We start from the raw sequence: 144179 nt of genomic DNA, 5'->3' as shown, positions 1-144179 counted from the left end.
GTTACGTCAAAGACGTTACCGACATGTGCTTAGTGATTCTCTGTCATATATATATATATATATACATACCATTGATTGGAGATGTCATGTTAGGCCAATACCATTTTGGCGATACCCAAAAAATCGAATTGTGGAATGGGCCTCCAAATCCAGCAACTCAGCCCTCGATCGTCAAAATGATTAGGTCAGAAAAAAGAGGGCCTAAAAATTTTTTGTGAAAAAGAGGCCCAGAGCAATGGCTCTATAAGGATCTGTTTGAGTCCCAAAAAAAAAATCAATTTTTGTTTTTTTCTCTAAACAAAAGTGAACTTAAAAAATGTTAAGCCAGTGTTTGGCTAACAGAATGGTTTTTAGGCCAAAATAATGTAGTACAAATTTAAAAACATATTTTGTTATTTATTTATTTTTTTCTGCACAACACTGATATTATAGCCTTTAAGGTACTGTTTGGCTTACATAAAAAGTGTCTTAACGGCATATTTGGCCAAAAAATAATTCGTCTTCTTCAATGAAGTATTGCATGCTTCTTTGTTGCTCAAGCTCTTTTATACTCCTAGTTATTACGAGTTTGAGAAGAGTTAGATGTACATAATCTTATCTCTGTATGTGAATAGACAACGCGAGGAGGAAGAGAGGAAGTGATGCTCTTGAATCACTGTCCTCTTGACTTGTCAGGCACACACTAGCTTGACCCTTTATATATATATATATATATATATATATATATATACACACACACACTCATTTCTTCACCAGTGTTGTTATTTTTCACAGGAAGGGTAGATTACCAGCATATTCTTGGTGTTCATGTGGAGGGCTTGTTCCATTTGCAACCGATGCTAAACATAATTTGATAAGAAATACACCGAAAGGGGGGGGGGGGGGGGGGGGGGGGGGGAAAGAAGGGAAAAACTTATAAAATTAGTTATAAAGAAAAAACATATTCTTGGTGTTCATTATGGTGTTGCACCCTGTTGTCTAGAGTGCAGGAAAAGATGGATTGGATAGAGAAATAGAGATTTTAACACACACTAATTGCATTGCTTTCTTATATATCAAAATTCATTTTTAGTATATATGGTGTATCTATTATTATTCATTGCCCTTTGTATGAGAATTGTTTTGTGCTAAACATAGATACAAAATTCTTTGGTGGTGGTTCTTATTAACCATGTCATTGCCATTAAAGAGGTTTTCCAGATATAAAGATGGCTCAATGGAGTTGGCCATGTATGTATATATGTTTGGCGATTTTATTATGAAAAATGAGAGTTTTAACCCCAACGATGATACTATCAAAAGCAAAGCGATATTTTCTCGCTTTTGAAAAGTCATGAGGAGTTCAGGAACGAAAACACATTTTTTCACAAAAAAATGCTTGCACGTAATGCCATCTATCAAGTAAGTATGCACAGGCTTAAATGGTGGTACTCAGACATTTGGTATAGATATATTAAAAGGAGATAGAATCCTCATGGTCCCACCAAGGCATTCATGCATAGGTATAAAAATGAGAAGTAAAATGGTCTCCTAAAGGTCCAATGAGAATGTCACACCATGTAACAAGCTAGGGCTGCAACTCGGACTGGGCCAGCCCGAATTTACCCGAGCCCAGCCCGAAATTTTCAGGGCTTGGGTAGTGTTTTCTGTTCTAGGTCTGGGCTTGGGCTAGATATTCTGAGCCCAAATTAAATTTGGGCTGGGCTTGAGTTGATATTATATAAAGCCCGAAGCCCAGCTCGAGCCCGAAAAGGGTATATTTATTTTAAAACTATGTTTTTTCACAAGTGTATAATAACTTAATTGGTAATGTGTTTGGGATTTTTCTTGGAGGAATTCTGTTGGAGTCTTTATAGCTGCACAAATTTCTTATTTTTTACATTCTGAATACAAAGGCGTGGGCTCATGGGCGGGCTTGGGTAGGAAAAGTTAATTATGGGCTTGGCTTGGGTGGCTGGGATTGGGCTTTAGGCGGGCTTGGGCTGGGCTTGGCCAAAAAATTTTGTACATGGGCTGAGCCCGAATTAAGTCTTCAGCCTGCCTAACCTGCCTGAGTTGCAGCCCTATAACTAGCAAGCAAGGACACGTTAAGTATCAAGAATTATGACTCGATGTTATTTCCAGCCCTTATTAATGCTAAACAAAGAAAATATATTAACTTTCTTACAAAAAAAAAAAATTTAATTCTAGCTTAGAAAATATATATAATAACATAAAAAAGAATTGATAAAAAATCACAATAATATTTAATTATATGTTGTACAAACTTGATCTCACATTTTAATACAACAAGAGATAAAAATAGATTTTTTTCACCACATAAAATGACAAGCAAAAGAAGAAGAAGAAAAAAACAAAAAAAAGATTTAACCAAAAGCATTTAAAACAAATTCAATCTGTGTACTTAATTTCCTAACACAGTTGGCACAATCCAAATTGAGGGTGGCATATACGTATGCGAAGGATCAAAGATGTAATGCGTCCCAAAGCTTTCGGTCTCTAAGTTGAAGATCCCAATGTCACAGTGCCCAGACAGGGGATTAGAAGAAAAAAAGGTCAATAAAATCATCCGTATAGTATATGGAATTCGGCTGGCATCCCGGCCATTTTGGAAGCTGAAACACAAATGGAATGGTTATCTCTTAAAAACAGTGTGTCTCCGCCCAAGCTCTTCACTTCAACCCGCTTAGGCCAACCTTGCTCAAATTGCTCCAACAGCAACTTGAAAATCTTAAACCCTGAAGTTGCATGTTGTAAGTCTTCTCCAAATTTTAAAAACCTTTGTACAAGAAGTAAATTTCCTTAGATGATTCTACAAGATACGCCTGCTGAAGATACACATTAGTCTTCAGTGCAATTACCTTCACTTGGATAGCCTTACTCGCCCTATCCCCGCTATTAACATCAATTATTATGACTCTACTCCAGTAATCAACAGCAAAAATCTGCCCTTTATAATAAATGACATCATAGATGAGTGTAAATCTCTTTTTATCTATGAAAGTCCAAGCTTTGTCTCTTGGGCGAATGAATGCCAGTCTTTGGACACCACTGTAGATGGCGAAAACTATATAGTCATTAGGAGATGAGGCAGGATCACAATGTAACCTTCTTAATTTCAAACTCAACCTCATCAACTTCTATGCCATTTTCATAGTCGATCTCAATATCCTCATCTTCGCCATGTGTGAACATATGGGGGTCCATAATTGGAAGTTCAATGGTAGCACCAGAGAACGGGTTGTTTAAGGTTAAGGCGAAAGATTTTTTCACAGTAAACAACCAACCATGTGAAGAACCAGAAAGCCTCTTTTTGTAAGGTACCCGTAACTGAAGACTATATAACTTATTACGAGTGATATTGTATAGATTGCGTCTTTCGTCACTATTATCTTCAGAGGGTACCGTCAACAATGGAACTTGTCTGCAACATCTATTTTGAATGAATTGAAGTTTGTTCTCCATGGCCACAGAGTGCCATGATTTGCAGACAGCACCAAAGTGAACATAGTTAGAAAAGCAAACCAAGTTTTCCAGAATCATATCCAATAAGTGCTTCGGAAGCCATGACCAATCTGACTTCATATCCACAACCATACTTAGTTTAAAATTGCAGTGCCAACAAATCAAAAATCTAAACCATCAGAATAATAACTAAATGCATCAACAAAAAAAAACACAAGGCTACCCATCCCCTGATTGTTTTATTATTTAGTTATATAAATGCAATCTGTTATTATATATTTATATAAATATATTTGGATATATAAATTTATTTAAGCATTCGAATACATCAAATCGGCATATCCAAAATTCACCTAATAAGACTTGCCTTACCTCCCTCCCCGCCCCAAAAAAAAAAACCATATAACAATAGAAAAAAAAAATTATATAATATAAAAATATGACCATAAACAATGACAAATACTCATGTATAAATATATGATGAATAATCAAAAGAAAAGACTTACTAAGGTTGGAATGATTGTAAACTTCACAACTGACGATTCACCAATAAAAGAATGAATAAATTTATGAAAACCAAAACCAAGAATAAAGTGTGAGATTTAACACGTAGTACTGACCTATAGGCTATATATATAGTGACAAATATTTTCCTAATCGAGAAGACAATAGAGGGAAGTTCGTAGAATCCTGATACAAGAAGGATGAGTTTTTTTTATTTTCCTAAAACGTACCGCTGTCCGGGAGCTTTAGTTGCCACGGGCTTTCAAACCCAAAAAAATATTTTTTAAAGCTATCAAAAATGATTACAGGCCTGTTTAGGAGCTTTTAGAATGTTCACACGAGCCCATTCACTGAGCCCAATCATTTGTCCGAATCACACCACCATATGCACTATTGTGGAATTCATACACCATACTTGTAATTTTCTAGTCCAAAGGACAAAAAATACCCTTCACTTTGAGATATATTACAATTTCTCCTAAAAATGTAGGATTTTGTGATTATAGTTAGACTGTGCTTCCATATTCATATATGTAATTATATACTCACACAACGGCTTTTTAGGCCAAAATAATGTACAAATTTAAAAACAAATTTTGTTGATTGTTTATTATTTTCTGCACAATTCTAATATTAAAGCTTTTAAGGCAGTGTTTGACTAACACAAAAAATGCCTTAATAGCTATATTTAGCCCGAAAACAATTTGTCTTCTTCAATGATGCACTGCATGCTTCTTTGTAACTCAAGCTGTTTTATATTCCTAGTTATTACGGGTTTGAGAAAAGATAGATGTATGCAATCTTACCTCCATATATGGGTTTGAGAAAAGATAGATGTATGCAACCTTACCTCCGTATGTGAAGATGTAACAACTTTTAAAACTGTGTTTAATCAAAACTTTTTTATTTGCTGGTTATGATTTTCTTATTTTGGATCTAGTAGCTGCTGAAGGATTTTTTTGGATGTTCAGCTCATATGAGTAAAAATTGGTTGTCATGGAAAATAACTATGAAGTCTTAAATGAATTTTTTTTAGTTTGTTTTATTTTCTTTATTTTTGTTCAATCTCTTAAACTAATTCAGAGAGAAAAATAAAGTATTTTAGTTCATTTAGATATTTTATTTGTTATTAAGATGGATTAAAACTCAAATAATGTTTGAGCATGATGTTTTAGAAAATTTAACCAAATTGACTTATTTCACTGTTTTTAAAATATATATGGTGGTAACAAAACATCATGTAATTTTACATATTATTGTTTGTATATATTTATGTATATTTATAATAGTAATAAAAAATTTAAGAGTAAAAGAAGTATATATATTAAAATAGTGTCTTAAATCCAATCCTTAGTTCCAAACATAGCCGTATTTCGTTTCCCACGCTGAGAGCGTGCTGTCAAAAATGGCAGTCTGAAGTACCATTCTATATATATAGCAGTGGCCTTCTCCAATTGTAAACCCCAATTGTTCTCTAATCATGCCAAAAAGGTCCTCGGCAAGAGAATGGAAGGAGTCTTCCAAAGCCTCCGCCGGAAAGTTGAAAGCGCCATCCAACGATTCGGTCGGAAAGCAAAAGGCGCCGGAAGAGTTCGATGACTACTGTACGCTTCCAAGCGTCGCACAACAAATTTGGTAGCACACCAGAAGATGATTCATAGAACCTTGAAATTTGATTGTAGAAGCTGTGAGTTGAAATACCAAAGCCAGTCCGAACTAAGCCGACACTGCGACAAGAAGAATCACGTCATGAAAAAGCGGTAACTGGCGACTTCCTTGAATCTTGATCCTGAAAGTTTTTTATGCAACCGTTGTATTTTCTTTAAAATTAGATACAAATTGGTATAGTATTTTCTGAAATGCAATGAAATTTTGAATTTCATTGTCTCAATTTCTTCAATTGCTCTATTTTAGTTCTTAGTGATCTGTTTTAGTTCTTAATCGTGTTGCTAAAGATGTTGATCCGGCGTAGAGGAATGATTTGCTATATTTTGTTCTTGAATCCTTTTGAATTTTATTTTGGGATTTCTAGTTGTTTGATGGTATACAATTGCTGGTTCCGACAATTTTCTTTACTAAGTGGCTGTGAGCAGAGAGGACGATGGTGGTGGTGGAGGGGACAGAGAGAGTGTGTGTTGGTGGCGGTGGTGGTTGAGGAGGAGCGAAAGTGATGGTAGAAGTGACCGGCGGTGGTTGTTGGGGAGGACGATGGTGGTGGAGAAGAATGTGTGTGTGTTGGTGGCGGTGGTGGAGGTAGAGATTGAGGTGCAAAGAGGGTGTTTGGCAATGGTGGTCGGTGGGAATGTGGTGGGTGTTGATATATGTGTGTGTGTGTGTAATTTCATTATTTCATGATCTTAGTCTTCGTTCCCGAGCGATATTTTTGTTCTTTAATTTTTTTGAATTTTATTTTGGGATTTGTAGTTCATTATGAATGTTTGACGGTATATAATTGCTGGTTTCGACAATTTTCTTTACCGAGTGGCTGTGAGTAGAGAGTGTTTGGAAAGATAACAATAAATAAACACAACGGAATAACTCTTCTCCCTATATGCAAGCAAATATAGTGTATCTTTACTTTTATATGTGCTGAAAATAATAGAAAAGAAAATCAATCACACTAAGCCACAAGAACACAAGCAATTTTTTTACGTGAAAACTTTCCCAGTGTGAGGAAGAAAAACCATAGGACCTAGTCCAGTTAAAATCTCCACTATCAACCAAATAATGGGTACACAAAGTCTTCTCTAATCGCAATTAGAGGTTACAATACATCTCATCAAGATATTAATAATCTTGGCAAATACAAAGAGAATTGGAGAGAAAATACTATAAACCCGGTTACTGTTCACGGGTACGAATCACTGTTCCCGAGCTCAAAATCCGATCTCCACCGTTCATATTTTAACTCATTGAGTCGTGAACCTCTCTTCCAAATTTCAGCTCGATCGGACCACGGACGAAGCGGGGTCGGGGGTTTGATGAAATCTGGGCAGTGTATGAAAAATCTGCGTTTTCCTTATCTTTCTTATGAAAGTTATGGCTGATCTCCCTCTTTTTTTTTTTGTCTGACTTCCTTAGGGTTATTCACCCTAAAGGGCTAGGCTTTGGGCTTTAATAAAACCCACTTGGGCTTTCCTCCATATAGAAGGAAATAAACCCAACAGAGAGGACAGTGGTGGTGGTGGTGGTGGAGGGGACAGATAGTGTGTGTTGGTGGCGGTGGTGGTTGAGGAAGAACGAAAGTGATGGTAGAGGTAACCGGCGGTCTTGGTTGTGATTAGGGAGGACGATGGTGATGGAAGAAAATGTGTGTGTTGGTGGCGGTGGTTGAGGTAGAGAGGGGATTGCAGAGGTGGGTGTTTGGCGATGGTGGTCATGGGTGGGACTGTGGGTGTTGATGTGTGTGTGTGTGTGTGTCAGTTAATATGGACTGGTGACATGAGGTCCTTGACTACTCTGCAATCATTTATATGCATTTTATGTATGTATGTATATAGTTACGTCAAAGACGCTACTTACACGTGCTCAGTGCATATATATATATATATATATATATATATATATATATATATATATATATATATAAGTGTAATGAATGTATGTGTATCTGTATAATGTAATAATACTCAGAGAGAGAGAGAGAAAACGAAAGAGTGAGAGAGAGAAACTTTTCTTAAGTCTTGTATATCACCAGTAATACATGTACATTGCATTATATATATAAGCTCAGTTTTGGCTTCCCTTATAAGCCATCTTCAGGAGCGCCAATTTCTTTATTTGATTTCTCTTGTGCTTTCCTCTTCCGGGGAACAGTGTCTTTTGCACCGACTGGTCTACCACGCTTTTGGCGTGTCTTAGATGCATTTACAATAACACTGACAGACTGTCCTACAGGGACATCAATTATTGCTGGAATGTTTGCAGTTGGAATATGTGATTTCATCACTTTCTTTGTGTCAGTGAATGCATCGGGTAATTGATTTGCAATACTTTGCAAATCAATGATCCTTTGAACTTCTAGTTTACATTTATTTGTGCGAGAATCTAAATGAGATAAAGTCGAGACACTCCAATTAATAACTCGTTGCTCTTCGGGCTTTTTCTTTTCTCCCCCTAATGGAGGGAAAACAGACTCATCGAAATGACAGTCAGCAAACCGCGCCTTAAACACATCACCTGTCATAGGTTCAAGATATTTAATAATAGATGGAGAATCAAAACCTAAATAAATACCAAGTCGTCGTTGAGGACCCATTTTGGTGCATTGTGGGGGTGCAATGGGAACATATACAGCGCAACCAAAAACTCGTAAGTGAGAGATACTTGGTTGTTGACCCATCACAAGTTGTAGTGGTGAAAAACTATGATATGCAGTTGGTCTAATGCGAGCCAGTGATGCTGCATATAATATCGCATGTCCCCAAGCAGAAATAGGTAGTTTAGTTCTCATGAGTAATGGTCTAGCTATTTACTGAAGACGTTTGATAAAAGATTCTGCAAGACCATTTTGGGTGTGAGTATGTGCAACAGGATGTTCAATAAGAATGCTAATTGACATGCAATAGCCATCAAATGATTGAGATGTAAATTCTCCGGCATTATTAAGACGGATAGTCTGGATTGGATAATCCAAAAATTGTGCTCGTAATCGGATTATTTGAGCAAGGAGTTGAGCAAATGCAACATTATGAGTAGAAAGTAAACTTACGTGTGACCACCGTGTTGATGCATCAATTAAGACCATAAAATACCGAAATGGTCCACACGCTGGATGAATTGGTCCATATATATCCCCTTGAATTCGTTGTAAAAATGGTGGGCATTCAACGAAGACCTTGGAAGGTGATGGTCTGACTATTAATTTACCCTGTGAACAAGCGGTACAAGGATAATCATTTGCTAAACGAATCTTCTGGTTCTTTAGTGGATGACCATGTGAATTTTCAACGATTCGGCGCATCATTGTTGACCCAAGATGACCAAGGCGATCATGCCAAAGTATAAAAATATTTGGGTCAGAGCACTTCTGGTGCGTCATTGCATGCGACTCAATTATTCCTATATTTGTATAATATAATCCAGAAGATAAAATAGAGAGTTTTTCTAATACATGTTTCTGGTATGTAATACAGAGAAATTCAACGCCCCCTTCATTTATAGTCTCAATATGATAACCGTTGGGACGTATATCTTTAAAGCTTAATAAATTTCTTTTGGATTTGGTAGAGTATAGAACATCATTAATATTCAATTGTGTTCCACATGGTAACACAATGATAACTCTTTTGGAGCCTTCACTTAGGTTTGTTGGACCTGATATTGTATTGACATGAGCTTCAGCTAATGTTATACTCGAAAAATATTTTCTATTTCGGAGTATAGTGTGTGTTGTTGCACTGTCTGCCAGACATATATCTTCATCATTTATCTTGGGTACAGTCAATGCCTTAGTCAGATCCATGCTTTTTCATATACACAAAATATGTATTTCATTACTTCAAACTTGAAATATAAACTAGATTTACATGCAAGATAGCCAAAATAAAAACATACTAGTGCAACCTAGATACATATTGATACAGATAAGCTAAAACACATAAGGGATAACATGGTAGAGAAGGACACATTAATTGGTATGAACATTTCCATCACCAATCAAATGATTAATACTATCACTAGGATCAGCAAAGAAGTCAGAAACATCAAGGTGAGTAATATCAACAGGCAAGTCGTCATCCATAAAATTCATTCCAATTTCTTTTTCTTTTCCTTTATCATTCATTGAGGCACGGTAAAGATCAACTAGATGTTTTGGCGTACGATAGGTACGCGACCGATGACCTTTCATTCCACATCTATAGCAAGGCTTGTCATCATATATCTCAGGAGCTTTGTTCTGCAAAGCTTTTTCTTTTACCTACTTGGTATTTGAATTCCACTTCTGGTGGGACGGTGTGGAGTTCTTTCTAGGAACCAATGAGGAATTATGACCACCACGATTATTATAATTATTTCTATTGCGACCATATCCATGACCACCACGACATCCGCATCCACGTTCAAATCTATGGCGGTGAAATGATGACATATTCGCTTCTGGGAATGGTACAGATCCAGTGGGACGGGACTGGTGGTTTTGTATCAAAAGCTCATTATTCTGTTTAGCCACCAACAAACAAGAAATCAGCTTAGAATATTTGGTAAATCTGCGCTTTCTATATTGCTGCTGCAAGAGCACATTTAAGGCATGAAATGTGGAGTATGTTTTTTCCAACATATCATCATCAGTGATTTTTGCTCCACATAATTTCAATTGTGAGTTGATTTTAAATAAGGCTAAATTGTATTCACTTACACTTTTAAAATCCTGCAATCGCAGGTGGATCCAGTCATAGCGAGCTTTTGGAAGGATTACAGTTTTCTGATGCTCATATCGTTCTTTCAGATTTTTTCACAGTGTAAGTGAATCCTTAACCGTGAGGTACTTTGTTTTTAATTTCTCATGGAGCTGATGGCGAAGAAAGATCATAGTTTTTGCGCAGTCCTGCAGGGACGCATTATTTTCTTCCTTAATTGTTTCACCGAGATTCATGGCATCCATCTGGATCTCGGCATCAAGGATCCATGACAAGTAGTTTTTGCCCGAGATATCAAGTGCCACAAATTCAAGCTTGGTAAGATTTGACATTATGAACTATAAATGATAAAATAACATAATTAGAATTATTTCACAAAAAAGAATAATCAATTTGAGATTATAAAAATACTGCAGTCACTGTAATGTGATTTGTCAGTAAATATATAATGTCAAAAGTTAATCATGTGCTTTCAGTAAACAAAACAATAACAAAAAGACAAAATATATTTACACTAAAAGGCACATATAATTTATATTTCTAAGTTTTGCAAAACTTCAGGTTTGTAAGGGTACTCAGTGTAAATGACTTCAGGTCAAAGAATTTCAGATTCATTTAGACTTCAGGCTAACAATTTTTGCGAAACTTCGGGTTTGCAAAGAGTACCAAATATTGGTGAAACTTCAGGCTCACAAAGAGTATATTAATATATGCAAAACTTCGAGTTTGCAAATTAAATAATTTAGTATTTGCAAGACTTCGGGCTCAGCAATTTACTTTTCAAGAATGGACAAAAATATTCTAATATAAATAAATAAATAAATAGTTGCGAGACTGCAGGCTCAACAATTTTAATTATATGTAAAATTTGAACAACAACAGTTTAATATAAATAATTAATTTTCTTACCCTTTGAAATGAGAAAGAAAAATAGAATTTTCTTCTCAGTTGACAGAGCCTCGTGCTGATAACGTGTATTGAATGTATATGTATCTGTATAGTGTAATAATATTCAGAAAGAGAGAGAAAATGAAAGAGTGAGAGAGAGAAACTTTTCTTAAGTCTTGTATATCACCAGTAGTACATGTACATTGCATTATATATATAAGCTCAGTTTTGGCTTCCCTTATAAGCCATCTTTCAGTGTAATGAAATAAGTCCTCTGTACGCCATTAATACTCTCTTCCTGTGTAAGCCTCAATGTGATCTAATGGGTGACTTAATCTTTTGAGGACCCCACACAATGATATATGCATATAACAAAAAGAATGTTGTTGAGTCAGTCCTACTAGAATTTTCATCCAATCGGGAAACATGATTACATCCTTACGCTCTCATTAATTACAGGACGTACCATTGATTGGAGATGTGATGTTGTTACTTGTTTAGGCCAATACCATTTTGGCGATACCCAAAAAAAATCGAATTTTGGAATGGGCCGCCAAATCCAGCAACTCAGCCCGTGATTGTCAAAATGATTAGGTCAAAAAAAGAGGGCCCAAAATATTTTTGTGAAAAAAAAGGCCCAGAGCAATGGCTCTATAAGGGTCTGTTTGAGTCACAAAAAAAAAAAAAAAAAAAATTTCAATTTTTGTTTTTTGTTTTTTCTCTAAATAAAACTGAACTTAAGAACTGTTAAGGCACTGTTTGGCTAATACAACGATTTTTAGACCAAAATAATGTAGTACAAATTTAAAAACATATTTTGGTATTTTTTTATTTATGCACAACACTACTCATAACTGACACAAAAAGTGTCTTAAGGGCTATATTTGGCCGAAAAACAATTCATCTTCTTCAATGACGCAATGCATACTTATTTGTAGCTCAAATTCTTTTATACTCCTAGTTATTACAAGTTTGAGAAGAGCTAGATATACGCAATCTTATCTTCATATGTGAAGCTGTAACAACTTTTTAACCAGTGCTCAATCAAAGATGTAATGGAACATATTTTAAAGAAAGTGTAAAGACAGAAGGAAAGATTTTGGTTTATCCAAAGGGAAGCCCTGGCCTTCAAGTGCTATCATTAGCCAAGGTTGAAGGAGAGAAGGAACAAAATTTTGATTTTTTTACTCACTTTCAGAAAAAAAAAAATGATTAATGCATCAGTTTATGATACTGGATTATTGCACATAAATATCACAGGCTTGTCAAGTGGTTAATAGGGTGAGAAGTACAACATCTCAAGGCAATAGATAGACAACAGGAAGAGAAAGAGAGGAAGTGATGCTCTTAAATCACTGTCCTCTTGACTTGTCAGGCACACACTATATATATATATTTTCCATTTCTTCACCAGTGTTGTCATTTTTCATAGGAAGGGTAAATTACCAGCATCTTCTTGGTGTTCATGTGGAGTGCTTGTTCCATTTGCAATTGCTGCTAAACATAATTTGACAAGAAATACGCCGGAAAAGAGGAGAGAGGGGGGGGGGGGGGGTGGCGGAAGGGAAAAACTTATTAAAATTAGTTGTAAAGAAAAAATTAGATTGTAAAAAAAAAATCAACAAGATTTATAGTAGAACAATTTACAATGAGATTAATCATGATTTGAATATTGTTAGAAATTGTAAATGAAAATTGTTTGAGTAGTCATCAACAATAGATGCGTTGGACTGAACAGGTGTGATCATTGATTAGTTGTGGGATGAAAATATGTAATTCAAAACTAACATACATAACCTATTCAATGTGAACCATTGCAACCTATTGCAGTGGGTGTGTCTGCTGATGAATGAATACATATAAATTGTTGTGTCCAGTGATGAAGAGATACATATAAATAGTTGTGTTCAATCATGAAGAGACACCCAATCTGAAAAAACCCTTCTATTTCTATAAATATTCCATTGGGCTGCTATTTGCAATTCGTTTATTCATTTTTCTTCTTTCTCCTTCTCTAGACTTAAACCCAACCCAAGTGGGTTCAAACCATATGTCAAGTGATTCGAGCCACTTAGACCATAATCTAATTTCACTGAGCCATATTAAAATTGGTCTGAACCATTTGGTTCGGATTGTATTAAATTCGGCATTTATATAGTATAGATGCATTTTTAATTAGAGAAAGTATTATACGAAGGAGGTTCGTCGTATCCACGAGTTTGTAGTGCTGCTACTAGTAAATGTTGACCGTTGTATTATGGGAGACAAACGTCATAGAGTCTGTAAGCATCATGCGAAACATAAATTGTTTTAAGGATATAGTATCTAATACTAACCTTGGTCAAGGTTCTTTATTTAGTATTATTATTATTTTATTACTTTAATTTGAATGTTTAATTAAATATTGAGTTAAATATTTAATTAATTATTTTTAGTATATTATTAATTATCTTATAGCATATTAGTATAAAGTTAGTTATATCTTAAATATCATATGAAACAAACAATTTTCAATAATCTTAGGATAATTTATTACTTGCGCATATTTTATTTATGCTTCTATTTAAGATATAAACAAATAGAGATTATACTAATATTTGAGTATTGAAATATAATAAAATAATATTATATTTATTATTATGTGATAATATGTTAAACATTGTGTAAAGATGTGAAATTGAATCATGTTATATAAGTAGACTATTAATTTATTTATATAATTTAATATTGGATAAAGTTATTAGAGATAAAATAAAAAAGTTAATCATGGTAGAAATGATGTGTAATAGTCTGATGACATGCAATAGAAATGAATGGGGAGCTATAGGCAACGATGATAATGACAATTACATCACCTTTAGTCAATTTTACTCTAAAAATGGAGTATATTTCAAAACTAATGTGCAGTTGTAGTAGCATAAACCAAATAACTAACTTAACAATTTCATTATTCCCCATAGAAAAATTATTAGTGTGATATTATTAATCAAGTTAATATTTGAATCCATTTCAATTCCCAAAGTAAATGCCTAAAAAATAAAAGCAATATGAAAACAACCGATGTATTTATATTCATTGTACACTTTTTATTAGATTAATTAGTTGTCCTAATTTTACCAACACCAAATGAAGTTAAGAGTTCAACCATTTTGGGCATACAAATATTTTAGCTCATAATATACAAAACATTTCAAATCTCCAAAAGATACATTAACTCTCAACTCAAATTATACCCTTACAAAATCAGATGAAAAGCACGCCCACTGTCACCCCCACAAAGCCTTCATTTCTCAAGCCGCTACAGATCCGTGTCAAACCTAAACAAGCCTCTACAACCGTGGATTAATTTTTAATCATTCAATCTTTTCAAAAGTGGGATCTATCCACGTGACAACGCTTTAATCAATTAGAAGTCATCGTTTCGGTTTTCTGAAGCTGTAAAGACCTTCAAATTTCATCTTAACCGATGCAGATCAGCGAAATTTACCGTCCAGTCGTTTCTTTCTCTCTCTCTCTGTCTGTCTTGCTATCATGGTGTCTGTGGCCGCCAAATCTGCTAAAGTTATGAAAACGAAGAAGCCGTCGGGTCCCAAGAAACCTAGGGCACATCCTCCTTATCTCGAGGTAACAGATCAATTATATATATGTGTGTGTGTGTGTATGATAAGTCTGATATGTATAAAATTTTGTGTAATTGATTGTTCTGATTTGTTTGTGAATTGGTTAGATGATTAAGGGGGCGATTGTGGCTCTGAAGGAGAGGAGCGGTTCGAGCCAGATAGCGATTGCGAAGTTCATCGAACAGAAACAGAAAAATTTACCACCGAATTTCAAGAAGCTTTTGCTTGTTCAATTGAAGAAGCTCGTCGCCGGCGGAAAGATCACAAAGGTCAAAAACTCGTTCAAGCTCTCTGTGGCGGAGAAGCCCAAGGCTGCAGCCACCACCGCCGTTAAGAAGGCAGCTCCGGCGAAGTCTAAGACTGGTGGTTCTGTGAGGCCAAACGCTGCAACTCCGTCTAAGGTGAAAAAGGTTACCACCAAGGCGAAAGCAGTGGCAAAGCCGAAAACAGTGGCAAAGCCGAAAAAGCCTGCGAAGACTGCGGCGGTGACAACGCCGGGGAAGAAGGTTCCGATGAAAGCTGCAAAGCCGGCGGCGGTGAAGGTTAAGAAGCTGAAGAGCATAAAGACGCCGGTGAAGAAAGTTACGACGAAGAAAGGGAAGGAGTGAGATTGTTGGGTTCGTGGTCAGGGTTAGGGTTAGGTCTGTAAATTTATTAATCGGTGGGGGCTTAGTTTGAATGACATATGTTTTCTTTTTGTTTTTTTGATATTTTTGTCTTTTCCTTTCCTTAGTTGTAGTTTGATTCGTTAGTGTGTGTTAAAAGGCTTTCTTTCTAAATGCAGTTTTAATTGAAGACTGAATCGTTTGTGTGTGTGATTCAAACGCTTGATGGTATTTAGAGTATGCAATTGCAATTTTCAAAACTTAAATTCCACATATGGGTCTTGTGTGTTTGGAATATAGGAAAGTTAGAAGAAATGGAAGGAAAATGGAATAAAAGAGAGTAGGAGTTTTGTTGGACACTTTGACTAAGAAAACGTGGAGTGTATACAGTTCTATTGGCTCGATTGAGTTGCAAGTAACGTAAATTTGGAATTCTAAAGATATGCTTTAAAAATTGAATTTCAAGTAAAAGTCCATGTCCAATGATTACGCAAAACTAGAGCGGCTTTATAATCTTACTAATATTTTTATTTATTTTCTTTTTGGGCAAAATGGAATTTATCACTTCATTTTTATCAAACTTCATTTTATTAATACACATTCAAACAGCTCAAAATTACAGCATTTTAGGGTATGAGTTTTATTGAGGAATAAAGTTCTCTTCATGGAAAGACAAAATTTAGATGAAAGGAGATTTATTTGGGGAAACAATTGTCAAAAATTGGTATTGAGCTGGCAAGTTGAATTGAAATTAGGGCATATTTTTAAAAATATTCCCCAACTATTTGAAAGTTAAAAATAATTATTTAGTAAAATAATTAAATAAATATTTAAAAAAAAGTAAAATTGCAAATGAGGTGATTGACTTATTGCATCTTAGAACAAATTTTACTGAAAGAGTTGAATTTTATATGGATTTCTTATCAAATTAAAGTCATATAAAATAGACTTTAATATTTAATACCATTGCATGACCGGTTTTCTTCAATAATTTTTTTTATTTATTTTTAATAATTTTTTATAATAGACAACTAAAACATGTTTAAAAATATTTTTATCATGCATGTATGAACAAACTCAAAGGAAAAAAAATGGAGCTTCTATTGGTTATTTTGCCAGACAACAATGGGGTCTCTATATGATATGATATGGTATGTCTAGTGTGAACTTGTTTTGTTTGAATTGCATTGAAATTGAAGATTTATTGACATTACAAGTTTGATCTTATTATAGATTTCTACCTGATGTGAAACGAATACGTGAAACTGACCGATCTCGATTTGGTAGCAGAATGCTTTCTTACTAAACATGTCTTCCAAGATTAGCAAGCAATACTAGGCTAATGTGGCATTGAAGACCAATGTTAAGGTGCAATATATATATATATATATATATATATATATATATATATATTTCTCTCTCTCTCTCTCTCTGTCTCTCTCCTTATGGACACCATTTTAAATTTCACATTTCACTCACTGAGTATGCCTGTATGCTTGAAACTGATGTATTTCATGTGTTAAACATGTTATTTTCAAACTTCATCGTTATTTTTTCCCTGATTTATTTGCCATTACTGCATCTAGCTTGGGCTTTCATAGTCTTCTCACATTATTTATCAAATTCATTCTTAATTCCATATCAGTTGAATTCATAATATTGCCAACTTTTTAAGTGTTCTGATTGAGGATACAGATGGGTGGTAGAAACACTGCATGTTCTTCTGGATGCTATCAGCTGTAGGATATCGGTAGTCTGTGACATACCAACCATAATATTTGGAGCAGATGGGGACTCACCTAGAGAATGGAGAAGACTCCGGTCCCTAAGGCCATCTGCTTCAGCCTTTTCAGATTTTGGTTTTTCAAAAATGTCACTTCAATTTTTTTAAGAGTCACGTTAAAAAAAAATAAAAAAAAATAAATTTGATGAAAAATTTGTGAAACCGTTATAGTGATGAAGATATTTAATTTATGTTACATTTTGTTTGTTTTTAAGATGTTATGAAATTGCGTGTATTAGAATTTCTATTAAATAATAGTTTTTTAAGATTAAAAATAATGAATTGGAAAAAGAAAATAAGCATTACAAAATCCTATGAGAATAAGAAAATGAATTTTTTTAAAAAAAGGTTTTACAAAATTGAATTTTTTAAATTTTTTTTAAAAAAATTACAGCAGTTAAGGTACTATTTGTGTCAGCCAAACAGTGCCTTAACGACCAAATGCATTGTTTGTGGTAGAAATTTAAAATTTAAAGCAAAAAAAATAAAAAATAAACAAATTTTAAGTTAAAAAAACAAAAATATAAGGTTTTTTAATTTATTTTTTAAGATTAAAAATAATGAATTGGAATAAGAAAAAAGGGATTACATAATCTTACGGGAATAAGAAAATGAATTTTTAATTTTAATTATTTTTTATTTAAAAATTTTTTATAAAAAAATTATAGCTGTTAAGGCACTATTTGTGTCGACAAAATAGTGTCTTAACGGCCAAATACATTATTTGTGGTAGAAATTTACAAATTTAAAGTAAAAAAAAAAAAAAAATTTATTTTTGACCCAAATAAATTTATTTTTGGACAAACAGTGCCTAAATAATATATCTTTTATTTAATGAATTTTATTTTATTATTATTATTTTTAAAAAATTAGGTCAAAATAACATATTTTTGTGTTTTTTTAAAAAAAAACCATTCTGCCAAATTGTGCCTTAAGATACTGTTCCTAACCGTTTTAAAAAAAAAACAAACCTTCATGCAAAATGTCACCGTTTTGCTAAAGGAAAAAACAAAAAATAAATTCCCCACTTAGGCTCGGGCTCGAGGTATTCCGCGAGCCAGCCCACGAGCTGATGTGGGCGCTGCCTATTTTCGCTACCCCGCTGCACTGCATTTGGGCCTCTAAATCGCCAAAAATGGACTTTGGCTAGGTGGCGTGCAGATTTTCTCAATAGCTGCTGTAAAATTCTTTAACTGATAATATCATGTTAGGATCCGCGTCATACCTCAACAAGCCTCCACAATCGTCAATTAAGTTTTAATCCAAAGAATATCAATCAAACTTTTCGAAAGTGGGATCAAGTTTTAATCCAAAGACTGTTTTTGGGTTTTTCTTAAAAAAAACCATTCAGCCAAATTGTGCCTTAAGGTACTGTTCCTAACCGTTTTTTTTTTTAAAAAAAAAAAATCCTTCATGCAAAACGTCACCGTTTTGCTAAAGGAGAAAACAAAAAAAATTCCCCGATCAAGTTTGGGCTCGAGGTATTCCTTGAGCCAGCCTGCGAACTTATGTGGACCCGGCCTATTTTCGCTAGCCGGTGCATTTGGGCCTCCAAATAGCCAAAAATGGACTTTGGCTAGGTGCTGCTGTAAAATTCTTTAACCGATAGAATTATGCTAGGATCCGCAACATACTACAACAAGCCTTTACAATCGATCCGGGTCATACCAAAAGAAGCCTCCACAACCGTTGATTACTTTTCAATCAAAGGCCGTGGATGATGGGCCACCAGAAAAAAAGTACTATATTTTTAGGGCAAATCATTTCAGCCTCCCCAATCGTTATCAACCCTGAACTTGCCCTCTCTCTCTCTCTCTCTCTGCAACTGGAAACCACAAAATCTACGAGAATCAGAAGTTCAAAACCGATATATTTCAGTTTATCTACCTGTCTTCAAGAATCAAAAGTTCAAAACCTATTACCTATATCAAAACCCATATCGGCATATAATTTCAGATTGTTCAAAAAATCTAAACCCAGATCTTTCAGTTTCCATCCCCCGCTGTTCGAGTTCGGGTTCGCCGTTCTTAAGCTTCAGCCGCTGGCCCGCTGTGTCTCAACTCTCAAGCTTGCCCCCCTCGGTCCTCTCTCTCTCTGCAACTGCTATCTTGTATGTATGGGTTTTGTTTTTATTTTTTATTTTTCTAAATCAACTAATCAAGGTCTGTAATTCTTGTTTTGCAAACTAAATCCTATTTGGATATTTTAATTTTTGAGTTTTTTTTTGATAAATTATGCTACAGAGAAAGTAGCGTAAAAAATAGAGAAAGTAACAAATCTTTCCTTTTTCTTTCGTTCACTTTTTAAAAAATGAAAAGTAAAATTATGTTGTTTAACATAATTTTCACTTTTACTTCACAATTTTAGGAATCCACATCGACAGTAAAAATTAAAAAATAAAAATGTTGGTAAACAGGCCCTATCAAAATTATTTTCATGAATGATGTTTTTGGGTTTGCAGATTTAATCCGATGGCTACCACATGCCTCGAGTTTTTGACAAGTCGCTCACATGACATTATTGACGCTGTTGTCAGGCTGAGGTAGATTTCCAGGTCCCTGGGGTGGGGGCAGATTCTGACCATCACAGTATTTGTGGGGCTTCATTACAGTCAATATCAATTAGGTAAGAACATATTAGAGTTGATGTTCTGGAAATCAATTTGTTATATACCTTTATTTCAATTTCTACCCTTGAATTTCCTATGTTGAAGCTAAAAATTTATGTACTTAACCAGATAATATCTCAGCATATTTAGTGTTTGATTAAATGTTTGTACGAAGGTTTGTCAGAAGAATAGATAAAATGCGCTCTTATACGAAGTTGTTACTTGGTTTCTCCATTGATTTTTTTTGAGATTGCCATCTTATCTATCTAGTAAGTCCCTCTACAGTGGCCACACCAAACTCCAAATTTAATTGAAATTATCAATCAATTTGTATCACTACTTGTACTAATCAATATTTGATAATATTTTGTACAAAAATATCAATATTATACTCATGATCTAAAAATTTGGACAACATTTCTCCAACTTTCATGTTATGCCAACTGAGCTTGAAAAGCCTAAAGTTGTGTTTGGAATCCCAAGATTTGATGCGAATTGAAATTTAAAACAAATTTGATTTGTTTAGAACCATGGGATTTTAAAGGAGAATGGAAAGTGATGAAATTTTGAATAAAAACTGCTAACATAAGAAAATTCGGAAAAATTTGAAGGAATTTGATTGCTAATAATTGACAAAATTATTATCGTACAATGGATAAGAACTGCTTTATGTATCATGTTCCACAAACTACTCTCTCTGACATATTTGACATGTTTTTATCCATAATGGTACAAAATTTGTTTATTTTTTTAAATTCCCTTTTACAAATTTTAATTTATTTTATAATGGAAATAAAATCCTATTTTAATTACAATTTAATTCCTTTTCCCCCCTCTAATTCCAAATTCCAAAAAAAAATTGTTAAAAATAAAGCCTAAAACTGATGATGTTCAAAACCAATCCAGACATGGCGAAACGTAGTCCATTTCAACCTAACAGTTAGATGTGAGCGTTGTTATTCATCTTGTATTGGGCTCTTGGGCTTGTCTCGCTCTTGGGCTTTGTTGTAGTGCTGTGTTGTTCTTCTAGAGCAGTTTGGGCTTTTGTCCTTTTTCTTTTTTGGGCCTGGCCCATCCCTTTCTATGGTTCTAAACCTATACAATTAGCTTGACTTTTCTAAGAAATAAAAATTATATGGGCAAATTTTTTTCCCCAAATTTTTTACTTCAAATGATTCATTCATTCGCATTATTAGTGCTTCAATATACAATATTTTGTTGAGCATAAATAGCCAATGGTGAGGATGACACTTAAATCTGTTGAAAATTTTCATTGGATGATTCAGAGAAGTGGAGCCCTAACATTACAATGGACACTACTTGGGTAGGAGTCAGCGATAGAAAATATATATAAAGTAGGAACGAACTCATGGAAAGCACTCTCATCATACCACCGGTCTATTGGTGGATATAATGGTGAGCACTCGCACTCACTCAATGGTGGTGAGTTGTTCAACAAGACAAAAATAAAGTGAGAGAGGATGATTCTTGTTCTCCAACAAGAAATTGATTAGCAATATTCCTAATATTCTAAATTAAGCCAGCTGATCAGACCATATGATCGGTAATACACAATTGATACTTAAGGTTGCACCCTTAGATTAACACCTAGTGTCTGTGTTCAATGAATCTGGCAGGCACAAAACAATTTCCAATTGAAATATTAATTTTCTCACTTGACTATCATTCCAGTAACTTACCAATTATTTTCCTAAAAGTGTTCATGCACAATATATATATATATATATATATTGTGTTGAAAGTTTAAACAAACACACACATACTAGTATTCTTTTTCGGTACTATTCTTGATCTTCAAAATCATTTATTCTCATATAAATAGGTGAATTTCTATCTAAAGTGTATAGTAAGAATTCGAGTTTTAAAAAGAGAAAAGTGAATGTACGAAGAAAAAAAAAAAAAACCCACCTAAATTTAGGTGTTTTATTTCTTTGGCATAGCCTCATATCTACATGTCCTAGAATAGACATATATATATATATATATTTTTTCCTTATAAAATTGGAGAACACATCTTAAAGTTATATACTGTATATTTCTTGTATAGTGGAGTTCAAAGAATATTTGTTTGTATAGTCAAAAAAAGAAAAAAAATGTAATACTTAATAATGAAGTATTCATAATCCATATATAAATGTACTCACATTCCACTTGCTTTTATTAAAAGTGGTATGACACAATTTTCAGTTAAAGACACTCAAAATTGTCCGATAAATTACACTTGAACTCCACTTTTTATAATATAAAATATAAGTAAAATACAATCTCTTTTTATTATTATTATTATTTTTAAATAGAAATATATAAAAAAGAATTTAATATTATTATTATTTATTTCTTGAAGGCAATTATGCATGAGAAGGTCTTAGGTACCCATATTAAGGTAAAGATTGATTCAAAATCTAAGAATTGTGTGGAGGACATAGAAAATGTGGGAGTTGGGTGACCGAAACGGGACCTACCCTACCCAATAGATGAGCAACTAAATTACATCATATATAATTCGTATAAATATATATATAGAAAGATTATGTGTGTGAGAGAGAGAGAGGGAGAGAGAGAGAGAGAGAGAGTAGATGAACAACCATGGGTAGAAAATGAGTGGAAACCATAACTTGTTTCTCGGAATGAACCCGGAAGAGAAATGGTAAACACGCTTGAACATGTCATGTTCAATTTTGAAGCTAGGAGGAAATATATCTAGAAACTGTGCACACTTTTAACGTTGACAGGGTCATAATTTGTCTTCGTAGCGGCTCTTTTCTTTGTTTAGCTAACATGTTGTCATGTGTACAATTAGGCCAATGCGCTTCTTTAAACATCTAATCATATTTCCATCACCAATTTACCTTTAGAACACCATCGTGGACCTTTAATTGTGTTGGTATTACCCATTAGGGAAGGCAAATTACGACATGATTCGATAAACGCATTTAGGTTGACCTTAAACGAATTGAGGTTATAAACAGGTTGACACAATTAACTCGTTTATTTAACCGTATCGGGTTAGAGTTGAAAATTTTAACCCGTGTAATCCATTTATGATCCGTTTAATTTAACATGTTATAATCGTGAATATGACATATGTAATATGTTATTTATTTAAATCCAATTACTATAAATAGTTAAGTCATTTTAACATAAATCTTATTTATTCCTTATGATTTTTTTTTTTTTTTATTTTGAATATTTGGGTTAATTGTGACAATTTTTTATTTATTTATTATTTGATTAAGTATTAAATGTCTCGTTTTAATAAACATGTCATTAAATGGGTTAACACGTTTATTACTTAATAAACGGGTTGGGTTAGTATTGAGAGTTCTTGACATGATTATTAAATGAGCTAATTTTGGATTTACCTATTTGGACTTAATCCGGACTTTTTTGGTTTTTAACCTATACAAGATGGTTAGAATCTTTTTTTTATCAGATGCTTTTTTTATTTATGACTCATCATCCTCCTAGAATTGAGGGAGTAGGTAGGAGTTAATTAGTAACCAAAGATAAGTATAATATCCTTATATTAACACGATTATGGCCTATAAACACAAATTGTCACCCCTACCCATTACATGAGTCAATTCCGTAACACTGTTGAATCCGCTTTCTAAAATATAGATCTTGAAATTTGGACCAGCTGTAGCAAATGACCGTAACATTTGAAGCAAACTCTATTAAACCACATGCACCGACTCTAGTTAGGTACATGCCGCCAAAGCGCAGAATTTTTATGTTTGACAAAGCATGGAATGGATAAACAGTCAAATCCTCCACTAGTATAGTAAAATATATATATATATATTTCTAATAATTCTACTATTTGTCACAAGTCACAATTATGTTTTTAATACGTTGTATTTTAATTGTAGATTGTATACATCATGCACATTACGCCAGATGTTTAGAATTTGGTAACACAATTCAGAGGTGGTTACCAAATTCTATTAAGATTGAGGGGATGGGCATATAATAAATTTATTTAATTGATGTAAAGTAAAGCATACACACGCACTATAAATGCGGGTGGGATTTGTAAAAGTTTGAACTAATCAAAATCATATTCAGAACAGAAACAACCTCTCTCTCTCTCTCTCTCTCTCTCTCTCTCAACAAACTCCTCCTTTCTCTCTTCTCTCCCTCCCACTTCCTTCAAAACCCTTCTATTTCTTTCTCTCTTCTTTCCCTTCCACTTCCTTCAAAACCCTTATATATACATACACACACAGATAAACAACTCCGCTCAAACATTCAGTCAATAATTAACAAACAATGTCACGCTCGATAGAAATCACGGTGATCTCCGGTGAAGGACTACGGGTGGATCCAAAACATCCGGTGAAGAAAAATGCTTTCGTCGTAGTCCGGACCGACTCCGGTAAGGCCCAAGCAACGAGGTTCGACACCAAAGGCTGAAGCTACCCTGTGTGGAATGAGAAGCTGGTAGTGGACATGCCGGTTCACTCGCGGTTCATGACGGTGGAGGTGCAATGCAAGACTAGTTCCGGCACCAAAGTGATTGGGATTGCGAGAATTCCGGCGACGGACTTCGTCGGAGGTTACATTCCGGATACCTACCTGCACTTCTTGAGTTACAGGTTGAGGGATGTCAGTGGTGAGCGGAACGGGATTATTAATCTGTCGGTGAGAATGAAGGTGCCGGAAAATTCGAGTTGTGCGGCTTCCTGCTCGCGGCCGTGGATGGCAGCTCCGGCAGCGGATAAGGTTTCTGGTGGAGCCGTGACAGGCATTCCAGTTTGGTATTATTGATACCAAATCTAGTGAAGTGTTGGCAGTATTTCAAAGTAGTTTTGTGTATTGGCATCTGGAAAAAGAGATGATCCAAAGGATTGGCGGTAGTACTGTAATTAGTAGCCTGTGGCAGAAATATCAAGGGTTCTCAACATACCTTTCTTTCAAAGCAAGCCAAGCAATGAAAATCACCTGTAAATTTTTATATCAATGCAATATGAGAACTAAACAAATTGATAAAATATTGATATATATTATACACTATATATCATTCTCTCTAATATCCAGGGCGAACTCGATCAATGATGTGTATCCCAAGTTGTTGCATACTGCATATCCACTCATTTATATTAAATTACTTTATCATTAGGGTACGATGTGGGACAAACGACCCTTGTTACATTTTCTCCTACCCAAACTCGCAATGCCCTTATTGCGGCTCGGGCCACTCTACCTATTTGGGGTAACTCACTCAGACGCCTTTCGGGCCGAACACTTGTTGTGGCACTAGATCAAGATAGACGCTTGCCCATTTATCTAAAAATTTAAATTGTTGAGTGGTGCTACATCCTTATCTATTTATATACAATCACTTTTTTATCTGAGTTCGATTTTAGACAAATAACCTTTGTTACAATAAGCTAGCCTTTAGACTTTGACCATGTTTGGAAATTGCTATTATTGGGTTATCCGTAGCTAGTGGTAAGGAAAGGAGACCCAAATTAATAGGAAGCACCAAGTAATACTAGTGGATAATACTCCCCAAAAAAAAAAAAAAAAATCTATAGGAGTTAGCCATTTTATCCCTCTATCGTACTAGATGTATTTGACATTATTAAACATATTTTTATATTTTTGTTTTTAAAAATCTTGTAACTAATTTTAAGTTACAAATATACTTCCATTCACATATCAACACACTGCTACAAAAACATTATTTGAAAGCAAGAAGAGATATCATTAGATAAAGAATCATTCTCTCTCATGGACTTGGAATTGGAACCGTAAATCAACGATTTCTTATTTTGGAATCAAAACAAAATCATAAAAGAACTTGATGGATGTATAATTTAAATACATGCGGATCGAAGAAAGATGGTTAAATTAACGCACTATCTCATTAGATTGAGATATGCTATACAGATTATGATAAAGATTAAGCTTATATATTACGGTAAGGATTAAGATGACGGTAATCTACGTTACATCGTGACCTAAGTCCTATAAATAAAGGGGGCTAATCGATGTTTGCGGGTATGCAATAAATACTAACTCATATTCTTGATTTCTTCAGAGAGATTATTTCGTACACTGACTTGTTCGTTGGAGTCTATTCCACCGGTAACACACCGGTACTTGTAGGATCACCAATCAGATCAGATTCAGATCGCGCAGAATCCATCATCAGCATAATTGAAATGAAATGACAATTTTAACGATTTTTTGTGCACCTCTAGCACTTAGGAACGCATAGACCATTGAGCAACTATATTACATTCCAAACTGGTAAAGAACACAAGAACAGCTATAGCCTATATTACATCAATATATAATTCATATATAAATATACACACACATTACACGAGCGCGGATTTATGGATTGAGAATAGATGAAGAAGCATGGGCAGAAAATGAGTGGAAACTGGCGACTTGTTTCTGGGAATGAACCCGGAAGAGAATAGTAAACAACGGCCATGTTATGGCATGCATGGAGAAGAAATATACTAGAAACTGCGCGCTTGTACCGTTGACAGGGTCATAAATCGTCGTCTTCGGAATCCATAAAGCCGCCAAAGCACAGAATATTCAAATAATTCTTCTATTTGTCAAAGCGCACAAAGTACGTTTTTAATTATAGATTAATTAGATGCAGCATACATCACGTACGTCCATTACGTCACGTATATGTTTATAGTTTGGTAACACGTTTGCTTCCATTAATCAAAGTTGGTGAACATTGGGATTTGTAAGAATAATTAACTACTAATTGTTTAAATACATCAAGTGTGATTATAACTCAACCTTTATCAAAATCTTTAATTCAAATATACAATAACACCAAATATTCATACGTTCATATTTCTAAAATCTCTTCTAGGTTACTTAATTCACGTGTTATGAATCAAATAAGTTTATGTAGAGGTATTAATAAATTTAAATAATCAAATTTGCTTGTTAGACACATATCCTCATGCTCAACACATGATTGACTGAACATAAATATGTATTTTATGGATTATGCATTGAATTTGTTCCATGTTATGTCCTAGTTAGACTAATATATATATATATATATTAAGAGTGAATTTGTTTCAATTTGATTTTTTTTTTTTAATATTACATAATTTACATATAGGTGTCAAAACTTTATTGGATCAGGTAGAAGGAATTTTCTACTTATGGGTTAGGAGGCCGGAAGTATACCCCCTCTGTGACTCAGTCCCATAATAAATTGGGTACTTTGGAAACTTTATTTTTAGCTCGAAGGAAGTATCGAGGAAAGTTGCACAAAGCATCTCCTTTCATCCTTCCAAAAATTAAAGAAAACAGAGAAAAACTTCTCTATAAATGTGAAATACCATTTTTTTCCCTTTAATTATTTACCAAATTAGTTTGTTAAACTTTACTAGTTTAGAATGATTATTTAATTTTTATTAAAGTTAAGGAGGTAACACTTGAATACAATTTCTTTATTTATCTTTATCAATCTTCTACTTTAATGCTTTATTTAATTAAAAGGAAAAAAAAGAAAGAAATCTATTGACATGTACAATTTTATTTTTAACTTGACTCAAATTCTAGACTTTATTTAGTTCGAAGGAAGAAACGAAGAAGGTAGGATGAAACATCCCTTTGACTCATTGTTTTCCTCCCTCCAAATTAGAGGCCAAAGAAACAGATTCTTTTCCACAAATGTAAAATGCCATTTGTACCTTTAATTATTTAACAAATTATTTTATTAAAATGAATGTTTAATTTTTAATAAAATTAATGATAAATTTATTTAATTAATGTATTTTAGTAACATTTATAATTATTACTCCAATAAATACAGAGCGTGCTTTATACGCAAAAGTGTTTGTTGGATTGGTAATACTTTGAAGTCAAATCAAAAGCAAACAGACCACACGCCAAACTTGAATTCATCTACTACGTATGCGAGACAGTAAATTTAGAAACAACCTCTCTCTTTCTCTCTCTACCTTCTCTCTCCTTCCTCTCTCCTTCTCTCTTCTTTCCCTCCAGTTTCCTTCAAAAACCCTTTATAAATACACACAGTCACACATTCAGATCCATATTCCATAACCCCCATAAACATTCAATCATCAATAAGGGCGCATATATAAACCTCTGATATATATCGACAATGTCACGCGCGATTGAAATCACGGTGATCTCTGGCGAGGGTCTTCGTACGGATCGAAAACGATCGGTGAAGAAAAACGCTTTCGTCGTGGTCCGAACGGACTCCGGTAAGGCCCAAATGTCGAGGCTCGATACCGAAGGCGGAAGCTACCCGGTGTGGAACGAGAAGCTGGCGGTGGACATGCCGGTTCACGCGCGGTTCGTGACGGTGGAGGTGCAATGCAGGACTGGTTCCGGCGACAAGTTGGTTGGGGCGGCGAGGATTCCGGCGACTGACTTCGTCGGAGGTTACACGCCGGACAATTACTTGCACTTTTTGAGTTATAGGTTGAGGGATGGTAATGGGGAGCGGAACGGGATTATTAATCTGTCGGTGAAAACGAATGGGCCAGAAAATTCCAGTTCCAGTTGTGCCGCTTCATGCTCGCGGCCGTGGATGGCGACTCCGGCGGCAGATAGGGTTTCCAGTGGAGTTGTGACCGGTGTTCCGGTTCCGTATTATTGATCCCAAATCTAGTTTACATTTGGACCGTCCTTTTCAGAAAAAAGTTGTATATAATCCTATTAACAAGGATAAGGTCAAGGTAAAAACCAGTAATCGAATGTTGATTTTAATAACGATTCAGTTTCAAAGCTAGCTAATATTCTTTATTTGTTTGGATTGTGTTTTGATTTTCTTTATTTGCTTGGATTATGTTTTGATGAGTTGACATAATAGAATAATATTTAGGTCCAAAATAATGAGATCTACGCTACTACATGGATTAATAATAAAAAAACATATCATTTTTAATTACTAAGATATATTCATTTATCAAATAAGAGATGGTAATTTAATTATAATTTATGATTTGGTAATTGATCCACATTAGCGTTTCAAAAATAGATATATATAAATAATATTTAAGTCTAGTGAGATCTATACCAAATTCACGGCTAATGTGCACCAATAATAAATAAACAATGTCATCTTTAATTATCAAATTAAATATGATGGGCAAATACCACTTACCAAATCAAAAATTTGATTATCAAAAAGTACCGGAATCTACATATTGATTTGTTTTTTTTTTTTTTTTTACAATTTTTTTGAACCATATGTGTCAAAAGGTGCATGTACGGTTCCTAAGGAGTACAATTTTGCCCTACTCAACCGACTTTATCGAGAAAGATTACCTTTTTTTAGGCCAAGACTCTGGAAAAGTGGTGATTCAATTCGATGCTGTTTAAGAAGGAGTATAGTATTTCAATATATATTTTGACTATGAGGCTTGACAATAAAAATAAAAATAATATGAGACATGAAGCAATTTTATTTATTTATTTATTTTTCATGAAGCAAATTTATGGATGTGACCTTTAGGTATTTGATATATATACATTTCAATTATTCAATAAAAATGGATGGGGCACTTTAGGTATGGTTTGGTGTTTGATCCAGAATTCAATTTTTAATTAAAACATTAGTAAGAATGCTATTAAGAGAGTAGTCCATGTCTTGGGATGAAGTCTCTGGGGGAGAGTTAAATTTTGATTCCCGGAAAGATTGTATTAATATATTACAAATACGAGGTTAGATTATATCACCATTCATATGGGGGGTGGTCACGATTTTCTACCATATGATCAAAAACATCTTTTAATTGAAATAAATTTCAACACAAATAAAAATGCTAATTCATCAATCATCAAATTTGCCCAGATGTGTCCTTTCCGTTGAGAGAAGTCTAGGGGATATTTAGTCCCAATAATGATGATGCTGTGTTTCGTACCTACAAAACAATGGTAGTACCGTAGTAGTAGTAGTATTTCAAAGGGGTTTGGCCATGACAAACTCGCACTCATTCAACACCAAAATGTCAACAAAATAGTATACACTAACGGGTACGTAACTACTCTCTTCATTCCATAAAAAGTGTTACTTTTAAAAAGTCGTGACTTTCACAAATTGAACTGATATGATTCCCGAAACATGACACTATTTTTGGGGCGGAGGTAGTACTACATTACAGGAGGACAATTGTGACAACTCTTCTGTAATAGTCAAAAGCATAGAACAATAACACATTGAAAATATATCGAGTGAGTGAGTCTGAACTGACTAGTGGAACTGTAAATTCGGAACAAATTCCATACATAACAAATTTTAGTAGACAGTTTACATTCAAGTTTCTCTATGAAAGAACTAAATCACAAAAATTAAACGAAATATATAATTGTAAACAGAAAAAATAAATAAATAAATAAAGAACACCTAAATTCTACAAAAATTTGCTCAAATCTCATCAATCTACAAAGGAATTGAAATTTTATCTTGAAGTCTTGGTGAACAAATAGAATTTCGATTAACATGTAAACTCAGCAGCAATACAAATAAAGAAAATCAAAACATGAACTAACGTGAAAACTTGAAGAAAGGATATGACCAGAAACAAAGAGAAATCAAAGGTTTATACTTACATTTGTTAATCCCTTCAAACAATTCTTTATCATCATCAATCTTTTCTCTTTCGACGAGTTACAACTGGCTGTTTTTTTCGGATCTGAGCTCAAACACACGAAAAATCAACAAATCATTAGGCCTGTAATGTTGATTAATGGCACACATAGATGCACTACGACGAATAAAGATAAAGTTTTAAACAGTGGAGGGATTCATTTAATTAGCTTATGAATAAGATTAAGCCACACGAAAAGGCAATTTGAAAAAGGATCGAACCGGTGACCACTTGATCTGCAGTCAAATGACCTACCACTGAGCTATAGAACCTTTGTCCATGGGTTGGGGTTTTTTCTTTAGATATAAATATTTTAGTTTTTTAATTATTTGATTTTGTTTCTAATATAATTTATTTTCAGCCTGACCCAATAACTTGGGTCAAGATAAGAAGTATATATTTTAATTGACAATATGGAACTAAGGAAATATCAAATGCAAGATGCTGCAAACTTGCAGAATAATGAAGATTATCGGGCCCTGGTGTTGTCCAACAAGAGTTAACTATCTGAGCACGGAACGATCTAATGGAGAGAATCGAGAGATTGCATGATGTAATCAAACTCGTGTCAATGAGGTTTGATCAAATGGCTTCTTCAAGCCTCGATTGAACGTCAATGGCCGGCCGAGAAAACATTCTGATTTGTTATAGGAAACAGTGCACTCTTTGAAAACCTAATATACAATTATGGGCCCAAGTTCATGCCATTCCGGTTTCTGGGTAGGGCATCACTTGGAAGTTACCATTCTAAAAATGGTAACTTCCAAGTGAATGGTGACTTCCAAGTGATGCCCTGCACCTGCAACCTGTATGGCATGAACTTGGCCCATAATTGTCATGTATATTAGACTGTTTCCCACAACAAATCGGAATGTTTTCTCTGCCGGCCATTGATGTTCAATCGAAGGCTTGAGGAAGCCACCTAATCAAATCAACGATTCCAACAATATCATTGGTTGACACGAGTTTGATTACACCTGTGTGACATGCCATCTCTACATTAGATCGATGGTTCCGATTCTGAGATAGTTAAACTGTTGTTGGAAAACACCCAAGGCGAGATCATCTTCATTATTCGGTAAGTTTGCAGCATCTGATATCTCCTTAGTTCCATATTGTCAATTAAAGCACACAGACTTGTTACCGGTTGAAAATAAGTTATACTAGAATTAAGAAACAAAATAAAATATTTATACCTAAAAGAAAAAACCCCAAGTCGCCCGGATCTCATCTAATTCTTTCGGATTGTATGACGATCCGGATTGTGATCGTTCTGTTTTGAATCTAAACTCGAACTTGGAATTAGTGGACCTGTAATTGGGTTCACCGCCTAATACTCCATCTATTGCGACCGATCGCTGCAAAGTACAATATTAGCTTTCAAATTCACCGGTGGTGGCGGTGAAGGGCAATATTGACTTTTTATAATTTTTAAGGGAATGTTTGGATTCAATTTTTGATAAGGAATGTCATTGTCTAAAAATATACTAACTTATATCTATTTGTCCTTATATCAAACCCTAAACCCTAAAGGGATGTTATTGTATTACTTTAATATGAATTCAGCTTGATTTTTAAGTCATTTAGAAAAAATTGAATGAACATTATTAGAAGAATTTAAAACTGAAAATCCAATTGGTAATTTCCTATAATATTAATCCCAAGTGGTATAGAAAACCCAATTAGAATGACAACTTTTTTATTAATAAATTAATTGGAAATTCAATTGGTATTTTACTTTAATATCAATCCCAAGTGCTATATAAAACCCAATTAAAAAGACAATTTTTGATTTTATTATTTTATTTAAAAATTAATTATTCCTTGTACTTTTAATAATAATATTATATATATATAAAAGTATAGATATAGATATAGATTAATTAATAATTTTTTATTTATAATAATGTAGATATATTACTTATAAATTAATGGCTCGAAATACTCTAACTCCTTGTTTTATTTTAGTTGAATTTGTTTATTAATATTTTATTTTGGTTTTTTTATTGGTATTTTAGTTGTACTTTGCTTATTAATGTTTTATTTAAATTATGTTGTTGGTTCAACCTACGTACTTTTGGCTCCTTCGCGAATCAGGCAAGACAACTTCCTTTCCGAAGTCCGCCACTTCGCTTTACGAATCATTATATATATCACGAAGTCCCTTTTGTTTCTGACTTAAATCCTAACGCAGCCGCTAGGTGACAAAGTTCTTCTCTCTGATAATTGCAAACTTTCTTGATCATCCATGGTGAAACTAAAACCTTGATAGATAACCCACCCAAGTCCTGTCTGCAATCCACTAATAACCACCAATATTCGGGCTACAAGCCGGTGCCAACATCTGGATCACCATCCAACACCACCACGTACCAACACCAAGGCCAACTCCTCCACTTTCAACATTGAGTCCGGCATTGATCAGCCAGAATCCTCGACTTTTAACATTGTGTCCGCCACTGATCAGCCAGAAACCCCCTGGTTATTTCCTTTTTTTTCCATGCTTTTTGATATTAATTAGTTTTGGTCTTTGGTGTTTACCTATTAAGTCTATGGATCTTCTTCACTAGCAAAGAACCTGAATTCCATATGGAATCGGTCTATGGATCTTCTTCACTAGCGAAGAACCTAAATTAATGATTCCTTGTATTTTTAATAATAATATATAGATATAGATATAGATTAATTAATAATTTTTTTTAATAATAATGTAGATATTGTTGGAGTTGGTGGGCTAGTGAACACAAATGGGAAACTCTCACTTCTATAAAGCTGAATACTTTATCTTGCATTGCTCAATTATTTGTGTGTTAAAATACACTTACATGACTTACCTATTTATACTACTCAATGGATACTTCTAGTACATGAATTTAATACATGCAATGAACCACACAATGAACCAAAATATTCCATATACACCAAATGTTCCATGTACTAGCAATTATTATGAGATTCTTTGCACCTTCTCAAATATCACTTAGTCTTCTTAGATAAATCTAGACAAGTCTAGATTAATCTTCCAACATTCCCCCTTAAGCTAGACTTGTGCAACTCCAAGTTTCTCCTTCAATTTGATAAAACTTTTTAACTTCAACGCTTTTGTAAAAATATCTGCAATCTGATCTTCTGTTTTGCAGTGTTTGATGACAATTTCTCCATCTTTAACCAAATCTCTAATGAAGTGATACTTGATTCTAATATGCTTACTTCTGCTATGAAAAACTGGATTCTTGCTAAGTGCAATTGCTGAATTATTATCACAAAACAGAACAGTATCTTTTACCTGAAAATACTTCAAATCTTCTAATACCCATTTCAACCATAGTGCTTGGCAACCAGCTGTGGACAAAGCAATATATTCGGTTTCTGTAGTTGAAAGTGCTACTACAGGTTGCTTCTTCGATGCCCAAGATACTGCACCTGAACCAATGTTAAAGACATATCTAGAAATATTTTGTGATCATTTCCACTACCTCCCCAATCACTATCACTATATCCGGTCAAAGTTGAATTTTGACCCCTCTTGTAATGAATTCCATGATCAATTGTACCTCGAATATATCTCAGAATTCTCTTTCCAACATCCCAATGACTTTGCTTTGGTGCTACCATGAACCTGCTTAAAATGCTAACTGAAAACATTAAATCTGATCTTATTGCAGTTAAATAAATAAGACTTCCCACAAGACTTCTATAGACAGTAGCATCAAAATCTTCACTCCCATCATTTTTGCTCAACTTCAAACCTACTTCCATGGGTGTTGTACTTGGTGAGGCTTCCTCTATTTTGAACTTTGCAAGTAAATCTTTTGCATATTTCTTTTGTGAAATTATGATCTCATCACTTTCTTGCTTAACTTCGATTCCAAGGAAATAATGAAGAAGACCCATATCTGTCATCTCGAACTCATTCATCATCGACATCTTGAACTCATCACACATCTTCTTACAACTGCTAGTGAAAATTAAGTCATCAACATATAAGCAAACTATTAAAATATTTCCAACCTGTCTTCCTTGGTGTAGAGAGCATGTTCATAAGGACATCTCCTGAACCCGTTCTTTATGAAGAAACTATCAATGCGACTGTACCAAGCCCTTGGAGCTTGTTTTAAACCATATAAGGCCTTATTCAAATGACATACCTTGCCTCTTCACCTTTCTTCACATAACCTGGTGGTTGCTCAACATAAACTTCTTCTTTGATATAGCCATTTAAAAATGCTGATTTTACATCCATTTGATGTATTTTCCATCCTCATTGAGCTGCTATTGCAAGAATTAATCGAATTGTCTCCAATCAAGTCACCGGAATAAAAATTTCTTTATAATCGATGCCATGCTTTTGTTTGTAGCCTTTCACAACAAGTCTTGCCTTGTACTTGTCCACTTCTCCTTTCTCATTTAGCTTTGTTTTGTAAACCCACTTCACACCAAGTGGTTTCTTGTCTTTTGGAAGCTCGGTCAATTCCCATGTCTTGTTCTTTTTTATTGCATCAATTTCTTGGTCCATAGCTTTCTTCCATTTCTTATCTTTTGCGACTTCTTCAAAATTTATTGCATCAGCAAACATCACAAAATTTATCAAGTCATCCCCATTAATTCTTCTTGCTGCTTCATAAATTTGCTGGATGCTTCTTGTTTTTGGAGGAGGAAATTCTTCATCATTTGATGATGATGAACTCGAGCTTGGAGAATCTGGTGTGTTTTCAACATGCTGAACATCTTGCTTGGAGAATCTGGTGTGTTTTCAACATGCTGAACATCTTGATCTTCTTCTCTGCTTTCCATATCCACAACAGTTGAATTCTTTTCTTGAATGGTATTTTCCCATTCCCATGCTTCTTTTTCATTGAACTTCACATCTCGGTTGATAATTATCTTCTTTGAGGTAGGATTGTACAACCTATATGCCTTCGAGCTTTCACTGTAGCCAACAAAAACACAATTTTCAGATTTATCATCTAATTTGCCTTTCTTCCCATCTGGAATATGGGAGTAAGCAATACTGCCAAAAATTCTTAGATGATTAACACTTGGCTTTAAACCACTCCAAGCTTCATAAGGAATCATTCCTTGAACAGCTTTTGTTGTAGCTCGATTTAGTAAATATACCACACATAATACTGCTTCACCTCAAAAAATCTTTTGCATCCCCTTTGCTGTCAACATACTTCGAGCCAACTCCACGATGGTTTTATTTTTCCTTTCGGCAACTCTATTTTGTTGTGGAGTCCCTCGAACAGTTTTCTGATGTCAAATACCATGTTTGATCAAAAACTTCTTAGAACTGATGTACTCACCACCTCGATCAGATCGTATGGTTTTGATCTTATAGCCACTATCATTTTCGACAAGGGCTTTGAATACTTTAAATCTTTCAAATGCTTCACTTTTTTCTTTCAGCAAATAAATCCATCTTTTTCTGCTATAATCATCTATAAATGTCAGAAAGTAACGATTACCTCTCATTGACATGGTTCGCATTGGTCCACACAAATCTGTATATACCAACTCAAGTGGCTTTGAAGCTCTCCACGTCTTTCCAATGGGAAAAGGCTCTCGATGATGCTTTCCCAAAATGCAGGCTTCACAAACTCCATCTTCTCTATTGATCTTGGCAAACCTTTCACCATGTTCTTTTGACACATGTAGGAAAATGAGTTAAAACTTACATGCCTATATCTGTGATGCCATAGCCACAATTCTTCATTCATCACGGCACTGAAACTGACCATCTTCTCATATATAAGCTTCAATGGAAACATTCTGTTTTGTGTCATTTGTACCTTTGCAATCAGCCCACCATTTTTGTCTTTGACCACACAAACATCATTGTTGAAACATACGTCATTTCCCTTTTGCATAATCTGTCCAACACTCAAAAGATTGTATTTAAGACCTGGAGCATAATATACATCAATAATCTTCTGTACTCCTTTCTTGCTTTTGATAAGAATGTCGCATTTTCCTCTGACAAAATGCCTTTTTTTATCACCAGTTTTGACTTCACTTTGGATAGATTCATCCAAATTTACAAAGGCATTTTTATCTCCAGTAACATGATTGCTGCAACCACTGTCGATATACCATATATTTTCTGAAACTTCTTCTTGTGTATTGCAAGCCAACATGAAAACTCATTCTTCCTTTTCTTCCTCCTTGTGTATGAATGTCGAACTATTGCTTGCTTCATTATCATTCTTTTTGAACTAGCAATCTGCTTGAAAATGCCCCAGTTTTCCACAATTGAAACACTGGAGATAATATGAGTCACCGCGACCTCTACCTTGTCCTCTGCTTCGACCTCGGCCTCGACCTCTATTCATTCCTCTTCCTCTTCTTCTATTAGGAGGAAAATTAGCATTTTCCTTAGACTGAAAAGTTCTTCCTTCACTATTTCTTCCTCTTCCTCGGCCACCTCAATCACTTCTTGTTCCTCTCCAACCTTCTCTAAAAGAAGTTTGAGCATGAAATGCCTGTTCTAAAGGTGTTAAATCAAAATTCTTTAATCAAAACTCATGAGATTGGAGTGATCCCATCAAGCTATTCACTGACAAAGTCGACAAATCTTTCGACTCTTCAATTGCTACAACGATGTGTTCGAATTTTCGTGGCATACTTCGGAGGATTTTTTCAACAATTCTTTGATCTTGAATATCTTCTCCATTCACCTTCAATTGGTTAGTGATCGAAAGAATATGATTAAAGTATTCTTCTACACTTTCAGAATCTTTCATCTTAATCGTATCGAATTCAGCTCGAAAAGCTTGCAATCTCACCACTTTAACTTTATCTTCATCCTTATAAGTGGCCTGTAACGTATCCCACGCTTACTTTGCTGAAATGGCTGTCGAGATTCTTTCAAAAATTACTTCATCAACTGCTTGATAAATAAAGAACAACGCCTTCCTGTCCTTCTTTCGATTCTCCTTCAACTCATTGAGTTGTGCTTGACTCAGCCCTGCTTGATTCTCCGGTTCTTCAAAACCATTTTCAACAATTTCCCATAAATCTTGGGATCCATACAACACCTTCATTTGTATACTCCACTGATTGTAATTCTTCCCACTAAACTTGGGAAGTTGGGGCTGCAACATGTTGTTAGACGCCATTTTTCTTTGCCAATCTTGTAACAAGGCTCTGATACCACTTTGTTGGAGTTGGTGGGCTAGTGAACACAAATGGGAAACTCTCACTTCTATAAAGCTGAATACTTTATCTTGTATTTGTCAATTGTTTGTGCGTTGAAATACACTTACATGACTCACCTATTTATACTACTCAATGGATACTTCTAGTATATGAATTTAATACATGCAATGAAGCACACAATGAACCAAAATATTCCATATACACCAAATGTTCCATGTACTAGTAATTATTATGAGATTCTTTGCACCTTCTCAAATATCACTTAGTCTTCTTAGATGAATCTAGACAAGTCTAGATTAATCTTGCAACAGATATATTACTTATAAATTAATGGCTTGAAATACTCTAACTCCTTGTTTTATTTTAGTTGAATTTTGCTTATTGGTATTTTAATATTTTATTTTAGTTTAGTTGGATTTATTAGAATCCTTATTTTATTTTGGTTTCCTTATTGGTATTTTAGTTGGACTTTGTTTATTAGTAATATTTTGTTTTGGTTTCCTTATTGATATTTTAGTTGGACTTTGCTTATTAATATTTTATTTAAACTATCTTATTAAATTCAGGGCTTGGTTCAATCTGCGGACTTCTGGCTTATTCGGCAAGACAATTTCCTTTCTGAAGTCAGCTACTTTGCTTTACGAATCAGGCAAGACAACTTCTCTTATTGCTCTAATTATTAAATTAATATTTTATGTGTAGATATATATATAATATAATTTTTGATAAAAAAAATAATAAATGGAAAGTTATATGTAATTATATAAAATTCAAGTTCGTAATTTGTATTCCTTTTAGGAGTAAGTATTGGGCTGCCCGGTACATATATATACATATTAATTACATATGCATAAATCCTATTCTAAAACGCTTTCTGCATAAACTGCAGCCACATAGAAAGCTACAAGAGAACGGGAAGGATGATAAAACGAAGAAGGCTAGGAATTGAAGGTGACACGTCAACTCTTTGATGGGAAATCATATACAATATACTGTTAATACTACCCGTCAAGTCTCTATTGCGATTCAGGTGCGTTTGTAAATCATGGCGTGATGAAATTTCCGAACTCTAATTTGCGAGATCACATCTCAATAAATCAATTAAGTTGGACCGTCAAAGTATCTTTATCTGGGACAAATGGATAGCCAGGTCCAGTGATTTAAACTACATATGCTATGACTGCTATGATGGTTCAAAGAAAAAACTATGCTTTCCGTGTAAGAAGTATAGGGATGCTAGAGTGGCGGGTTCTTGTAATGGTTTAGTACTGTTGTGGCTTCAAAAGGACAAGACGTGTGTACTATGGAATCCATACACTAGGGCACACAAGAAGTTCTCATGTCATATTTATGAACATTATGCACCACGTGGACTTTGCTATGATTCTTCCACGAATGATTACAAGGTGCTGTTTTTGGGTAAGGAATATTTTGTGGTTTTCAATTTCAGAGGTCAATGCTGGACAAAGGCTAAACACTTCACTTATAAGGGTTTTTGCTATAATTGGGTCATTAATTCGGTCGTTACTAATGGATTGTTACACATGGTTGCTTTTTAACCCTTGTTGATCAAGAGAGAATCGACCCTTGTTAGAGTTGCCAACGTGAGGATCGAGGCCTCTACGAAAAACCTCTCAAATACCTTGGAGGACCCACACAATGAGTTTCGGGACCAACGGGACGGCGACATGCAGATTTGGCATAGCTGGAACCTCTGGTACTCATAATAATGATCCCCATCCAATTTTTATGTATGGCGATGCCTACAAACACTACCAGCTCTGTAATATAAATCTACCTTCTTATGAGTATGAGTATGTGATTGTTTACTTTGATACGGTGGATGAGAAGGTCAAGGAGATACCACCACCAAATTGTATAAAAGCTGGAGATAAATTTGATTTGGCGGTTATGAAAGGATGCCTCAGTTTGTATTATACTACCGTTGATAGAAACTATGTTGAAGTGTGGACTATGGAGCAATATGGTGAGCATAATTCTTGGACTAAGTTCATTTCCATCCCACATAGGATTGGACCATGTTTTACAGAAACAAGACATATAGTTTTTTTGAGACCATTGTGTGTTACGAAGAAAGGTGAAATTGTGATGCTACTTGATGAACTAATTACAGTCATCTATAATCCTAAAAACAACAAGTGCACTCGTCTTGGACAAATAGATTTTCGCGAAACAAGTCTGGCTTTATATGCGGATAGTTTCGATTTTCCCATTCAAAATACTCGAGCAAAAGGAAAGAGGAAAAAACAATTGTAAGGAGGTAAATAAAATAATTTCTATTTTTCTAGCTTCTCTTCAATTTTTAAGCTAATTCATGTCTTTGGATTGTTATGTTTTTCTTACCTTTTCTATATATATATATATATTTGATGAAGCTTGTTTGTTATTTTTCTCTTATGTTCAAACAGAAAATGATTAGAGATACTTGGCAATGACACACAAGGTTTATAGCTAGCTATATTTTGCTCGAATGGTGGAAACTTCACAAAGAATCGATAAGTTGTGTGTTTCATAGGTTTTCTTGAATGATACAGACGTAAGGACTTTGCAAAGAAATGATAAGTTTATGTGTGTTAGGTTTATTTATATATTTTGCAGTAATGACATTGTGAAATGCAGTACTACAAGTGTGTTTTGCCTTTGTAATGGTTTTAAGTTATCTAAGCATACTGAGGTAATTCTCATTTAGCCAGGAATGGTCTGTTCTCTTGTTTGCTATTTCCTCATCTTTGTAATGGTTTAAAGTTATTTATGCTTATTGATATTTTGAAATTGATACTTCCCAAGTAAGGTTACTCCCATTTAGCAAGAATGAAAAAAAAACAAATGGTCTGTTTTCTTGTTAACTATTTTTTCATCTGCGATAGTGCATAAGAAACATGTTTTAGATTTGATTACTTTCAAATGTATTTATTTATTTCTTTCTTAATCGCAATAAAGATCATTCTATTTGCAAAAAATTGCTAATAACTCACTAGTTACAAAAGTTGAAAGCTATATTTGCCAGTAGTAAATAATCACAAAAAATGTTTTGACAGTAATAATAATATTGAATTTAGAATCGTATCATTAATTCAGATAATAATATTGAATTTAGATTCGTATCATTAATTCAACTGCACAAATATAAAATTTCCGTGTTAGTTCTGAATTATAGAGATGTTTTTAGGATTGCACGGTCATATAGAAATGGAAATGGATCCTTCTAGTTTGCAGCTCGTCTTGTTCTATCTTCATAAAACAAATGTAAGTGAACCAATGCTCAATATTTTATTTGAATTGCTCAAGATGTATAGACAAGCCATTCAGTTAAATGAATTAGAAACTTCGGATTTGTGATTCTCTTCCGATTATCTTTGGATTTTGCTAGATCTAAATTTTCCAAGAAACAGAACGAAGGAAGATTAAGCAAGAATGTTTTAAAAATTGAATTAACAAATGCAAATCAAATGAAAACCAAAACAATTGAAGACTCTGGATAACATGAACAATCAAACTCAAGTCCTCATTACAAAAAAATAAAAAAGGTACCTATAATTCTAAGAAAGAATATAACAAAATACTCATATTCAAATAAGTACTTCAACATGAGTATAAGAAAACTCAATAATTGTTAATTTATTGAACAAAACCTAACAATCCTTTGATCATCACTACGCATAATATTAAAACAATTTAATATGAATATATCACTATGTGTTAAACTGAGTAGAGGATTCAAAACAAGCAAATAACTTAGCCAAGCTAATTGATGCTTCTGATTTGTTGCACATGAATTTTCATCCTCACTACCAAAGCTAATTGATGAAAAATGCTCCTTGATACTACTTCTTCTTGTGATCCTTACTTGTAATGCTCTTGTTGACATCTAATCTTGCTGCTCCCTCAATATTGAAGCTTGATATTGTAATTTTTACCTCTATTTATATAATATACCTTTATGTTATTGTTCAAAATTTTAAGAGATATCAAATACTATTAAATATTGGAAATTTCAAGAGTTACAAAAGTTTTGCATTAAACATAAAAATAATAAACTTTTAATGAAATTTAAGGTTAAAAATTCCAAGAGGTTATACACATTTTGTAGTCTACTTTTAATGACATTTTTTTAGGTTGAAAATTCCAAAGGTTATCAACCATTAAAAAAATGAAATGAAATTCAAGTAATTAATGTCTACTAATACTTTGTAATGAAATTGAATTTAATTTAAAGTGAAAAAAAAAGAGTTAAGAAATACTTGGTTGGAGATTTTAAGTAACAAAATAAAAATAATACAGTTTTAATAAAATTTAAGGTTGAAAATTCCATGGGTACCATCTCACTTTTAATCGGATTAAAAGCATGTTCTTTTGGTCTTCCACAACTTTTTTCTTAAAATATTAGGTCATATATAATATATACATTTATAATCTATACTATTAATGAGGCATGATTCATTATGCTTAAATGAATTTTTTTTTGTTTTAACCTTTCTGGAGGCATTATAAACCATTATATATAGTTGATATATATATGTTAATAAAATTTCTAAATTTTAAATAAGAAAAAATATTTGGAAATAGAGAAAATGTTTGAAGTTTGGTGGACGTGTGTTTTAAAAACAAAAAATGTTACATTTTTTCCTTTCCCTTTTATGTTTTCTTTTTCCTTTTCTATTAGTTGTGGGTTTTTTACGATTTTGTTTCCCTTTTACAATATATATATATATATATATCTGTTTGGAATAATGTGAATTAGGCTCTAGAAATTTTTGGGAAGGAACGAGTTTGCTTTTAAATAGTGGGAATATTATATATATATATTTTCCTTTTTTATACTTAAGAATATGAAGAATAAAAAGTATAATTAATTTGATTTAAAAATACTTTTAATATCCTTTTAATATAAAAATTATGGTTTAAATATATACATATATAAAAAGAGTTGAAGTATCTGAACAATGAAGTAGTGTAATTAATCAGATTAAAAACATGTTCTTTTGCTTCCTCAAATTTTTTCATAAAATATTAGGTCATATATAATATATACATTTATAATCTATACTATTAATGAGGCATGAATTATTATGCTTTAATGAACTTTTTTATGTGACTCAAAAAAAAAAAAAAAAAAAAATGTTAAAAAATCAGGATAACTAAAAACTTATACAACATCAATTGTAATTACTATGGGATTTCCTAAGGAGTTTACACATCATAAATCAAATGTCAAATTTAGTTCAATAGTCTATAATTTTTTAATCTTTTACTAAAATTCTAGATATGAAATGACCTTGTTTAAGATTTTAAATCTTTCAAGTTGAGGAGGACCATCCTTATCCCATAGATGTCAACGCTAATTTCATAATCCTTCCATCAACATGTTCCATGGCTTTCACGCAAGCCTTAATTCCTACAAAACCATAAAAAGGGACCAAGAAAAAAAGAAACTAAATAAAATAGTCAAGTGCAAACAAGAGATTAGTTAAAAGATTTACATGGAAAAAAGCTTAAAATGCTAATATTTGATTATAAATTTGTCATGATTAAAAAACATGTACTAACCGTTAATGCTCATTATCCACTTTCCCTCCAAAATTCCAATCAAAACCTTGAGGGTTGGTCAACAAGGTCCATTTTCATTTGTTGAAGTAATGTCTCTAAAAGTTCAAGGCATAAATGTTAGAATATATTGTTACCATGTATAAGAAAGAATATGCAAGTCATAAAGAATTGGTAATGAACAATTGGATAAAAACACCATAGCTATAAAACATCAAAAGAGAGAAGCAAATAAAACATCAAAGAGGGAAGCTTTGCTTTCCTTTTCGGCCAATTAAAAGATATAGATAATTCTCCATTACTGTAACTAGAGAACTTCTCAAATCAAGCTAGCAGACTCTTTACATTTTTCAACCAAAAAAAAATGTCTCATTATGGTATGAATTATTACATGATTTAATGAGAACTTGTTGTACTCGTGTTAAAAGTTCAAGAATTGCAACAGCCAAAAAAATGTATCCTTATGGTATGAATAACTATATAAAGTAATTAAACTTTTTTATGAAAAGAAATTGTAAAATATTAAGAAATAGAGTAAGCCAAAAAAATATATTATTATGGTATGAATAATTAAATAATTTAATGAGACTTTTTTATGAAATATATATATATATATATATATAGGTATAGATATAGATAGATAATAATAATATATATATATATATATATATATATAGATAGATATAGATTAATTAATAAAAACTTTTTTTAATAATAGCGTATATATATTATTTATAAATTAATGGCTTGAAATACCTTTACTCCTTGTTGTATTGTAGGAGAAAGTATTGGGCTGCCCGGTACATATATATACATATTACATACATATGCATAAACCCTGCCGCCAAGAAAAATAGAGGTGCAAGAGAATGGGAAGAAAGCTATTGAAGGTGACCAGTCAACTCTTTCATGTGAAATCATGTATAATATATTCTTGAAACTACCTGTCATATAAATTACGTACTTCTCTCTTTAATAATTTTACGCACTTATCTGTGAAGAAATAAATCTCTTTAATAATTTCACACGCTTCTCTGTGAAAGAAATAAAACTCCGATTATCAAACGCCGGCAAATAGTTCTTCAAATAACCCACCGGCAAATAGTGCTCTAAACAACCCATGACGTCTCATTCATCTAACCGCCGATCGGTGAACCTACGAACTCCACCACTGCTCATAATCACCGCAAATTGGAACCCAAAAGTACCGCAATCAAGATAATTAGCAGTGCCATACTTTTTGTTATTAAAACCTTAGAGGTTGATAAAAGATTAACTACAAAAAAACTCCAATTAGCAATTGGGAAAAAATTAAAAGAAAAAATTAAAAAAATTGTGGGTTTGTGTGCATGCGTGTCTATGCACAGGAAGTATTGTTTTGGTGTCGTTTAGGAAAAAAAAAAGTGAGAATAAAAATTAGTAGAAGAATTTAAAATTAGAAATCAAATTAATAAATTCATTCAACTTGCTTAATAAAAAATAAAATATAAATAAAAAAATCATTCAACTGCGTAGAGGCCAATTTGCAACATCCCAAAGGGTTTCGCCTAATGAGGTATTTCAATAATTGAGAATAAACAATAAAAAATAATTCAACTATAAAACCCTAGAGGTTAATCCAAATCAAATTAAAGAAAAAAAACTCCAAATCAAAAATAGGTAAAAATTAAAAACTAAAAGGAAAAATTAAAACTTTAGAGGTTTATATAATTCACCACACAAAACTCCAAATTAGTGATTGGAAAAAATTAAAACGAAAAAAATTGTGGGTGTGCGCGCGTGGGTGTGTGTTTGAGAGAGGGTAGTTACTGGATGTGCGTGATCTTTTTGATGTCGTCTCCTTTGTCCTTTGGCTCTTTTCACCGGATGTTAAATTAATTCAAATGGTATTTTATTTTAGGATAAATTACAATAACACCCATCGAGATTTGGTATAAAGACAAACAGATACAAATTAGTCTATTTTTGGACAATTACATCTCCTCAAGTTTAATAAAATTGATAAAGACAGCTTGACAATAATAAATTGACTTTATTACCCTTTAATATAAAATTGATAAATACAATTGACTTAAATACCCTTCAATCAAATAAGTTTAAATAGGTTCCCGGGTACAACCCATCTAAGAAATCTAATTTTCTCTCAAACCACCATACACCTAGACCGACCCCAAAGATTCGGCCGGCCACGACATCCACCAACCAGACCTATATATATATATATATATATATATATATATATATATATATGTAATGAGTGTGTATGGATAAAAACTTCATTTAAGAGTTTTCATATTTTATAATTTAAATTAAGATTAAGTGGAAAAATCACTCTTGTTATATATAAAATGTGCAATAAGCCCCTTCTCATTCAATAAACTCCCTTACATTTTTCAATTTGTGCAAATAAGAACTTTTGAAGAAATTGAACGATGAATTGAATGATGTACCTTACAATAAAATAAATTAAATAAATTAAATTTTTTATATAGACATATATGTTATACACAGTACATACGTGTGTGTGTGTGTGTAAATATATATATATATACCCCTCTGAATCACCAGCTTCTTCACTGCCACCATTAGCCGAACCATCGCCGCCAACGTCAATATTGCCACCATCGCATCTTCATTGCTACTCCTACAACTTCACCGCATGTATTGTTCTAGATTTTATTCAATCGCAACTCCATCGCTGAGCCAACGACTCTACCCCAAGTTCTCATCAACGCTGTCGCAACCCCATCGCAGAGCCGGCGACTCCTGGTAGCCTGTGCTTCAGCCTCCTATATATATGTAGTATATATATAGTCACCTCATCTCCACATATTTTTGTCATCTGTAATCTATTAAATTTTAGTAACTATATAAACAATGAATATAAAAAAAGCTGCAGTGTTTTCTGTACTCTTGTAAGCTGTTCTCTTCATTTTTTATTTTGTGCTTATAAAAATTTTGCACTCTTTAATTAATAAATTTATTGTTATTAGTTAGCAATGTGCACAATTATTTATTAGTGATGATAGATTTATAGTTATTAGTTAGTTGTCTTATACAAACTATACAGGAGCACAAATATTTATTGGTGGTGATAAAATTTATAGTTATTAGTTAGTTATTTTATGCATTACAGACGGACAATTATTTATTAGTGGTGATAAATTTATGATTATTAGCTAGTTGTCTTATGCACACTGTACAGACATTCAATTATTTATTGGTGGTGATAAATTTGTAATTATTAGTTAATTGTCTTATACACAATACACAGACGCACAATTATTTTAGTTATAGAATTTGAAAACATGGTGTGAAAATTTTGTACTCATATTAAAAAAAAATTTTCTTCCGATATGAGCTCAAACACACATAAGAAATCAACAAATCATTAGGCCTTTCATCTAACACAATTCTCTCGTCTTTAGAATGTTGATTAATGGCACACATTGATGGCATAATTGATGCACTCTGACGAATAAAGGTAAAATTTTAAGTTACGGAGTTCAAATGTGGTTTTAGACCTTGATAGATTAGTTTTGCCCATTCCAGCACCCGGAGTAAAAAAGAAAGAGGAAAAAAGGATTGTAAGGAGGTATGGCTGTTTATGTAATACACAGTGGAGTGATTCATTAATTTGTGGCCCAAATATGGCTGTTTACAAGCTAACATGGCTTGCTTCTGAATAAGATTAAAACCAAAAAAATAGGTAATTTCAAAAGGGCCCAACCGGGTTCGAACCGGTGACCTCTTGATCTGCAGTCAAATGCTCTACCACTGAGCTATGGACCCCTTGTTGTCTGCCATGGTTGACATTGATATATTTAAATATTTATTTCCCTAAAACAGATCACACTTTATGGATTATAGAAAATTAGAAATCTTTTCTAAATGTTAAGTAAGATGTATTTTTTTTACGAGAGGCGATGCAAAAGATTCAGTGTCCAGAATCACAAAAAAAAAAAAAAAAAAAAAAAAAAAGCACTGAAGAAAGTTCAGTTAATTTGTTTAATTTATCAATCAAAAGTTCGAAAAAATATATATATATCCATTAAAAGATGCCTACTTATTTTGGCAGATATCTTTGCATCCCAGTAAGCTTTGCCTAAGCTTTTACGCTCCTTTTTCAAGTAGACCCCTGAAATGGTACTGCGAAAGAGAATTATAGCCATTTTTTGGATGTCATTCACAATTCTCCAACTAAAAAAAAAAAAAAAAATTATACTTTCACTAAGCTCCGATCGCACGAGTGATACCCTACTGCGCATGCATAGAGATCATGTGCACCAAACCCCGTCGTTGTAGTGCATAGACACGAAGCTCATCACCCTCCTCTGCATGCATAGAGATCATGTGCACCAAACCACGTCGTTGTAGTGCATAGACACACGAAGCTCATCACGGGCCTTGTGTTGGGGTTTCGCAATAATCCCCATTGAGCCTATGTTGGAACTACACCACCACTCAGGAGAAGATCAAGGTCCCTTTATGCAAATGGCTGAGGGCACCAGTTCAGAATATCCTCATACTGCACTTGCTCAAATAGAAAACTTCCTCCTCCATTTGCGACCTTGCAAAAGCGAGTTTCACTTTTTGTATTTGGGATGCTAGTATTCAAGGGGGCATGAAAAGAAAATTTCAGAATAAACAACTTTGATGCGGTTTCTTTCCTAATTCATCCATAGAAATAAGTGTGTCATCTTAGTTTTACCACGAAGAAAGTATATTAAAAGCAATCAGAAATGCTAGCAAAGGTCAAACAAATAGGAAAAATGACCAAAAAAATGTACTAGACTTGAGGATTAGAAAAACTAAAATGGTTTAACAATCATTCAAAGAAAGATTTACAACTTTTACAGTTGATACAGTTTATCTATTTAAATCCCCCTCCCCCCATTAACAATATGGGGAGCTCCTAACAAGCATTTTTCATCCATGACAGCCAACAAGGGGAAAGAGAGAGAGAGAGTTCTTTGCTTGCTACGAATGGGGCCTTATGGAGGAGTTACATTTGCAGTCCGGAATGACTCCTTTGTTCTGCCATAATAGACTGATTTATTGCCAGGAAAAGTGATGAAATTCCAACCAAAAGCTGATCCTCCAATGACATATGTCCCGACAATCCGACCATCTTCGGATTGCCGCATCTCAGATATACTCCCCAACAGAACAGGCTTCTCTTCCGCTGCCTTGACGTTTTGGTGCGGTCCTCTGGTGTCTTTGCCATCCTGGACATCACTAGGTAAAGGCTGATCTTCTCGTGTCACATTCTTACACTTCTTGATCGTGATTGATTCTGCTGTCATCTCCTTGTATAGATCCATCAGAAGATTCATCTCTGCAAATTACAAAGTAAATGTATGTAAGGTGTAAGCCCATCTCAATATCTCATGAAATCAACATAACCAATGTCCATGTCTTTGCTTAACTATTAAAAGTCACGTGAGAGATTAATGGCTCCTTCCGCTGTTGGACACTTGGTACCATGCAAACATCAGTGCTAAAATGTTTTCAACCATGTAAAAATGAGATAATTGCAGGACTTAAAGGAGCAACCAGCTAACAATGCCACACAGGTTCCACACATGAGCTCTGGCGTGTGCATGCTTTCATGCCCCACGCAAGTAGTGAGAAGTTTACGTTCCACACAAGTGATCTATCTGCATAACATTTCTATGTATCCTTGGATCCTAGTGTCATGTTATTTATTGTTAAACGTTTATGGATATAGATGCTAAAATATATATTAGGTAGCATGGAGAAAAGATAAAAAAAAACAACAACAACAAATACATGTAATGTAAAATATGAATGCTGACCATAGGAATTAAAATAGAAGAAACCAAGAGTAAAAATTAAATATTGCAAGTAACAAATACAAATGAATAATAAAAAATTTCATAATCTTTTCCTAGAATTGAAAATGGATTTACAGTATGACCCCACATTTTGCTTTAAATCCAAACTGGATGGGTTAAGTACTAGAATGGACCATCTCAACAATGACACACAGAAGCTTAAGAAAACGTATCAAATTATTGGTATGGATGCCAGTATAAAACATGGATGTTAGACACATGTATCAGCCGCCAAAGGCAGTGTTAGGCATCAATTTCTCTGTCCAAGGCAGAATAAAGTAACAAGGTAAGAATGAAACACATCCTCACCTTTGGTATATCTAAGGCATGTGAGATTGTTACAAGCCATTCCAAGTGGGAGTTAAAATTTGTGCGAGCCAAGTATATATCCAAAAAGAACACATGCATTGCACATACAGTTACTTATTCAACTATGTGGAAGTCTAAATACATCTCAAAAAACTTACGTTCTCGAATTTCATGAGCTGCCTTGCAATTTTGGAAGTCAGGGGTCCGTAGAACCTTCAACATAACAAAAGAAAATTCAGGATCATTATACTTGATATCCCAAGTAAATGAAGAAATTGTAACATTAAAAGAATCTATTGAGAATCACTCATACCAACAGCATTAAATGTAACAACATTATAATATTCCTTAGAAATTACGACACTGCACCATTTTGTTAGTTGATTTCCTTTTTCCTTAAGATTGAAGAGCTCTTAAAAAAAATATTGTATTGGATTCTGTCAGGGGTCAGGTCCTTTTGATATTTTCAATGCCCCAATTCGTTTGAAAAAAGGAATCCAGATGTTCAACTTAGATTTCAAAAAGACACCCTGCATTGTGACTTTGTTGCAGTGTAAGTCACTTGCCCGTACTAATCCCCGGTTCATGTTGAATGCTCAAAACATGTTGACACTATGGAGTTCTTTATATAGAACATTATGTATCGATGGAAACTATATTTTCATTTATGGAATACCTATCCATTGACAAATTAGCTTTAAATGAAAGAATCCTGAAGTTCTATTTATGATTGTATCTTCAAAGAATAGCCCCCATTAGTCCACTACTTTAATCAACCTCCCTAATGCTCCATGTTGCCTAAAATTCCTAACCTAATTTTTTCAGCTATGAACCACAAGGTCCACTTCCTAACCTAAACAGCATCAAATTCCCACAAATGGGAATTCAAAAGTACACTTCCTAACCCACCCCCACCGCGATACAAACAAGTTTACAAGACAGAATCCAGATAATTTCAAGTACTAATAACTACAAAGATGATAGAGATTACTAAAAGACACTAAAAGGACATGTATGGAAGATGAGAAGCGGAAAGGAAGTGTTGTATAAATATATCATACCATCATACATTAACAAAAGAACCCTAGAAATAAATTCAGTTATATTTCCAACACATATCCCAAAAAAAATAGGACATAGCATATCAAGATTCTTCAAAAGAAAAACCCATACAGAACCCGCAAAAAGATCCAAATCAGTCAATAAATATTTCCACTTTTAGTGCCAATAGATATCAAGATCAGAACAAATAATAAGTGGAAATGGAGTGTTATATCATACCATCATCATACACTGACAAAAGAACTCTAAAATTAAATTCAGTTAAAATGCTAACACATACCCAAAAAAATGGGACAAGGCATATCAAGAATCATCAAAAGAAAAATCCATTAAAAACCCACTATAAGATCCAAATCAGTCAATCAAGATCCCACTTTTATTGCAAATAGATATCGAGATCAGAACAAATAAGAAGTGGAAATGAAGTGTTATATCATACTATCATCATGCATTAACAAAAAAAACCCTAGAAATAAAATTAACTTAAAATTCTCACACATAACCAAAAAAATGGGACAAGGCATATCAATAATCATCAAAATAAAAATAAAAAACCCATAAAGAACCCACTAAAAGATCCAAATCAGTCAATCAATATTTCAACTTTTACTGCGAAAATATTTCGAAATCAGAACAGAGGGAAGGGTTAAGTTACAGAGTTCAACAAGAAAAACCCAGAAACAGAATTAGAATAAATAGTGAAAAAGATCGAATTCTGAGTAGATATTCAAGTTTCTTGAACGGATTTGTACCGTACCTCGATGAAATGTGGTCGAAGGTCTTTGAGGACTGCTCGCATCTTGAAGTACTTGGAGTTCTGGAGGTTCGCATTGCTGTCGAGCGGTCTCTTCTTGTTCTTGGGTGGAACAGGAGGAGGAGGAGGATGGGGTGGGAGGTTTTGGGCTGTGTTTGACGGGTTTGGAATTGAGGGTTGAGTGGGTGGTGTGGTTTGAGGAGGTCTAGGTTCTTCCATGGATGTCGCTTTTCTTTTCTGGTATTCACAGAGAACTTACGAGGACTAGAAAGGACGGCTGATTTATGCGAGACTTCTTGGAGCACTTGCGAACCAGTAAGACTTGAAAGGAATTTAGGAAGTGTTTGGTTACAAGTGCAACTGAAAATTTTAGGTTGTCCCAAGTTAAATCATTCTTATTTTTCTTCCACCGACCAACAATAGCTAATAATAAATGATTTTAAAATAAAAAAATAATAAAACGACAAAACGATTTAAAACTATCAAATGTAAAGATTAACTCCCTCTGTCCCATCTACCGTGGGATGGAGGGGGTATTTATTTTATACGATATCGTAAGAGTATAACAGAATGAATAAAGAAAATTTATGTGACTGATTTATTCAATTAAAAATATATATATATAAAACTTACTATGATTGTGATAGTTGATGAATAATAATCGCACTATCATAAATGGGTTGACTTGTTTTAATTTTTATTGAATGTGTATTTTGCATGATGTAAAAGGAATCGTGAATGGATTGAAATATTTTGACTTTTATTGAATTTCTACATTATGTAAAAGAAATTAGTGGGGGCAAAAAATTGGCAAGTGACAAGTCCATTTGAACGTTGAACCATCTCTTTGACAGCTTAAAAATTTATTGTTCAGAAATGTCAAAAAGATCATCAGATGAAATGCTAGGAAGAATTTGAGTTTTTAACACCTTGAGTTCCATTGGTCTACCTAGTACAATCTACATGAGAAAAGTTATTGGCAGGGCAATTTGCAATTATCCATATAAAAAAAAAAAAAAAAAAAATGTCCATAATTTTTTATATACTTGAAAATTTTCTCTAGATAACAAAACCAGCATGAAGATGCAGATTCTCTCTGCAATTGTCAAGGATATGCAGTGTTGGCTTATCCATTCAGGTAAGCTTTTATAATTTTTGTTCATTTATATTTCTTCAATAAGACAGAATGAGAAGGTGGCACTTGAAGAAAATCAGCCTTTAGCAATGAGGCTGTTGGATGTAAAAAAAATTTCAAGAAATTTTTTTTTTTTTTTTTTTTTTTTTTGATATTTAGTTGTTGTAAAATATTTACAAAGAAAAAAAATATATATAATCTAACAAAAAAAAAAAAAAAACTTGTCAATCAATTTTCGACAAGTTATTTTACACAATGAGGAATGCCAAGAACAGTCGCTCTCCTCATTATGCAATTGTCTTTTCACAGTCGCTCTTTTCATTGTCTATTTTAAGTCTCATTAATTATTCTTTCTCTATTCTCAAGAAACGTGAAAAATATAACTTATTTTAAAAAAAAAAAAATTCACCTTTTAAAGACAAAATTACCTTTAAATCATTTTTCATTAGTTTCTCCTCCCTCAATCCATATACGTGTAGTATATATATATATATTTTTTATTGCCTTTATTTCTTTCCTTTTTATTTCAATTGTCGCCACTAGTTATTTTTTTCCTTTTTTTTTTTTTATTTCCCTTTTTTTTTTTTGGTCAAAATTGTTGCCATTAGCCTACTTAAAGTAACCAATTTTGAAAATACAAGAGTAATTAATGAAACTTATGTTTTCCAGTATAGCAATGGAGGAAGCAACATTTCTTGGATCCACAGCTATTCCAATGAATCTTATTCAAGAATTTTAAGGCCCAGCAGCAGTTGAAGGGTTCTGCTAAGGCAATTCAACATTATATCCAGAATGCTGGTGAGATGCACAAAGTAAAATTCATGTTAAACATTGCAGGGCATAACTAAGGTCAGTATAATTCTATGTTCTTGAATGGGGACGATGCTTCCTCAAATATCCGAAAAATACCACGTAGGTATTTTGATGGTCAAGAGACGCTCTCTCTCACACATCTTCTCGAGCAGAGGAAGGAATGGAATATAGAAAGAGCTCCGTCCATAGCCAACAGCATTTCCTCTCTTCCTGGCTGAAGCCAACAGGATCCCTGTTAAAAACACAATCGTCGTCTAAATTAAACCTGATTCGTTTAGTTCTAAGAATATTTTCTTCTCTCTACAAGGATCCAATCCGTTCATCAAAAATATCCTTCCAGCAAAACACTCCGGCTTGAGATCCCTGATGTTAGATTCTTCAATTTTATCCTTTGCCCCAGATTCTCTAATGCCAAGGGCAGCTTCTCTTCCTTGATTCCGTCCCATACTGGCAACACTTCCACAACCACCTTCTGCAATAAATTTTGCTCAAAACCCTCCATGAGAATCTCTTCAAAATCGACAGTGTTCCCCCTTAAATCCAGCAAAACACTGCACAGTCCTTGACTCTTGCAATATTCCAGAATGGTTTCCAAATTTATCCCATCCAAAACCACGGTTTCAATGCTCTTTTGAGCGGATTCTGGTTCCAAAGACGTCTCTCTGTCGGTGAAGATTATTACCTTAGAAGTTGCCTTTGGGATTTGAATTTGTGAACTAGGATTTCTTGCTATTAGAATCTGAAGAGGTTGATTAGCTCCAGGTTCGTTGGATGCTGGGAATGAGAACTTCTCGGTAAATGAGGTGGGGGAAAGTATAATTGCATCATATTCTTGCAACAGTTGTGAGTAGTATCCACCGGACCTCACAGCTTCTTCCCCGAGCTGATCTGAAAAATGGCCATTGACTGAAAGGGAGTATCTGCAGGTCAGTGAGAGAACATCAATTAAGTGTACTAATCCTACTTAAAATACACACCATTTTTTAAATTCTAAATCATGAATTTTACCATTTTTATAGATGAGTAAAAATAGGCAAAATTTCACCATTGAAAGTCCATATAATATGTTTACTAGAGAATAAAGTCAATCAGTATTCTTCTGGCAAGTAAGTCACAAACACATTAACAATAGATAAATCAACTATAATATATGGACTATGAAGCTAACCATGACATAGGAATGGAACCAATGAATGAACATGAATAGAAGTGATATTAAACCAAAGAGCTCCTACTAAATTGGAAATGATAATTTTACCTGAGCGTAACATAGGGCTTTCCTGTCAGCATCTTATGGATATAGGGTTCATTAAGCTTCTTGCACAATTCTTCCTCGACACCCACAGTCACATCAATTCCTGAACCTCGTAATTTATCGACCCCCTTTGATGCCACAATTGGGTTTGGATCCACCATCCCTATCACCACCTTTTTCACTTTGGCTTTGATCAGTGATTCAGTGCACGGTGGAGTCCTCCCATAATGGTTACATGGCTCCAAGCTCACATATGCTGTTGCATTCTCAGCCAAATCCCCTGCGTCTCTCAGAGCAAAAACCTGCAGAATTTCACCTCCTAATTTAAATAATTCAGTAGAAACTGTATATGAAAAACTAGAGTCGCATCCCTCACCTCCCTAGAAATTCCTTTGTCACTAAAACTTAGATGTTGGAAAAATACCAGTTCCATAGACCAACTGACCAAAAAAAAAGAAGTAAAACTTCCTTTATCGAGCAAATTTTTGTTTTTTTTTTTTCAGGCAATGAGAACAATATTGATTAACAAAGAGGTTACAATCCAAAGCAGCTGCAGAAACAATAGAAGGGGGAATGCGCTGCAACAACCTAAAACCCTTCTCTACTGATGGAACCATGGGCAACAAACAGTATTTGCATTCCTATACACAAAATCAAAGGAAAATGTTGATTCCCCCTCTAAAATGCTACTCTCAACATCTAAATGTTATTTCTTCATCCTTTGTGTTCTTTTAAACAAAATCAACCAATTCAACATTTAAAATTTACATGAACATGATACAATTCACATAGAAATAATCAATTATTATAATCATTAACCAATTAAGCATTAAACATTAAATATTAGAGTCATGTGTAAATTGCATTTTGGATATATAAACTAACAATTCGAAAAATACAATACACATTGTTAGAAATGCTTCTCCAAAAAAAAATCATTTTTGAGCAACAAATCTGGATTTACCTCAGCATGAGGCTGCCCTGCTTTTGGGTGGAAACCTTCACCAACAATCTTCCCATCTTTCACAATTACACATCCAACCATTGGATTAGGGCTGGTACACCCAATTGCTTTCCTTGCAAGCTCCACACACCTCCTCATGTAAACCCCATCATCAATTTGACCTTCACATCTCACACCAACCATACCACCATGACTTCTCAAACCAGTCGGTGATTTATACACCCTTTTGACCAAATTGCAAAACCCAGGTTTGAAGCTTGAGGTGGAAACGAGTTTGGTCTGTTTGGGGATGAAGAAATAGGCAGAAGGTGAGAAATTTATTGGGCTGAGACTGTAGTTTGAAAATGAGAATGTTTGAAGATGCATTCTTTTGAAATTTGATTGAGACCCAGTTGAGAATAATGATAAATCTTCCGCCCTGGAAATTCTTTAACGTCTCTTTCTCTCTCCTCGCTCTCAATATTCTCTCTCTATCCTCTCCCACACCACCCCACCTACACGGCTTTTCAATTAACAGACTGTTGTCATAACAATCAAGCATATATATACTTTTCTATAGATATTTGGATAAATACAAACTCAGACAACCAAATCCAAGTGAAAATATGACGGAAGAAAATCGGTCTATGAACAATAGCAAACCAAGGAAAGAATTGTTCATGGGCAGAGGAGTGAATGTGAAGAGCAAAACCCTAGGCCGGCAAATAAACTCAGGTAAATTGCATTGACACCCTGAGGTTTTGGTCAATGCCACTCAGCGTACCAACAATGGTTTTTTTTTACATTAAGCCCCCCTAAGGTTTAAAAAATGTGTACTGACATGAAATTAACTTTTAACCCTTTAACTTGTCAATAACTCCATTTAAATTATAAAATTACAAATTTAACCTCCTAACTAAATTTAGTAGATTTAATTAACTTCTTAAACTCTTCTATACATATAAAGATGGTTTATATATAATAATACTTGTACTGTCATAACCACCACCACAATATAAAAAATAAAAAATTAAATTAAATTAAATGTATTTTTTAAATAGTTAGATAATTGTACACCACCATAACCACCACCACAACATAAAAATAAAAAATAATAATATATTTTTTTTTAAATAGTCAGATAATTATACATCAGCATAACCACCACCACCACACCCAAATACTGTAGTACAAAAAAAAAAAAAAATTGAAAACAGCCATAGCCAACCTATAATTATATGTTCCAAATACCACCAAAACCACCACCATACTAAGTGTTACAGGGCTAAATCCGTCAAGGGGCTAACACTAAGATAATATCACCAACACACCCAGACTCTACCAAAACCACCACCATAATAGAAAAAATAAAAATAAAAATTTTGAAACACCTGATAATCTAGATACCACCACAACCATACCACAACAACCACCACCAGAGTAAAAAAAAAAAAAATTGTTCAAGATCGGGAAGAGAGAGAGAGAGGGAGTGTCGGGGCTAGGTACTAATGAATCCAAAAAAAAACCGAGAGAGTTAAAGATTATGATAAAGAGGTTTAATGATAAGAGTAGATTTGCCAATTAGTATGACTGATCTTTTGTAAATTAATTGAATTAAATAATTAAGGACAAATATGACATTTGAAACCACATGCATGTTACCCCCCTAAAAAAAAAAACATGAGTCAAATGTGGTCCCTTTCACTAAAAAAAAAAAAATAGAAATCCCTAACAAATAGATTAGAGTGATCCATCATTTTTCATAAAATTTTGAACAGAAAATTCAGCTCTCTTCAAGTTCCAAACTTTATGGGAAAAAAAAAATAATTAAAAATTTAAAAAGAAAAAGCTTTGTATATGAAAAAATGAAAATAGTACGAAATTATGTAGTTGATAGTCAAAACTGCTATCATAAAACTGAATCAAACACACTATTATTACTTTCAAAGATATAATTTGATTTTATGGAAATATTACCAAATTGGTGGTTATTATTCACAGGCTCAGAGCGTTTTCATAAAACTATATCAAACATGTATTATTACTTTCAAAGAGAGATTTTGATTTTATGGAAATATTACCAAATGGGTGGTAATTATTCAGAACAGAGAGTTTTACAATGCACAGCATGTATTTGAAGCTTGAAATTTGAAATCAAGTTTTGGCAATACTAATAATTCATTTTGAAGAGAGATTTTTGATGCTAGAACATTGATATAATATGTTCTTCGAAACTCTAATAATCTACCATGATAACATCACTCCCTTTTCTGAAGCCAACTTCAATTGTCAATATTTTTTATTTTATTTTATTTTATTTATTTTTTATTTTTTTACATAAACTTGAATCATCAAACTTTTACTTAGAAAGTGAGAAATTATCGCTAAATTACAACCTTCGGTGATAAATCTATAAAGTTCCAAATACATTAACTTGGGCAAATGTATCATAAATGTTATTTATATAACAATTCAAGGATTGGAAGTGAAACAAAAAGATGTACCATTCTTATTGATACATACAAGAATGATACAAATTCTTGCACTGCAAACTCCAAACAAAAAGATGCGTACCCTTCTTATTTATACATACAAGAATGATACAAAGTCTTGCCCTGCAAACTCCATGAAAAAGCATTCACTGCCATAGCTCATAGCTTAATCAATATCACCATTGTTGTCTATCATTGGGTGCAAAGCCCTAATATCACCAAAGAAGTGCTTCTTAGACAAATTCAACTTCTACACCAACTCCCAAGCCTTGCTTAGCATTTTAAACAGGTTCATCAGTCTCTGTCTCTGAAAAACACATGGAATATAAAAGGAAAAGTACAGATCAAGTATAAACATTGCTATAAACTTGTCTGTCTTATAAAATAGCACAACTACAGCAGGCTCCTATTCCTTTCTTGTATTGCAGACTCTCTTGGATATTCTCCAGCTGTAAAATTATATCTTCAAATGAAGGTCGGCAGTCTGGATTCTTATGCCAGCACTCTCGAAGAAGCCTGCAACCAGAATCATGACCATCATACAAAGCATATATTTATTTGTATACTAAAAGTCATCAATGAAGAAATCAATATTTTTAATATCTAATTAATCCTTTTCAAAATTCAAATAATCAAAGTACTTGTACTAGAACTGAATGGATAAGAACGAGGAAGGCATTCATTGGGGTAAACCACATTTTAAATGATGCGTTCGTGTTTGGTTGAAGAGGGTGTGCCTCGAACAATTTCACTAAACAACTTCCATTAAGCACCAGAATTCAGTATAAATTTCACTTGGAGACAAAGTAATCAATTTTGGAAGATACAGTTGAAGCGATTATGGGAAAAATGTCCTCAGTAGACCATAGACATATTACATTCCAATACCACTATATTCTTTTTTTCTTTTTCTTGTTTATCAGCCAAAGCCACTATATTTGCCTTACTTGTTTTTTCTCAGAATAATAACTTAGAACGAGGCAACTATTTGTAAGCAGGTACGGTTTATATTTGGGTGTAATAATTGCAACTATTCATAAAATGTCAGTCTTATAACTATCCACTGTGGTAAACAAGTGCAGTAGCCTTAGAAAATATAGTTGCTTACATCTTGATTGGCTCGGGGTAAACATATGAAGAGAGAGGAGGTCGGGAATCTTCATATGCTCGCTTGTCTGCAACTTTCTCTGGAGATTCTGCAATATTTGATGGTCTCCCTTGGAACATCTGTGGAAGAAACACAATTACTTGCGACATACAAAATACTCTTCAGCTTAATTTGCCATTTAATGTTAATGCAACGAATTCTAGATAATAAGCAGATCTAACAAACGTTTCACGAATAAGACTTTCTAAGCTCAGAAAATTTATCACAGACTACAACAGATTCAACTAAAATTACCTCATGTACTATTAGGGCAAAGGAAAAGACATCAACACTCTTCCCATATGATTCACGGCGATAAACCTCAGGAGCCATGTAACGAACTGATAAATGTCATACTAGCGTCAGAGCACATACTGAAATTTTAGAAATGCAAACTTTTAGCAAAGTTGGCTGAACATACATGATCCTGTCCCCCCAGTCATTTTATAACCTCGAGTATCTTTTTTCTCTGCAACTTTGCTCAAGCCAAAATCCGTGACTTTAAGGTGTCCTGCTTCATCTTGCAATACATTTCTGTGAGAGTTGCACAAAACAAGGAAAACTGTCAGGAACCTTGGGATAGATAGACAGCATGAAAAAGGACAGCAGGAAATTCATATCATCTAACCTATTAATATATCCTAAATTATTGCAAATACCTTGGGGTCAAATCTCGGTGTATTATAGCGTGAGGTTTATGCTGATGCAGATAATTCATACCTCTGCAAGCAAATAGCCAATTAAAACATGAATGATCCAAATAATGTCCAAGTAACAGTATCATCTACCCCATACACACACAAAATATATATATATATATATATATATATATATATATATATATATATTTATATATATACATATAAAATATAAAATTAACACTGTTATTCACCGAGTACCTATAAATAAGAGGGACGGGAGTATGTTTTCCGTATCGGTTTAGAAGAACTCATATCATAATTACTAAGTAATATGTATTTAATATAAACTATTTGATATTTACTTGTCTGTCGTAGGGGTGAAAGTCAAACTGCTGTGCACCTGGAGACAATTTGAAGGATTAAAGCAAGAACTTATCTCTAATAGTTTCCAGAAATCTAATGTCCTTGTCATGGGATAACCAGTCGTCTATAGAGCTTATGATGCTACAAGCTCATTCTCATATTCAATTCTAATTGGACCACAAGCATGTTCATCTTCGCTTAAATGCTTGAAAATTGCATTTTCACTTTTAGATAAAATGTCTCTGGTTCAGCTGGCATTATATCAATACCTAAACAATTTAGATTAAAATATGTATGATAGGGGAGAAAGAAAATCATTACATCCATTGACATAATTCAGCTTTGTATAGGAAAGAGGAATTTGTCATAAAAATGCTTGCTCACTGAAGTACGCTTCTACAAAGATTTCTGCCAATAGAAATATTTTCAATTGAGTGCATATATTAGAAAATATACCTTGCAATATCTAAGGCATAAGCAACAGCTGTCAATGAATCAATTCTTCCTTTCTTTCTCATAACATCATACAAACTTCCCTAGCATTTCAATAAAAGGAGACATCAGCGTATTAAACTCCAAATAATAACTTATAAGACAAACTCACATTGCCGCAATATTCAGTAAGAAAGATCAAGCGGTCAGAGTCCTTTAAAACACCAAGGAACTGCACTATATTGGGGTGGCGCAACTTTTGCCACAAAGCCAGTTCCTTCAAGAAACTTTTCCTGTAAAAGAATGGGCTCATAAATAAAGAACAATAAATAAAAGATGAAAGTTACCAGTACAATGTAGTTCTGATTCAAAATGTAATCAAAACAAAAGCAGTTGCACTAAAACTTTCATTTATTTCTTAAAAAAGTAAGCTTTATATAAAATGCTTCTACATTATCGGGAATAAAAAACTAGAACTATTAGTAAGAACATAAATGAAAAAATCCTTTTGAAAATACCATTCAGAAAGCTTTATGAATTTGACTCTTCGTGCTTAAGTTTGTTAGGAACTGTGTCTCAAATTCCTAGTCTAATTAGATTACTATTTTAGAATTGTATTTTGTTAAGTAATTTCTTGTTAGACAAGTCTTGGCCTCCAAGGAATTGGGTTTAGGATTTTATAAATAGGTACCTAGGTTATGAGTTGAGACTTACGAGATTGAGAGAGATGTAGGGGAAGTTGATTGGGTGTGTGAGGGTTCCAAATCCTCTACCTCACACATCCTGTAGAGATGTGGTTTATGGAATGGCAGAGTAGAAAAAAACAAAGGTGAGACAGGCTCGTTGGTGGTACATTGTGAAAAGGCATGTGCACGATGGTGGTATTCTATCGTTGTAGTAACTCTATGCATTATAGTGAAATCTCTTCCATCTGTGGACGTAGGCTAATTTGTGCCAAACCACGTTATATCTTGTATTTGTGTGTGATTGCTTTAGTATCTTTTATGGGATCTTGATGTGCAAGTGCTTCCGCTGTCACAACAAAGTTTTCACTCATTTATGTGTTTGACCTATGAAGAAAAATCAAACAGTTGATGATTTCTTCGGTATTACAGTTAGAGTTCACACATTTTATCTCTCAATATTACTTTTCTAAAGTTACTAAAAATACAAAATATAATCCTATGCATCAGATGTAAGTGTGATACAATGGGAAAGCTTCAATTTTTGAACCACAAGAAAACTATCCAAATATCGAAAAAATATGAAAGCAAGTTAGAAATATAAGATGACACTCACTTCACCATCTGGTCTGACGCAATGGAAGAACGAATTGTTTTTGCAGCAACTTCTGTACCACGCCACCTCACTAAATAAACTTCACCGAATGTACCCTGTTGGTTAATTAAAAGAAGACCAGTAAAGAAGGTTGAATGTCTCAAATGAGCGCCTTTTGCGTAAAGGTTTAGGTGGTCTCACAATAAATATTTGCCTTCATGAAAGAGAAATTACTTCTCCAATAGGAGTTGCAACATTCATGTCCACTTCCTGGTGATCAATTTCATAACATGGATTCTGGGAGTCAAGACCCACCTGTCCCAAGAAAATGGATAAGTATATAATTAATACCTACTGAAAAAAAGTAAGTCGACGCTGATTATCACAAAGAAGAACCAAACTTGACACTTTCAAATGTGCAATTAACAAGACTTTGACAATTAAAAACTCAATTCCTATTGCAACTACACAGAATATTTGATTGAAAAGGCAATTCTCAGTTGGATTTTGTTTCACACTAATTCAAAAGGCATGATTAACTCATTTATCAATGCTCACTTCATGGCAATAACTCTAGAAAGGTACCCAGAATATCAACCTGAAAGGCTCAGCAACTGGTGTATGCACAGAATTGAACATAATGCCTTTGGGCTCCCATCAATTCGATATCCAATAAGTTATTAATAATGTTTCTTACATAACTAAACTATAAAATAATAACATTAATTTTAGACCTTTAAATGTTAAAAAATAGTTCCTTATAATAATAACAAAAAAAATCGAGCACTTTATTGACCTCCAATTGGATCAATTTTAGGTAAGATTATTTGCATGCAACACAGTTCCTTGTGACTTTTCTATACCTATCTGTTGAAACTAAATAGACATAAGATTTATTACAGCATTTGACCAACTATTACCAAGTTCCATGTCAAGAATCTTTAAATTTTAAAACAAATCTCTCACTGAAAAGGGCAGTAAAAGGCTTAAATTTTAATATGAAGGCACCTGGTATTTTACATAAGTAACCCTATAGATAAAAACACCAATTGTTGCATGATAAAGAATATGATTTATGAATAAATTTGTTCTTTTAAACAGTAAATTAGAGGGAATGTTCCTTGATTAAAATCAGAATGTATCCGTATTGGCAACAAGTGTAAGGCTGAACTCACATTTTAGGGCCTGTCTGGTTCGTGTTTTGTTTTTTGTGTTTTTGTTGTTGTTGGTACTGTAGCAATGAACAGTGGAAAATGTGTTTGGTAAAAAATATTTTGTTTTGCATAGTGCTGAAATGTTTCGTGAATAGTGACCAAAAATCGAAACACCAATTTAGTGTTTTTATGTGTTTCAGCACTATAACAACGGGTATTGTAGCGATGAACAGTAAAATTTTCTGAAAATTTCTTAAATGACATTTTTAAACTAACCATTATATTTTTCAAACTTGCAACACTTTTTACCAAACATATCTTCATGTTTTTTTTCTTCCTAAAATATTGCAACAAATGACGTTACCAAACATGCTTCCGATTGCTATTCAAAACTCTCTACAACATAACACTTGTTTTATTTCGGAAACAAAACGCAAACCAAACAGAGCCTTAGTATTTCACTAACATCACTAAAGTCCTTCCTTTGTTTAAAAACCACATTTATATTCAAGAAGTCACTGAAACTTCAATATAATCAGCCACTGACACTGTGACATGGAAGTCTTTAATAAGGTATGCTATAAACATTTCATCTAACCTTCTAATGTTAATAAACAAATCACAGCTAAGACCCTTGTAATCCTGACATAGACCACCCACTTTCAGATATCCATGTGATCATTCAATGCATTAGGGGAAAAAAATTATAGAACTAAAAGTAGAAAAGGTCACTCCACTTCTATCTGTCTTCTCATTCATTTCAGTTTTTTCAGTAGGGAAAAGGGCTTTAAGATTTTAATTGAATTCCCCACATAATCAAGCTGTGCAATGATATTTGATGAGCTTTTTGGCCGCACATGCATAAACAATTCAAAACAAAATGTGAATGAAAGTATACTCAAGGAGTAAGAGCATTTTTCGTTGCATACAGATACATAGACACAAAGGGTTAAATAAATAAATTTAGATGTTGGGAAAGTAAACTACCGGATCAGTTCCACCATGTGCCTCCAAAATTTTGCAGATTTCCTCGTGGCCAGCGGTACGAGCATCTGATAGTGGCTGCAAGTAATATTGTCAGACAAACTAAAAAACCAAGGGATCAAATCAAGGGATCATGTTCATGTCCTCTATAAGAGAACAGAAAATAAAATTACTCATTTGGAAACAAAATGGACATTTTAAAGGGCGATTTATTGTTTTTCATTCTTGTCACTTTTGTTCCTGAAATTTTTTATCATGAAAAACTACAAATATACTTTTCAGATCATTTTAATTTTCAAATGGACAAGAGTTTCGAAATAAAACTTCTTTTAGTGAGAATGGGTCATTTTCAAGTAATCATAAACAGTTTCTGAAAACATTTACCAGAGGTTCCCATTTAAAATCATTCTAACCTTTTTTCTTTTCTAAAAACCAATTTCGAAAAATTATAACAATATGGTCCTAAACTTCTGCACAATTGCAATGCCAAAAACCAGTGAAATAAGGTTTGTGGCCCATTGAGATACTTAATTGGATTGGTAGGAGTTATTGAGTATTGAATCAACAAATTAGGTCAAGAAACATAAGTAAAATTATAAGGAACGATACTATACAATAAATCATGGCATCCATACGTCTCTACATACATACAGATAGACGGATGGACTTATGCATTGAATAACTAATTTAAAATTTTATGTTAATCATTAAAAATCTACAAGGAGAAAAACTCAAAGCATTTGATCTTTTAATCCAGCCGTTTATGTTTTGGGATGAGGTAAAGATCAGTGAAGGTAATAGTTGTACAAGAAAACAAGGTGTGGTTCCTTCTCATACTTTGTTTTGACTTTTCTTTTCCCTTTATTTCTTGTTTTCTCCAGCTTCCCTCTTTGCTTTTCACTTAACAAGTGAAAAGTTGTAAAATCAATTACTGCAAATTTGATATTTGTAGTGACCATGGAATGATATTTAGTGGGCCAGAGAATATACAGCAGAATAGCAAAAAATGATCAATCATGTGACAGTGTGACACAGAAACACCACACTTTCATTTTTCTAGATAAAAAGAAAAGCTAGAATGCCAATACTGTACAATTGCCAACAGTGACAGTCTTAGCACATACATCCATCTCGGGACAAATACACTACCAATTAAAATATATGTCAATATCTTCTAACACAAAATGTTGGTTCACTATCGTCATAATACCAATCTTATGATATTCAACGATCAAATATCAACATGAACTTACAGTGCGACCCCAGCGATCCGTGGAGTTCACATCAGCTCCTTTCTCAAGAAGTAGGACAATAATCTCAGTGCAACCTTCACAGGATGCTAAATGAAGTGCTGTTCTCTGATCATAGTCCCCCAGATTAGGCTCTACTCCTTTCTCTAACTCTTGCATCACACCCCCTTTGTCACCTTTACTTGAACAGTGTAGAAGACGGTATGGACCCTCTGAGTCAATCCTTTGCTGATCCATTCGCTGCAGGAAAATCTCAACTTTCTTAGATTGTATAGTAAAACAAGACTGACTATATACACGTGGTAAAATCAGAGAATCATTCTGCGATCAAGTAGTGTCTCAGGGAGTACTCTCCTCAAAAGAGTATTGTGCATCAGACAATCTGCAAAGTTGAAGAATCAGGCTAATGCATACATGCTTGCACACACACACAAAGATGATATCCAAAACCCCACAAAGAAGGAAGAAGAGTAGCAAAGATTATGCAGCAGATTAATGTCATTTACATACTCAACACTTGTTGCATTGTTATGGACATTATGAGTACCTCTGAAAATCTCTAGAATTGCTTTGCAAATATCAAAACATTATGTTTAGTTTGTTGATGCAGCCAAAGTTACGTGATTATATTTCAATTGAAAAGGCAGGTGAGCTCTTAGATGAATCACAGTTACATAGTTAAGGAATTTGCCCTTGAAATGGAGTTATGACATGTAGCAATTACAGAATTCTCGAGTAAATTATAGATTAAAAAGGCATTTTTCCCAAAACTTAGGACATGTTTGGGGGCGTTTCGCAAGCACGTGGAGGTTAAAAATGATGATCACAATGAAGCTAAGAAAATGGAGCTTTAAACACAACTGAGGATTGGGATCACTGTCAGGCTTTCTTAAGCTAGCATTATTCCAGTTTCCACCGACATTCATTAGATGCTAACCATATTTAGCGACCCATCCAGGATTTATTTATATGCAGTGTAGAACGAAATGCAAAAAACTTCGAAGCATCACCCCGTAACAAGGAGCCATAGACCCCTAAAATAGTTGGTTTCAATTGGTTATGTACCATCCTTGGTCACTTGATCAGTGTATACCTTCAAACTCTTTACAGTCTTCTCCTCTATATCAGAATCCATTACGTAGGGGAAATACTTAAAAGATTACCATTTCTAAATAAAGCCATTTATAAAAATGACAAGCCAGATATATATAAAAAAGAAATAAGCAAATTGGCCCTCCACGCCTAACCAAAGGAACAACATATACTGAAATCACAACTTTGTTGGTAAATTACACTCCCATGTTCCTGAGAAAACTATGACCCCCATGTTCCAAATGAAAAGTTTAGTACTTGCCCGTGCGGCACATATGCACACAACAATTCAAAAACAACATAGATCCAAGTAGTGCTATTATGATATTATCACCAACATATCAAGCTAACAGACACAAGAAAACAAGTAACAAAAACACCAACATCCCATTGTTATATCTCTTTGAAAGAACTCCAACAGTGAGAATGACATTTTCAGGCAAATATGATTATTCTATTAACCCAATTGAATACAGGAATTCAATGCTACACATCAATGTTTCAAACTACAGCACTTCAAAATTGTGAAAAAATACACACACACATATATATATAAACAGACAATTTGTTCGGTAAATTATGAATTAACACAGGCATATATACAAATAAGAAAAAGGGTTACCTTGGAAGGTGGCGATGGAGGTTTGCAAGCTTCCATGAATCAAAGAATGAGACCCCAAACAAAGGATAACTGAAATCAAGACAACGAGGGCAAAAAAGTAGTAGTGAAAATATATGACATTGAAGGGAACATATGGATTGTACTTCGATTTCCAAACATTGAAAGCTTATTTTGGATGTTGAAATTACAGTTAATATGTGACAAATATCCAAAGGGTCTCCTTCATTCGGAGTGGCCAAGGTCACGCCTTTGTTTGGTAGCATTATTCAAACGGTAAAATTGAAACCTTGTGGTCTTCGCCAGAGTGATTTTTGGAACTAACGGTTCACAGTAGGAGGCGGATGAGTTGCGATCTCGCCAAGGCAGAGTTTGATGGAGACAAAGGAAGATAAGGGACGAAGATATAAACATATATATATATAGGCACACACGCACACACATGTAGATTGCATTCAGACGATTTCGTTTCCTAACAACGCATTGGAGCATACAGATGTTGATATATAGTATATGTTGCTCATTTCCTCTGTATAATATATGTGTGTGAACTCGTCTATCCTGCTGGCTCGAGCTCATAGTAGATCTTTCACACGCATATGCACACAGTGGAATAAGAGAGGGAAATGATATTAATAAGGACCATCGAAAAATTTCTCATTAATTATAGTCTTTAGTTGGATTTGAAATAATAATAATAATAATAATAACAATAACAATAACAATAACAATTTATTTATTCATTTTATTTTATTAATTATTCTTTCAATTAAATGCTTACCTCATTCAGAATTACAATCATACCAGTTTAATTTCCTCTGACAGCCATCTTTTAAATTTATAAAATAAAATATCTAAATCACCCTTCATTGTTTTAATTGCATTTTTATCCTTATTTTGTTAGACGATTGTACCCTCCCTCAAATTCCATGAGCGTCCACACGCAATTGCCGCTAATACAGGCAACTCCACCACATCCATAACCACAAAATCACTAGATCAGGAACCCATCAACAACCATATCCGTTAGCACACAAACCCTCTAAAGACTCAATACTCCAAATGAACTCAAAACCATCTTCGATTTAAATCCACTTCTAATAACTAAAAAACGAAGAAAAGAAGAGAGAGGGGTCTCTAGTTCAGATGAACCCAACTAATAAGCTTCACCACCGATGACAACAGTTTTGATGACCACGGATAACGGTGGAGCTTGGGATATTATAGAGGATGCAAGGATGATCAGGGCAGAGCCGAAATTTTCCATTAGGGGCCCCCTTCGCCCCTGGCTACGCCCTGATCAGCTCGCAAAGAATCACGAATTGTGGCTATTGGTCCGAAGGTGCGGATGGAACAAGTATTATATATAGATTCAACACCATTTTATGACATAATGCATTTTTAAGCCGTAATGGTCGTGAACCTATCAGAACTCTAGAGTTAAGCGTGTTTAAGGGCAAAGAATTACGAATTGTGACTATTGGTCCGAAGGTGCGGATGGAACAAGTGTTATATATAGATTCAACACCATTTTATGACATAATGCATTTTAAAGCCATAATGGTCGTAAAACTATCAGAATTCTAGAGTTAAACGTGCTTAATCTGGAGTAGCACCAGGATGGGGCCCTACCCTGAGAAGTCTCTAGTTCGAGAGAGCTAAAAGTGAATAATATTGTGTTTGAATGAGGTGAAAACTCTTACCAAAAACTCTTAAGCCGATACCACATTGGTGTCTCTCCGATAACCTTTTTTCCTTCCCTTGTAGTTTTGGGTCGCATTGTCTTTTTATAAAAAGGACAAATTTATTATTAATAAAAATTTATTTAACATTTTTTTTATTTTATTATTATTATTAATTTTTTAAAGGATAATAACAAAATTAATTCATTAAATTTTAATATAATTTTATTTTTAAAAAAATTATTAACCAGTCTTAACCCATTTAACACTTTCATGGTCTAAATCTAATACTAACCTTGGGAGGCTCCAACGAGTCCAACCAGGTTCCTTTCACTCTGGGTATTTTTATTTTTTAATTTATCGGTATTCATTTTTATTCCCTCTTAATAACCAAAACGGCAAAAATTACCGTCTACGGACGAAGGTATGGTTGAACAAAATTACAGACCAGACCTCAAATGACTTCGAATTTTCGAAACTTGAAACCCTCTTCAAACGCATAGCTCCAAACACCAGACACCTGATCTGCACAGTCACACGCTCTCAGTGACCAAACCAATCGAACCATGGCCGCCGATAGATCCCAAACCCTAGAACCCCAAATCTCCGAACACCACGACGACGAGAGTGACCTCGAAGAGCTCGACAAGTTAGAGGCCGACGTGAACCGAATGGCTCAGAGAATTCTTGAGTACAGAACGACACTACCAGATCAACTCAAGAACACTCTCGCTTCGGTTCTCGCTTCACAGAGACCCGTTCTTGTGACCCATCCCGAAGACGGGTCCGAACCCGGTCCCTCGGGCTACCCCAATCCAGGTACATTTCAAGGGTTTCGAATTTTTTTTTTTTTTTCTCCGTTTGATTTCAATGTTGATAGCGTTGTTAGATAATGCCTTCCAAAATTTTTATAGCCATGTTGCTGTGTCACTTTCAATAGTGGTTTATTTTTTGCGTTTTGTAATTGTGATTGGTTTGTTTTTTTTAATCAAGTGTGTTGAGCTATTTTTGTAGCAGTGAGGCTCTTATGAGTGATTTTGTGTGTGTGTGTGAACTTTGGAAATGTTATGGTGAAGAATGGGGAGAGTGCTTGAGTGGATGGTCAATTTGGGGAAAACTAAGGTTGATCACTTTGTTCATTCATGATATATAAACACTTGTTTAATTAAGGTTTTCAGCTCCCCTGAGCCGGATCATTGTGATTGGAATCTGGGGAATACGATACTAAGAGTATTGAATTAGAATATGTAAATTTCAAGTTTTTTTTTATTCTTTTCATTATATCACTTGACTAGGTTAGTGATTTTATTTTATTATTTTAAGTGTCTATGTGTGTGTTGTGCGTTACATCTATGAAGATTTTTGGTGGTTCTTAATTTGGATTTCAAGATTGACGGCTCGGAGAGGAGGTAGGGATCGAAGGTTTCAATTAACCTTAGTTAGAGGCAGTCGAAGGTTTCAGTTGATGGTGGAAGCTATTATGAGGGTATTGCGAGGTTTTTTGTTTTGCGAATTCAGAGGGAGAAGAGAAAATTTACGTGAATTATGGGAGCTGAGAGATGAAATCTTGTAAATGTAACTAATTGGCAATTGTGAGCGAGTTTCGTGAAGTGAGAATTACGGCCATAACCTATGGCCTCATTTACTTTTCATGATATGATTTCACTATAGGACACGTCTATGTAAGAAAAAAGAATCTTCAATTAGATTTGACTAGAATTGAATTATTTTTCTTTTTCGATAAGTGTGTGTATATATACTAGACTAAATTAGAATGGATTCATGGAGCTTTGTATCTTATGTACACAACACCCTGTCCACACACCTGCAAATTGTTACTGTTAGGATGGCCATTACCCTTGTTTAGACCTTGGGATACTAATAATTCAAATGTATAATTATGGCAGACAAATTTTCACAAATCTTTGGGATAATCATAATTCAAATGTATAGTTATGGCAGACGGGTTTTCACAAATCTATTTAAAGTAATAGGTCTAAAATTCTTCCCAAACTTGCATACACGATTGCACTAACATCTGGATTTTCAGTGTGGTCTTTTGTCAGATTCATAATTAGCTTGATGTATAGAATATCTGGGAAAACGATAAGAGAAGTATTCTTAGTTCAGCATTTCTAATGTCATGTATCCAAGTTGAGCATAGTATTTAATAATTACACTTGTTATCCTTTTTTTTTTTTTTTTTTTTTGGTCTTAATGCACAATAAACTTTAATAAATAAAGAAAGAGGTATGATATACGGGATATACAATGGTCATACAAGGTCGGGGTTGCTATTGAAATCAATGAACTCCTAAAAGTAAGGGTCCGAATTAGATAAGTGGGCAGAGCATTGAAGGAAAAAATAAATTGAGCTTAGGAATACCCTTAAAAGGAATTGCTATTCTCATTTATAGAATTGAATGAGATACTAAATGTGCAAAGGCTTTTCAGAATGAAGCATGCTCAAACTATCTTATTTGAGGTTTATTTAAATAATCAGGCTTGTCTTCTGGCATGAGTTGGCTAATGCACCTTTTTAGAGCTGAGTTGCAGCACATTATGGCTTATCGGAAACAATCCTAGCTAGCTTGGCTCATTAGTTATTCCTTTATGATGTTTGCCCAATTGTATGTAGTTATTTATAGAGCAATGTAGAAGTAAGACATTGTTTAAACTTGATTCCTTGCCTTGTGAATAGTTTCTAAAAAGTTAAATGTGAACAGAAGATATGGTGAACAGAGTGGCATTAGTATGCACAAAAGTACTGCTGTATAAATTTGACTAAAATTTAGGAAGTTTGTATCAAATACAAATATTGTTTTGGCAGAGAAATCATTGGGTGTGGGGTTGATGGCATTCATATATTTAGGATGATAGTGGCTGTCACAGTGCAGATCTATGTTAATTTTAGGACCAATGAGTGGCGGAGATGATGGTAGATTTAACAATTTTCATGGTTTAGTGGAGCAGTGCTATGCTTGTTATAGGTGATCCACTGATCCTTGAGTTTGGGGTGGTGGCAGCAACAGATGCAAGAAGAAAAAGTGAAATCCTTTTTTAGGAGCAAATTTTTTTGCTTCAACTAGCAAGCTTTTTAAAAGCATTCTTTCAACTGCAGCATTAAAAGTTTTGGCTACTCTCTCTCTCTCAAAAGTTTTGGCTACTCTCTCTCTTTCTCTCAGTGTTTACTAAATTCTTCATTTTTATGGGATTGACCTGTTTCTGTTCTTACAGATGCAGGAGGACTCATTCAATTAGGTAAAGGGGTCTCAAAAGCAGAAGAAGATCAAGAGACAGCTAAGAAAACACAATTGCTTAAACGAAAGATTACTGGTAATGTCTCTGCTATGCCTATCGTTTTGAAGAGGGTGAAAGAATGTATGACTAGAATTGACAATCTAGATTCATGCAAGGGGACCATCCATCCCGTTTTTAGAAGGAAACGGACTAGCTGACCCAGTTAATTTCACATTTGCTTGATTGTTGGTAAGCTGTTAATTTGAGTTAAAAGGAGTGTGTTGTTACAGTTGACAGCTTCAATCTGTACAATCATTCTTGGTGTTGAAAAAGAAAGGAGTTTACTAGCAAGATCCGTATTTCCAGTGCTTATCTTTTTGTAATTACTCAAAAGCATTGAGTTTGATATGTATTATAATTTATAACATGTTGCTGACAGCGACAGTAGTCTGGTAGCTTATTTTGGTGTATTAAATCATTAAATGTGAGATATGATGTGCGGTTGAGATTAATTTTTACACTCATGCCGTTGTGCTGCTTTATTTGCATCTTGCTTCTTGAAGCATTTGGCCTAATATTCATCACTACTTAGGAGAAACTGACGGTAGTGTGTAAAAAATTCTCAAATCATAAAAAATAGAGGTAAGTCAGTGCTAGTCCTCCTCATGCATCAATGTCATATGACCATTCTCTCTTGGAAAATGATACCCTGTTGAACTTTTCTGCTTCAAAATTGCTCTGTGACAGTGAAGGTAATGACAATGGTGGGCGTTGTGATTTGAAATGGAGGGAGAACCATCGTGTCACTTGGGAAGATAAAATTGTATTGTATGAATGCATCACTGTTTAAAAAATTAAAGATTTCTGTTGCGAGTTGTCTTGTCTCAGTTATGTCCACATTCGTGATGGGTAGTGTGGGGCTTGATATGCTTTTCTTATTTTTCCGTTTAATTTTGCAACACTCTTGGCTCATGAAATGTCTACTATTCTTCCTTGTATCAGCATTTTAACTACCTTCACTTTTTATAGACAGGAGTTCTCTCTTTGCAATTATGATTTTTGCTTAGTTGGAAATATAATAAGATTGGAAAGAAAAAAAATTCCTCCTTCAAGCATCTGAGAAATGCAAGAACCAGCTTGGAAGTTGGGATATTCTTTATCCTCCAACTCAACTTCTCCACAAACACTATTCTGATATGCATACACATGTAGCTTCTCACGATATACATTCTTTACGGCCCTGATTTTAGCACTGCTTCTAATGTTTGTTCAAGTTATTGAACAGACATGAAACACTTCTAACATGTAATATTCTGACTCCTATTCCAGAGCCAAAATGAAGGTTCTTAATCACAATTAAATCTAATTCTAGTAGCCAAAACGAGCCATCTTTAACTTGCCAAAAAAGGTAATTTTAACTTGCAATGATGATTGTTAAATTTCAAAAAATGCACAAGCATCCCTCTAAGACTTGGAACAAGTACCAAAGCTATGACATAAACCAAACCCCTGAAGAGACTGTTACATATAGACTTTGAAAGAAGAAAAGCATTGTTTCAAGTATGAAATTTAGTAATTATAGTGTTTCAAACCTTATGTAAGACAGATTGGGAATGAATTAAATTCAAAGGGCTCTCAAAAAGGCCCCGAATATTGACACTATCAGAGTTACAATACATGTCATTGCAAAGACTTCAGCTTCATTCTTCAAATTGCCACACATTTACAACTGATTACATCATCATCAGAAGTTAATTTAGGTACAGAAGAACTCACCATCATCCCTCCCAAATTCCCTGTTTTGCCAACATCCCATACCACCGTGCTAAGCCCCTTACCAATGACAAAAATGCTCGTCCCAATTGCAACGAGACGACAAGGTGGCCTTGTAAGAAGGTGTGAGAGTCTTCGAACTGCCACCCACTCCCTTCTATCCTTTTGCCACATCATCAGCTTCGTTCCAGAACTCTGATCCAAGACATAAAGGATCCCATTGGCGACAACAGCTGGTCCTCGCCAGCCTGACACCAAATCAGCATCTGCATGCTGCCATATGCCACTTGACGGATCATAAACAACTGCATACACGTGAGAAGATGGAGTAGAAGATCCACATCGGATATAAATTTTCCCATCCAAAACAATAGAATCTTCAATGTCAGGGACAATGTTAAGATCAGTGTAAGATCTCCAACTGTTTGTGTGGGGGTCATAAGTGTCCCAAGAGTGTGGATCACTTGAGTTTGAACCTAAACCGCCAATGGCATAAATTTTTTTGTCCAGAACTTCACAAGCAAAATAACACCTACATGCACCAAAACTATCAAATACCGCTTTAAAAGACCATAAATAACTCAATTAGAAGTTCACAAAGAAATTATAATTTGATTAATCTTCAAAACATAATCTTTTTAGGGTTTAGCAGATCCAAAAGGTAATTCACCATTGATATTTTTTTTTTTGAAAAAAAAAATCACACACACACACACTTTTATTTATCCAATTCGAAACTTAAACCCTCAACCTTCCTTTTGGAAAAAAAAAAAGAAACCACTCAGGCTACACCCGTGGTGGTTAATTCACCATTTTTTACTCTGAAAAAAGATCAATTCAAGGTTGATCACTAAACTATGGATAAAATCCCAATAGCTTGTTGAGTATAACAATGGACCATGTGAAAATGATGAAGGAATGAGGGCTATGATGTTCCAACAAGGAGAAACCTACTTTCCAAAAAAAAAAAATGAAGAAGAAGAAACCTGTATCAGTGAAGTATAGGTATATTCACCTTGTTTAAATTTACATAATGTGGGACAACTCCCAAGAAAAAAACCTCTAATAAAAGAATCGAACCTTATAACGGATCTATAAAGAATTTTGAGGCAAAATTGACCTAATATACTTGCCCTAATATACAATGCTTGTAACCATTACTTAATTCCACCTGACAAGAGTCAAGTAAAAGTGAAACTAGTCTCTGTTTCAATCACAAGCACACAAGAGGAAGTATAAGATCTGCTGATAGGATTGATTTGCATTTTTTTTCCAAATGTTAATTTAGTAGTTTCCTTGTGTTCCTTTTATATGATTAGTTAATGGCTAATCTATTACATTGGGATGTGACACCTGGATGGTGTTCTCAGGAATAGATGACTTCCCAACAGTTTTTTTACAAAATTCATATATCAGGAAGAGGTTACATTAAATTATTCTTGTGAAAAAAATATACAAATGGGTGGTGTTACCTGGCAGTAGACAAAGGAGCAGCTTCACTCCCAAGTGTTCATGGCATCTCACACAGATAATGGTATATTCACCTTGTTTTGAATTTACATAATGTGGGACCACTCCCAAGAAAAAAAACTCTCATAAAAGAATCAAACATTGTAAGGGATCTATAAAGAGTTTTGAGGCAACATGACTGTAACCATTACTTAAGTCCACATACCAGAATCGAGCAAAAGTGAAACTAGTCTCCCTTTCTATCACAAGCACACGGGAGGAAGTATAAGATCTGTTGATTGGACTGATTGCATTTTTTTCTTTCTCAAAAGGTTAATTTAGTAGTTTCCTTGTGACCATTTTATACGATTAGTTCATGGCTAATCTATTACATTGGGAGTGTGATACCTGGACAGTGTTCTCAGGAATAAACGACTTCCCAACAGTTTTTTTTTTTTTTTGAGAGAGAGGGGGGGAAAAAAACAACTCGTACGAAATCCATATCTCAGGAAGAGGTTACATTAAATAATTCATGTGAAAAAATGGATGGTGTTACCTGGCAGTAGACAAAGGTGCAGCTTCAGTCCAAGTGTTCATGGCTGCATCATAGCAGTAGACCTCATCAGTAGCATCTTCAACCCAACCACAACCACCCAATAGGTAAACTTTCTTCCCCAACACTTGAAAGCCCACTCCTTTTCTCTTCAAGCAGCAAGGTGGAAGGCTTTGAATGCGCTTCCAACACCTTTTTGAAACGTTGGGATCTAACACATAATAGCAAAGCTGTTCAAACTTGTCTTTACACAAAGCATAAATCCAAGTCTCATCCAGATTATGCTTTCGACGATAAGAATGCCACTTTTCACTGCACACCAATTCTCTCCATCTTTTTGAAACACATTTGAGGAGTGCATGATACCTCCGCGGAACCCTTGCAAGGCAGAAAAGGGCAATGTCATCAGGAAGCCCATTTATCAGTGGTGATTGAGCTAGTTCTGTTTGGCTACAATCCTCTGGGTTACTTTTCATAGTTTCCATTGCAGTGCAGTGCTGCTTAAGTCCTACGAATTAAAGAAAAATACATTAAAGGTTCTCCATCACTGCAAGTTTAACCAAACCCTGACAATCGCCAAAATCACTAATTTATATGCAAATCATTTAATACATCTATTAAAGGTTCAACACAAGGGTGTAGATGAAATCTCAATAACCCCAAAACAATATAAAAATCTGATGCAATCTCAATCATTTTAGCACCAAAAAACACATAAATATGACAACATCAAGCTTCTTAAATCTAGAAAACCAGAATTTAACAAATCAAACCCATTCTGGAAGAACATGTCCTAAACAAACGAGTCAGCATTTCACAATAAGATTATCAGACAATATTGGAGTTTTTAAACACCTCAACGGAATCGGATTAAACCTTTAGCATAGCAATTAAACAAATAATCATTAGTTTATTCCAGAAATATCAAAAAAAAATTACCAAATCTATATAAATAAATGTTCATCTACTGGAAGAACATGGTGCCTCCTTTTCAAGAACAAAAACAATTCCACTACCATGCAAAAACAAGTTAACTCAATTTAAATGCTTCAAAAAGCGAAATGGGTGTAATCAGACCCAATCAGCGTATAAACAGAGCTCCTATCAACAAAACAAATTAAACAATCGCGATAATATTTCAGTCAGATCCACTTTTAACAATTGACAAGAATTGTACGCAAAATATCTAGATGAACGACAACAAAAACAACAATGCAAAGGAAATTAAACAAGCCAATTGATCAAATATAGTCAAATTGAAAACCTAGTTTCACAGCAAGCAAACAGATCAGACAGGAAATATACAACGATATCACTCACATCCATAACATATAACATTCATAAATATGTATATTTACATATATGTTTTTATATATCCAGTATAACAAACCTGAAAATCCAATCGATGAAAACTGAACTCGTTCTTCAGTCTCTGAGGACATGGGAAGGAACAAGGTAATGGTTGGTTCAATAGACACGTCTGTGATTTTTAGGGTAATTTTTAAAAATTACAAATACTTTGGGGGTATAAATTGCAATAAAAAATCGATTGTGGTAACTTTCGTACAGTATTTGATAAATTATTGGGGTCCAGTTTACAATATTATTTATGTTGGGCCTAAAAAATGTGGATCACAACTGGCCGCTTTGTCCCAAATTCGCCCGAGTTTAGGATCAGACAAGCCCAAGTTTCGGGCCGATTTGTGTTCCTCGTCTGACCTTTTCAGCCTAAAATCTGCCCAATTATACAGACGAGCTTTGGCCCAAATCGGGCCGAACTTAGGGTCAGATCGGCCCAATATGAAGCCCAGCGTGATCCATATCTGGGCTTTTCAGCCCAATTCGGTCCAATTCGTAGCTAATTTCGTTGCTAAAGATCACTTATTTGTTACGACAAAAAAATCAATTTGCAGAAAAAATTTCAGCGAAAATTAGTTTCGTCTCAAATACTTTTTTCCATAATATCCTTCATGAAAATCATCACACAATCTTCTTTCGGACTAATTTTATTTTTGTTGCAAAAGACTCATTTTGTTGTAGTTAATGGTATTCTTTTCTCAATAAATGCTATAATTATAATATTTTCTTAAATATTTTCAGTTAAAATATTTCTCTGAGATTTTCAGCAGCTATATATTATTAAAATAGATACCCTCTAGATATCCTCACACATGTAATGGAGCATAAACTTGAAAATATATATTTTTCATTTATTAACCCTAGCATAATCAATAACCCTGCCAAGATCACCAATCCATTTTGGACAGATGAAATTGGAGGATGTTTATTCGTATTTCTTTTCCTCTCTTTAACCTTCTCGTGTACCAAACAATAGAGACATGTTCCTTTATTATTCAATTTAGGATCAAAGCCACAACAGATCTCCATTTAACAGATGTTACGCGTTTTTTAAAAATTGGGAAGTTTGAAAAGAAACAATTTGCAAAACTTGTCCCAGCAGATTTTTTGCAATTAATGTAGTATTATTTAAGCAATTCTATTCACACCTTCCAATCTCTTTTTAACTAAATTTTGTAGATTAGCCTAGATAACGTCTACCAAGACTTTTTGGAGTCCAACAATTAATTCATATATTCAAACTCACAGATCAATGAAAAAAAGGCATGCAAAAAACTTTTACCCTCCAAACAACTCAGATCTGAGCTGCAAATTCTAATCATGCCCAACTGGTTTGAATACTACAGTGACGTTTAGATTAAACACTTCTTTCCCCCAACCCCCAAAAAAATGCTCTACTTTTAAATAATTAACATAAATCACAATGATCAAAACTAACAAGTGCTCCACAATAGAAAAGGATTACGTGACAACACACCATGACACAAGTGTGCATTCTCTATTCATTGGGAACCGGAATGGTCTCATGATATGCAATAATAAGGGAATTAAGAAATGATGAGAAGACTGAGTAGAGGTCTCATGATACCACCACTACACGCAAATCTCCGAAATTCATTGTTTGGAAATCCTTTCATAACATCAGATTTAAAAAAATAAAAAATAAAAAATAAAAAAATTTAGCACAAACCCCTCAATTTGGCAGCAACAATGTGATCCAGCACTTATTGATATAAGGAAATCCATCAAATACTCTGTAATCTTAACGCACAGAGCGTTTTAATGCATTGTAAGTATAAGAAAAGGCACATCCACAAACAACTTTATCTAAATGCATAAACACATGTAAATAAAGCTAAAAATAGAGGTGAAACTTAAATGGTTTCATTTCAAACAAGCTCAGATGTAAGTAATCCGAATTCAGGGCTGCAATACGCAAACGTCTCAAAAAGTCAAAACCTAATGGCAAAACTCCAAACTTCAGTTTAACAAGACACAATCTAAATAAGCTTCTCTGATTTCTAATCTCTTCACCAAGATTGCTCCAAGAAGAGATATTCAAGTGCAACCCCTCACTTCTTCTTCTCTCCACCTCCAGCAGACCTGGATAAAGGATGCCCAACAAAATATGAGAGACCATTAAGCAGACGATAAAGAAAGAATGTCTTAAACTTGATATAAGACCTAGACATGAAATATTCAGGGTTTTGGGTGACCAGAAATTATTAGCAGTGCCAACAATAAACCATCTGTTGAAGTCATTTCAGTGTCAACTAAATGTACGAGGCATGTAGCTGTCAATTACCTCATCTTGCGGAGAACATTGGACATCTCCTCACGCTTCTTCTTTGCTCTCTTATGAGTGCCCAACTTCCTCTTTGCAACTTTAAGAGCACGTTTATCTTTTCCAACTTTCAGAAGTTCAGTTATTCTCTTCTCATAGGGAGCAAAACCAGCTACTTCCCTTATGAGGTTTCTCACAAAATGGACTCGTTTGCTGGTTTTCTGAAAGAAATAATACATTATATAATATAATACTTCCAAGTACAACCATAAGGATATAACAAAAAATATATACTGATCGCAAGTCAATTTCAATGTATATAATTGTTTATCAGGCAACTAAAGGAACCTGTTTATGACACAGAATGCAAGTTAATATTCAAGAGCTGAAAGCATCATACAAACAATGATAATTAAAATTGAAAAACACACAAAGACACAAAAATGCATAAGTCATGCTGGAGTCATCTTACCCCCTTTCTATCAGAAGGGCGTGCAATCTTTTCCTTCTTGGTTACAACATGTCCTTTGTTCAGACCCACAAATAGGCCAGTGTTTGGCTGTTTTGGAGCCATCACCTGAAACAAAATGGCCAAAATGCATATATTGGTCAATTTGAAGAAAATTCTGAAGGACTAACAAAATTTGGTGGGAAAATATATATACATATATTAAAAAGAAGAAACAATTTGTCTTTAATCCCACTCCAAACCCCCAAAAAATACACCAGTTACAACAATATAGAGTGTGCGCTAATCCCAATTCCCATGGAAAATGGCATACCAGCAAACAAAACAAGTTTTGTGCACCAGAACAAAGTGAATTGAACTATAGGCACACTATGACAAGCATGCCATCTGTAATTATGACGCAAAATACAATAAATTCACCTTTTGTACAATAAGCCCAAAAAGAAAAGAATAAGGAAAAAAAAACTTCTAAAAGCAAAAGATCATCATCCTTACCTTCATCCCATATGGGGATATGATTGGCCACATGAATCATCTCCTTTCCTATCACATGCCATTTCACCTACTATATTTATCTTTTTAAAATTATTTTTAATAACCTCGTCCCATGTTATTTTTGGTCACCTTCTCCGTCTCTGACTTTCATTACAACTAGTCTTCCTCATTTTACCAAGGTCTCTAGGTCTCCGATGCACGTGTCCAAACCATCTAAGTCTATTCTCCCGGATTTTCTCACTAATCGGTATTACACCTAATTTTTCTCACTTTCATTAGTGACCCTCTATCTCTTCTAGTCACTCCACTCATCCATCTCAGGGTGAGCAAACACTCCCTATGCATCAGTAAGCAAATAACACTCACAATGCATAATTAACGACGACATTGGCCCCCATCGGAATGCACAAATCAGAAGATGGTATCAATGTGTAAAAATATAGTAGAGACGTGCAAAGAGGTTTTCTCTTTATCTCCCTTATCTAAATATTCAAAACCAAGGAAACAAAACAACTTTAAAAAAAAAAACCATTCTTTATGTATCATTCATGAAATGGGTTATGCACCAAGTTCGGGTCAATGAGATCCACCAATTAGCAGCAGATTTTTATTCAATGTTGTGGACCGATGGCATATTGTCTTTTAAATAAGAAACCAGTAAACAACAAATCATTCTTTGAACACATCTCAACAACAGGTCGATTGTTACTTTACATTCCAACAAAAATATTATATTTGGAATGTTTATAATAGGGTTGCAGCTAATCAAACATCAAGAAGGTAAAACGTGTAAAAATAAATGAGTAAGGACCAAGTACAATAATATCACCAAACATGCAAATCCAAAGAACAGAGGAGATTCATATTGCTGTTTGCTTTCTGGGAAGATGCTAGAATATAACAAAGTAAATGCTTTGACCTACTGGAAAAACAGTTCAAAACCTTTTCACTTCTTTGGAACCAAACGTCTATAAAGTCTATGAAGTTTTTGCTCAGAAATTGCAAAGAAAATACATATATATATATATATACACACGTGAAATTTCATGCTTTAAAAATCTCATGGTAATATTAATATTCAAAGATTCATCTAAACTAAGTGAACTCATATTGTTACTCTCATTAAGTCGATATTTTTCCTTTCACAATTCCCGAAAAATGAAGAAAACAAAATGAAAACTTGAGTTCATTTCCTTTTCCTATGAAATCTCATTACCCAAACAGAACAAGCGAATACGTAATATCGCAACGGATCTAATAAAACAAGCGAAATGACGTTCAGATTCAAAGCAGTGGCTGCGAAATTACTCACTTACCGGTCTGCTCTGACGAAAATTTTCCAGGAAAATCCTCAGATGAATCTGCAAATACAAAAAGAGAAATCAGATTGATGAAGACTCACAGGAAAGATTTTAAAACACTGAATGGATCGATTCGCTTTTTCGAGTAGATTGTTTCTCACCTCCGGAGTAACGAGAGGCCACAGAAGAAAACTAGGGTTCGTGGTTTTGTGCTTTACTTATATACACACTGCCGACTAGGCCACGTCGCCCTTGGGCCTGGGCCTCTGTTCCACGGAAGAAAACTAGGGTTTGTGGTTTAAGGCCTTTTGGATTAAGGTTCGGCCTAGAGTTTCCTAAAATGTTTGGTTCCCTGGGTTTCCTTTTTATTGTAATTACTCCTAAATTTAAAATAATAAAACTCTCACTATTTTTAAATTTTGATTATAAAATTCTAACTTAAAAACTATTCTATTTTTAAAGAGTGATTACATCACCCCAATATCTATATCGAATCCATTAACCAGGTTATTAAATGACAAATTTTAAAATTAGATTTGTGAGAGAGAGAGAGAGGGAGGGAGAAGAAGAAGATTAAAGAGTATTTTATATTTTCAAATTTTGATTATAAAATTATAACTCAAAAACTCTTATATTTTTAAAGAGTGGTCACATTACCTCAATATCCATATCAAATCCATTATTCGGGCTATTAAATGACAAATTTTAAAATTATGTTTGAGAGAGAGAGGTGGGAGTATGATCACTTTTTTTAAAGTGTAAGGGTTTTTTGAAGCAGGTTGAGCTTTTATGATCAAGATTTGAAAATAGTAGAGATTTAACGATTTTAATGGAAAAAAATTTATTGGTATAATTTGAGAACTCTTTTACCATAATGCCCATCGAAAGAATTTGTGATTATTCCTTTTATTTTTAATTTATTATTATTATTATTTCAACCACTATATATCTCATAAAAATGAATGGAAACTAGATTAGTCATAATTTAAAGTATTTATGATTTGATTTCTTAATTGTGCACACTTTTAATATGTTAAAAGTTTCAGGTAAAGAGTTTTAGCCCTTGGAAAATTTTTGTAGTTGGTCTACACATATCTCTGTCTCATAAACTAACATTTGTGACGAATAAAAAAAAATATACACATATATATACATACTCAAGAATTTATGAGATTTTTAATGAAATTGTTTTCGTCATTCTTTATGCCATGTCATAATACTTATATTAGATATTAATACATGACCAATGTAAAATTATTTCACATAACTTTAAGCACTTTCAATTTTGTTACAAATAAAACTTATAAGTATGTAATATGGTTAATTAAGAAGCATGAGAGAGAGAGAAAGTAGAAATCATGGGATGAGTATTTGAAATATGGGAAGAAAGAGTTAGATAATAAAGAGAATGGAAGATAGAAACTGTGAGTTGGAATTTAGGTGGATGGCACCATTTTTTTTTTTTTTTCTTTCGTTCTTTTTTGTTGGAAGGTAGATGTATAGAACTTATCAATGAGAGAAAAGTTGTACATTTAATGATTGTAAGACAGAAAAAGCAAGAGAAAGTAGATGAAACTTGATTAATAAGATAAAAAAAACTACCGAACACAATAAAACGATTACTCAAATGAATTAGGAAAAAAGCTAGCGACACACATAGCACCATTGTACTTTTTTTTTTTTATAACATGCAAGTACTTATAATCATTTAAAAGAAAATTATTTTTAAAAAATTGAACCACAATCACTTAGGTCATAGATATGAGTTTTCCGTGCAAAAAAATAGAGGTTGGTAATTCGAAGTAAAGTAGAGTAATGAATGTGAGGTTGGTAATTCGAAGTAAAGTAGAGTAATGAATGTTGGTAAGGGTAACAATATTTGACATGACACGATATGAATACGACCCAAGATAAAAGGGTTCGTGTCGACACGAATTGACCCGATCAGTAAACGTGTTGTGTTTGTATTTATGTTTGACCCTATAAATACAATTATGATATAATTAATCCGATTAACTAAACGTGTCGTATTCGTGTAAAAAATGACCTATTTAGTTAAAATGTGTATAATAAACATGTCGTGTTTATATAAAAAATTGTTTTAAACATGTCTTTTCGTGTCATGTCTTGACTCATTTATTAAATAGGTTACGCGTGCCGTGTCGTGTTACACGTGTAATAATCGTATCGTATTACACGTGTAATAATCATGTCGTGTTTGTATTGTAAGCGTGTCGACACGAATATGACACGCCAACACAAATTGACACTCTTAAATGTTGGTATTACACGTGTAATAATCATGTCATATTTATGTTGTAAGCGTGTCGACACAAATTGACACTCCTAAATGTTGGTAATAATCATGTCATATTTATGTTGTAAGCGTGTCGACACAAATTGACACTCCTAAATGTTGGTAAGAGTGTGGTATTTTGATGTAAATATATATATATATATATAATCATAAAATCACATTATTTATAATAATTTAAATTATTATTCAATTATTCAATTCATTATTTACTTCTGAATAAATTTAACTAAGTGTGTGTGATAATATTAAAATAACATTTAAAAATAGATAAGATTTAAAGTATGGATAATTAACTCGACACCGACCACTTAAAATGTTTAAAGATATCAACTAAATTATTAATAACTGTAGCACTTACAAATTTCAATTTTATCACACACTACACAATACGGTGTCGTGTGTACTCTCCATGAGGATTAATCAATTTTCAGTCATCATAGCTCGTGTTTAAGGCAATTAATACAAGGACTAACCGAAGCAAAGAATCTAAGCATTACGACGGGAAGATTCTTGAAAGAGGGACCCGAGGAATGGGTTTGACTGGTAGGTAGGTCTACAAAAGTTCATTCAAGTGTAATATATGTGCGTATAGAATTGTAGATACAGTATTTCCCAAATTTATTTCGTATGCATTGGCTGATTCTTCTATGTAGACATCTAATTGACGGTTACCCTCTATTCATCCCATGAAATCATAAAAGTTTGAACCCAACTCTGAGTCTGTCCCAAATTTCCAGAATCTGGGTATACTTTTTAGCTCCTCCAATCTTCTTCTTCTTTTTGATTTTTGATTTTCCTGTTGTTTAGCTGAATTTTATATGTAATCTTGAAACTGGGTCTCCATTAATTTCAGTTCTCAATTTGTTTTCGATCATACTAGTCGAAACTGGTACCTTTTTCACACCCATCTATATTCTGCTTTTTCTTTTTCTTTTTGTCTTGTTTGTTTTTAAAATGTCTCAATATCACTTTTCATCCAATTGTGAAAAATTTCAGCTATTTGGACTAGTGCTTTAGACTGTAGATTAACCCATATAAAGCAATTGATCAGTGTTATCACTTTTCAAATTTCCACAATCTGGGTATTCTTTTATCCGTTCCAATTTTGTTCTTTTCAACTTTTGTTTTTGATTCCCAGAGAGTGGTTTATTGTTTAGCTGAATTTAATATGTGTTGCTTATGCTGGGTCTCCATTAATTTCAATTCTTAATTTGTTTTCGATTATACTAGTCCAAATCAGTACCATTTTCACATCCATCTGTACTCTGCTCCTTTATTTATTTATTTTTAATCTCAATTTTTACCCGTGTGGAGCAATTTAATATAGGTTTCCATTTGCAACCGAGAATTTAATTCTATATTTTGTTTGTAATTATCTTTCTACCTTGATCAATATTACCTTCCCTTTTGAACTTTGGAAGTCCTGTACTTTTTTTTCGTTCTTCCCATATAAATTCATCTATAGAAATTCCTCTTTCCCTTGAACTTCAATTGCTAATCTGAGACCCAGTTGAATTTTTTAAATTTCAGAAACCCATTAGTTGTTCTGCCGTTCTTTTCACATACAATCCACCATTCTTAATATATGGACATTATTATCTGGTAGGTATCAATGTCATTTGCCTGTGGCCTCCCCATTCTTGAATGTGTTTACTGTCTGGCATGTGCTCGTTGGGTGTGGAAAAAATGCCTTTATGCGGCAGGCCATGAAAGTGAGAATTGGGGCCTTGCTGTGGCTGGTGAATTTGAGCCCGTGCCTCGCCTCTGCCGCTTTATCCTAGCAGCTTACGAAGAGGATCTCCGAAACCCCATTTGGGCTCCTGCTGGAGGGTATGGCATCAATCCAGACTGGGTAATTTTACGAAGAAATTATGAAGAGACGGAAGGACAGGTTTCTCCTTATATGATATATCTTGATCAAGATAATTCTGATATAGTTGTAGGCATTAGGGGGCTTAATTTGGCGAAGGAAAGTGATTACGCAGTATTACTAGATAACAGACTAGGGCAGACAAAATTCGATGGAGGGTATGTTCACAATGGGCTGCTGAAGTCAGCTCAGTGGGTTTTGGATGCAGAGTGTGAGATGTTGAAGGTACTAGTCGAGAGGAACCCGAACTATACATTGACATTTGTTGGGCATTCCTTAGGGGCAGGGGTTGTGACATTGTTAACAATGTTGGTGGTTGTGAACCGGAAAAAACTGGGGAACATTGAAAGGAAAAGAATCAGATGCTTTGCAATTGCTCCTCCTAGGTGTATATCACTAAATTTGGCTGTGAGATACGCAGATATCATAAACTCTGTTGTGCTCCAGGTAATTGCCATCACACTTGGTTGATGTCCTAGTTTCTTTGCTGCAATGCTATGGATAGAATTTGATTTAAATTTTTTTTTTTTTATATATGTGAGAAGCATAATTTCTGCAATTCTTTTAGATAGATAAATCATAATTATCAAATCGTCACCATAACAAAATATCAAGTTTGTCGAGTCTTAATCACACATGACCTTTCTTTTTCTAGATTGTGTAGTGAGATAACATTTTTTCCAAGATAAATGGGAAAGGATAGAAAAATAAATCTTAAAATATCTTAAGAACTTAGATTTTTCTAAGTGTATGAAACTGAATGTTTTTTATTTGGACTAAATAAGTTTTGATACATGCATTTCACTAAACTAATATCTAATGTATATCCTCGTGTCTCTCTAGGGATGATTATACTTGCATTCTAATATTTGTTATTATAATGGATCAGGATGATTTCTTACCTCGAACAACGACGGCATTGGAAGATGTATTCAAATCACTTTTCTGGTAAAAGATTGCAGGTCTTAGTCACCTTTCAGTTATAGATTCCTTTGTGTGCAAAATCTTTAATTATTTATGATGCCAGTTTAAACAGAAACACATTTCCGAATTTCTTTTAACCAATTAACAGTTTTTTTCAGTTTACGTAATTTTTTTGCCATCCTATGTGACTACCCATCCTATGTTACTTTGTCTCTTAGGCTTGCTAACAGATTATTTCCGTGTGGAAGAAACCTTATGGATAACTGTTGTGGCCATTGAAATCTTAATAGCGTCATAGTTCAGATGTGTTTCAAAAGTATAGTTTTTGAAAATGATAGTGTCTGGACACGTGACTTCAACAAAAAATATTTTTATGTTGGTCAACCATTACAAATTTCAGTGCCACTTGAACCAATAGGTCCCTCTTATTCTAGTAACCATTCTTTATGAATTGGAGTGGTCTTCATTTTTAGTTGAAGATTGTTTTCAGTTATGCCAAAAGGTCACTTATCAAAAAAAAAAAAAAATAATGGTTATGCCAAAAGGTCACCCCATGTTTCTATTACAATTTTTTCTTTTTCTTTTTTACAAAACAACAAACATTGGTCCCATTGTCCACGGGAGCCTCACAGGGGAAAGTCTCGATTATCTCAATGAATGAATGCTTCTGCATCTCCAAATGTTAGATTTAACCCATAAATGTAAGACTTTCTAGTTAATACAATGCAGATTGCTCCCCAAAGTTGGGCAAGGTACTAACAGAGCTTGTTGCACTTCACTTGGACAGTTTGCCATGCTTACTGTGCGTAATGTGCTTAAAGGATACGTGCACACTGGAGGAGAAGATGCTTAAAGATCCAAGGCGGCTGTATGCAGCTGGTCGCCTTTATCACATTATTGTGCGAAAGCCCTTCAGGTATATTCAGAAGTTTTTTACTTACAAATAAAATTTTGATCAATTGGGGGATTGGAACAAGGGGATTCATTTTGCGGGGTGTTGAGAACAAAGAGGTAGAGGGAGTAAGGTGAGTTGAGTTACATTTGTTCTAGGTAGGTTGCTTTTATTCTTGGGATTGAATCCCGGGATCACTATGCAGCCATTTTGATCATAAATTCAGCTTCTTTATTTATTTATTTAATTATTATTATTATTTATTTATTTTTTTTGCCAATTTGACGGTAATGCATAGCCCTTCAGGTATCTTCAAAAGTTTTTCTGCTCTCACTGAAAATTTTGATGAATTTGAGGATTGCTTATGAGGGAATTCGCTTGTGCGGAGAGTTAAGAACAAAGTGGTAGAGTGAGGAGGGGTAGTGGGCCAGTTCCATGCCAATGTTATTCTGAAAATAACTCCCTAGGGGCACTATGCAACCTTTTTTTTTTTTTGAATGGTAAAACAAACACACACTTTTGCCCACTCCCGGGCTCGAACCCCTCCGGATATGATTATAAATTTAGGAATATTTTGTCAATTTGGCACCTATAATGCATATCAGTCTAGAATTGCGCACAGTTTTTGGGGTATGGAGTCACGAGGGGTTCCAAAAGCTGCAGATAACAATGTTGTGACTTTTGACTGACACGGCCAAACAGATCGGGCTATCTCCGCTTGGTTGTTCCTTGAGAAACATGCGACTATGGTTTCTTCATTCGAAGTAATGATAATAACACCAGAAATAGGATTATAGGGAGAGTACCTCCGGATATGTTTTGTAAAGTATTATAGGGCCTATTTTCCAGACTGGTTATATGCTGCCATAGTTTTTGAGCCCTTTTTCCAGTTTTAAAAGCATAATTGAACTCGTGTATGTAAATTTCTATGCTCATATTCTTGGTTGCAGGATGGGAAAAATTCCCCCAGTTGTTAGGACTGCAGTACCTGTGGATGGGAGGTTTGAGCACTTAGTCCTTTCTTGCAACATGACTTCCGACCACGCTATTATTTGGATAGAAAGAGAATCTCAAAGGGCTCTTGATGTAAGTTTTGAACTTTTTGAAGGTAATAGGGTAGGTTAGTTGGTGTCGATAAAAGCAACATTCAAGCCTCTTTTCATCCCTGCTTCCTGATTTTAAAATCTTGTTGACTTTTCAGTTCACTTAGCACTATAATTTGCTTAAGTGAAGGCAGATTTCTCATTATCACAGCGTTACACAAAGTACTCAGAAACTTTAGTTGCATCAGCTTTAGCAATTCTCAGTGCATTTGATGATAAGCACTTTCGGCTTGCTTCTGAAATCAAAAGTTTGCCCAATGACCATTGTCAGAGCCAAAAGACCTTTCTTCTCTGAGAAAGCTTGTTTCTGTTCAGTATCATTAGCAAACAAACAAAACATGCAACTTATCCTAGAAAAATTCCCAAAATCTGCTGATTTGTAAGAGATTGAATAGGTAATATTAGGGATTCCAGATTCAAGCATGAGAATTTGCTTTATTTCAAATATTCTGGATAAAATGCTTTCTAGATTGTCTGAGACCTTGCAATTGGTATTGGTTTTTGTGGACTTCTTACATTCACATCAAAGGGTTTACTATTTACTAATATAGTGTAGCCTTTACTATTCATACAATCCCTTGTTTCACTCATATACTACGATTGTGTAGGTTTTAGTGACTTGAAGGTTAGGTTAGAGTTTCGGAGGGCATTTTGAAAACGTGGAAGCAAATTGTTCCATTTTATATAGGCATGTTGGCATTCCAGTCCCTTCCAAATTGTTCCTGGGAGTTGATGAGATTAAGATAAGTTTATTTCCTTGTTTGCTTGAGATCTCCACATGATAGCCTGGAAAAACAAAATGGAATGATCTCATTTCTATGCATTTGTAAATATAGGTGAAGATTTGAGTACTTGCTTTTATCCTTGTAATGAAATTTAAACATCTTTTATCTTGCATTCAGTTAATGCTAGAGAAAGACCAGGTTATGGAGATTCCGGCAAAGCAGAGGATGGAGCGGCAGGAATCTCTTGCCAAAGAACACAGCGAGGAGTACATAGCAGCATTACAGAGGGCTGCTTCTTTGGATGTCCCTCACACTTTCTCGCCTTCTACATATGGAACATTCCATGAAATAGAGGGAGGGGAGGATTCCAGCAGACTAAATTGGGGAGCATCATTCGCGTCATCAAATAGGAGAAAGAGCTGGAGTGAATTTGTAGCGCGTCTTTTTGACACAGACGAGTCTGGCGAGATGGTGCTGAAGAAGTAAGAATAGGATAACTGTTGCTTAGCCAAACCACATTCATTATTTCATTCATGTTATTCCCTTGTTTGGGAACACCATGATGGGCCTAGGTAAAATTATACCTTGGTTGGATTTTAGATAGTTTTTTTTTTTTTTTTTGGCCACTGTGTATAGGATAACCGTTTGAAAGAACACTTTGGTTATATAATGAAATAAACAATGAGTAGAATCTTTGTCATTCTACTGTAATTGCTTTACATACATCTGTCAAAGTGGAGACAGTTTATTACTATTTAAGGAATGCATGTCTACATGTACTATTGTTTTGGGCAGTGAGGACTTTAAGAGCAAAATCATTTTGGCTATTTGAGCCCAGAGTAACTCAATGCAATCCTCTATTCAGACTTCTATTCTTATCATTTTTAAAATTTCTTTTATTTCTCTACCTTGTTCACCATTTATCTTTTCAAACAGCCCCTGTAAATCTGTAATGCTCTATTAGCATGCAAGGTCAGAGTTTCTTGACTTTATGTGTTTTTAGTTCAGTGAAAAACAGTGAGACCAAGGATAGCAAAATATAACCTCTACCTCCATTTATTTATTTATTTTATTTATTTATTTTTTTCCAACCGATTACGGTGTCTTTTATTTGAAAAATGTAAGAGACTCACTCGTCATTGATTCAAATCCATTTGTTGGCATCAGTGCCTGGTATATTCAACCACTACGCAATAGGTGGAGGCCAGTTTGTGTCATCTTTATTCTGTTAAGAAGCTTCCCTTCATTCATGCTCTCACTGATGAATTCAAATTAAACAAGTATCAATTTTACTCTAATTCATTTGGACCTTTTTTTTTTTTACCAGACTAACATTCTATCCTAGGTTAGCAAACAATGCCAAAAAAACGACTCAGATATAGAGAGTTGGCTAATTTCCTTTGCCATTTCATTTGCATAGGTGCCTCCGGAGTTCGGACTGATATATACACCCCACCAGACGTCTGTGGGGAAGAGAAATAATACATGAGATGGAAATCCCTTTCCTTTGAACTATGACGGGACATTGATAACTGCTTCCCCTGCAACAGAAATGAAACAAGTATCAATTTACTCTTATTCATTATATATATTTTTTTTCAGGCATAATCCTAATTCATATAAAAAGAAAACTAACCAAACAACTCAATAGTTATGCTTAGATTTTATATGTAAAAAAAATACCCATTTAGAGAAAAAAGAAAGGAAAAAAAAAAAAAAAAACCATGGTACTTTTCGGGAAAAAAGAAAAAAAGACCATGATGCAAGAGAGAGACCAATCGTTATTCAAATGTTTTTATATGTACATAATTGATTCAATAGGAAACTTGAATGTGTGAAATGAAATCACAACCTATGGGAATTCAGATCCAACCCCTCCACCCCAAGAACATTGAAAAAGTACAATAAAGTAACATGTGTAATATCATTTTTAGTTTTTCTCAACATGTTTCTTCTCTACAGCCACTGCCATTGATGATCCTCAAGGCACACAATGTAATATCATGTGTGCCCTCAAGGGTTGAACAAAAGTACAATCATGTGGAAGCAAAGCAACGTACTCTGTTTGGTAAGCAAGAAAATGAAGGAAAGCATAAAAAATAAAAATAAAAATAAAAATAAAAAAAACCAATGGGTCAGTGGCCTAGCAGAATCAGCCTCATACTTCCCAAAGGGAGGTCAGGGGTTCAAGTCTCAGAAGAGACGTGTGTGTGAGTACCAACTAGGAAAAAAATAAAAAAGGAAAGCAAAAAAAATCCCCAAAATTTGAACCTTATAAAAAGTTAAAGACCAATCAATAAAAGTCTGGATTCCTTTTTCCACAGCTCAGTATGCATTTCTTCTAATTTTTCTCAATTTTTTGCAAGATCTCAAAACCCTAATTTCTCCATACTTCTCTCTCATCTCTCATTCTCAACTGAACCAAGGTATCTCATTCTTCTCAATTTTTTGCAAGATTTCAAAACCCTAGTTTCTCCCTTTTCTCTTTCCACAATATATTATTCTCATCATTTTCAGAATTTCATAACCTTTGGTTTCTTGCTGGCATGGTTAGAGAGAGAGGGGAGAGAGGACCAAGTTTGGGGACGTGGGTAGGAGGAAAGGGAGCCTGATCTGGAATGTTAAGGCAGTGTTTGCCTTGGCATTGTTTCCTTTTTGTTTTCTTAACTGAAACACCAACGTTTTAGACTGATCTACATCTCCTTTTTTTTTCGTTGACGTGGTCGAATTTTGGCCACTGAATTTAGCAGCGGATAGAAGCGAACTGAAGTTAGGAACGTAAAGGATCCTGGTCCCTAAAAAAACATGTTAAAAAGCTCACCTCACAGATGATGAACAAGAAGAAAATGACATCATAAATATGATCCGAATCCTCAAAGAGAGGAATCAGTTTCCTTCCACACCCGGATGTCACTAATCATCAAATAATATCAATTGACTTACAGTGATTGCCACAATTTAAAAGTTAAAAGAAGGTTTTTAATGTTTACCATGCAATCGCTTGACAAATCGTTCAAATTCCATGAAGTTGAGTCTTTCCAGGAGAAGTGGGCTGAGCCTGAGGTAAGTAAAAGCAGAAAAATGCCTCCCATCTGGATCATTCAAAGGCTTGGCTTTATCCAATATGCTGTTGTAGCCTTCCCGGTCATGGCAGGGAAGAACATTTGCACTAGCAACCGGAATGCGAACATCCCAGGCAGCATTCAGCACCTGATAATGAAATTTAATGTTACAGTTTTCTCCTAAAGAAAAATCTGTTCTTAAAGAAATGAAAAACTAAATAAATAAATATCAAAGCTTCTCAGGAGTTCTCTCCAGTGCTTGTAATGCTTACTTGCCGGGCTAACCCCTCAGGATCCACCAGTGACTCTGAGAAGTTAAGATGCTGATGGAACATGCCTGATTCAGCACATGTGAAACTTAGGGCAGCTCCATGTTTCTTTAACATTGCCATAATTGCAGCATAACCATCACGATTGCATGGGTTGTAAAAGCCAGCTGTTAATTCAGCAGCATGACTAGCTGTCTTGTACCACCAGTGAATACCTGATAGCTGCTCAGAATTAAAATGTGGAGAAGAACTGGATCAAGCCACAACTAGTAAATATATAGAAAACAAAGTTTCCATGGAGTACAATCTAAGCATTAAACAAATGAACTTAATGCAGACAAATACCTAAAAAATTCCATTTCTGGTACTTGTGGACTAGTCAAGATGTATTAGCATTACATGTTAAATGTTGGCCAAACCAAGGCATAAATGAAAATAATATTTTCTTACAATTTTACTAAATCACGAGCCAAGTAGCAATATTTTCTATTGTTGAAGTTGTAAAAGGGCCAAGATTTAGTGTCAATTGGGAATGAGTACATGAGTTGAGCATGCCTCTAGGCAAAACCTACAGTGAGTAAAAAAGAAAATCATACCAATAGAAATGGGGCAAGAAACAAATTATATTGATCTCATAAAGTCATATCCAATAAGATAAAAGGTATATGTAAATAATAATAATAATAATAATCACTAAATATGCTAATAAATGCATGCTTAAAGGCTGGTGTTAAAATATACTCTAAACACGATCATCTTCTTAAATATAAATTCTCTCCTTTCCGAAGTCCAAGTACATGATTAACCAGCACAATCAGCAGAAATTTTAGCTTCCCACTTTAATAGTGGGTAAAAGTAGGTCTTCTCATATTGGCATGTACCACCAAAAAAAGGCGACGTAAGATAACCGCCAAGGATTATGAAATGTGACAAGAGAGATCCCAGCCATCTGGCACATGACACAGGGCAAATAATTTAAACCACCGAGCCAATAAGCAAGGGCAGCAATAACACCACAATTTGGTGAGTATCACCAAATAAAGGCAGGCAATTACAATGGTTAAAACGGCCAGAGAAGGCTGTGGTATATATGGAATCTCTTATATTATGGATCCTTAACTCTCCCAAGTGTGACCAACTCCCCGAGGTTGAGGCAGTGATGGAAGCTTCTATCTGAAATTATTCTGACATGAGTTTGGTGCATGGCTACATCACAAGGAGATACTCCATGCAATAGTTCTGCAGTCATGAGGCCCACTGGCACATGGGATGCTAGGTATTGATCTAGAACAAGGGCTCAGGTTGGCAAACAGTTAACAGATACTACATCTGTCTATTGCTCATTATTTTGCCCCAAAATTCTCCCAGCTCGACCTCCAAAATATTCCCATCTTGACAAAGTTTTTAAACACCCCTTCCTCGTCCTTTAGATCTCAGCAAGCCAGACACACAGATGTGAGGCTGAAAAGTCTCCTTGTTAATGAAAAAGCGTAGTATTTTTTTTAAGAAGGAAGAAATATATACATAAATGGTTGCATGTTTGAATAACTTTACTGGGTAGTTTATTTCAGCTGATCCTCTCTCTCATATGGTCAATACATGAGGAGACAAAGCAGATAAATTTGACTAGGGATAGAAAGGAGATTTCAAGCCCTTCCACATCTTTCATTTCCAGGGATATATATATATATATATAAATATAAGAACTGGTTTAACCTTATCCTACATGATATGATCAAGAATTATGGTCTAGACCCTACTGTCAAGACACTAAAAACTGGAGTATTTCTATAATTTGATATGGCTTATACAATCAACAATGCTACACGAATTATCTAATCATTTATGACCCAGGTGGAGATGTGGAAGACAAATCTAGATAACTTATATACATATCTGGGTAACATACAAAACAATGCTATCTAACATATATATCTGGTCAAAAGGAAAAAAGATGGATGAACCTTTTGGACGTGTAGCAATAGAGAACCTCCAGTTAACATACTTAAAATATAAGCACAACTCAAAAAGCTTTCGCATCATTTACAACACTTTTGATACTAGAAAATAAATAGATAATCTTGGGTTGTAAGCTGAAATTTGGTAAGAAAATCTATCTTCAAGAAAAGAAACAAGGAAGTTTGAAAAGCTGACCCACCTTTGCAGCAATGCAAGTGTCTTCAAATGCTAACTTAGCCAGAGAAAGTACCAGATCACCATGGTCAACCAAAACCAGGGAGTACCAATTTAGAAAGAACCTGCCATAATAGCCATCATAATCACCTCCATCACAAAAAAATCCGGTTTCATGTGGCCGGGAATTGTAGGATCCTGCATTATCTGGTCCTTGTGCCCAAAAGGAGTGTCCCCGTGCTTCAGCTGCCTTCCTCAGGCTTTTCAACAAATACTGATCATAACACTACGAAAGAACGTGCCAAGTTGATGTTCAGGAAAAAAAGAAAAACAAATGCACAGTTTCACATGAAAATGACATTGACAAGTGGTTGGTGAAGCTTTCATGAGAATATACTGCATGCCTATATCAACTAGAGCAAAGCAACCTATCTAAGTCCTCATGATTAACATAAGTATTTTCAAAAGCCAATTAAAAAATTGAATTTGAAAAATCAATTCCCTCAAAACCTCAGTCCATTCAATCATAATCATTTCTACATATCTGGATTCAAAGTCATCATCAAAAGCTGGTACTTCAGTAAATGGAAAACAGGTGATGATATAAGGTGAACAGAAAAAAGTAAATCAAGAGAGAGATTGTACAGCCTAACAGATTTTGGGAAAAGTTTTTTGGCACCCTTTCAACTTCTCAATTGAATTTCATATAGACAAACAAAGAACTACAATGTGCTATTAGTTTTTATATTTCTTCTTACAATGGCTTCCACTTTTTTTTAGGTTATCATGTCCAACCTACCTCCTCAGCAGCAAAATGAAAAAGAAGGAAAAATAGAGGAAAGGATAAAAGCAAAAAGAGAAAAAGAAAACAAAAAAAAAAAAAAAACAGTGGAAAATTTGAGATGGAGAAAATTGAATTCTTACATTTGACGGCCCAGAAATTTGACCAATGCACCAATCACCATCCCTTGGAATATAGTTTTAGTGCTGTAGTAAATTACCTGGAATTCTCCAAGGCCTGGATATCTCCAACCATGCTTTACAGGATTAGATGGGTATCTTAGCTCCCCACAGGGACCTAATCCAATTTCAACCATAGAGATGATACCATCCTCAAATAACTCGTCAAATTCCACCCGAAAGCTTCTCATGTAGTCAAAATAAACCTACATCAGTTTTTCACAATATAAAAACACTACCTCTAAATCAAGTAAGCTCTATAAGGTCTAGTCAAAATTAATATTTGCATGGCACAAGGAAGAAACTAAAAAGACAACTTTAAACAGAAACCAAGCCTACTCATCTGGCATATAAAACCGACTTATTTGAATTGCTTTTCAGGAAAAACATGAACATTATGAATCAGAGCAGCTCAGGACACAACTTAATTGTAGATTTGCCTGTGCCAAATAATAATAATAATATAAAACAATAAATTCTATGCTCATTTAAAAAAATGCAATAAATTAAATATTTTATAAAAGGAATTAGGTTTTGGCAGTTTTATTTATTAATTAATGTTTTTTTTTTTACTCTTTCGTAATCAGTCCAAAAAGTGGTTCTACAATAATCGTTGAAAAAAAAAAAAAACAAAGAAATAGAAATGTTAATTTTTTATAGGTTGGCAGTTGCTTAATCCTAACTTTCAAGAAAATGGCAAGAGAACATGAAAAATTATGTGGGCACAGGGTGACAAAAAATTCTCTGTCAGTCACATACAAAAACACATGAATTAAGGTTGAACATAATACCTCTACAGCAGTCCGGCCCCTTAGAAGACGTTCCTTGTCAATTCCCCATGAGAGACATTCAGGGTTACGCCTTCCCTCTCTATCTGTGAAAAATATGTCGGGATTACTTCGACCAATTTCTGCCACCCAATGCGGCAGCGGAATACAAACATCATCGCCGATGTTGCCTCCACATTCATGGAAGGACATTGCAATCTGTGCCAAGTTCAATTCAGAAACTCGTGCAGCATAGATTTTTGGAAGGGTTTACATCCAGAACAAACAATTCAATGAAAAATCAGTTGCTTTTTGCATATTGATTTTAAGCAACAGGTTAAATTCATTGTATTAACATTTCTAAAAATTAATTTAGTATTTGACACACCTCATCTTAACAATAATGAAAAAAGGTAGTTAATCGTCACTGTGGATTTATTATTGTAACATAAAAAAATAAAAATAAGAATGTCTACGAGAGCAATATTGCCCCACTGTCTATGGCTACAGCAAATCAGGACTCCAACCCACTAAACCCATCCCTCCCTTCCCCTTCAAAGTTTCAAACCTGGGCTGCCTCTACCTTACCATGCCAAAATTGAAGCTCACTGAACCACAAATCCTGCTCATACTCATATGTTCTCCAAAACAATATAAGGATGGCTGCTAAACAATTGATCTTAATCAGAGACATGATTTACATTCTCATCCATGCTATTTGCTACAACTCACAAAAAATTCTCAATTCATTAGTGTCAGAAAGAACTTGCAATTGAGATCCAATTCCTTAGTTTCCATATCAATAAGATTAAGAACCTCAGAAGCTAATCACGGCATCATATCAATGGAAATATGTTGACAAATGGTTTTGAGCTCCACAAGCATGAACCCCAATCCATCTTTCGAGGAAGTGAAGATTGGGGAACCACGCACTGCCATAACCACATCCCCCCTTCCCCCCCTCTTCCTCTCTCTCTCTCTCCAGAAAATATAAAATATTTAAGAGCAGTAACATTAGATGTTAGCACAAGAATGGTGACATATATTTGTATAAAACTCACTTGTAACTTGAGCTTAAGCTCACGCACAATCTGAAACAACCTCTTGTAGCCACTCCAGTTATATTCCTGTGGAGCATGTGCTTCTACTATACCCCACCAGCAATCAACCATAACACCATCAGCATTGATCGATTTCAAGACCCTTAGGTGCTTTAGTAGACCATCTGGATCAACAAGCTCACACTTCATATTTATGACACCCAGCTGTCACCGACAAAGTGTAACATATTAAAGTCACCAATTTACTCCAAAAGTGAGCATCGTGATTAACAAGAAGAATAGACCTGAAATACCTACACTCCCTTTGTCACAAAATTCTTGTCCCTTTTTCTATTTTTGGCTGTCCAAAATTCTTGTCCCATTTGAAAAGTTAAATTAAAAAGATTATGTGTATTTTCCAAAATATCATTCACTTTCGAAACTTTTTCCCAGCTAACAATATGAACTTTTAAACTTCAAATGGGTAGTTTTGGAATCTCAAAAGAGACAATGCATTAAATGCATGTTCCCTTAAAGAGTTTTAATTTTTTTTATATCCCCGGAAATTGATCCCTCAAGGAGTTGGACTCCTAAAAAGTGACAAAAATTTTGGGGCGGAGGGAGTAACACTAACATAGTGTAAAATTATCCATTTATAAAACTAACTAGGAAAGAAAGACGAAAATTACAACTTAGTCAGGCCTACTTTTTAACAGTAAGGACCCATAACTCCTAAGAAATTTCATTAAGAAAATTAAAGTTCTACTTTTTGTAAATATTTCAATTTAAGTTCAGAACTCCAACAATGATTTTTTATTTTTTTAGTTTTGCCCTTTCTTATTGAAATACCTTTAATGTCCCTTTTTTTATTTTATTTTTTAAATAAAAAAAGTAACATTTAACAAAATTTCATACTATCTTGGTGCACATTTTTACTACAATATTCTAACATTTACATAAATTTACCTTTAATTACCAAGGATTGTAGCCTAGTGGTATCTCCTCTACCTCACCAATGTGGAGGTGAAGGTTCATGTCCTCATAGAGGCAAATGGGTGTGTGAGTTTCTTGCCAAGGGAATAAAATACCTTTAATTTTGAATTTTTTTCTTTTTAGAAATATCTTGAGTAGAAATGGTTGAATATTTTTTGAAAAAATCTTTGATTTTTCATTAATACCATGAAAAATAAATTTGAGATACTTTTTTGAAATGTTATATTCATGACAAATGGTGTAATTCAAATAGTTTGTTAAACATTTAAGAATATTGCTAAGTTTGGTGGCAAATAAAATTATGTGCCTTTTCATTACTATTTGTATTAATTAGCAAAAAGTAGAGGTATTGAGTTTAATTAGAATTTTAATAAGAGGTCACTAAGAAAGGGCAAAACTGAAAAAAATTATGTAGCTGGAGATATATACAAAAAGTAGGACTTTATTGTCTTAACAAAATTACTAAGGACTTATTGGTCCTTACAATTAAATAGTAAGATTAGCTAGTAATTTTTCCAAGAAAGTACTAAAGAATGATGCATGCCCACAGAGACATTGGTTCACATACAACAGAAATCGATAAGGGAGAATAAATGGAAAAAGCTCCTGCAATTATATCTATAATGAAATGTAGAAATGCATAAAGACAGAGTACTAGTAAAACTGAAAAACTCACTGGTAGCATTACATAAACTGGAACATATGGGGTGCCGACAAAATTGTGCTCCTGCAACTTTGTGGTTATGTCCACTACCTAGCAAAAAGGTTCAGAAACATATATGGTTTGGAACAAATTTAAAAAGCATTCAAAGTGCACAAGAAAACATGGTTAAAGGTTAAATAAAGAAAGTCATATCACATTTACTGAAAAAAAAAAGAACAGAAAGTCTTATCAGAATAATTTGCTCCTTATGATATATTGGTCTGACCCTGACCTATCATTATGAATTTAAGAAATTATGCATCAAGAAATGTACCATTTGAAAATATTATATGCAGGGTTACAGTGTAAGGTCTCCAAAAACCATGGGAAGTTTATGAGATTAGTATATATTTGGTCTGACCCTGACCTATCATTATGAATTTAAGAAATTATGCATCAAGAAATGTACCATTTGAAAATAATATATGCAGGGTTACAGTGTAAGGTCTCCAAAAACCATGGGAAGTTTATGAGATTAGGATATATTTTGCTATCCTCCAATAGACGATGTGGATGGAATAAAATTGATAACAGAAATTGTATCTTGTTGTTCCCATGTTGAGTGCAAATTAAAATTTTAAAAGGTTTATATTTCAGCTTCTGAAATATTATGGAGCTAATGATACCTGCTTGCTATCAACAGTACCCATGGAGCCCCCAACAAGAGGATGATTCTCTGTTCCTTCTCCTTCATCTCCCACCATAACTGAAGCCTGAGACCGAGCACTTGAGGATACATCATAAGGGGATGAAGTGGGCACAATGACACCTTTCATGCAACCTGCATTGTAATCCACCGAACTCTGATAGCCAGAAGCAGTCCCTCTCAGGGAGGCAGGTGCGGTTTGTTGCAGTGGCATATGCGAAGATGATGAAGTCACCACCGCAGTAGACATGCCACCAGTAGGTCTTGCACCCTGTAGTAGTGGAACACAAAAACATTAAAAATCCCTATTTGAACTTTCCTGGGATTTACTGGAGAATTTGGTGCATCATGCACATGAGATGCATGTGATCAAGAATCATGCCCAGAGAAACTGGGAAGGAGTGGAGAGGGAGAAAGGGATAATAGGGATGCACCCATCTTCTATACAATTTCACCCCTTGACTTTCCTTTATTTCATACTTCTTGTCATTTTAAGTGGTATAAAAAAATTAGATATTTATCCAGTAGAGACCAAACAAGAAACCATCAGGGCCTAGATTACTATAACATCACACATATTTAGCAACAACAATCACAGAGAATGCAATTCTCAGGCCAGCATGTGTACAAAAAGGATGGTAGTTTCAAGCCCACACAAGTGTATGAGAGAGAGAGAGAGCACTGTAACTAAGATTATTCCTGTTACCATGCAGACTATGCAGTGTGACAACAGGAAAAAGACCCTTCCCAGCTTCCACATTATGCCGAGCAGACAATTCCCTTATACACAGCTAATAACTGGGACACCAACAGCCTGTCTGAGGATCTAGGTAGGCACAGGTAGACAAACAATAACCAGGGATTCATTTGATCACTAAAGCCAAAGTATTGAGACGTAGCCCAGATATTAAGATGGTGGAAGATTGGGTCACTGGAATCTGGATCAAACATTTGGTCAATTGGTCAGACCAAAATAACATAAATATATTTATGTAAATTACCAAAAAATTTGAGAATTAAGAGGTTGGTATGATTCCATTATTAATATGGTTATTGACATAAAAAATTGACTGCAGTTTTAAAAAGATAAGTTTATACATGCAAATGGGTGTAATAAGAATATTATATATATATATGGATGTCATACATGCACACAGACTTTTTATTTTTATTTTATTTGAAATTACTACTGGTCTAGCTGTGAATAAAGATAAATCTGAAGTTTATCTTACTAGAACAGTTAGAAGAAGGAATTCCATTATCAGGACTTTGGGCTGTAAGGTAGGAAATTTACCTTTTACTTATTTAGGACTACCTATATCTGATAAAATGTTGAGGAGAGGTGATTGTTTGAGCTTGGTGGACAAAATTATTGCAATTACTTCTAGATGGAATGGTTTACAGCTGTCTATGGCAGGTAGAGTGGAACTCAGCAGAGCTGTTATAATTCCAATGGTTCAGTACTGGACAGCAGTTTATGCTCTCCCTTTTGCTGTTTCTAGCTGCATTGAAAGGAGAATGAGGAAATTTGTGTGGGGTCATGTTGATAATAGGAAAAAAATGCATGGCTTGAGATGGAAGAAGATTAGTGCCCCTAAAGAGGAAGGGGGTTTGGGGCTGCAAAGAATATAAGATATTAATACTGCTGGGAAAATTTGTCTGGCTTGGGATTTTCTGTTGTCCAAGGACAGGCTTTGGGTAGCATGGTTTAGACAATGCTATTTGAGAAAGGCTTCTTATTGGAATGTGGTTCCTAAAGTTGCTTCTTCTGCTGTATGGAGGAGTATTATTGATGTTAGAGATATTATTAAGACCAATTGCAGATATATTATAGGTACTGGACAGAATATTAAAGTGTTTACGGATCCATGGTGTGAAGGCAAGTTCATAAGAGAAATTTATAACCATAGGATTCTGGGGTATTTGAGTCGTGACAAGAAGATTTGTATGAGTGATTTTATCACACATGGACAATGGGATGAAGGAGAGTTGAGCAATACTACACAGGACATGCTGCTGCTGTTTAAAAACCAGAAGATAACTGGTGGAGAAGATCAGTTGAAATGGACGAAACCTTTTTGTTTTAAAGAAGCATGGGATGCTGCTAGAGTGAATTTGGAGGATGTGGATTGGGCTGTAACATGCTGGAGTGGAGGGAGACCAAGGTGGTCAGTACATTCAGTTCTGGTTATGCAGAAAGCAATTATAACTCAGAATTTTCTGCAGAAAAGAGGATTTGAAATGGCAACAAGATGTTATCTATGCTACAGAGAGGTAGAAACTTTGGATCACTTTGTTCTCTAACTGTGATTATACTCGGAAAGTATGGAATGATTTGTCTGAGACCTGTGAATGGAATTTACAGAGGGGTCTAAGTATTCAAGATTTGGCAAAACAGTTTGTTCAGAATGTGCAAAGAAGAGAAATCAAGAAGATGGCCAGAGTTATTTTTACTGCTACATTGTACTTTATATGGTGGGAAAGGAATAATCGATTATATGATAAGGAAATAAGAGAGGCTAAGGATGTAGCTAAAAGTATTCTATGGGAGGTTCTTGATGTGTTGGGGATGAATCTTCAGGACATTTTGTAATTTTCTATTGTTTGCTAGTATAGGTTGTTTATGTCCTTTTCAGGACTTTGTTTTGTTTTTCTTATGAGGGTATGCCCTCATATGTCTCTTTGTACTACTTTGTTTATATATACAATCCTTTCATTTAGGAAAAAAAAAATTTATTTTATTTTATGGGGAATTGAATTTTAATATAAGTTAGATATCCACTGCTGTATTACAAGTTTACAACACTAGACAAGCATTTGTAGGATCTAATTTAACCCAGTCAAGAACCAACTTGAGACTTGCTCCCTCTTCACAATTTAATGAATTAATAACTCTTTAACAATGTGGACTTTAGTTTAGTACCACCAGCTATTAGCTTGAGTTGAAATTCCTTCTTCTACCAATGGGAGGATGAAGGGTTCAATTCTCAAATGGGACGCGATTGTATGTGTTCTACTTATACAAGAAAAACAAAAAGAAGTGAGTGGTGAACTGGCCTGTTGCATACTTACATTAACTCAATCCTCTTAGAATCAAACTCCAATGGTTCTAAAAATTTTAAGTTTTTTATTTAAAACTAAGCATGTGATATTTTCTACAACCCACCGAGGTTGCACAGATACCTAAAAACCCGGCCAAGTCGGACAAATTTTTACAAGTTGTCTTCTAATCAGATCCACATAAAAAACGTCAGAGGTCCAGGTTGCAAGGAGTCCAACTATCCATGTAGGCCTTATTTTGGTAACACTAAGGTTCAAAATATCCCCAGGTAGGCCATGATGCACTAATATTCAACCTTCAGAGGAGGACATCATCACTTACACATCTGATTATATGAGAAAATCAACCTGTCCTTCCATGATTCCATCCTCTTCTTCCTTTTTCATAAAGTACACCAGTTCACGTTTAACTTTTCCTATGTAGAGTTTCACGGTCAAAGAAAGCACTCATAACTTTAAGATTAATTATAAGATTAAGATAAAGAACTGTTTTTGACACTTGGGCACCACATAAGCATATCCGAAATGCCTAACTACACTGGTTTTCAGTTTGTTTTAATCTATTGACTATGCTCATGATCACATCTCAAAAAAATAAAAAAGATAAAAAATAAAAAATTGTCTGTGCTACCAAATAAGAAGATACACACGTATACACCAGAGATTTAATATACAGAAACATAACCAAAATTTTGTACAATTTATTGACATATCATAGAAAACCAAAGACTTAATGTATGCAACTAAAATCACCAAGATTTCTTACAATCTGTTAAAATGACATAGAAAATAAAACTTTTCCCTTTAAAGATGCATACCTGTGATCCAGAAGGAAAGGTCGTTCCATCAGGAAGAACAACCCAACCAGCTTCCCTTGCCAAGGCCGCAATCACATCATTAATATCAGCTCTAACCCTAAGATTATAGTTTCCATGCCTTCGAAGCCCTGCCAAGATCTTTGCAGTGATTGCCCTCCGCTGCCGCTCTCGTATCTTTGTTCTCTCCTTTTCTTCTAATGGTCTACACCTTCGAGCCACTCCTGGGGACACTGATTGCCCTTGAAATTGCTGTTGATGTTGAAACCAATTATTATTACCAATTGCTGCAATTTCTATATCAACACCTACCATTGCCCGTGTTGCATTATGCTTTTCTTCTTCTTCATCATCATCATCACCGTCATCTTCTTCTTTCACATCCATCTCCATTTCTTCTTCGTCTTCTTCACTCGTTCCAAATTTCTGCATCTCCATTCACCAAATTTAATTCCTTTTACCCTTCTCTTTTGATAGTTTTGCACTCTTATAACCCTATATTATTGATGATTCTGGCTTAATTAGTGAACCACTTGAATATTTCCAAGCATGAGGCAACATGATCAGCAAATTCTGTACCAGCTAGCTCTAGAGTTCTCTGGAAACAATATGAACTTCAAATGAATCATATCTCAAATGAAACAAACCAATAATCGCAAGAAAATATCCCTTAAAGAAACACATAAATACCACAACATTTGTTCTGCATTTCAAAAGTACATTCTTGCTTTGAAAAACAAAATTGGCAATTTAATTTCATGCTCCTGAAAACAAAGAAAAACTCACTGGAATCCATCCAAACAGTACCATAACTAATTTAAGCTTACATCAATTACCAATTACCTCATTGATCAGCTAAAACACTAATTGACAATCTTTTGGCATGGTTCTAAATCCAATTTTTATTTTTTTTTACCAACAAATAGAATGTTTCTTGGCAAGTACAATAAATATACACGTGTGAGAACGGAGAGTTTTGGTAAAATAATGAGACTGTTTCAAAACTTAACACTAATAATCGATTGTTTGCATAGTTCCTAGTCAAAATCTTGAGTTTTCACCCAAAAGTTATAACTTTAAAAGAGTCGCATCTCACATTAATCCAACCAATAATGTCTTAAATATGAAAAAGAAAAAGATGCTTAATTTTGTAAAAACTTGAGCTTTTTCTTTCGAATTTACCTTGTGTTGTCAGCTCAAATGAGGCATATGGATCTCGAGCTTTTTACAAATCTGAGCAGCTAAAGCTTACAATCATTGTTTCCTCCAAAGTTTCCACGTTCTTTCTTCAAACGTAGCTTTCTATTCACATATATATAGAAGCAAATATATATATATATCAGTTTCTACAGTACAATTTCACGTCCTTTCAAATCTGGATAAGAAGCTTTGGACAACAGCTCTAGCTTTTCCACTCCGAAACCTGAATCTAAAGTCAATCCTTGCCGCAAAAGAGCAGATCTATCTACAGGACGCCGAACTGCAAGATTACATTTTCCGGCGGGGCGGCGGGAACGGATGTAACGGAAGAAGACCTTAGAAAACCGAAGGAAGAGGTGGCCGGAGCTCCGGCGAGAGTGGAGTAGATGGGGACAGAGGTACGGTGAGTCTGGGATTTTCCGGCTAAGCTCCGGCTGTGTGTGTGTCAGAGAGAGAGCATTTCTCACGCGTGTGGGACGGAGCAAGCGTGCCTCGGTTTATGGTTTGGCACGGATGAGGCGTGTACGGACTTTGCGAGTCACGCGAGAAGCACGTGCCGGTGTGAGGCGCTGATCGCGCGGGGACACAAGATTTGGGCTTTGTTGTTGCATGGCCACAATCATGTGAGTTGAGAAGTGGTGACCAAGACGCATGCTTCGCGTTTAAGTGTGATTTGGTACCTCTTTTTAATTAGTATTTTGTTCTAAAATTTTGTTTTCCTTTTGTTTAAATAAAGTTATAAATTTATTTTTTTCAAATGACAAAAAAAAAAATTAATAAAGGAAAATTATGCAAAATTCATCTTCTATCAAGTCAATTATACGATACCTCCTCTTGTTAAATTTAATAAATAACTTTTATCATACATTTTTAACCGATATTAAAATCATTTCCTTTTGTTTAAATGAAGTTAGAAATTTAGTTTTTTTAAATGACGAAAAATTTAATAAAGAAAATTTATGTAAAATTTATCTTAAAGTTCAATTATTTTGATTATATATCCTTAACCATGTCAAATATAAAGTCACTTGGAAATAAAGGATAGGGATACATATCCCCTCTTGTTAATTTAATAGATAACTAAAATCAAGCAATCAGATCACCCGATTTTAGCATTAAAATGATCATTTTCTCAAAAAGAAAAAAAAAAAAAGAAAAAAAAAAAGAAAGAAAGATAAAAGATGAAGTAAAAGATTAGTCTCAATGCTTCGAATTCATTCAAAAGCAACTCCCATGATGTTTTAGCTTTCTTTATTTTAAGAAATTTGAATTCATTTATCTTAAATTACGTGCCTATAGTTTCGGATTTTGATTTGAAGTGTTTTGGAAATTTTGGGTGAAGGCAAAGTTCGAATTTTGGAGGCGCCATAGAAAGATTATTCGCTCTCCTTTGCCTCTCCTTTCGTCCTATGGAGCCGATTTTGCGAGGGAGACATTTTGGTTTCGGTGGGAATTAGAATTGTCATCCTAATTTGAAATAGGGGTGTTTAATTCATGTATTCTTGTAAGTCATTATGTGTTAATTTCGTGATATAACATGCTATGATTATCTTGTTGTAGTAATTTGATTGATTAAATGAAAGTACAGGTCATTGTCATGCTTTATATGGTGTTTAATTGTGAAAATAACATGACATCTATGTGGGAAATTGCTAGCATGCCTTATATGATGTATATATGCCAATTTTGTATGTTAGAATGATTATGTGGAAGCATGTTTAAAATAATGAAATTATAAATGCTTTATGATGATATTGTAAAATATGTGTATAACATGATTTGGATATAGCCTTCTTGGTTTTAAGCATGTTTGATGTTTGACAAGTTGATTTCGTGAAGTAATTTGTTGAGTGTTGTTTTGGATTGAGGCATATTTGTATAATATGGTTTTGATGTTGTTGAATGGTATAGGAATTTCACGATGCTAGCCAGGAGCTAGTCATTTTAAGTTGGAAGGCGAGCAATTATTGAGGTATTTTTAGTTCATGCATTAGGTAGGCATCGTGTGAGTGAATGGATGATGTGTAAAGGAAGAGATTCAAGTTGAGGATAGTTGTGATAGACGAAAGACAAGCGGTGGTCTTGTTTCCGAGATTTCGGTAATTAGGCCCCAAATGGTTGGATGAGCGGTAGTCTCACACCAGGAATAGCTAGCTAGTATTCTAAATGATGAACAAGGGGTAGACTTGTGCCATTTGGAGTTAGAGGCCTTTAGTGTGGATTTGTGTAGTGAGATGGATTGGTTGGGAAAATGTAATTGCGTGTAAAATGAGATCATGGGATTGGTTCGGGTGGATTCATAGCATAAGTATTGATTGCATTGTTGGTTTTTGTGGTGGACTTGTATGTGTGTGAATGTGGTTAAATTGATAATTATATATTGTTGCTAATGTCATTTATTGTTAATTCCGTTATTTTCTCCGCGATAGCATGATCCTCTTAGCTTGCTCCCCTTTTTCTATATGTGTTTATTCACGAGGATTATGCATACTCTACTGAGCAGTGGTGCTCACCCTTTTACTTAAAATATTTTTTAGGACTTGCAATAACAAAGAAGATAATAAGCGAACACTTGCTTAGACATGATTAGAAATTTATATTTTGTTGTCTCATCGATTCAAGTTCAATGTAAAGGAATTTATATAATTGTTTTAAGGATGTATTTGGTCAAGCATGATGTTTTGTTGCCATATTATTTATGTAATTATGTTTAAGGTTGTATTTTTGGCCATGGAATCATTTCAAAAATTAGAACATACCCTGTATGTTTAATTTGTATTTTGCATGCCCCACTTATCCATAATCCATACATGTGGTATATTTATTTCCATACAATGTTCCATCATTGAGAAGTTTAGATTTCAGTTTTGAGACCATATGATGTATGATTTTGGGTTAGAAATGCATAGAGGCAATTCCGGTGAGATTTTTTTTGGCTTACTCCCAAGAAGAAGTCGACTCATTTTCTAACTAAGTTGGCTCCTTCCTTATTTAAGCCGACTCAGTTCATCTGGAACTCATTTTTAGAAAAAAGCTTGCTCTCAGTCCAAAGAAGTCGACTCAGTTAGCAAAGAAGCTGGCTCAGTTGGCAAATGAGCCGATTTCTTCCCACTACCTGCCTGTTTTGAAGTCCTATTTTCAAACAACCTCATCTCACTCATTTTAACTCCAAATTAGATCAAGCAACTGAGCCAACTTATTCTCCTGCCTGTTTTGAAGTCCTATTTTCAAACGACCTCATCTCACTCATTTTAATTCCAAATTAGATCAAGTTTGAGCCTAAATTTATGGATTTTAAGTCAACTTTCCAATGATACCAGTCTCATCTACATATTCCATTTGTAAAGAGAGTTACGGCCATTTGAGTACGGAATGCTCTGGAAGTCTTTGTAACCGAAGGGGGCAAATGTGTGAAATTACAATCCTTGCGTCTAGAACCTTGCGATATGGGTTCAAATGACTACCTAAATTTATTTTGATCTTGTATGACTCACTTAGAGTCATTTCATTCATGTTCATACCTTGGACTAATCATTTTACCCTTGAGTAATTACGGGTTCGGGTAAGGACCCAGTTAGTGTTTCGGATCCCTAGGTTTGGATCGTTACATTCACCTTGAAAATGGAAGCAATTGAATGAAATTTATTGGTAAAATTACCTGTTGCAACCAAGGACGGAGCCACTTCATAGTCAGTGGGAACAATTGGATCCATCCCTGGTTGAAACTATTGTTTTTACCTTAGGCCCTCTGACTTAAGTCCTGGTTTTGAATAGGGATGGCAACGGGGGCGGGTTTGGGCAGGCGTACCTTCCCCCGCCCCCGCAACTGTTTAAAAATCTCGCCCCCATCCTCACCCAAAATCACAAAAACGAGGGAACTTTTCAATCCATTTCCGTAACCGTTTAACATTTTTACCCCCGCGGGTATCCGTCCCATCCCGTTTAAGACCATAATTTATTTATTGTTGAAATAGATTTACTCATTTTTTTTTCCCCTCATCTTCAATTCTTCACCATTGCAACTTTTCTTTTAATAAAATTCATTTGTTACTTTAATATTGTTATATAGGGTACTTAATATATAGTGAGAAATATATATATTAATGAAATAAAAGTACTTAAATAATTTACTATCTAAACGGGGCGGTACAGATTTTTATTACATCAAACCATTCCCGCCCAAATAAGCAAAACGATCCCCCAAAACCGCCAAAAACGAGACGGGATAGGGTGGCTAACCGCAGGGCGGGTCAAATTGCCATCCCTAGCACTGATACCACCCTGTAGCCTTTTGACTATTTAATAAGAAAATATATTTACAAATAAAACAAGGCTATTTTATCAATATGATAGCTGCATAGAAATCAGATTACACATGACTTCTTTGTATAGATATGGTTGAAGATTTATCATATTCTAACCAATTTATTTATTTATTTTATTTATTAGTATTTATTTTAAAAAAACTACAAGATAGAAGACAAGTTTGAATTAAATTCTAACAGTTCCATCAGCTGAAGCTCAAGTATGGTCTTCATTTCGTTCCAATTGCAGATCCGGCACAGCTTCCCCTGAATGGATATCAAACAAAAGTCAGTTGTGAATCCACCCATAAGAGACAGTATACTCCACATAATCCACTTATTATTACCTTAATGTGAACTTAGAATTATTACAAACCAAAAAGGCTCATAAGTCAGAATCATAAAGCAATATTTTATTTGTAAAATATTCAATGAAGAAATGTTTTATGATAACAGCAGAACTAATTATTATTCAAATTTATTCCACATAATGCAATTTTTATTACCTTAAAGTACACTTGAAACTTTAATTGATAATTTACTTGTATAATATGCAATGAAGAAACGTCTTTGTGGTAACAGCAAACCTGATTATATTACTCAAATTTATTAAAATATCTCGAGGTGTTATGAGAGAAAATATGAACGCGTATCACCAGGAAGCCGGAGCTGGCATTCCTTTAGTGACCGTCCCAAACATGTAATAATGGCATTCTTTAGTGACCGTCCCAAACATGTAATAATTTTGAAACTTCAAAGAGTTGAATACCCTACAGGAAGAAGTGAAGGACCACTCAGAATGCTGCTTACTGAGACTAAACATCATTTTATTACTCAAATTTATTAAAATATCTCGAGGTGTTTGTATTTCTAACAGTCAGAAAATCATACATACTCAACATATTTATGGGAGAAATATCTCAAGTCTGTTGGTTTGACTAAAGATTCTATGATGTTCATCGATCTCCTTTTATTTGGACCTTGGACCAGCAAATTTGGGAGGTGAAAATTCTGAACATGATCAAGGCAGAATTAAGGCCCGCTTCTATTTAGTAGAATATATCACACCTGTGTAAAGTTGGAGAGATGCAAACTGGGGACAAGTTAAAATCATCAGGGGATGGTACAATCTCAAGGATCAGAAATATTGATTGCACCAATACAAGAACATATGATTCGTGTTAGAGGAACTACTACAAATGCAAATGACAGGCCTACAAAGGGTCAACACTAGATGTCGGCAAAGTCATGACAATCCATTTTTTTAACAACAGAAACGGAGCTAGAGAGAGCTGATGGCAAAGAAAAATTCATTTAGCCCACACAAATTTGGGACAGAGACTTTTCCGAGTTGAGTTGGTGAACCATTAAAAACCAACGAAACTGGCAATCATCTCCAAAGAATGTAAAATCCAATTTTGAAACATGAAAACTTGGCTAAAGGGCAACACTTGATGCATTCTTTGACATGGCAAATGCGAAAGAATGTGTAATTACACAAGAAGGAGCTACAAAGTTAAATGGGGAAGAAATAATGGACTCAAGTTTGGCAAGTGCTCTATCTATCAAAAAAAAAAAAAAGTTCGGCAAGTGCTCTGTCAGCTCTGCTAGACAAGACAATCCATTTTTTTAACAACAGAAACGGAGCTAGAGAGAGCTGATGGCAAAGAAAAATTCATTTAGCCCACACAAATTTGGGACAGAGACTTTTCCGAGTTGAGTTGGTGAACCATTAAAAACCAACGAAACTGGCAATCATCTCCAAAGAATGTAAAATCCAATTTTGAAACATGAAAACTTGGCTAAAGGGCAACACTTGATGCATTCTTTGACATGGCAAATGCGAAAGAATGTGGAATTACACAAGAAGGAGCTACAAAGTTAAATGGGGAAGAAATAATGGACTCAAGTTTGGCAAGTGCTCTATCTATCAAAAAAAAAAAAAAAGTTCGGCAAGTGCTCTGTCAGCTCTGCTAGACAACCGCACCCTTTCCTAGGAATTCAGTGTGTTACACATGTAGCCTTCTTTATGGGCTTGGCTGAGGTAAAAAGATGGGAAGGGAAGTAGTTGTAATTTCAGATCACTACTCCCAAGACTAATCATTAGGGGAAATATCATCTTTTGGCATCTCTGATTTTTTTCTAAAAAAACCAAATTACAAGAGATTATAAAATTGGAGGCATGGATGACATTTCACATCCGTTAAGTGATGGAAAGATGACGGGTGTCAGTGTTACTTTTTTGCAAATTTTTAATCTACCTGCAATAAAGGTAAACCTCGTAATTTACCCTTTTATTGCTAATAATCCGGTTTTTCATGAGCACAACAAGCATATTGAGGTGGATTGTCATTTTATTCAAGATTTGCTGATGTGGAACCAGACTGTTACTCTTTATATTTGCTCTAAAGACCAACTAGGTGATGTTCTTACGAAGCCGCTTGGTCGTCCTGTTTTTCAACGCATGTGTTCGGTGTTCCAAGCTGGGTATGTTTAATTTGTATGCCTCCAGCTTGAGGGGGTGTTACAGAGTTTGGTTTGTTTTTTCTTTTATTCATTAAGGGCATTATTGTCTTTACGTCTACTTTATATATAATAGGTGAGGTGTGTGGGAAAACCCTAACTTTTAACTCACCTTTCACAGAACATTCTTATCTCTCTCTTCTCTTCTTCTTCTTCTCTACTTTTAAAAACCCTAATTTCTTCAATCTTAACTTGAGCATTTAAAGGTGTATAAAATTCTGGAGGATTATGGAGTATCATGGAGTATCGTAGAGTTTGTAAATATCTATGATATTTAACTGGAGAGTTATAAAGGATCTTCACCATTCGTAATAATGCGTTTTAGCTGATGATTTGGGAGGTGAATGCCTATATAAAGTGTGTAACTTTCATTAGTAAAGAGCCCTAAGTTTTGCAAGTGCTTTGTCAGCTCTGTAAGGCAACCACACCACCTCTGGGAATTCATATAGTCTTCTTTATGAAAATAAAAAAGAGACTTTTACCATGCATTCTCTTGACGAATCGTTCAAACTCCATTAAGTTGTGACTGTCCATGAGATCTGGGCCGAGCCTCAGGTAGGTAAAAGTAGATAAATGCTTCCCATCTGGATCATTGAGCGGTTTGGCGTTTTCCAGTATCTTATTGTAGGCTTCTCTATCATAGCAAGGAAGAGCATTCTCACTTGCAACTGGTATGCTAACATCCCATGCAGCATTCAACACCTGAAGTGTGTGAACAACATTCACAAGTAAAGCAAATGAGTAATAGCATATTCATATTCTTTATTCAAACATCGATTATGTGATCCTAATCTAGAAGAATACAAGTCAATAGAATTGTTTGTTGTAAAAAGTGGATAAAACATCAATAAAAATAGGTTGGCATAGCTTTGGGTAGGAAAACTGATCAATCAAGATAGTAGAAGATAGTTTTAAACTAGTAAGCTTGATTATAATCTGAACCTGAGCAAAACCCAGTTGACCTAGTCAACTGAATTTGGACCGCAACTGGAGCAGGATTTTTGAATCAAACCAGCTCCATTAGACAACCTATTTTCAATGCAACCATTCTTTAAATTTGGTTGCACCAAATACATAATTAATTTTCAAAAAAGAAAGCCCTATTGACCATGGAAAAATTCATGCATCCAGGTTATCATAACAAAATTCGTAGTTTCTTACTTGCCAAACTAGTCCCTCAGGGTCTGCCAGTGCCTCTGGAAAGCCCTCATGTTGGTCCAACGTGCGCAACTCAACACATGTGAAATTTAGAGCAGCCCCATGCTTCTTTAACATTGCAGCAATTGGAGCGTAGCCATCGCGATGGCCTCGGTTGTAAAACCCAGCAGTCAATTCAGCAGCATGGCTGGCTGTTTTGTACCACCAATGAATACCAGATAGCTGCTCATCATTCAAAAAGGATTAAAAACAATAATTTGATTGAAAATTTCATTGTGCTCGATAAATTCACCTTTCTCAGACTCCTAAAAGCTGACTCACCTTTGCAGCAATGCAAGTACCTTCAAAAGCCAAATTTGCCAGAGCAAGTACCCGGTCACCATGATCAACAAGAACTTGAGAGTACCATTTAAGGAAGAACCTGCCATAGTAGCTATCATAATCACCTCCATCGCAAAAGAACCTGGTTTCATGTGGTCTGGAATTGTAAGAACCAGCATTATGTGGTCCTCTACCCCAAAGCGAGTGTCCCCTAGCTTCTGCGGCCTTCTTCAGTCTCTTCAACAAGTACTGATCATAACACTGCCAATGCAAAAAAGAGTTTGTGTAAATGCATCAAAGAATCACAAAGTATAGATGGAAATGACGCAGCAAAGGTGCTAAATGCTAATGTGGCAGATTCAACTATCAAATCATTGTTAAAAGATCAAATCCCTTTCCATAATGGCCCCAAGTCAACATGTCCTCGAGTCAAAGATATTTGTCAATAATTCAGAATGTACCTGGAATTCACCAATACCAGGATATTTCCAGCCATGAATTGCAGGATAAGAAGGGTATCGTAGCTCCCCACAAGGACCCAGTCCAATTTCAATCTCAGATATCACTCCATCCTCAAAGAACTCATCAAATTCAACCCGAAAACTTTTCATGTAGTCATAGTAAACCTACATCATAAAAAAAGAAGTAAATAACACATCAGATGATAAATAATTCATTAGTTAAGCTGTGCATAAAAAAAGAAACAACTTTTTGAACGAGTACTTCAAGAATGAAAGATGGTGAAATAAAGTTCAAAATTTTAAATCAAAATACTTTCAAACCTGAGTTTCAAAAACTTAAAGTGGAAGGTGTAGTTCAGTAGGCATGGCTTATTACTAGCAAAATATGGTGAATGACTAGCCCAAAAAGTCTGTGACTACTGCAAAGAAGTAATCGGCAAAGATCATGTGGAGCTGTAAGACGGCTGGCTAATGTATGTTCCAAATAAAAAAGGCAACATAAAACAACTTAAAAATCATTACAGAATGCAATACCTCAGAAGCAGTTCGGCCTCTTAAAACCCGTTCTTTGTCAATTCCCCAAGTGAGGCATTCAGTATTATGCCTTCTTTCTCTATCTGTGAAATATATGTCAGGATTGGTTTGACCAATTTCTCTCACCCATTGAGGTAGTGGAATATAAACATCATCACCAACATTGCCTCCACATTCATGAAATGACATGACAACCTGTGCCGTTTTTTTCCCAAAAAAAAAAAAGGGAGAAGAAGAAATAATTGGCAATCAATCAAGATTGCAGTTTCAAAAAATTAGCAAAAACAACTATATTCTAATGAAGACATGCTATGTTATACACTACTATCAGGTTATAAATGTTGCTCCAATAGTAATTGGACTTCTACACATTCATGCAACTTAAGAATACCAATTCAGCATACTGCAGTCAAAATTGGCTGCCAATCACGTATGCCATCTAACAAGATCAGGCTTTTGATATTCATCACTGTTCCCCCCCACCCATTAAACCACATTTTTTAACTTCAATAAAGTTTGAAGTTAAAAAATTCTCAACTACTAGCATCCAATCAATTGACTGGGGATCTAGAAAATAGGGTCTATAGAGCTACAAAACATATCAAGGAAGATGCTGGACTTCCTAAAGATCTGAAATATGCATCTATTCCTAATTGTTTATGATATGATGACGATCAATGTCAGTTGACTCAGTTCAGCACTTCAGATATAGGTAAAATGAAACATGCCACCTTTTTCCAAAGACAATATTGCATTAGCAATACAGAATTGCCTGTCTACAAAGATATACAAGATCCCGCAGAAAACAACAAGAGGGCAAAAAGAACACTACAATAAACAAGGACATGTTCTGAAAATGTCTGACAGAGGAAGTCCTTTAAATTCAGATATACAAGAGCATCAATAAGCCAGCACATTCAAATTTAAGTAAACGTAAAAGAAAGCCATAATTTTGAGGATACAACATCAACCATGTCCATCCCTATTTTCAAATCCTTAATATTCTATTGTGTCTCTCCCGCTAAACTATCAAAGAATACAAATAATGAAAATCTCTACCGAGTCCCTTAGAGCACAAAGCTTTGACACTATATCTATCCACAAGCTTCCGAAGTCCTAATAGACAAAGGCATAACCATGACAAAGTTGACAAACCAAATCTCCTTAGAATGAGGAACCAAATCTCAAACTTAGAGAGCCATGGATGAATAATATACTAGTAAATTCAGATCTGACATAGAAGAACGTAAAATATGGGAATTGTCATTTTCTAGAAATAAGGTTGTTAGATAATTAGAGAGTCAAAAGTCAAACACTTGTCCAAAAATAACTTAGTAAATCAAGAATCCACTTTAACAAGTAGCAGAGATTCCTGGTTTTGAGGGAATATAGCCCCATCTGGATCCATAAAGGATAAGAAACAAAACTTCAATGGAAAAACTCATGACAATAACACCATCTTCTTACATAAACCTGTTGCCAGAGGCTTATTTGTTATCTTATGTGTAATTTAGTGACCTAGCAATATCAGACCCTTACTTCCTAAAGGGAGGTCAAGGGTTCAAGCCTCAGTGGAGGCATGTGTGTGTGAGTACCAACTGTGAAAAAAAAAAGAATGTGGTGGAAGGATGAAAGTATTTCTTTCATTCTTCCTTTCTTCCCCATCTCTCTCTCTTTTTCTCTCCTCCACCTCCTCCTCTTCTTCATCCTCTTCTACTTTACTCTTGTTTTGATCATCTCTTAAAGTCGACAAAACGACCCTGCCCCAATCTCAAGAAAAACAATGCACCAACAAACTATGATACGTATTTTCATCTTTTAAGTCCTGAAATTCAACAAAAAGGAGAAGACTGAATAATTTCATGAGACCTTTTGGAGAAGTTTAAGTAATCATAATCCAGTCTTACAGTCTTATCCATAGCAAACATGTGGAAATCATATTTACTTTTTATGGTCTCACAAGTAATGAAGTATAAAAAGGCCATTACCCAGGGTGTTGGAAGGGATGACAGGAGGCAGACCTAACATTTTGGCATAAATTTGCACAAACTGGCTACTGACATATTCAGACCCATGCTGTCACCCTATGAAGCACCGACATGCCTGGGATAGCCAACATACCAGTGTCGGACATGTGTCAGACACAAACACGCGTGTCGGAGGCTTGGACACGCGTCCGACACTCCTCAGCCGTCCGGACACACCGTCACACATATGAAGATGAACACAGAGAGGCAATTAGTTCCATAGTCCTAATATATTTTGTTTGTGTGTGGTGTGCGCATATAGACATATATCTAAATTACACATATATAAATATACATATACACATTTAAAGAGAGATAAATCTAAAACTTGTGAAGAGATGAAGGGATGATAGAGAATCTGCTGGGAGAGAGGGAGCCGTGTACGAAGGAGAGAGATAGAGACGGAGGGGATGAGAAAGAAACAACAGGAACATCAAAAACGTTGAGAATGTGCATGAAGGCTCACTGGACTGGTAGATGAAGACACTGCATTGCAGTAGTGTGGATCGATATGATCAAGAACTCTGATGATTTTACCTTTTTAGTTTGTAGTTGTAATTCTTAGTCAATTGTCAACCATCTAGAATTATCTAGCACAATCCATTGGGCTATGATTAGTTGATTCAGGGCATGGACTTTGTTTTGCCTATGATATGTTTTCTTTTGGGCCTCCGGGCCTTGACACTCCAGCCCAAGCTGTAGCATTTGTAATTACCTTTATCTTTATGAGTATTTATGACAAGTTGAAAAAGAAATTAATTTTTTTATATATAATAAAATAATTATCTTATTAATTAATTGCCGTGTCCGTGCCCGTGCTTCATATCTGTCACCTTTGCTACCATTACACCAAATAAAATAAAAGGCAGAATCCAATCTCAATGAAGATGTGAGGATAACATCAGTAGCTTTTCTATAGGCCTATCTCCGAGTAGATCAGAATAATTTTTTTTTATTCATTGCGAAATTGGATCTGATGCAGAAAGTGATAGTGTAATGCACAAGCTGTAAGGTGGACTATAAGCCACACTCATCATCACTTTCTTTCTTAGGAATAGAAGATCTACCATAAGAATTTTACCAAAAGGATAGAACGAGTTAAATGGATCCTTTCTGCCAGTTCCTCCCCAACTTTTACAGTTTGGACTTGGGAGTGATTATAATAGAGCTGGGCCAATAGGATTTCCAAAAGATTGAAGCTCTCATATCCCAATCCTATAAGCTATTAACGTCTATGAGAGGGAAGGGGGGAAAACCCTTCTCAAACTTATATATTATATAATTACTGGCAGTTATATCTTTCTTTACAGCTACTCTTGGCAAAATGATTCTAACAATCCAAATAACCTGAACTTGAACCTCTCATAATGACAACAAAGAAGCTAAAACCTAACTCCAAAAAGATAAGGAAACAAAAATAGATATTTAAAAGAAAAAACAAATTGTTCCATACATTTCCCTTAAACACTAACAATGACAATTAGTATCTGAAAGAAACTCCAACACCACAACCTTTCCACCCTGCCCCGAATCTCCATAGCCATTTCTCCACAAAAAAACTCATAAGCAATGTCAATAATTGAAGAACAAGTACCCCACTTCTTTATCCTCCCATTACATATCTTTTCCAACTCCACTATATGATAACAATACTAAAGGAAAAAATGAAGTCTGGCATTCTTACTTAAGTCATATTTTTCCTTCTTCGGCATAGTTTTAAGTCCTTCCTATATAGACAATGGCAATAAAGAAAAAATAAACCATCGTTTAAGTTTATATCTCTCACTTATAATGATACTCTACAATGTCCTTGAATGATGTATTCTCCATTATTTCTAAATCCACATGCAATTTGAAATCTTCACTTCGAAACAGATCAGTCAAAGAGAGTTTTCCAATCGGTACAGATAAATATCAACTACAATTCTTGTGTGAGAGAAAAACTGTTTATAATTCCAAATGCTATAACATACTTAGCAACGTATGTCTCATTATCTACCAAGAGCTTAGCTCTAATGGAATCTCCTCTACTTTCCAAGTGGAAGGTTGAGGGTTCAAGTTCCCATAAAGGGAAATGTGTGTGTATTTCTTAAAAAGGGGAAAAAGAAAAAAGATAACAATGTTTCATTCTACTTACTTGTAACTTGAGCTTAAGGTCACGCACAATCTGAAAGAGCCTCTTGTAGCCACTCCAGTTATATTGCTGTGGACCATGTGCCTCCACTATCCCCCACCAGCAGTCAACCATAACACCATCAACATTAACTGACTTCAAGATCCTCATCTCGTTTATCAGATCATCTGGATCAACCAACTCACATTCCATATTGATGACACCCAGCTGTCCCCATAAAAAATATATGCAAGACATGACAACATTCAGAGCCATAGAGACAGGAACAATATATGTGCATTAGCACAAGTCAGCACAAAGAAAATCCCAAGAGTGATCTGCATCCCCACCAAGACTAACACAGAGAAAAACATGATGGAGTTTTGACAATGAAAGGGAATCTCTAAAGTAAAATAAGAATTATACATATACATCAACAATAAAATCATATAACTCACTGGTAGCATCACATATACTGGAACATAAGGTGTGTCAGAAAAATCTCGCTCCAGCAACTTTGGAGGCAAGTCCACAACCTATTAAAAAAAAAAAATCAAAAGTTAAGTAAATTGAGATCATCTTAACCAGCAATCACATTGTAGATATGATTCGCAAGCATCATTATAGATCCAGCCAATGATTTAAGGACAATTATTTTGTGTTTGTGAAAACTAGTTCAATTTCAAGCCATTTTTGTGAATGCGAAGATTTGGCAATAGGTATCCGAGAAAACTGCAATTCAAAAGCAATGTATTGGTACATGCAGCATTTCCTCTGAAAATTACATAAATTAATTTCCCGAGTTATACTTGATGCATTTGCTTTGCTTCCAACCAAATGTTCACATAAAAGTGCATCCCCAATCACCATAGCATGACATGTTGCATTCTTTTAGCAGAATAAAAACAATGAAAATGCAACACCTCATGTTATGATGATTGAGGATGCATTTCTAATTCACTGAAATATTCAAATTATAATGGAATAGAACCCACAGTTGAACAGACCATAGTCTACAGATTCTCTATGCCAAAAATGTCCCTGCCAAATTCTTTGGTATCTAGGGTCATTCAAAATGGCTTTGACTGTTAAAGAGACAGATTGAATGATTTAAAATCACACTATCAGCCCTTTATTGATGATGGCAAAGATAGGACATGTATAATCTTAACATGATAGGACTCGCCACTAAATTGGAATCACGCAATATACTTCAACCGGTGATTCAATCACTAAGACTTCATAACTTTTGAACTTTATACAATACACTCAGGTCTCCCAAACTATTAAACAAAATCAGATGGTCCAATATATTTGGCACGGACTAGAACACTAAATTGACAAGGTAAAGTCAAATGGTTTAACAAAATTACATGGCCATCTCATATCTGTTAATTGTAGCCCAACCTTCAGGAGACTGCCATGTAATCTCTTCCCATTCGAGGTCATCAGGATCTGTAGATTTGAAACTTTTGTAAAAACCACCACCATCAAATAAACAAAAATACGCTTAATCGATCAGGACAGCCAAGAGTGAAGATTAATGGCCAAGAGAAGCTGAAGAATAAATAAATCCATATCTCTGATCAAAGTTATCCAGAAAAGGGATACAGAAGACGACTTCGTCCATAGGATTACAATAACATAGATGAAATGGAAAAGTTCGTCTGCAGCGTTCTACGATTGTAGAATGTCTGCTAAGTTAAATATAAAGTTTTCAACATGGCACTAAGACCACTGTTTGGAAGATTAAAAAAACAACAAATGAATGCCTTTATGGAATTAAGGGTGGCACTGATTGAGAAGAATAAATGAGGGTTACCTAAAATTGTCAGGCCCTGAACACATACCAGTTAATGTAAAGAGTGCTTTGACCCATGTTGATAGTGCTAGGTGATGAGAAAAGGAAGCCCATTTGAGTCTGGGTTTAATCCATGAGAAAAGACACAATTGCGTTGAATTAACCAATTAGATGACTTAAAATATAAAACAAACAGAAGAAGACAAATCCATGTTGTTTGACCCAAATTTCTAGTGGGTAAGGCTCGTTGAGTTGAGTTGAAGTTAGGATAATGAACGGGTTGACTACTTTGATTGCTTTTAACCAAATTCTTGACATCCTTCAAACTTCTCCTTGCCTAGACAGTGCCCCTGTCCACTTCTTAATTAAGCAACCAGAGTCTTCTCTTCACTTGAGCAAACCATCTCATATATCTTACACCAATATGTTTTTGTTTTTGCTTTTTTTTATAAGATCTTCTCATTATAATGCTACTCAAAGGTTCTCATGAATGCTTTTGCTTCAAATGCAACAATGTTCCTCCTCAAAATTTTCTCAAGTTTTATTGTACATAACCTTGTAGAGTACTTAATAGATTGAAGATGAGAACAAGAAGAGCATGTACTATGGAAACTCCTCATCGACATAGATGTACCAAAAAAAAAAAAAAAAAAAAACCTTTAAACAATATCTTAACCTCCATGGTCATACTTCAGTGCAAATTCAGACCTCAACTATTTTTTTTGATAAATACCATCCTTAAAAAGCTTCTAATCAGATCCTTAAAAATACAAACAATTGCTAATGTCGCAAATGTATTCAATGCCTGGTAAGTGTTAAATTTCCTTCGCTTACATGGACTTTGTTCAATAATTGTTCTTTCTTTCATCTCACGAACCATCAATTTTTCTTTTTCTTTTTTTTTTTTTTGTTTTTTTTAAAACAAAAATCTAACATGATCTTTAAATGTCATTTTCCATTTTTCTTCTTTTCTTCTATTTTTTATTTTTTGGGCAAGTCAAAGTCTTAGCTTTACTAATTTGTTAACTTCTTCACCATCCATTGATCTAAGTTGCACAAAAGTAACCACCACACACTAAATATAACCTTTTTTTTTTACAAAATTTCTTACCTAAACCTCTCAAATTTTTGTAATTTTTCTGCAATTTAATCACAGACCTAATAACATGCAAATACTTAACAGTTACCACAACTACATAACCCCACTTCTTGCCAATTGCAATGCAAAATAAAAATGTAACACAAGCTCATACTTACACTATTACATAATCATACTTGTCTTAATTACCAAGCACAAACAATTCAAACTTAAAAATTAAAAAAAAAAAAAACACAATTACCAGATCTAACAACAAAACCACGGAATGTCAAGAAAAAGAATTGCACTCCAAGATTTGGAAACAAATTAATAAAAGTAAATATAATTGCATTTTACCTGATTGTCATTAACAGTGTCCATTGAACCATCATCAAGAAGAGGATGATCCTCGGTTCTGTCTTCTCTGTCTCTCAAGATCGCCGAAGTACGAGTCCGAGCTCCAGTATTTACGCCCCGAAAGCAACACGAACGGTAGTACACTGACCTCCGGTGACCGGAAGAGACTCGTGACGAAGCTAGGAAGACCGCCGATGGCACTATCTGTGACAACGACGAAGCCATAGTAGAAGAAAATAGAGTATTGGGAGCCTGAGAGGTCTCACACTGTGAAATGGTTGAGCATTAGAGAGAGTAGCGGGGAAGATATGATTGATCCGAGAGAGTTAATTTCATTTAAAACATTGATGAATATACTTTTTCATTACTTCTTAAAATTGTCTTATTTTTATCACTTCATATGCTTTTGTGCCGATTCAAAAAAAAACTTTCTTTAATTTGAAGTGCACTTAATTTTATTTTATTTATTTTTTAACCGATCCTCAACCTTTTAAGAATGGAGATGGTTGATTTCAAACCAATATCAAAATCATCTAAATAAATAAATTTATTCCTTAAAAAAATATACAATAATACTGCTAATTAAAAGTATATTACATGGCATTTATTATTATTATTATTATTATTATTATTATTAATTTTCCAACATCACATCACGCGCATCAATAACTACTTTTTTGAAATATCTGTTGGGTTGCATTACGATATGCTACCGACACCATCATCACACAGAAGACCACATTAATACCTTTCAAAAAAAAAAACACAAGGAAAAAGAAAAAAGAACACATTACAGAGGACACACCAACACGGCGCCAAAACTAGCTAATACCTTATCTTTTGTTTTTCTCCTACTAGGTCGATTTTGGATTTTTTTCGTTTAGATTTGATCATTTTCTATTTGTTTGGATCTTATGTGGGTTTTTATGTGTCGAAAAATCTTATGGTTGTAGATTTAGAGCGGTTGCCGTACTGATAGCCAGACTTTTCGATTTATCAGGAGCCTGTTTTTTATTTATTTGCTTTGCTTCAAGATTTGTATACCTTTCTTAACTGGCTTTATGCCTCTGTATTGTCATCTTGACTTTCAGCCTTTTTGAACCTTTGAAATATATATATATATATATATATGTGTGTGTGTGTGTTTGATATTCCTTTTGGCCTAGATATTGCAGTGCACATCTCAAATTCAATAAATAAAATAAAATAAAATAAAAAGCAACTACAGGAAGAAACTTCCAAACACCTATGGAACATTTTCTTTAATGGTGTTTCATGGCGGCAAAGAGCTCTTCAGAAAGCGTCTTATCCAGATTCCAACCCCTTCATCCACCGTTTTCTACAACTTCAAATTAAATATGTCTCCAACATTTTGAAAAGAGAAGCTCAACAATTGTGACCAATTTAACAAAATTTTATTTCCATTTCTTGTGAAACTAGTGCACTGAATGTAGGTAGGAGAATTATTAGTAATTGATAATATAGAGATAGTTGAAGGCTTACCTTACAATAACTAATTTATTTGTATTTCAACAAATCTACAAATTTTAATTAAATTCAAATATACTTTCCCTTAATTTAAACTGTTACATTACTGAAGTAAGTAGGCTTCACGCCATTCACAATTTTTATCAACGACAATAGCTACTCGTTGCTTCGAATTCTCCATCTGCATCCTTTCTTTCATTCTTATTAATGGTGGGAGCCCTTGGCTTTGTTACGCCAAATTTGAAATTTCAAGCTTGCCTTACACACCTGCATGCATAAATTTATGTCACGCTGACAAGATAAACAAACAAATAGTGTTTTCATTTTAATATTCCAAAACTGATGATCACTTTCACCTTTGAAACTAGAAACTAGAAACAATTACCTTAGACTGACTTCAGTCCTGGTTCAGATGCCACTGTTGGCAGCCCCATTTCACTTGTTTTTTTTTTTTTTTTAAATCGAATAAGAGAATATACATAAAAATAAAACAGGGCTATTTTATTAATGGAAATCAGATTACATGGCTTCCTTAAATAGACAGAGAGGACAACTAATTGATAAACTAGATAGTTGAAGACTTGTCCTATCATAGCCAATTTTTTTTTTTTTTTGTAATTTAAATTTCATAAATAAATTATAAAAAAAAAACACTATATCTGGCAAAGCTTCCCCTGAATGGATATATCAGGCAAAAGTCAATCAGAATAAGGAAAAACCAAACGTTTGACAAACATTATAAAACTGTACCAACTTCCCACTCAAACAGGAAACCCAAGATTCAACAGCAATAAGATAAAAGCCCTTGCCAAATTTTCAGAGCTAGAATCCAATATCGATCAACATCAGTACTACAATATTATAGTTATAAAAGACAGTATACCCCGCATAATGCACTTTTTATTACCCTTAATGTGAACTTACAACTATAACAAACCAAAAGGCTCAAAATCACAAAGCAATATTTTACTTGTAAAATATGAAATGAATAAATGTCTTATGGTAAGAGCAGAGCTAATTATTATTCGAATTTACTCCACATAATGCACTTTATATTACCTTAATGTACACATAAAACTACTATTATAAACCAAAAGGCTCATAATCATAAACCCATATTTTATGCAATGAAGAAATGTCATATGGTAACTGTACAACTAATTATTACTTAAATTTATTAAATAAGAGAAAATATGAATGCATATCACCAGGAAGAAGGGAAGGATCACTCTGGGTGCAGCTGACCGAGACAAAACACCAGTTTATTCCGAGGAGGGGGTTGTATTTCTCTTGGTCAGAAAATCATACTCAAAATATTTATGGAAGAAACAACTCAAGTCTGTTGGTTTGACTAAAGATTCTATGATGTTCATCAATCTCTTTTCATCTGGGCATTGAACCATCAAATTTGACAGGTGAAAATTCTAAACACGCTCAAGGCAGAAATAATGTCCGCTTCCATTTAATAGAATAGATCACACCTGTGTAAAGTTGGAGAGATGCAAACGGGGACAAGTTAAAATCGTCAAGGGGCGGCAGTACAATCTCAAGGATCAGAAATATTGATTGCACCAATACAAGAACATATGATTCTGTGTTAAAAGGGAACTACTACAAATGCAAATGACAGGCCTAAAAAAATCCTCTCTAGATGAGGGCAAACTCACAACAGATATGGAGCTAGAGACAGCCGATGGCAAAGAAAAATTCATTTAACCCACAAAAATTGGCGACAAAGGCTTTTCCGAGTTGAGTTGGTGAACCATTAAAAACAAACAGAACTGACAATAATCTCCGAAGAATGTAAATCCAATTATGAAAGATGAAAACTTGGCTAAAGGCCAGCCCTTAATGCATTCTTGCCATGACAAATGCAAAAGATGGTGGAATTACGCAACAAGGAGCACAAAGATAAATGGTGAAAGATATTATGGACTCAAGTCCTACAAGTGCTCTGTCAGCTTCTGCAAGGCAACCACACGCACTCTAGGAATTGTGAGCATGTTGCCTTCTTCTTTATGGGCTTGGCCGAAGAGGAAAGACGCGGAGGCCATCTGCCCAAACTTTTATTTGGAGCAGTACAACAGGAAAGATGGGAGGCATGTTATCAAATTAGTATTGTCGTCAATTAAAAAATCATAAACAACAGGCACCAAAGAAAATCCATATATATCAGCAAAGTTTGGGAGAAATGTAAGGGAAAATAAAAGAAAGATTAATTTTACCATGCATTCTCTTGATGAATCGTTCAAACTCCATGAAGTTGTGTCTGTCCGTGAGATCTGGGCTCAGCCTGCGGTAGGTAAAAGCAGATAAATGCCACCCAACTGGATCATTCAGGGGCTTGGCATTTTCCAATATCTTATTATAGTCTTCTCTATCATAGCAAGGAAGAACATTCTCACTTGCAAATGGTATGCTAGCATCCCATGCATCATACAATACCTGAAAAGTAAAGCAAATATAAAACAATTATGAGTCACAGCAGGGATGAGTAATAGCATATCCATAGTCCTTATTCAACACATTCGATTATGTGATCCTAATCTAGTACAATTCAATAGAATTGTTTGTTGTAAAAAGTAAATAGAACATTAATAAAAATAGGAAGGCATAATTAGCTTCGGTTAGAAATACTGATCAATCGTGACCTAGCCAACAAAATTTGGACATAAACTGGAACAGGATTTTTGAATCGAACCTATTTTCAGTGCAACCATTTTTTACATCTTGTTGCACCAAATATATAATTCATTTTCTAAAAAGAATACCCTTTTGACCAAGGCAAATTTATGCATCTAGGTTATCATAACTTAATTCGTAGTTGCTTACCTGCCAAACTAATCCCTTAGGGTCGCTCAGTACCTCTGGAAAGTCCTTACGTTGGTCGAATGTGCGCAGCTCAACACATGTGAAATTTAGAGCAGCCCCGTGCTTCTTTAACATTGCAACAATTGGAGCATAACCATTGCAATTGCATCAGTTGTAAAACCCAGCAGTCAATTCTGGAGCGTGACTAGCTGTTTTGTACCACCAATGAATACCAGGTAGCTGCTCATCAATCAAAAAGGATTACAAAACAACAATTTGATTGAAACTTTCACTGTGTCACCTTTCTCATATAAAACATGACTCACCTTTGCAGCAATGCAAGTGCCTTCAAAAGCCAAATTTGCCAGAGTAAGTACCCGGTCACCATGATCAAGAAGAACTTGGGTGTACCATTTAAGGAAGAACATGCCATAGTAGCTACCATAATCACCTCCGTCGCAAAAGAAGCTGGTTTCATGTGGTCTGGAATTGTAAGAACCAGCATTATTTGGTCCTCTACCCAAAAGGGATTCTCCGCTACCTTCTGCTGCCTTCTTCAGACTTTTCAACAAGTACTGATCGTAACACTGTAAGTGAAAAAAAGAGTGGTGTAAATGCATTAAAGAATCACAAAGTATAGATGGAAATGACACAACAAAGGTGCTCAATGCTAATGGGACAGATTCAACTATCAAAAAACTGTTAAAAGATCAAATCGCTTCCCAAAACGTGAAAACGGCCCCACGTCAAGTCCTTCTAGTGAAAGATATTTGCCACTATTTATTCAGACTGTACCTGGAATTCACCAATACCAGGATATTTCCAACCATGTTTTGCAGGATAAGAAGGGAAACGTAGCTCCCCAGAAGGACCCAATCCAATTTCAATCTCAGATATGACTCCATCCTCAAAGAACTCATCAAATTCAACCCGGAAATTTCTCATGTAGTCAAAGTAAACCTACATCATAACAAAAGAAGTAAATAATACATCAAAAGATAAATAATTTATTAGTTAATTTGTGCATCAAAGAATAAACAACTTTCTGAATGACCACTTCAAGAATGAGAAGATGACGAAATAAAATTCAAATTTTCTAATCAAAATACTTTCAAACCTGAGTTTCAAAAACTTAAAGTGGAAGGTGTAGTTCTGGTTCAGTAGGCATTGCTTATTACTAGCAAAATATGGTGAATGACTCGCCCAAAAAATATGTGGTTACTGCAAAGAAGTAATCAGCAGAGAGCATGTGGAGCTGTAAAATGGTTAACTAATGTATGTTCCAAAGAAAGAAGGTAACATAAAACAGGACAAGGCTACAAATTTTCCGAACTCTGTAGCCTCTTCGGAGACATGAAGAATAGCTACAGCTTAACAATCATTTCAGAATGAAATACCTCAACAGCAGTTCGACCTCTTAAAACCCGTTCTTCGTCAATTCCCCAAGTGAGGCATTCAGTATTATGCCTTCTTTCTCTGTCTGTGAAATATATGTCCGGATTAGTTTGACCAATTTCTCTCACCCATTGAGGCAGTGGAATAAAAGCATCATCACCAACGTTGCCTCCACATTCATGAAATGACATAACAACCTGTGCCATTTTTCAGAAAGAAGAAGAAATAATTGGCAATCAATCAAGATTGGAGTTTCAGAAAAATTAGCAAAAAGAACTATATCCTAATGAAGACATGCTATCAGGCTATAAATGTTGTTCCACTAATAATTGGACTTCTACATGCCACAACCTTTCCACCCTGCCCCAAATCTCCATAGCCATTTCTTAGCAGTGCGCTATTGATAGAGCCCTCGAGCCAGTAGCCTCAGGCACAGTCCTGGATCACCTCATTGGTCAGAGGTCCAAGGGGTCCATTCGTCTACCGGGGAGAAGGCAATGCATATCTTGAGCAAGTACAGAATTGAATTCACAAGAAAACTTGTAACCAATGTCTATAATTGAAGAATAAGGACCCCACTTCTTTATCCTCCCATTACATATCTTTTCCAACTCCACTATATGATACCAATACTAAATCCACATGCAATTTGAAATCTTCACTTCGAAACAGATCGGTCAAAGAGTGTTTTCTAATCAGTAGAGATAAATATCAACTATGATTCTTGTGTGAGAGCAAAACTGTTTATAATTTCAAATGTTATAACTTGCTTAGCAACATATGTCTCATTATCTACCAAGAGCTTGGCTCTAATGGTATCTCCTCTACTCTCCAAGTGGAAGGTTGAGGGTTCAAGTCCCTATAAAGGAAAATGTACGAGTGTGTCTTTCTTATAAAGGGGAAAAAGAAAAAAATATAACAATGTTTCATTCTACTCACCTGTAACTTAAGCTTAAGGTCACGCACAATCTGAAAGAGCCTCCTGTAGCCACTCCAGTTATATTGTTGTGGAGCATGTCCCTCCACTATACCCCACCAACAATCTACCATAACACCATCGACATTAACTGACTTCAAGATCCTCAGCTGGTTTATCAAATCATCTGGATCAACCAACTCACATTCCATACTGATGACATCCTGCTGTTCCCATCAAAAATATATGTAAGACATGACAACATTCAAAACCAGAAGATAGCAACTGAGACATGAACAATATCTGTGGATTAGCACAAGTAAGCACAAAGAAAATCCAAGAGTGATCTACATCCCCACTAAGAAAAAGACTAACACGGAGAAATACAACAAAGAAGCATTGAAAATAAAAGAGAATCCCTAAAGTTAAATAGGAATTATACATATACATCGACGACAATAAAATCATAGAACTCACTGATAGCATCACATATACAGGAACATAAGGTGTGTCAGAAAAATCTCGCTCCTGAAAGTTTGGAGGCAGGTCCACAACCTATAAAAAAGAGCAAAAAGAGGTTCAGAAGTTAAGTAAACTGAGATCATCTTAACAAGCTGTAGATGTGATTCACAATCATCAGTATAGATCCAGCAAATTATTTAAGGACAAAATAATTTGGTCCTGGTGAAAATTAGTTCAATTTCAAGCCATTTTTGTGAATGTGAAGATCCGTCAATAGGTATCCAAGAAAACTATAATTCAAAAGCAATGTCTTGGTACATGCAGCATTTCCTCTCAAAATTACATAAATTAATTTCCCGAGTTACCCTTGATGCATTTGCTTTGCTTCCAACTAAATGTTCCTAATGGGATTTGTGTCTCAAATTCCTATTTTAATTAGGTTTCTATATTATAGTTGTATCGTTTAAGGTAATTTCTTGTTAGACAAGTCTTGAGCTCCAAGGAATTTAATCCTTGTCCAACAAGGAGTTTAGTTTAAAACTCTATAATAGGTACTTAGGTTATGGGTTGAGACTTATGAGATTGATAGAGATGTAGTCCCATGGAGAGTTGATGGGTAGGAGTAGTTTATGGGTTGGTAGAGTAGGAAAAACACTGGTGGAACTGATAGTGAGGGACCAACTCGTGGAGTGGTACATGGTGAATAGACATGTACACGGTGTTGATACTCTCGTGTTGTAATATCTTTAAGAAATCATAGTGGAATCTCTTCTCATCAGTGGATGTAGGCCAGTTTTGGCCAAACCACGTTATATCTTGTTTTTTTGTATGATTGGACCGAGTGTTTTGTGGTTCAAAAATGCAGATTCTTCGGAGCAAGTTCTTTGGCTTGGACAGGGCATTTAGTTTGGACGTCGATAGCCGCCCCCACCTCTTCGCTCGATGTCCTTTCTTGGGAACAGGGGGCATTTCCCCCATATGAGTATACCAGGTAATGCACTTGTCTATAGAGTGCTTTGATCCATGTTGATAAAAGGAAGCCCATATGAGTCTGGGTTTAATCCATGAGAAAACACATGGTTGCGTTGAATTGACCAATGAGATGACTTGATATGAAACAAACACGAGAGGACAGATCCATATTGTTGACCCAAAATTATAGTGGGTAAGGCTTGTTGAGTTGAGCTGAAGTTAGGATAACGAACAGGTTGTCTACTTTGATTGATTTTAACCAAATTCTTGACATCCTTCAAACTTCTCCTTGCCCAGACAGTGCCCCTGTGGCCTGTCCACATCTTAATTAAACAACCACAGTCTCCTTTTCACATGAGCAAACCATCTCATATATCTTACATCAATATATATATATATATATATATATATATATATATATATATATATATTTTAAAATCTTCTCACTACTCAAGTTTCTCATGAATGCATTTGCTTCAAATGCAACCAAATAAACTCCGCTAATCCCAGTCATAAATAGCATGGGCCATCAATGTTAGTCCATCTCTATAACAAATAAATGGAACTAACATGTTCCTCCTCAAAATCTTCTCAAGTTTTATTGTAAATAACCTTGCAGTTTAACTTGATAGATTGAAGATGAGAACAAGGGGAACTCCTCATTAACAAAGATGTACGCACCAAAAAATATATATATGTTAAACAATATCCTAACCTTCATGGTTATGCTTCAGTGCAAATTCAGACCTCAAATATTACCTTAAAGCTTCTAAATTTCACAACTCGGATCCTAAAAAATACAAACAATTGCTAATGTTGCAAGTTTATTCAATGCAATTTCCTCCAGTGGACCCCGTTCAATAATTGCTCTATCTTTTCTTTATATAGAATTATTATTTTTATTATAAAAATCTAACATGATCTTTAAATGTCATTTTCCATTTTTCATCTTTTCTTCTATTTCTTCCTTTCTGGGCAAGTCGCAGTCATCAGTTTATTAATTTGTTAAAAGAAATTCTACATATCACTTCATCATCATCCATTGATCTAAGTTGCACAAAAGTAATCACCACACACTATATAAATTTGCCCTTTCTTTACAAAATTTCTTACCTAAACTTCTCGATTTTTTGTATTCTTCTGAAATTTAATCACCACCATTCACATGCAAGTGCTTAAGAACAATGCACTTTTAGGCTTTGTTTGGATACACGGGAGAGAAAGGAAAGGAAAGGATTACGAGAGAAAGGAAAGGAAATAATAGCTATAATTTATATTAATATTTGGATAGATAGTAGAAAAAAAGAAAGGAAAGCATAATGTTGGGATAAAACAGAGGAGAGAGAAGAAAAAAAAGGAAAGTACACAACTCTACTTTTAGGGCGTTAACACAAGTACACAACTCTACTTCTTGTCAACTGCTATGCAAAATAAAAATGCAACACAACCTCATAGTTACATTAGTACATAACCCTACTTGTTTTAATTACCTAACACAAACAATTCAAGAAACAGCTTTACCACAAACAATTAGACAAGTTGGAGCAAGAAAACCACGGGATGATTTACAACTGCCAAGAAACAAAAGTTGGAAACAAATTAATTGAAGTAAATATAATTGCAGTTTACCAGTTCGTATCGACCCTTCTTCATTGAATCATCAAGAAGAGGCTGATCCTCGCTTCTGTCTTCTCTGCCTCTCAAGATCGCCGAAGTACGAGTCCGACCTCCAGTATTTACCAATACGCCCCGGAAGCAACACGAACGGTAGGCCACTGACCTCCCGTGACCGGAAGAGAGTCGTGAAGAATCTAAGAAGACCGGCGATGGTTCTGTCTGTGACAACCACGAAGCCATAGTAGAAGAAAATAGAGCATTGGAAGTTCTCACAGTCCGAAAGGGTTGAGCGTTCGAAATCACCATTTGTACTTTCTCAAGGCGTTTAGAATTGACAATGCAAAACTTGATCGGTCTTTATTGAAATTTCAATTAATAGAGTTAAACAAGGTTCTTTATAAACTCTTAGGATGTTCATTAGTTTGTTTGGTACGAATTTTTTTTTTTTTTTTTTTTTTTTTTTAAATTTTAATTTGGGTACGAATTCATAAATTAGGAATTCGTATGGCATTGGACCAGATTATATATTAGTTGATTCTGCTAAGAACATATTATATACCATATGTATAATAGTAAGATTTTATCATATATATATATATATATATATATAAGGCGACACGAACCTAATGGGTCAGATAAGTCTAAGTAGCAGTGGACATATGGACAACTATTTTTCCCTTATCTGCATGCAGAAGTCGAGGGAGCTAAGGAATTAATTTTCTAAGAGGACACCACTACCAGATCTCCTATTAAAGGAGGGGTCAGTCAACTCATTAAGCCAACTCGTTAAGGTAACACACAATTTTCAACTAAATTGTTTCTTTTCACTATTTATTGTCAAGTATGGTCGGAGTGCATTCGGCCAATCGTCTTCGATTCGTGTCGTCTTACGAAACTATTTACTGGTCTCTCACTTATACGCGATCCGTTCATAAGGTAGTTGCAAGCTGTTGATTAAAAGGATAGTCAGGAACGTAACTTCAACGTACGAGGTCTCTGGCATATATGCGCTGTAAACTGCAACAGCGATCCGTTGGTAGTTGCAAGTTGTTTACCGTGTAGCATTGTTTTTTAGTAGTGTTGTTTTTTGAATAATATTTTCGGTCCAGTTTCTCATCTAGACAGTTAGGTATTAATAGTTTTTTTTTTTTTTTTTTTTTTTTTAAAGGAGCAGGTGATACTATTAACACAACCATTAAGCTTAGGAATAGAAGCTGCAGATGAAAGTGAAGGGCAACTGTCAAGATTCAACTAGGCCTGTTTAAACACAATAGACCCCCAAAAAAATGAAAAATAATGATTAAAAAAAAATCATTATGCAATGCAGTATTTGGGGAAATACATATACATATCCTCAAGACCAATATATATAGCTTTGAAATGACCTGGGTTGTTGGTGGAATTGGCAGTTTCAGAGGTGGTGACAGTACGAAATATTTGTTAGGATGCTCATATGCAAATTCATCAAATTTCTACATGAACACACATACATCATCAGTAGAAGCACATGCTACATTGTAGAATATAGACTTCATATTTGGTAATTCTTTCCATGCTACTGTGTGATCATTCATATATTTCATTGTTTCGTAGCTTAACTGGAAGAACGTTAGTAAATTATCAACCCATCTGGTTATTCAATGCTCATTCTGCTGATGGAAAAGTATTCTCAAGCTCTTTGCTATCAAATACCAATATATTGCCAAATTTGGCGGGACTGAGCCGATATTGTACATGAACTTGTTGCAGTACAAACACATCATGACTCCTCTACTTCTCATAACACCGATGATGCAAGAGAATGCACATGCGCCAAAATCAAACACCATAAGGTAGAAGATACATTAATGTCTCTAGAGAAACATTCATTGTTTTTGGGGTTTGATAACCATGGGTTCTCCTGTTGACTTTTCAAATGGGCGTGACTTCAGGGTATTAATGGTGGTACACCTAGTCAGTGCTGATTGCTCACCTAGGACTCGAGCTACCATAGGTTGTTAAACAAAATATATTTCTCTCTCTCAATCTCTTCTATGGAGAATCCCTTGTGCTAACTTGGAGCTCCACTCATCCTCTAATCTCAGCATTCTCGACAGACGTGAAATAATTTCCTCAACTTATCAAGAACTGGTATCAACACCTCTCAAGTTCAAACCTGACTTTTCATGGTTTGATAACCATGGGTTCTCCTGATGTTCACATTAGGCTCTGTTAACCAAACAGAGCCTAAATTCTATTAAGTCCAAATACCATAGTGTTATTATGTTACAAGCAAGTTAGACAGCCATTAGGCAATTGTTCAGAATTTCCAACTCTTCAATAAAAACAAGCTACCAATAAAAGAGGAATATTTCCTGTAAACAATACAAAGTTATGCTGGTAGAACCAATTGGCATAAGTCTAGATGGTATGATCTCTCTTCCGTTAAGGGAAGATTGAGTGTCCGCACTGTCCGGGCCCTATTAAGGGTAATATTGTAGTTGTGTGCGTGTTTGCTTGAACTTTCAGAAAAGGGAAAAAAATAGCGACATGCCCTTAGAACACCGACAGATTAATCAATTATCATCTGATTTTTTGACTGATGGTGCAATTAGTGTACTTCATAATACTTTGTGTCAGAATCATAATCACATATTAATCTAAGCAAGTTGGTTAAAGAAAAAAAAAAAAGTTGGCTAAAGAAACTTTCAGACAGTTGACCATGTGCCCCAAACTGATAGAGTATTTTATTTGAATTGAATCAGCAAAATAGTAACAAGTTGCCAAACATTAACCACTGTTTGTTTGGTAATTGAATTCTTTAAGCCACAAAGGGATGTTAGTCAAATTGTTACGAAAGCAGCACCACCTTTTATCTTCTACATTCACACACACGACACACACACACTCTTACGCACATGCATATGGTGAAATACCCAGCCAAAGTTCATATACACAGAGACACATTATGACACATTATAATGCAAGACGGACCAGACGGAGTCTCATTGTTGCTTTAGAATGTATTTTCAAGCATTTCACCTCAATTAGGTAACACTTGTTCTGATATTTCATGTCTATACATTAGCTTTGCATCTAAGAAGATAAAAGATCAGAAAAAACATTTCTAAAAAACAAAAAAGTAACAAACATAGAATAAGAAAATATATGCAATTAACTTACCAAAAATAATAATAATAGTAATAATAAATAAAAGAAGTTGTTACATGCAATTCTAGAGTAGGCCATCCCTAATATATATCCATTATTATACATCACACATGTACAATACATACAATACAATAATAAAAGGAATTCCAAAATACAAGCTAGAAAATTCAATTCAAAGTGTACAACCATTTTAATATTAACTAACAACATGCATTTCAAAGCTTGCCAGCTCAACAAACCCCAATTCCTAGCTCAATCTGATCTCTGTTTTCATCTTTCATTGAAACAGAATAAAGAGTAATAAGCAATAACTTAAAAATATCACATTCCTAACAGAACAAAAACCACTTACCAGAGGTTAAATTTGAGGCTCAATCCCAGCGAAATCTTTAACTGTAAACTTAACCTTCTCAAACTTGCCTTTCTCATTGCTCATTCTGAATTTCAAATAATCCGAGCAAGCAAACGGCTTATAAAGTCTCATTTTTCCTTCTCCAACCACGTCCTCGGGTGCCATAATCACTTTCTCATCCTCAAAGCACCAAAAGAAAGCTAGAGAAAAACGGTTTACCAGTTGCTTCAAAACAACTCGATGTTCGGAAGACCTTAGTTTTTCATTGCTCCAAGCTTGCAGCATATCACCTATATTCACCACCAGCCCCCCTTCACATAGGGCAATGTCCATCCACTTCCCGTCATTCGATCTCACTTGGAGACCGCCTATTTCATCTGGATACACAATTGTTACACAGCTCATATCGGTATGCATCCCGAGACCCTCAACTTCTTCTTCCAAACTCTTTGGAGGTGAGTAGTTAATTATCCTTAAATAACCATGGCAACTTTCAAATTGAGAATCATGGTATTTCTTCTCAAAACCATCACCCAAGCTCATCAATAGAAACTTCACAATTCTCTTTGATAGCTCTGTCATTTTGTTCCCATATTCTTCCAATGATTCACTGAAAAAAGAAAAACACACACACACACACACAAATAAAGAATATTATAAGCAAAATAAAAAGCATATTGAGCACAAGGTGATTAAGTACGAAGACTACCTGAATTCAGAATTGTTTTGCTCAAAGAGAACATCTGCAGAAGTCTGAGCGGATGCAAAGAAGTCCGGTCCAGACACTCTAAGGCTCTCGAAAAAAGGAGAGGCAATGAAATGAGGAGTGTAAGTTTTAATCGAGGAGAAAGGACCGAGTTTAAGCTTGGTTTCGGAACTGATGCTGAAGAGGTGTTGAGAGAGAGAATGAATTTTGTCGTAAAGATCTCTCGAGATTCCATGATTGATGATGTGGAAGAAGCCCCATTCTTTGCAGGCTTCAGCTAGAGAGGATAAAGAAGTAGGGTTCATTGGTTGAGAAATATCTACTACAGGGAATTGTATGGATGTCTCACATTCATGCACCATTTTTCTAAGCATAACAGAATCATTTGGTTTGTCCATTTTGGTTGTGCTATTAAATAGATGCATTCAAACCTTGGAAGACAAGAAATGTATACATCTATATGCATATGTATGCGCTTGCTGGAATCCATTGCTGCAGATTTATATATTTATATAAATATCAATGATATTCATGCTGCAAAATACACGCACACATATTTAAAATTTGTGTTGTTTTATTACAAAATTTAAATTATGTTGAGAGGGAAGAGACAACTACCCTAGCCTTTATGTACAGACATTTTAAAAGGTTTGTCATGATTAACTTGAATGATAGATAGTCTTCATAGAGATATGTATATTCACAAGTTGATTATTTTAATTTGCTTATTTATGGAAAGAAAGTCAATGCAAGGAAGCTCTAAGTTATTAATTTGCAGGTGCATGAAGTGGCATGAGGCGAGTAATAAGGAGGAATCCAGGTCAAATGGGGGTTTTCTTCTTCTCTTCTGCTTGGATTTTTTATAGGGATTCTTCTGGAGAAAGTTTAGACCACCCTACAGAGTTAAAAACCGCCTTGTTTCAGGTCAAAAAGACTAAAATGACCTTGAGATGGTATGAACCTGATATCATTTTAGTTCCTAATTTATATGCTTTACAAACCGATACTCGCCTTATGCCCCTTCATGCATAAGGAATTAAGGCAAGGATGATGATGATGATAATTTATTTGCTTTATAAACTGATATTTTATGAAAGAGCGCGACATGGTTACAAGGTATATTTTACCTTTTATAAACTCAAATTGCACACAGATAACTCTAATTCAAGTGATGTACAGAAATTCATGCACCAAAGCCAAGTCTGTGAATATAGGACCATCTCTAATGATGATCAATGACAAAATATACCAGCAGAATTACAATTAATATAAGCACGAGCCAGAAAAATATAATGATGATAGTGGCAATTAAACTACTAAAACATGTGCTGGCAATCTTAAGGGAAAAAATTTCATAATGTAGTGTACAAGTAATGAAAGTTTTGACTCTGTCATAAATTCATAATACAATGTGTAGTTGCAAGCAACCAACAGCTACTAAGGAAAGGCAGAACATGCAGTTTGATCAGCAGGCTACCACTTAGTCCTCTCCAATAGGCATGTCTACAAAACCAAATTTTGTTTAGTTCTATATTGTATGTGTATATGAGTGTGTGTGATATTAATTCTTGTTTATGTTGCCCCTTTCAGGAAAAAAAATTGTTTATGTTGCCCTTTTAAACAATCTATTTACACAGAATCAAGAAGCCTCTATAGGATGTCTTTCCAAATTGCTTGGAATTTCATCAGCGTAGACCTTATAGAAAACTTATGACCCATAAAAAAATATTATTCCCTGGTGCTTCAAAGTTAAGGAACCATAATATCCTTCGACAGAAATATCTTTTACAAATAAAGAAAAATATCTGTTTCAAGAACTCATTTAACATTCTGGTACAAAATAGTTTTCTTAGTTTAAACAAGCATGGAGTGATGTACATGAAAGAAGGTAAAAGAATACCATATCAAACAATAAGTTTCAACTCTATAATCTATGACATCTTAAAAGCAGCAAGAAATCTTGAACTAAGAGTGAAACTTGACTGGTTCAATTTATAATAACCAATTCAGTTTAATAGTTCATCTTGTAAGATCTATCATGAACTCATACCCCTAAACATATCTATCCCCTTTCCACCTTCTAATGTTTTCCTCCTCCTCCTTCTTAAACATATCTATCCCCTTTCCACCTTCTAATGTACCAACGGGCCAGTGGCCTAGCGGTATCGGTCTCTTACTTCCCAAAGGGAGGTTAGGGGTTCAAGTCTCTTCTGAGACTTGTGTGTGTGAGTACCAACTAGGAAAAAAGAAAAAAAAAAAAAAAAAAATACCATATCAAACAACGAAGTTCAAAAACTGTAATCTATATCATAAAAACGACAATACCATCGAAACTAAAAAGTGAAACTTGACTGGTCCAAATTTTAGTTACACAACAATTTTGTTTTAAATGGTTGAGTTTAATTTGCTCATCACTCGTAAAAATTGGCCAATTTGCACAGGACAATAAGAACAACCACCAATTAAGGTCCGTGGTTCAATGCTTTGCATAATTTGACACTATTAATACCACACATTATTCACCACTGTAAGCTATTTATGGGGACAAAGTATCACAAAGTTTAAAAATTAAAATTAAAATAAATAGTATCTTATTACATACTTCAATCTTAAGGAAGACAAGCGGAATAAAACTTTGTAATTTCTTAAAGCTCGCAATTCTTTGATAAGCAGTTATATATTCAATATGGGAAAAACCTATTTGGTAGTCAGAACTCAAAGCTACTGGAAACAGCACACATATATGTACATCTGTTTGCCTTTGAAAACTCAATTTCCCCCAATTCCAAAACCAAGGCGCCCATTTCGTACATATGTATGCCTTCGAAAACTCAATTTCTCCCAATTTCAAATTCAAGGTGCCGATTTCGTGCTCCCAAACATAGCTTTTAGAATTCCTTCTAGTTTCAACTATATTAGAAGGAAAGAAACATAAAAATTGAAATTTACTTTCTAGAATTACATTAACTACATGAATCATATTTTATTCAATCTGCTCTATCTATTATCACATGTTATTGTATCCTTCCTTTCTAACTCTACCCGTGTTGGTCTTCCGCTTCCCCTAGCATTACCTCGATGTGAACCATCTTAATCCATTTTATCTCCAATTAGTGCTACCTCAACCATCAATGGATCATCATCATCAATGGATATGCATATTAACAATAACATTATTATATGTGCACATTAATAATAGGCGTATAATTAAGGATAAAAAAACTGGACCATACATATATGGATGTGCATATTATAACAATACAATAGCTTAGTTCTAAAGATTAAATTGGAAAGTTTGTAACACTGAAACTGAAAGATAATGAAGATATGAAGGCAACAGATCCATTGATCGTAGTTTAGGTTGATTAAAATGACAATACTTCAAGCTCACAAAAGCACTAATCTTTGCAACTCCATCTATCTATGGTGCATGGATTAACACCTGCCTCAAACCAATAACTTACACACAAATATATACATATATATATACAAGTAAGAGTTAATTACCCCAAGGTTCACTTTAAATCCTGTGATAGCTCGTCGACCATTCTTTGGCTGCTACTGAACACCACACACACGCAAAGTCACAAACACACACACACACACACACACACACACAGAGACGGGAATTTATAGCTTTGCCTCAAGACAGCAAGCGCAATGTAAGAAATACAAAGTTTAGGACCTGAGTCTGTAGTCGGCCCAATGTCCAACGCCCCACAAAATGGGCCAGTTTGACTAGCCCATCTCAATCAATTTTACATCCTATATTTCCAGCCATCTATTGGGCTTACGGCCCATCCCACCTTGGGTGCTCCGTTTTAGCCCAAAACAGAAATTGGAAAAGGGAAAAAGAAAAAAGCCGTTGAAACTTGAATAATATATTAAAGAAGAGATTTTTGCAACTCAACTCTGAATTTAGGGATGGCAATTTGATCCGTCTTCGCAGTTATTCGTCCCGCCCCGCCCCGTTCCGTTTTTGGCAGTTTTGGAGGACCGTTTGGTTTATTTGGACAGAGATAGGTTTGATGTAATAAAAACTCATGCAGGTTTGGTGCGAAGGCGGGGGGAGGTCGCCCCGTCCCGTTTAAATAGACAAATTATTTAAGTACCTTTATTTCATTAGTATATATATTTCCCAGTATATATCTTAAGTACCCTATATAACAATATTAAAGTAACAAATGAATTTGATTAGAAGGAAAGTTGCAATTGTGAAAGAACTGAAGATGATAAAAAAAAAAAAAAAAAAAAAAAACAAATCTATTTCAACAATAAATAAATTATGGTCTTAAACGGATAAGGGCAGGTACCCACAGGGATAAAAATATTAAATGATTATTGGGATGGGGTGAAAAGTCCCTCCGTTTTTTAGAATTTGGGCGGAGAAGAGGGTGGGGGAGGTTACACCCTCCCTAACTCTGATGGTAAAATCTTATGGAAAATGATTCTTACACTTATTTGTTGCAATAAATTATTAGATTTATTTTTCTTAGGCTTAAATATAAAAAATTACCCTCTTAGATTCAAATGGTGCAAAAAAAAAAACCCCTATTAAATTTTTTGGTGCACAATACCCCCTGTTATTTGTCTTGGTGCACTCCTAATAATCTATTTTGACCAATTTTTTTATTAAAATTTCAAAATTACCCTTTCCACATGCAGCCACCACCACATCTACATCTTCTCTCCTCTCTTTCGCTTTCTCGACTGGCCTTGCCACAGAACTGAACACCCGCCTTGTCACAGAACTGACAAGGTGGGTGTTCAGTTCAAGGCATTAAGTGGATTTTGGGATCGTTCAAGGCGTTCAGTGGGCGGCTCTTCTGCAAGCTCTGGCGACTCTACCCGCCAGAAAACCCACCAAAATCCGGATCTCCAGTATCTCAGCTCCAGCACTAGGTACTTCTCCGGCGCCGGAGTTGTGCGCCACCGGCAATCGGCTCCACGAATTCGCAAAGCTTCTGGTCTTGTTGTTACTAGTATACATGATTATTTTCATAGGTTCTTTGGTATGTGACAGTATTTAGCAAGACAAATTGTACAAAGTTGACACATTATGTGATGAAGGGTCCGTAAGTCCATTGATGGCAAAATCCGTAGCAGTGAAATCCATCCAGTGAAAGAGCTTGTCCATTTCCTAGAAGCTTCCTCCTTTGTATGTATGTGTGTATCTATATATATATAAATAGGGAAGCATATACTAATTTGTTCCGTTTGTGATTCTACTGAATAAATTACAGTTGTACACGTGAAGAATTTTCCTAGCTAGTCGCTCATGTTTTGTTCTTTATAATGGTGTTAATGGTGGCAGTTCTGTGACAAGGCCAGTAGGGAAAGAGAGAGGAGAGAAGATGATGTTGTGGTGGTGGCCGAATGTGGAAAGGATAATTTTGAAATTTTAATAAAAAATTGGTCAAAATAGATTATTAACTTGCACCAAGACGATTTACCGAAAAAAAATAAAAAAAAAATTGGTCAAAATAGATTATTAACTTGCACCAAGACGATTTACCCCAAAAAAAAAAAAAAAAAAAAAAAAAAAAAAAAAAAAAACCTACAACTTGCACCAAGACAAATAGCGGTTTTGTGCATCAAAAAATCTAATAGGAGTTTTTTTGCACCATTTGAGAGGGGTGTTTTTTGCACTTATTTTTTTTATTTTTTATTTTTTAAATTTATGCAATAAATAAAAAAATGGAATCCACTTATTTGTATTGTACATAAATAATCAATCAAAAACATTGACAGGTAATTATAACTTATATGATCATGTTATTTATGGTATAATAACATCTGGTAAATGTTAGGGAGAACAAACCTTTATTCTTTTTTTGTTTCCCCTTTTTTTCTACTCTATGCTTAACTATGTGGCTAATTTTTGGGAAAATTACGTATAGGTAGACTTAGTAGCCTTAAATAACAAAATAGTCTAATTTTAAAATTGATTTTTCAATTCGATTGAATTAAACAAAATAATTACAAATACGTCAACAATAATTATTAAGGTCCAAAACACCCTCCAAACTATTATTCTAAAATACCAAAATATCCCTAGAGTTATATAATTTCAAAAAACCAAAAATCAATTAAGAAACTACGGAATCTTGACGGTGGATCCTGTATTTGGAAAGAGTGTGACTGAAGAAAATCAGATCCATTACAACAAGCATGGCAAACTATTAAAGAGTATCTTATAAATCCAAATTTATTTTACATAATATTTTCTCCCTATGTATATGTACTATTTACATGTTTATACATATAATTTTTAATCTCCTTTTATTGGTAGAATAATATTTTCTTATTCTATAGTAAGGAAGACGCTTTGTTTATAAATATGACAATTTAAGATGTATATATTTGTTGTGTGTCTGGAGGAATTGTAGAAGGTTTGGTTTTATACAAATAAATTGTTTGATTAAATGCCCAATTGAAGAAACAAAACACTCCTTGAAGACATAGAACACTATTTTCTTATCAAATTTAGATTCCTTGAGACTAGCATTGCCATGTCATCTGAGCCAATTTTAGTCCGACTCAAACATGGCATTGCCACGGCATCTCCTCTATTTCTGCCCAAAAAAACAAAAAAAAAAAAAAAAAAAAAAAAAAAAAAAAAAAAGAAGACCTCTTTCTTCAATTATATATGGTTTGATTTTTTTCATTCTTTTTTCTTCTCTCTTCAATGGTAAAATTTGGGTGATGGCCTAGATGTTTAGGGTTCAAGTTGTGATGCTTGTTCTTAGTTTTCAAATAGATTTTCACTCTTCAATGAGACTTTCTCTCCCTTCAATTAGATCCGTCTAATTTCAAATTTTTCTGAATTTTTTTTTTTTTTTTTTTTCAATATGTGACCATACTGGGTATAGATCAATTGACCCAAGACCAAAATTTTCAATATATTCTATAATTTTTTTTGGTAAGCAAATCATTGTAGATAAAAAGGATGAAGCTTAAGCCACTGTACAAGAGATTTGAGGGAAGACGACAAAGACAAGTGTCTGTATAATAATCCTCTAGGCATGGCGGTTATGGCGATCGCTCCCTCATCAACGTGGTTGTTCAGAAAAGTTATCAAAACCAGAAGCAGCAATAATAACAACAATCAAGTAAAGAAAGAGACCTAGAACGAGAGGGGAGAGAGAGAGACGATGAAGATAGAGAGGGACACAAGAAGAAGAAGATAGAGGGAATGGAAAGCAATTTAATTGAACAATGAGTGAAACGTCGTTTTGGAAAGAAAAAAAAAAAAAAAATGGTAAGAGCGATGATGTGTCCATGCCAAGTAAAAATCGGACCAAAACCAACTCCAAAATATTGGACCAAATATCATTATTATTATATAATTATAATGATATTTTAGTATTTTCGAATAAGAGTTTGAAGGGTATCTTGGACCTTAACAATAATTGTTGATGTATTTGTAATTATTTTGTTTAATTTAATCAAATTGAAAAGTGAAGTTTAAAATTAGACTATTTTGTTATTTAAGGCCACTAAATTTACCGATATGTAATTTTTCCTTTTTTTTCTTTGACGACCTGTTTTTCTTTTTCTTTTATAACTATTCCAATTTTAAGTATTATTTGCACCTTAAATTGAGTAGGTTTCAACATTTGTTTAAAAAGAAGCATTTGGTCTTATTATGAATTTTCAAATGCCTTTGATTCTATGCCCATCACACCCGTTCATTTAGACATACAAATAACAAGTAGTCAGAATACTAAGTAATGGTTTGCACGTCTGTCTCATGAGTCCACGTACATCATACATACATGCATATATATATATATATATTAATGCATATACTATGTCGGTCATCTTCAAATGCCTAATGTATTTCACATTTTCACATGTATCTTAATTAAGCTAGCTAACCTCCGACCAAGTTAGCTACCACATAATATTAAAATTCTAATACGTGCAATTTGGAGACCCATCACCCATGACCTAGTGCTTAATAAATTTTCCACTTGGTTCGTTTAATGACGATAGGGAATTATGTATTCATTATTCAACGATTTGATGGTGTGATTTTGAAATTATAGCCGCTATTCCATCATATTTTTATTTAAATTTGACTTTATGAATGCCTACACCTATCACCATTAATAAAATTAATAATAACACCTTGAGTATATTACTATATTTGCTTCCTTCCCAATTACTTTTTCGTTGCTGGTAGAATTATCATTTTTTATTATTAAAGGAAATGGTGGGTGTTTATGGGCGGATAATACTATATAATAGGTAATCATAGGATATTAAATTTTTTTTCTTATCGTATGATAAGAGTAGTTATTATATAAAATTGAATATGAAAACTCGTTTAATTTGTATAGTTAAAAGTTTAAACGACCATATTAATGTATATTTTTAATTAATTAGTTCCCGATTAAAAATGGACCAAATATCAATCCTCATTACTCACTAAAACTAATACAAGTATGGGCTAACAACACAACTATATATAGTTTTTAAGGTTGATGGAAGCAGCTAATGGGACCAGTTCATGCACATCTAGGAGGTGAAATTATTATATTCATTACAAAATTTCAAATAATTTGAAAATCATATATACATTTCATGTCCAACTAATATATACATTTCAATGCCTCACTGTACTTGTTCAGAGTATCAATACAGCCATTTCTGCATCTGGGTCTTGCTAGTTTGATACTCTGCGATCAACGGCTCAGATTTCTTGTCATTCATGATCATCTGGTTATATAATTTTGTTTGGATTCAGAGAAAGTAGTTTCTTTTGGAAAGA

At 34.5% G+C, this 144179-nt stretch overlaps 13 protein-coding genes, 1 long non-coding RNA gene, 1 other non-coding gene and 1 pseudogene across 18 annotated transcripts; 6 read left to right on the top strand and 10 right to left on the bottom strand.

The window, feature by feature from the left end:
• The first annotated feature begins 14426 nt into the window (after positions 1-14426).
• LOC132299019 (histone H1-like) lies at positions 14427-15651 on the top strand. The gene is made up of 2 exons (XM_059795441.1): positions 14427-14840; positions 14944-15651. Exons 1-2 carry the CDS (start codon positions 14748-14750, stop codon positions 15442-15444), a joined length of 594 nt encoding a protein of 197 aa, XP_059651424.1. The 5' UTR covers positions 14427-14747; the 3' UTR covers positions 15445-15651.
• Positions 15652-19005: 3354 nt separating this feature from the next.
• On the top strand, positions 19006-20046 carry LOC132298593 (uncharacterized). Its single transcript, XR_009479908.1, has 2 exons — positions 19006-19334; positions 19686-20046. It is a non-coding gene; the product is annotated as an uncharacterized LOC132298593 (long non-coding RNA).
• Positions 20047-24113: 4067 nt separating this feature from the next.
• On the top strand, positions 24114-24623 carry LOC132300934 (BON1-associated protein 1-like). The gene has a single exon (XM_059798239.1). It carries the CDS (start codon positions 24306-24308, stop codon positions 24621-24623), a length of 318 nt encoding a protein of 105 aa, XP_059654222.1. The 5' UTR covers positions 24114-24305.
• Positions 24624-27808: 3185 nt separating this feature from the next.
• Positions 27809-28599, top strand: LOC132298592 (BON1-associated protein 2-like). Its single transcript, XM_059794994.1, has one exon. The coding sequence runs from the start codon at positions 27973-27975 to the stop codon at positions 28474-28476; it is 504 nt and encodes a 167-aa protein (XP_059650977.1). The 5' UTR covers positions 27809-27972; the 3' UTR covers positions 28477-28599.
• Positions 28600-46912: 18313 nt separating this feature from the next.
• TRNAC-GCA (transfer RNA cysteine (anticodon GCA)) lies at positions 46913-46984 on the bottom strand. Its single transcript has one exon. It is a non-coding gene; the product is annotated as a tRNA-Cys (tRNA).
• A 1010-nt stretch (positions 46985-47994) lies between these two features.
• On the bottom strand, positions 47995-51541 carry LOC132299018 (uncharacterized). Its single transcript, XM_059795440.1, has 3 exons — positions 51179-51541; positions 49518-49572; positions 47995-48530 (listed from the first exon to the last, which is right to left on the bottom strand). Exons 1-3 carry the CDS (start codon positions 51392-51394, stop codon positions 48187-48189), a joined length of 615 nt encoding a protein of 204 aa, XP_059651423.1. The 5' UTR covers positions 51395-51541; the 3' UTR covers positions 47995-48186.
• Positions 51542-52991: 1450 nt separating this feature from the next.
• Positions 52992-56026, bottom strand: LOC132299015 (riboflavin biosynthesis protein PYRD, chloroplastic). The gene is made up of 3 exons (XM_059795437.1): positions 55343-56026; positions 54382-54680; positions 52992-54043 (listed from the first exon to the last, which is right to left on the bottom strand). The coding sequence occupies exons 1-3, from the start codon at positions 55706-55708 to the stop codon at positions 53446-53448; spliced, it is 1263 nt and encodes a 420-aa protein (XP_059651420.1). The 5' UTR covers positions 55709-56026; the 3' UTR covers positions 52992-53445.
• A 1852-nt stretch (positions 56027-57878) lies between these two features.
• LOC132299016 (serine/threonine-protein kinase VIK-like) lies at positions 57879-67386 on the bottom strand. 2 transcript variants are annotated; one of them, XM_059795439.1, is made up of 13 exons: positions 66965-67386; positions 66777-66845; positions 65066-65302; positions 63816-63890; positions 61909-61989; positions 61696-61790; positions 60569-60689; positions 60421-60500; positions 59620-59682; positions 59382-59494; positions 59216-59301; positions 58922-59040; positions 57879-58329 (listed from the first exon to the last, which is right to left on the bottom strand). In XM_059795439.1, the coding sequence occupies exons 2-13, from the start codon at positions 66810-66812 to the stop codon at positions 58191-58193; spliced, it is 1245 nt and encodes a 414-aa protein (XP_059651422.1). In that variant the 5' UTR covers positions 66813-66845; positions 66965-67386; the 3' UTR covers positions 57879-58190. The 2 variants fall into 2 exon arrangements, with proteins under 2 accessions (XP_059651422.1, XP_059651421.1); XM_059795438.1 differs by having other exon boundaries at positions 66777-67386.
• Positions 67387-68899: 1513 nt separating this feature from the next.
• LOC132299014 (uncharacterized) lies at positions 68900-72243 on the top strand. The gene is made up of 2 exons (XM_059795436.1): positions 68900-69274; positions 71693-72243. The coding sequence occupies exons 1-2, from the start codon at positions 69022-69024 to the stop codon at positions 71911-71913; spliced, it is 474 nt and encodes a 157-aa protein (XP_059651419.1). The 5' UTR covers positions 68900-69021; the 3' UTR covers positions 71914-72243.
• A 949-nt stretch (positions 72244-73192) lies between these two features.
• LOC132299013 (F-box/kelch-repeat protein SKIP4) lies at positions 73193-76957 on the bottom strand. The gene is made up of 3 exons (XM_059795435.1): positions 76861-76957; positions 75474-75978; positions 73193-74000 (listed from the first exon to the last, which is right to left on the bottom strand). Exons 1-3 carry the CDS (start codon positions 76910-76912, stop codon positions 73403-73405), a joined length of 1155 nt encoding a protein of 384 aa, XP_059651418.1. The 5' UTR covers positions 76913-76957; the 3' UTR covers positions 73193-73402.
• Positions 76958-78679: 1722 nt separating this feature from the next.
• On the bottom strand, positions 78680-81593 carry LOC132299012 (large ribosomal subunit protein eL36x-like). 2 transcript variants are annotated; one of them, XM_059795433.1, is made up of 5 exons: positions 81540-81593; positions 81394-81438; positions 79586-79690; positions 79135-79334; positions 78680-78932 (listed from the first exon to the last, which is right to left on the bottom strand). In XM_059795433.1, the coding sequence occupies exons 3-5, from the start codon at positions 79685-79687 to the stop codon at positions 78902-78904; spliced, it is 333 nt and encodes a 110-aa protein (XP_059651416.1). In that variant the 5' UTR covers positions 79688-79690; positions 81394-81438; positions 81540-81593; the 3' UTR covers positions 78680-78901. The 2 variants fall into 2 exon arrangements, with proteins under 2 accessions (XP_059651416.1, XP_059651417.1); XM_059795434.1 differs by having other exon boundaries at positions 81390-81438; positions 81540-81568.
• A 2677-nt stretch (positions 81594-84270) lies between these two features.
• Positions 84271-89928, top strand: LOC132299011 (uncharacterized). Of its 2 annotated transcripts, none has more exons than XM_059795432.1 (5): positions 84271-86012; positions 86455-86513; positions 87277-87405; positions 88332-88467; positions 89093-89525. In XM_059795432.1, exons 1-5 carry the CDS (start codon positions 85308-85310, stop codon positions 89105-89107), a joined length of 1044 nt encoding a protein of 347 aa, XP_059651415.1. In that variant the 5' UTR covers positions 84271-85307; the 3' UTR covers positions 89108-89525. The 2 variants fall into 2 exon arrangements, with proteins under 2 accessions (XP_059651415.1, XP_059651414.1); XM_059795431.1 differs by having other exon boundaries at positions 84281-86012; positions 89387-89928.
• A 479-nt stretch (positions 89929-90407) lies between these two features.
• Positions 90408-105464, bottom strand: LOC132299010 (beta-amylase 7-like). Its single transcript, XM_059795430.1, has 11 exons — positions 104840-105464; positions 103661-104255; positions 99763-100053; positions 99110-99187; positions 97462-97665; positions 96425-96619; positions 95675-95839; positions 94699-94959; positions 92544-92762; positions 92200-92419; positions 90408-90750 (listed from the first exon to the last, which is right to left on the bottom strand). The coding sequence occupies exons 2-11, from the start codon at positions 104093-104095 to the stop codon at positions 90722-90724; spliced, it is 2097 nt and encodes a 698-aa protein (XP_059651413.1). The 5' UTR covers positions 104096-104255; positions 104840-105464; the 3' UTR covers positions 90408-90721.
• Positions 105465-109172: 3708 nt separating this feature from the next.
• On the bottom strand, positions 109173-122025 carry LOC132299009 (beta-amylase 2, chloroplastic). The gene is made up of 9 exons (XM_059795429.1): positions 121535-122025; positions 118757-118834; positions 118323-118526; positions 114159-114353; positions 113625-113789; positions 113164-113424; positions 112846-113064; positions 112167-112386; positions 109173-109428 (listed from the first exon to the last, which is right to left on the bottom strand). Exons 1-9 carry the CDS (start codon positions 121757-121759, stop codon positions 109379-109381), a joined length of 1617 nt encoding a protein of 538 aa, XP_059651412.1. The 5' UTR covers positions 121760-122025; the 3' UTR covers positions 109173-109378.
• Positions 122026-122693: 668 nt separating this feature from the next.
• On the bottom strand, positions 122694-131827 carry LOC132300933 (beta-amylase 2, chloroplastic-like; annotated as a pseudogene).
• A 2876-nt stretch (positions 131828-134703) lies between these two features.
• Positions 134704-135801, bottom strand: LOC132300932 (gibberellin 20-oxidase-like protein). The gene is made up of 2 exons (XM_059798238.1): positions 135407-135801; positions 134704-135307 (listed from the first exon to the last, which is right to left on the bottom strand). Exons 1-2 carry the CDS (start codon positions 135799-135801, stop codon positions 134704-134706), a joined length of 999 nt encoding a protein of 332 aa, XP_059654221.1.
• Positions 135802-144179: the final 8378 nt, after the last annotated feature.

Source organism: Cornus florida, unplaced genomic scaffold (assembly GCF_030987335.1).
Source record: "Cornus florida cultivar Cherokee Brave unplaced genomic scaffold, ASM3098733v1 CherokeeBrave_3.0.0_Hap2_Chr03, whole genome shotgun sequence".
Lineage (NCBI taxonomy): Eukaryota > Viridiplantae > Streptophyta > Magnoliopsida > Cornales > Cornaceae > Cornus > Cornus florida.
The sequence above is the reverse complement of the archived record's forward strand: the minus strand, read 5'-3'. Positions and strand labels throughout refer to the sequence as shown.

Bases quoted from the DNA above. Each gene is read 5' to 3' on its own strand.
- LOC132299019 (XM_059795441.1), top strand. From the start codon at position 14,748: ATGGTGTCTGTGGCCGCCAAATCTGCTAAAGTTATGAAAACGAAGAAG. The intron at 14,841-14,943 runs GTAACAGATCAA...TGAATTGGTTAG, and splicing joins CACATCCTCCTTATCTCGAG to ATGATTAAGGGGGCGATTGT.
- LOC132300934 (XM_059798239.1), top strand. From the start codon at position 24,306: ATGCCGGTTCACTCGCGGTTCATGACGGTGGAGGTGCAATGCAAGACT.
- LOC132298592 (XM_059794994.1), top strand. From the start codon at position 27,973: ATGTCACGCGCGATTGAAATCACGGTGATCTCTGGCGAGGGTCTTCGT.
- LOC132299018 (XM_059795440.1), bottom strand. From the start codon at position 51,394: ATGGAAGAACCTAGACCTCCTCAAACCACACCACCCACTCAACCCTCA. The intron at 49,573-51,178 runs GTACGGTACAAA...GTTATGTTGAAG, and splicing joins TTCGACCACATTTCATCGAG to GTTCTACGGACCCCTGACTT. The intron at 48,531-49,517 runs GTAAGTTTTTTG...TGTAATTTGCAG, and splicing joins AGCTCATGAAATTCGAGAAC to AGATGAATCTTCTGATGGAT.
- LOC132299015 (XM_059795437.1), bottom strand. From the start codon at position 55,708: ATGCATCTTCAAACATTCTCATTTTCAAACTACAGTCTCAGCCCAATA. The intron at 54,681-55,342 runs GTAAATCCAGAT...GAAATTCTGCAG, and splicing joins CAGGGCAGCCTCATGCTGAG to GTTTTTGCTCTGAGAGACGC. The intron at 54,044-54,381 runs GTAAAATTATCA...ACTGACCTGCAG, and splicing joins AAGCCCTATGTTACGCTCAG to ATACTCCCTTTCAGTCAATG.
- LOC132299016 (XM_059795438.1), bottom strand. From the start codon at position 66,812: ATGGAAGCTTGCAAACCTCCATCGCCACCTTCCAAG. The intron at 61,791-61,908 runs GTAATTTCTCTT...ATTAACCAACAG, and splicing joins TTGCAACTCCTATTGGAGAA to GGTACATTCGGTGAAGTTTA. The intron at 59,495-59,619 runs GTATTTGCAATA...CAACTCTCACAG, and splicing joins CACCGAGATTTGACCCCAAG to AAATGTATTGCAAGATGAAG.
- LOC132299014 (XM_059795436.1), top strand. From the start codon at position 69,022: ATGGCCGCCGATAGATCCCAAACCCTAGAACCCCAAATCTCCGAACAC. The intron at 69,275-71,692 runs GTACATTTCAAG...CTGTTCTTACAG, and splicing joins CTCGGGCTACCCCAATCCAG to ATGCAGGAGGACTCATTCAA.
- LOC132299013 (XM_059795435.1), bottom strand. From the start codon at position 76,912: ATGTCCTCAGAGACTGAAGAACGAGTTCAGTTTTCATCGATTGGATTT. The intron at 75,979-76,860 runs GTTTGTTATACT...TTTAATTCGTAG, and splicing joins TTCATCGATTGGATTTTCAG to GACTTAAGCAGCACTGCACT. The intron at 74,001-75,473 runs GTAACACCATCC...TGGTGCATGTAG, and splicing joins GCACCTTTGTCTACTGCCAG to GTGTTATTTTGCTTGTGAAG.
- LOC132299012 (XM_059795433.1), bottom strand. From the start codon at position 79,687: ATGGCTCCAAAACAGCCAAACACTGGCCTATTTGTGGGTCTGAACAAA. The intron at 79,335-79,585 runs GTAAGATGACTC...TATTTCTTTCAG, and splicing joins GCCCTTCTGATAGAAAGGGG to AAAACCAGCAAACGAGTCCA. The intron at 78,933-79,134 runs GTAATTGACAGC...TCCTTTATCCAG, and splicing joins AATGTTCTCCGCAAGATGAG to GTCTGCTGGAGGTGGAGAGA.
- LOC132299011 (XM_059795431.1), top strand. From the start codon at position 85,308: ATGTCATTTGCCTGTGGCCTCCCCATTCTTGAATGTGTTTACTGTCTG. The intron at 86,013-86,454 runs GTAATTGCCATC...ATAATGGATCAG, and splicing joins TAAACTCTGTTGTGCTCCAG to GATGATTTCTTACCTCGAAC. The intron at 86,514-87,276 runs GTAAAAGATTGC...TCACTTGGACAG, and splicing joins GTATTCAAATCACTTTTCTG to TTTGCCATGCTTACTGTGCG.
- LOC132299010 (XM_059795430.1), bottom strand. From the start codon at position 104,095: ATGGAGATGCAGAAATTTGGAACGAGTGAAGAAGACGAAGAAGAAATG. The intron at 95,840-96,424 runs GTATTATGTTCA...AAACTGATGTAG, and splicing joins GGGGCCGGACTGCTGTAGAG to GTTTATTTTGACTACATGAG. The intron at 92,420-92,543 runs GTAAGCATTACA...TTTCATTATCAG, and splicing joins CTGAGGGGTTAGCCCGGCAA to GTGCTGAATGCTGCCTGGGA.
- LOC132299009 (XM_059795429.1), bottom strand. From the start codon at position 121,759: ATGGCTTCGTCGTTGTCACAGATAGTGCCATCGGCGGTCTTCCTAGCT. The intron at 118,835-121,534 runs GTAAAATGCAAT...TTTTTTTAATAG, and splicing joins ACACTGTTAATGACAATCAG to GTTGTGGACTTGCCTCCAAA. The intron at 114,354-118,322 runs GTAAGTAGAATG...AAAACGGCACAG, and splicing joins ACCTTAAGCTCAAGTTACAA to GTTGTCATGTCATTTCATGA.
- LOC132300932 (XM_059798238.1), bottom strand. From the start codon at position 135,801: ATGGACAAACCAAATGATTCTGTTATGCTTAGAAAAATGGTGCATGAA. The intron at 135,308-135,406 runs GTAGTCTTCGTA...TTCTTTTTTCAG, and splicing joins CAAAACAATTCTGAATTCAG to TGAATCATTGGAAGAATATG.